The 144179-nt window shown below is 41.7% G+C and overlaps 1 protein-coding gene across 1 annotated transcript; it reads right to left on the bottom strand.

Moving 5' to 3' along the window:
• Positions 1-40590: 40590 nt before the first annotated feature.
• On the bottom strand, positions 40591-114899 carry LOC109873557 (GDNF family receptor alpha-2-like). Its single transcript, XM_031809591.1, has 10 exons — positions 114108-114899; positions 108414-108713; positions 84334-84411; positions 61041-61234; positions 60703-60890; positions 45279-45388; positions 43325-43465; positions 42957-43141; positions 42131-42178; positions 40591-41705 (listed from the first exon to the last, which is right to left on the bottom strand). The coding sequence occupies exons 1-10, from the start codon at positions 114145-114147 to the stop codon at positions 41562-41564; spliced, it is 1428 nt and encodes a 475-aa protein (XP_031665451.1). The 5' UTR covers positions 114148-114899; the 3' UTR covers positions 40591-41561.
• Between the last annotated feature and the right edge of the window lie 29280 nt (positions 114900-144179).

Here is a 144179-nt window from a genome sequence, read left to right as displayed (position 1 = left end):
AATTCTAATCAAGGTGTCCATCATTCAGGAGCAAAGCACGCTCTTTGTGGTCACTGGCCAGGTCGCAATTGTAAATGAGAACTTGTTCTCAACTTGCCTACCTGGTTAAATAAAGGTAAAATAAATAAAAAATAAAATGGTCCGAATCACACATACTATTGCTAAATTATTAACTTCTTCCTAATCATTAGTGTGTACATATTACATTTAAATCTCACCCCATTCTTCAGTCTTTCTAATGAGGGTGATCAGGCCACAAAGTTACATCTATATTCCGTGTTAATTTGCTCTAACTTTATGGGAAAAAGGGTTTATTCGATAGAAAATCCCATAAGCGTTTATAGCTTTATTGGTTAGGCTTCAGTCAATTCCCCATACATTTACCAAAGGTGGACATAGTAGGCCTTTTTCTGAGACTATTTCTCAGAGACCCTGTACACAGTCATATAATGCTTTGACCTGATCTCTGTCAAATGCTCCATAAAGAGACCAACTCATAATACTTTTTTCACCCCTTATGTTCATCTACATTTGGGTGTGTAAGTTTGTATGTTAGTTTTATTTCCATTATTACTTCATCAAAACTCCAGTAATCGATTATACACGCATACAATTTCTCATTTTTTTCTCTCCACATATTCACAGAATCCATGTATAACATTATAAATCTTAGCTTACTCACATCAACGCCACTCTGTGTGCATCTCCGCTCAATAATACCTTGTGATATTACTACAATGGGCAGTGATGGACAGAACCCCTAGATAACTGTTATATATAGAAAGGTATTATCCACATTCCAACCCGTTTATAATGCAAATGTAAATCTCGTATTATTCAAATTTCTAATTCTCTCATATCACATTCACACAGTACTGTTCCCAAAACACACGAATCAATTAGATCATTTCTATCTCAGCGTTAGTTCCTGGGATACCATAACGCATAAATTTACATCTTCATATACTAACCCAGGGAATTACCTGTATTTTATTATTTACATAATATATTATCACTGATTTCACTCGTCATAGACGACCCTTTTTCAGAACTCCATAACCTAGGTATTTAGGGGTTTATGACCTAGGCGTTCTCAAACAATACGGAGAACGCAAGGGGTTTATATAGAAACCCCCAAAATGCTTAGTCATGGTTGGTTCCACCCCTCTCTGGCAGATCGGGGCATCATAAGCTACGTTGTTTTCTTCTTGTGGCTATGTCTAGCATGTGTGTGTGTGAAGTCATAGTGCACAACCAAGTGATAACGGCAGTTCCGTTACTCCTTTCTCTACCAAGCTAGCCTCTGTTCTCTTCATATCTCCACACAGCTGTGCCCTTAGAAAATAGTAAAAGAATAGGATGGACGGAAGAACTGTGGTCACTCTCAGAGGCTCTTTGTCTTATGTCATGTGACCAAGTAACTCAGATGCAAAGATGATTGGAAACAATAACAGAAGGGTTGTTACCTTCTCATTCCTTTAATCACTAAGCTCCTATACTAAGCTCATACAAATAATAATATAGGTATATATAATAGATCCTGCAAACATATCATTTTTTCCCTCACACCATCCCCGCGGCTGCCACTTCATTGTAAAGTAAGTTATATAAATTACTTGAATATGGCTTATCGTGAGGTCAATAACTCTGATAAATAGCTTAATTATGGGCAACAAAACTAATAATTTTATTAAAATTAATTATAGCGGTAGCAATGTTACCTCCGGTCTTCCTTCTTATCTTTGCGCTCCCCCTCTCAAACGGAACAGGACCTCAGGCCTAATTCCACACAAATAAAACGTGCCTCCTGAAGTGCCACCGTAAACAGCTCAGCCATTTGGTTAGGCAGCACAATGGGGTTTACATCAGCAAGAGCAGGGCAGGACAAGGCTTATGATTGGGATAGCCTATCCATTGCATTGTGTAATGCATTGTAACCTAGTTTTACATTCACCAACCCAGCATCGTAAAATCTTGGGGAGGAAGTAAATTTTCTTAGAAATATAACTTTGCCCTGTGCTTCTCCGAACATGCTCTTCATATAGACTAGGTCTATAGCCTATAGTATAGACAGTGTATCATTTGACTGAGACCACACTAGGCGCACTTGATATTGCGAGCCCAACAGAGAATTAGGGATGAAGGGAAGCATCAGATACACATCGAGATATAATAGATATAATAGACAACTAATTCTCATAACACTAAGCATTATGACATTCAAGCCTTTAACCTTCTGACACGTACGATCATTGTTGAGTGGTCCCTGCATGACTGTTGACATTTTCAAACACATCCCACAACCAAGTTGCACTTATCATTTGATAACCAGGGCAGTGTAAGGAAAAAAGTCACAACTAAAGTTGCTCTTTAACCTCTGGATGACCAGTAGCCCCTCAATCTTCACCAGAGCAACCATCAACTAGGATGATAAAAAACAGGCTTCAGAGCAACCACAAGGGCCCTGGCAGTACAACTGCTTAACCAATGTCACCCTGGTAATATTGTACCTCTGTTGGTTCCACCTTTCAAATACCTACATTTATCTGATCCAGAGTTTCAAGGATTCAAAGTCCTTGCACAAGAAAAGAAAACAATACACAGTCACAGCTGAGGAAATTCAATGAAGAACGATGACAGAGAATACAGTATGACTGCCAACGCTTTCACAAACTTGTTCAGGGTGTGTACATAGCTTGTCTTATGCTTCTAGAAGAGTTGTCATTCTGTTCACATCATTTTGTGCTTTTTTGTAAAATGTCAGACGATTGAAGACACCAAGGAAGATGTTTTTGCATTAATTGTGAAAACATTTGTGACCACTCATTTCAGGAAACTATGTGTATGTCGGACGTCACTACCTCACAGGAATCAGCATTTGAATTTAAACATTTATTTTTGTCAGAAATGCCTTCTGGAACACGTGAACTTTCATGTGCCAAAATAACAAACTGGCATTCCATCCATAAATACAAATAAAATTGTCAAATTACGAGCCTAGTTGGTTTAGCCACTGGAAAAGACAGAAACCTTCCCGCTAGCCATTGGCTGGACATGCCGGGTGATGAGTTTGGATTGGTCTGCCATGTAGCATGTTTCTGTCTATAGCGTGAGCTCTTCCGTATGTGTTGACAGTCCTTTTTACTGCACCTTTTTTGCACCTTTTTTGGAAGATTTAAAGTTAGCTATCTGAGAACTTCAAAAAACTTTTGCTAGTTATCTCAACAACATTGATGCCCTGAATTTAGGAGGAGCTATCGACAGATCAGTTGGAAAAAGTTGTGATGGGCTACCTTTTTAGATATAACTTTCTAATTTTGTCAGAAAGTATTTTTTATTGCAAGTTAAAGCGTACTGTTAGTTCCCTAGCTAACGTTACGTGTATGATCTGTGTAGTATTATTATAAAAATATATATTTACATGGCTAGTTATAGCATAATGTTAGTTAGATAACATTGAACCTAGTTTGTTAGCTTTAGCTACCTGCAGATTCATACTATAACTATGACAATGTTTGTATTGGTTGTAGTATGAGTTGGGATTATGCCGGTTCATTTTTTAGCTGGCTAGCTACCTAGCTAGCTACTTGTCTAAACGAAAGATTCCACTTCAGCCGGATTATTACATGACCCATCAAATTAGCCAGGTGTGTCTGGTGGTTATTACAGCCATCTATTATATTTCATGAACATGTAGATGTCTAGACAATAGTGACCCATCCACTTACCTTAGATGTGGCTGGGGGGTGGTTATAGCATTTCCTTCACATGAAGCATCAATTTAGACAGGTGTGTTGGGTAAGCGTCATCTAATAATGATAAAATATTTTTATCTGGACACTTTCTGTTTTTGATATTACCACTATGCAAGTAACCACTTCATGGTGTCATTTACTCCTTATTTAACCTGTGCATGTGACAAATAAACAGATTTTATTGTATATAACGTGTGTTTACCACATGGCCTCACATGTGAATCCTTAAAGAGATGGGTAGGTATAAGGCTTATTTCAGCTGTTATTTCTTTCATCACATACACAGTGGGTCAGAAGTTTACATACACTTAATTAGTATTTGGTAGCATTGCCTTTAAATTGTTTATCTTGGGTCAAATGTTTCAGGTAGCCCTCCACAAGCTTCCCACAATACGTTGGGTGAATTTTGGCCCATTCCTCCTGACAGAGCTGGTGTAACTGAGTCAGGTTTGTATGCCTCCTTGCTCGCATACGCTTTTTCAGTTCTGCCCACATATTTTCACAGGGATTGAGGTCAGATCTTTGTGATGGCCACTCCAATACCTTGACTTTGTTGCCCTTAAGCCATTTTGCCACAACTTTGGAAGTATGTTTGGGGTCCTTGTCCATTTGAAAACCCATTTGCGACCATGCTTTAACTTCCTGACTGATGTCTTGAGATGTTGCTTCAATATATCCACATCATTTTCCATCCTCGTGATGGCATCTATTTTGTGAAGTCCACCAGTCCCTCCTGCAGCAAAGCACCCCACAACATGATGCTTCCACCCCCTTGCTTCACGGTTGGGATGGTGTTCTTCGGCTTGCAAGGCTCCCCCTTTTTCCTCTACACATAACGATGGTCATTAAAGCCAAACAGTTCTAGTTGTTTCATCAGACCAGAGAACATTTCTCCAAAAGTACAATCTTTGTCCCCATGTGCAGTTGCAAACCGTAGTCTAGCTTTTCTATGGCGGATTTGGAGCAGTGGCTTCCTCCTTGCTGAACGGCCTTTCAGGTTATGTCGATATAGGACTCGTTTTACTGGGGACATAGATACTTTTGTACCTGTTTCCTCCAGCATATTCACTTTTCGCACCAAAGTATGTTCATCTCTAGGAGACAGAACGTGTCACCTTCCTGAGCAGTATGATGGCTGCGTGGTCCCATGGTGTTTATACTTGCGTACTATTGTTTGTACAGATGTACGTGGTACATTCAGCAGTTTGGAAATTGCTCCCAAGGATGAACCAGACTTGTGGAGGTCTACAATTTTTCTCTGAGGTCTTGGCTGATTTCTTTTGATTTTCCCATGATTTCAAGCAAAGAGGTACTGAGTTTGAAGGTAGGCCTTGAAATACATCCACAGGTACAAATTTACTCAAATTATGTCAATTAGCTTCTAAAGCCATGACATCATTTTCTGAAATGCTCCAAGCTGTTTAAAGGCACAGTCGACTTAGTGTATGTGGGGTTTTGACCCACTGGAATTGTGATACAGTGAATTATAAGTGAAATAATCTGTGAAAAATTACAAGTGTCATGCTCAAAGTAGATGTCCTCACCGTCTTGCCAAAACTATGGTTTGTTAACAAGAAATGTGTGGAGTGGTTGAAAAACAAGTTTTAATGACTCCAACCTAAGTGTATGTAAACATCTGACTTCAATTGCACATAGGCATACAGAGGCCCATTATCAGCAACCGTCACTCCTGTGTTCCAATGGCACGTTGTGTTAGCTAATCCAAGTTTATCATTTTAAAAGGCTAGTTGATCATTAGAAAAACCTTTTGCAATTATGTTAGTACAACTGAAAACTGTTGTACTGATTAAACAAACTAGTTGAGTATCTGGAGCATCAGAATTCATGGGTTCGATTCCAGGCTCAAAATGGTCAGAAACAAAAGGACTTTCTTCTCAATCTCGTCACTTTATTCTTATTCTGAGAAATGAAGGCTATTCCATGCAAGAAATTGCCAAGAAACTGAAGATCTCATGCATCACTGTGTACTGCTCCCTTCACAGAAACAGCCCAAACTGGCTCTAACTAGACTAGAAAGAGGAGTGAGAGGCCCTGGTGCACAACTAAGCAAGAGGACAAGTACATTAGTGTCTAGTTTGAGAAACACATTCTTACAGCTCTTCTGCAGTTTTAGCCCATATTTCCCGTGGCAATGTCTGTTAGACGTTTGATCTAAATGGTGTGTAGAACTTTGGTTGAGCAATACTTTCAGTATTAACTCTAGATTTGGACATCTGAAGTGCTCCAGAGTTGTCTGCAACATTGTCTTCTGCTCAAGTCAAATATTGGCCGTTGAGTCAGTCAGTCGAAAAAGTCAGTGAGCTGAAAAGGTCTGACTAACACGGGGCGGCAGTACACGGCACCGATACTCTGTGACCAACAATTGACCTGTTTAACAGAGAGTGTCCCGGCTCTAAGTGCTTGCTGACCTGTGACTCACCCAGTAAGAGGGGAATGAGGCAGCCCAGGAGTTAACACACACACATGGAACTTTATTTCCACACCCCGACGAAGATAAACATGAGACTGGTACTGAAAGGTACGGAGAAAGAATGATACATTTTTATGTGTCAGGCTACAATGAGTAGAGCAGAGTAGAGCAGAGTAGTGAATGGACATGAATGAGCTACCGCAGTGTAATGTTTATTAAATGGACCCTTATGCAACTTTGGGTAGAAAACCAGTAGCTTTTAAACATGGTAAAAATAAATGGTGTGGTCGGTCTTACAATTCAAGTCAGTCCTCCATGAATGCAATTCAAACACACACGCTGTCCTTCTCTTAGGCATATGCGAGTGCTAAAATAGAACTTGGATCTATTTGTGACGCTCAATGAGCTGAAAGAAAAAGAGTGGAGGAGAGATGGCGAGAAATTATTTCAGTTTACTGTTTTATCTGTGGATTAATTGTCGGAGTAGAGGCCCTTTTGCATTTCAGGTAAAATAACAACCCAATGTTTATATCCCAGGACAAATTAGCTAGCAACAGCAAGCTACCTAGCTAAATTGCCATCAATTTTCAACATGTCCCCAAATTAATATAATTGGTTCAGAGTTTGATTTGATATTTCAACCTGCGTGTCCTGATCGCGTCTGGTGTGAAGGGACAAAACCAACATGAACGCGTTGGCCAGTCTGGTCCGCATGTTAGACCGCTGCAACAATCGGGAGGCCCAGGCTACAGTAGATCTAATGGTTTCAATGTTATGGTCTCTACCGGTCTCCAGTGATGAAAGTCCCAATACCGTCTGTACAGTGTTTTGCAATGATAATAGGTCAGGTTTATCAGTAAATGTCACTAATGAAACAGAGATGTTTTCAAATTATTTTGTTGCATTTTTTTATTAGGGTTGTCACCACATTTTAGTCTCTAGCCCATTTCTCCATCACATTCTTGTGCTCCTCTGAAAAGTCTTCATATGATAATTGCACCATGGGGATAGCCCTCTCAGAGAGCTGCCATTTGTTGGACTTTTGAAAAAGAGTTGGGTTGTAGAATAAGGTTGCTAAGAGAAGGACAAACTAAATTGTTTTCATGGAGGACTGGCTTGACTTGTGAGGATAACAACATTTATTTTCATCATGAGCAAAAGCTATTGGTTTTCTACCCAAAGTTACAAAACAATGTTTGTGATCATTTCAATAAACACAAAAGAGTTGCAAAATCGATAAAAGAGTTTGGTAGTAACAGCGGCATCTATTGGGAAAATCCTGGTACTTTCACACACATTTATGAGGGAAATGCGACTACAATGCTAATTTCACTGAACAGGTGGGGAAAAAACAAAATTCACTGAGAATATACTTCATAGTATGAATAAAGACTACTCAAAGACGCAGCTTCATACTACTTGCCAAACATAGAAAAATTATACTATATATAATTTAGTGGGGCTCCTGAGTGGTGTAGCGGTCTAAGGCACTGCATCTTAGTGCTTGATGCATCACTACAGACACCCTGGTTTGATTCCAGGCTGTATCACAACCGGTCGTGATTGGGAATCCCAAATGGCGGCGCATAATTGGCCCAGTGTCGTCCGGGTTTGGCCCGGCGTAGGAATTTATTCTTAACTGACTTGGCTAGTTAAATAAAATATACTGTTTTGAAATGTCCAATTTCGGCATTAGCCTAATTTCTCATAGTTCAAATAATCTTTCAACAAAATAATGTTTCAGGAATGCTAATATATGTTTCTAACTACAGAAACAATTTCAGAACAATCTGAGATGGTGGGTCCCGAAATCCTCTCTCTCGTGCTTTTTGAGGTGGAAGACTCAGTAGCTACGTACAGTATGCTAACTGGAGATAACATAAGAGTTATTAGCAACAGAGCTAAGATACTGTATATAATGAAGCAATAGCTAAAGACCACTAACAGAGGTATACAAAGCCAAGCTAAAAAGCAACAATAACTTACTTTGTAGTCACACAACCCATGCATCTCTCTGTCCACCCACAGACTGGAAAAATACATTTAGGGTACGGGTACCATTTACTCCCTTGGAAAGCATGGGTCAGGCTGGCTAGTCAATCAGGGCCTGGAGAGACTGCATGGCTAGAGCATGCACCGGGGTGAGACACGTGAAAATTGTATGATTGGCTGAAGCCACGGGGTAGATGAGATATTGATTTCTCAGGTGAGGGCGAGAAAGGGCGAGGATGGGTGAGAGCAAGACAGCGCTGCTCCAGAAAGCAAATAAACAAATGCACACATGGGTATTTATTTACCCAAATTACAGCGTGCAATGTAAAGACACAGGGATGAAGACCAAACAAACATGTATACAACACACAGGGTTGAAACCCAAACAAAAGAGCGAGGAGTACCTAGAATAAATACACCGGGGCGAGATCCATGTATGGGATGAGACCCGTAATCATCTGCGCAATACAAGCGGGACGAAAGCCAAACCAACACAAGTACTCACACGACCAACGAATATTGGAACAATAATCCACAAGACAACGGTGAACAAAGTGCACATTTATACAATTGCTAATCAGGGGAGAATATGAGGACCAGATGTGCGCAATGACACAGTTCAGTTCCCAGAGGCCGATGACGTAGACCTCCGAAACTGTTGCGCGGAATGAGCAACAGTACCAGAGGGATCCGTGACAGCACACAACAACGTCATATAGTGTCTTGTAGTGCACTTGGCAGGGGATTCTGTAACAATGTTCCTGTTTCACCGGAAATTATCTTAGAAAACAACAATTCCTCACAGCGACACTTTATCTGATACAGTGCCTTCAGAAAGTATTCACACCCCTTGACTTTTTCCACATTTTGTTGTGTTACAGCCTAAATTTAAAAACAATTAAATTGAGATTTTTTTTGTCACTTGCCTACACATAATACCCCATAATGTCAAAGTTGAATCATGGTTTTATTTTAGGGGGTCGATCAGCTTTAATATTGCAGATAGATTGTAGCTTCCATGGGGTGGCAGGGTAGCCTAGTGGTTAGAGCGTTGGACAAGTAACCGGAAGGTTGCAAGTTCAAACCCTGAGCTGACAAGGTACAAATCTGTCGTTCTGCCCCTGAACAGGCAGTTAACCAGGCACTGTTCCTAGGCCGTCATTGAAAATAAGAATTTCTTCTTAACTGACTTGCCTAGTTAAATAAAGGTAAAATGTAATTGTCTGCATCATTATACTGTATATTATTTTGTAATTATACAGTTACAGTCAAAGTTTGGACTACTACTCATTCAAGGGTTGTTCTGTAATTTCCTATTTTCTACATTGTAGAATAATAGTGAAGACTTTAAAACTATGAAATAACATATGGAATCATGTAGTAACCAAAAAAGAGAAAACATATAGAATAGATTTTAGATTCTTCAAAGTAGCCACCCTTTGCCGATGACAGCTTTGCACACACTTGGCATTCTCTCAACCAAGCATCACCCGGAATGCTTCTCCAACTGTCTTGAAGGAGTTCCCACATATGCTGAGCACTTGTTGGCTGCTTTTCCATCACTCTACGGTCCAACTCATCCCAAACCATCTCAATTTGGTTGAGGTCGGGTGATTATGGAGGCCAGGTCATCTGATGCAGCACTCCATCATTCTCCTTCTTGGTCAAATAGCCCTTACACAGCTTGTAGGTAGGTTGGGTTATTGTCCTGTTGAAAAACAAATGATAGTCCCACTAAGCGCAAACCAGATGGGATGGCATATTGCTTGTCACAACACAACTGATTGGCTCAAATGCATTAAGAAGGGAAGAAATCCCACAAATGAACTTTTAACAAGGCACCCTTGTTAATTGAAATGCATTTTTTAAAACATATTTTCCTTTATTATTTCCACTAAGCCTAACATCCCTAAACTAATGAACATCAACACTTAAGCTTCTACTTGCAGCTTATACATACTATATACATTTTTTACGGACACAATCTATTTTACAATAGTTATATTTTGTTTGTTTTTAGTCCTGTGCTTCCTCTACGCTCCACCTCTCTCATCTATTTCTGATGTCCATCCAGTTTGATCTATTCTATTTGTCCAATATTTTTAACTGTGCTGTTTCACAAACGTTCTGGACCTATATGCATTTTAAGGACACAGCATATTTTACATTAGTTATTTTGTTGTTATTATTCCCACTCTTCAGCTTCATTCAACACCTCCCATGTATCCCTTAAAACCTCTACAGAATCGGTGTCCCCCCCCACGGGACGGTTGAGCTAACGTTGGCTAATGCGATTAGCATGAGGTTGTAAGTAACAAGAACATTTCCCAGGACATAGACATGTCTGATATGGGAAGAATGCTTCAATTCTTGTTAATCTAACTGCACTGTCCAATTTACAGTAGCTATTACAGTGAAAGGATACCATGCTATTGTTTGAGGAGAGTGCACAGTTATGAACTTGAAAATGTTTTAAGGTCAAATCTGGTACAGTGTGCCAGAGCGGTACCTGTTCCAGAATATCCCTGCCCCATTTATCTGCCATGATCTTCACTGGTCCGGTCAGTGGATCAGGCAGGCAAGGTTCACCCTTACTGCTCTTGGCTCCCATTGTGAAACTCTACTATGTACACACACTCAAACACAAACACACAAGCAACAGTGTTTAATTAGGAAAGTCTAACCATGTCATATCATCCCATGCCCCCCTCTCTGCTTCAACAGAGAAACACAACCCCTGTATTTAACCAGGATACTTCTGCTTGAACAAAACGATCCCAATTGGAGATCACCCTGCTTCGACAGGATGGACTTCCCCAATTCAGAAATAACTCTGCCACAACAAACTAACTAGGGGTGTATTTGCTACATCAAAGACATAATGTGCACAACCTGTCCCAGAATAGGATTTTCTATGGTGTTTAATTAAAAGAAAATCAGTCTCACCCTTAATTTATTTTGTCTGTCCGGAATGCCGTATCCACTCACTGACGCTCCCAGCCGGTCCAAGGCAGGTCCCTTTCTGATCCATTTTAGTTGGAGTGTGGGCTCCCTGAGCCACGTCTAATGCAACCCTGCCCGCAGGTAACCTCAGTCTCCTCGGGAGCAATCAGCAAGCAGAGTTAGCAGCCCATCCTTGTTGCCAGTTTGTCAGGGAAAATCTAGGGGAAGAGAGAGACTGCAGATTCTTCCATCAACAGCTTTATTATACGATTTGCAAAAATGAAGCAATCAACATTCCCAAGAATGGTTCAGGGTTGAAATCTTAACAAACATAGGCAGGTCTCTGCTTTTATAGAGAAAATACAACCCCTTTCTGTATATGTGGCAGTCAGCAGATAGTTTGTAAAAGCGGTACCTTGTAAAAGCGGTACATTGTAAAAGGTCATTAGTTGTCTGTGAAGACTTTAAAAGAGCACAAGGTTGATTGCCCGAGGGCTCAACCATCTAACTGCATTCACAACAACAAACGCTATAGTGTACTCCTTTCGGCAAGGTTCCATACATGTGCCTTTCTGTAGATAGTAAACCCACGGGATTTCACTCGCACCCAAACATCTCCTAGCTGTACGTCCAGTCTTGTGACTAAGTCACACCAAGACAAGTTTGTATCAGGTTAGAAAAAACACTGGCATATAAACAAGAGACTATTCTTTAGGCAGTACAACACGGGATAGCATGACTAGTTGTGATCATTTTCCACGACGAGTGTTAGAATTGTTTTGACATTTGCAGGTTGCTGATGTCGGCTGGCAGTCAAAGGAGAGGAAGGAGTCCATGGTGCATTGCTGCTGTGCTTAAGACATGAAAATGTCTTGAAGATTTCAGGGGCAACCATGCATTCCGGCAAAGGATGGGAGGTGGAAGATACTAGCAATGATTCAGGCCAGGCTTCGTAAGATAGATGGGGGATTGGGAAAAAAGAGCAGCAATAGTCAGATATGTTGACAGCGATAATATTGGTCTTACATAGCTATCCTGAATGTGAGCAGGCTCTCAAAGACAGAACCACCAACAAAAAGGTAATATGTTGCCAAATGCATCCCACAATTTATTCCTGTGCAAAAAGGAATTGTAGCATTGTATTGCTATAATATGTCATATGTGAATGATTTTCAATTACGTACACAGGCTACATGATTAGAATCTTTTTTTTATATAACAAATGTGCTAATCATAAAATAAACAATGGAGTACCAGGATATAACTTTTTTTCTAAATGTTATGACAAAATCTTCTGGATATGTGCCATCATTTGTAGTTAATGGAAAAATGGATTGTAGCTTTAAAATGTAGCAGAGTTCAGTACAGCTCCATAAATGCATACATTTATACTGTAGCTTACTAATAGTGGAGAAAAGAGAATGTCTCTTTTTGAGCTACAGCTTCTGTATTGCTGCAGTCAGAGAAATAGGGAGACCTTGTCGCTCTGTCACCCTCACTGTCCATAGAGAGATTTGTGCAAGCTATATATAGAGGCACTGCTTTTCAACTGGGTTCTCTTCAAAAAGAAGTAGATAATTAAACAAGAGGTAATGATTTAGATTCATCAGTTTTGGTCATCATAACCGGTGACTGGATCACCTTATTGATGTGCTGCATCACAAGAGAGAACTATTTCAAAGTTATTCATGACTTACAGGTATTTGGAAGAATATCCAACAGGGTTGAACCCCAAGGAAGTTTTAACATTTGCTGTTGGAATGCTGACCAATAGATGCATAGGCCTGATAGATTTAATATCACATGTCCCATCAGAGCACACCCCTGGTGTGTCTTACAGCGTTTGGCCAGCCGAGTGCTTCTGCAATCACCCTGTTGGTGTAAGAGAACGTGTGTGCAAACATTTAACATTGCTTGGTTTGATGACTCAACACGGCTCTCAGAAGCACACAAGGCTCTCGGAAGCACGGTCAAAGATTCGAAATACTTTGTGTAGGCACTGTATGGTATTTGTTTTGACTTTTGCACCTATGCAGAAACAATTTCTTGATTTTTCGTGTATGATCCTCACAATCTTCTCTCTAAAGAGGCTGTTGTAGTCATCATAGCGGCAGTCATCAGTCATTGGTTTCAGCCCGCTATGCTCACGGTAGCAGGTCTCCAGCCGATGTCTGTAGTCTTCCAACGACTCCTTAGCCTTCTGCGTGCAACTATGGATAGCTGCCCTAGCGATTATGGGTGTGTGATGTTCTTTTACGCGATCACACAGTATAAAAGAACATCACCCACCCACGTCTGCCCATCGCAGCCTCATCTTGATATGGAAAATGTGCGCGATCTCAGCTGCAGATGGCTTGCACACCCGGGCCATCTTAACACAAGATTTGGTGCATAGACACTAACTACCAGTCCCTAAATAAATTGCCAATTAATAGTCAATATGTTGAAAAATGGCTGCCCCATGCCTATGGAAGGCTCTAAAGCCCTATTAAAACACATCACTCCAGGTCACTTTGTTCTGAAACTTGTCATGGGCATCAAGGACATCACCCTGAAGACCTGTAACAAAATAAAGCAACACCTCATGGCCAATGTTCGCTCTAAACTGTGTGTGTGCACGGGTGTGCATCTCCCCTGGACTGCCTCGCAGAAGAAATATCCTCCTGTACAGAGAAGTACAAGATTGAACTTCTCCCTTGGTTACACTATCAACGTTTCCCTTTACTGTGGGAAATGTGATCGAATCAATGCAATATTTGCCACTTTCAATGTTTACATACCGAAACAAAACAAACTACTCAAGACTTAGTATACAACATTTTGTTGTAGGCAGAACGCATCGGAGCAGGGTTCTATTGGGTACTCAACACAGACAAGTGCAGCATAACCAATCAGAGCTGCAGTAGGACTATATGCAAATTGACCCTTGCCCTATATGGATCTGTGCCGTTCAATTTGAACTGGACTGTGTTTACAGCATGAGCGGTGATGAGAAGATGAGCTTGTTTTAAGATTAAATCGAGAGCTGCATGTAGCCACGTGTGCATATTTGTTCATATTCTTTGCTATTTAGTGAGTTATTAGCCCAATTATAGATACTTTGTAGTCAGAAATGGGGTAGTGATTGCTTCCTACAAGCGCACAAAACATGTATATTTCTAGACTTTGAATAGTGAGTTGGGTAAAGAGCTTTCTTTGTCTTAAAGCTGCCCTAATGAATGGACTTTTGCCAGCCCTTGGTAAACAGTTGTAGTTGGTAGTTGTAGCATTTTTCGGTCGATTTCTCAGCCAAGCATGGTGAAGAAACGGGAGCTTTTTCGCCTACAAAATAATATTTCTGGAAAAAAGGAACATTTGCTATCTAACTGGGAGTCTCCTGAGTGAAAGCATCCGAAGTTCTTCAAAGGTATATTATTTAATTTGGTTGCTTTTCTTATTTTTGTGAAAATGTTGCCTGCTGCCAGCAGAGCCTAGCATAGCATTATGCCATGATAAACTTACACAAATGCTGTAACGCATATTTTGAAAATCTGAGATGACAGTGTTGTTAACAAAAGGCTAAGCTTGTGTTTGAATATATTTATTTCATTTAATTTGCGATTTTCATGAATAGGAAAAGTTTATAGGGGTATTTATGTCCGTTGCGTTATGCTAATGCCTTTGAGGCTATGATTGCGCTCCCGGATACGGGTTTGCCCGTTGCAAAAGGTTAACACCCTACTGATGAAATTTTCTCAACTGCTCGCAGTTGTTGGAAACAGAAAAGCAGTTTTATGTCACAGACTGGTTTACATTGTACCGCACATTTCTCACCATTGATACGAGATTTAGATTATGAACAAAAATGGCTGACAGGGACCATACCCCAAGAGAGCTTACTTTGCAGTGACGTGTATAGTGGGCCCCAATTTTGCGCTTAAGTGTTTATTTATTTATTAAAGAACAGGCTTTGTTGTATGTATTTAGTGACAGAGTGCCACATGTATCGGTAGATAAAACAGATGATGTTGCTTGGGAAGATACTGGTATTTGGTTGAAGTCTGTCTTACTGACTGGAGCGGATGGGTCTAAATTCTCCCCCAGACTACATACTTTGTGTGTTCCATTTTTTGAGGCTGTACATGTTTAAACTAAACAGATGATTTCCTTGGAGAATGAGTCATCCTTGTTGTTTGGTCTCCCGGACTCTTTTCGGGCTAAAGTTAAGTATGACATTGGGCGAATGAGGGGGGTTGAACCGCTTACTGTCACACTTAAGGACACACACAGACCAGGCATGAACTCAGTATCCCCTAAGTCAGGAAGCTATCAAGGGGATTACCAATGTTCATGCTTCATTGGTGGAAAGAGGAGCAATTGTGCCTTGTCCAGACTCTCTGTGTAATACCCCCATTCTTCCTGTCCGAAAAGCCTCAGGTGATTGGCATTTTGTTCAAGATCTCAGACCTGTTAACTATGCAGTTTATGCAAGGGCTCCTGTTGAGCCAAACCCCATTACGATTCTATCTGCTGTGCCAGCATCGGCTAAATGGTTTTCCGTTTTTGATTTGGCTAATGCTTTTTTAGCATTCCCGTCACACCAGAATCACATTCCCAGTTCGCGTTTACGTTCCTAAACAAATGTTGGACTTCTGCCCCCAAGGTTACTCGTAATCTCCGGTGGTATTTTCTTCTGCTTTGGCACATAATTTAGAGGGTTTCATACCCCCCCATGGGAGAACAGTGGTTCCTCCTTTAAAAGTTGTGTCATACTGCGGCACACTCTGCGTCTGGGCAGCAAGCTCATTTGTCATCGATCGCTAGACCAGAAATAGTCCGAAGATTTGACTTTTTCCCCACTTTTTCATTACGCAGACATAAGCACTGTTGACACCATCGAGATGCGGCTGTTTACTTTCTACATCCGCCATGGATCCCAGTTTCATAATATGACCATATTTCCCAGCTGCTTGCTGTCATTTTGAAGTAATTGCGGAAAACAGGCTTATTTTAGTGCATTTAGTAGGGTGCGCGCTAATAGGTGTTTCAATCGGTGATGTCACTCGCTCTGAGACCTGTAAGTAGTTGTTCCCCTTGCTCTGTAAGGTCCGTGGCTTTGTGGAGCGATGGGTAACGATGCTTCGAGGGTGGCTGTTGTCAATGTGCGCAGAGGGTCCCTGGTTTGAGCCCAGATAGGGGTGAGGAGAGGGACGGAAGCAAATCTGTTACACGGGTACCATTTTAATCAGGAGAATTTCCTCTTTGTAATTATATAAGTCTGGGCAGCGAGCTCATTTGTCATCAATCGCTAAACCAGAAATAGTCAGAAGATTAGATTTTTTTTCAGTTTCGTCCGACTAACAGATTGTAGTGGTAAAATAAAAAGGGATACATTTTTTATGGAATTCAAAGCATCACTCCAGTCAAAACAGGCTCTGCGAATGTTCAATTCCATTCATTTGCTATAGGCTTGCGCTAGTGTTCAGTTTAGCCAACGTTCTTAAGCTGTTTTGACTCGTTCTATTGTCCAGCCTATAGATAGCCAGAGCAAATTTACGAAAGCACCCAAATGTCCATTGAGAAAGCACAATGACTATACCATTTAGCTAAGCTAAGAATGCTGAGAATAATCAAGTCAATAAATGTTGGGTAGTTAGATAGCCTATAGGTACCAAGTTTGATGTATAATTATTAACGTTAGGTAACTAGCTAACATACGGGTACATACTTCTGTAATGATATGCTATGTGGTTCGTAAGGACAGCGTAGCTAACAAATTGTCAGCCAACATAACGTGTAAGGTGACTTATTTGAAAGTCATTACTTTATTACATTGAGTAGCAAGCTACCCCTTGGTCATGAAGACATATCTGGTCTGTGATAGGAGGGGGGGTTTTCACACTTAGCTCGGCTATTAGACTATTCTTTTGCTCAGCTATTAGCCCTCCTCCCCAAAATACAACAAATTACTTTTCCCATCTCATTCCATTCCCTCTTCCACACGTCATCATTCTGCTCCTGAGTGACTCGCTTGTGGGCGTGCTGGCAGGACATGGCAGTATCTTCGGTTGTGCGTCAAGAATTCTGCATACAGTAGCACATTTGTATGAAGGTATGGTTATTCACAGGCAAATTGTTACATGCTCTGGAGGTACATTTGTGTCTTTTTGTCAAAAGCAAAACATTTTTTTTTTTCAAAGAAAAATAATTGTTCTGAAATCAACTTTTTTCCAACACAAAGGAAGTCAAAGCGGACACCTACGAAGATGGCATCTCAGGTAAGCAGCACTGGGCTGTATTGACGTATCCTAAAAAATGACATCTGCTGCTTTAGATTGAACAGTCATATCTCAGTTATTGTTTTCATATCTTTAAAAAAACAAGCTGTTTTCTTTCAGAGAGGGGTCGAAAATGTAGATATTGCCAGATGTTCACTGTCCGAGGAACAGGCCGTGGAATGTTTATTGCTGGCAAAAGTGTCCATAACCAGACGTAATTGAACTGTTCTGTGTTCTTTTTCTCAATCTCTGCCTGCCTTGTTGTACATGAAACCTGTCTCATTAATTAATGCATTAATTAAAAAACACTTAAGATGTCAGCCGCTAATTTTCATATTTACACCACATAAACACAGCCATTTTCACTGGACTATCTGTTGCTGCAAGTCATGATTTCCCTGGGGGTTAGCCTTGCAATAACCAAGTGGTGAGACACATATATTCTATATTTAAATGTTTCATGTAGATAGGTGTCTGCGTCACATATACAGTGGGGCAAAAAAGTATTTAGTCAGCCACCAATTGTGCAAGTTCTCCCACTTAAAAAGATGAGAGAGGCCTGTAATTTTCATCATAGGTACACTTCAACTATGACAGACAAAATGAGAGGGAAAAAATCCAGAAAATCACATTGTAGGATTTTTTATATATTTATTTGCAAATTATGGTGGAAAATAAGTATTTGGTCAATAATAAAAAGTTTATCTCAATACTTTGTTATATACCCTTTGTTGGCAATGACAGAGGTCAAAGGTTTTCTGTAAGTCTTCTCAAGGTTGTCACACACTGTTGCTGGTATTTTGGCCCATTCCTCCATGCAGATCTCCTCTAGAGCAGTGATGTTTTGGGGCTGGTATTGTACATGGAATTAGAGATATACTTCTCCTTAATGCTTTACGGAAAAAGCAAACCATGCAATAATCTGAGTACAACGTTCAGACAATTGTGCGGTCAACATTAGTCAGAAATAGCATTATAAATATGAACTTTCCTTTGATGATCTTCATCAGAATGCACTCCCAGGAATCCCAGTTCCCAGTCCCACAATAAATGTTTGATTTGTTCGATAAAGTTAATCATTTATGTCCAAATGCTTCTTTTGCTTCTTTTGTTTGGTAAACAAATCCTGGTTGGATTTTTCTCAGGTTTTCGCCTGACATATGAGTTCTGTTATACTCACAGACATCATTCAAACAGTTTTAGAAACTTCAGAGTGTTATCTATCCAATACTACTACTAATATGCATATATTAGCATTTGGGACAGAGTAGAAGGCAGTTTACTCTGGGCACCTTATACAGCCAAGCTACTCAATACTGCCCCCCTGTTACCAAGAAGTTAATCATGCTCTCTCGTCTACAGGTATGTTTTGATGTGAGAGAGGAAGCCAGCCCCGTCATCGCCACCTCACCCGCTCTTATCTTGTTGGGGATAGGGGGCAGTATTTTCACTTTGGATGAATTGCGTGCCCATAGTGAACTGCATCCTACTCTGTCCTAGATTGCTAATATATGCATATTATTATTACTATTGGATAGAAAACACTCTGAAGTTTCTAAAAACTGTTTGAATTATGTCTGTGAGTATAACAGAACTCATAGGGCAGGCAATCTTCCAAACAGGAAGTGAAATTCTGAATGTGGGTCAAATTTGACGTCATCGCCCCTTCCCTTCCAAATAAGATATGGATATGTTAGCACTTCCTACGCCTTCCACTAGATGTCCTCATTCAGTAGAACGTGGAATGGAGCCTCTGGTGTGAACTTTGACCGAATGGGAGGGGAAATAGTCACGGTTTTTGCAGAATGCAATTTCCCTGTGGCGCATTTCTCTGTGGGTGTCACCGTCGTTCCATTTGGCTGCAGATGAAAACGTATGATCCAGTTGGAACGTTATTGGATATATATGAAAATAACATACTGAAGATTGATTCTCTACTTAGTTTAACCAGTTTATTTGACCTGGAATATATCTTTTTGAAGTTTTCGTCCGAGTTCTCATGGACCAACGTGCTTTTGGGCACGTGAGCTGAAAGTGCTAGCAAATGCAGCTAATTGGACACTAGTATTGGACATTATGTAACAAAACAACGATTTATTGTGGAACTAGGACTCCTTGCACTGCATTCTGATGAAAGATCATCAAAGGTAAGGGAATATTTATGATGTAATTTCGTATTTCTGTTGACTCCAATATGGTGGAGAAATATATTTACGTCTGAGCGCTGTCTCAGATTCTTGCAACGTTTTAAAAAAATCTGACACAGCGGTTGCATTAAGAACCAGTGTATCTTTAATTATATGTAGAACATGTATCTTTAGTCAAAGTTTATGATGAGTATTTCTGTTATCTGGCGTAGCTTTCTATAATTCCTCTGGATATTTTGGAGGCATTTCTGAACATGGCGTCAATGTAAACCGAGATTTGTGGATATAAATATGCATATTATCGAACAAAACATAAATTTATTGTGTAACATGTCATATGAGTGTCATCTGATGAAGATTTTCAAAAGGTTAGTGATTCATTTTATCTCTAATCCTGCTTTTGTGACTCTATCTTTGGCTGGGAAAAATGTTTTTTTTTATTTGGTGGTGGTCTAACATAAATACATGTTGTGTTTTCGCTGTAAAACATTTAAAAAATCGGACATGATGGGTCTTTCATTTGCTATATTGGACTTGTTAACTTCTTGCGTCGAGCAATCCCGTATCCGGGAGCGTAATCATAGCCTCAAGCTCATTACCATAACGCAACGTTAACTATTCATGAAAATCGCAAATGAAATGAAATAAATATATTGGCTCACAAGCTTAGCCTTTTGTTAACAACACTGTCATCTCAGATTTTCTAAATATGCTTTTCAACCATAGCTACACAAGCATTTGTGTAAGAGTATTGATAGTTAGCATAGCATTAAGCCTAGCATTCAACAGGCAACATTTTCACAAAAACAAGAAAAGCATTCAAATAAAATAATTTGCCTTTGAAGAACTTCGGATGTTTTCGATGAGGAGACTCTCAGTTAGATAGAAAATGTTCAGTTTTTCCAAAAATATTATTTGTGTAGGAGAAATCGCTCCGTTTTGTTCATCACGTTTGGCTAAGAAAAAACCCAGAAAATTCAGTCATTACAACGCCAAACTTTTTTCCAAATTAACTCCATAATATCGACAGAAACATGGCAAACGTTGTTTTTTTCACATATCTATTCGATGATAAATCATTCGTGGCAGTTGGGTTTCTCCTCTGGAGCAAATGGCAAAATGCACGCAGCTGGAGATTACGCAATAATTTCGACGGAGGACACCAAGCGGGCACCTGGTAAATGTAGGAAACGACAGAAAGTGTAGGCTCATTCCTGGTGCATTCACAGCCATATAAGGAGACATTGGAACACAGCGCCTTCAAAATCTGGGCCATTTCCTGTTTGAAATTTCATCTTGGTTTCGCCTGTAGCATCAGTTCTGTGGCACTCACAGATAATATCTTTGCAGTTTCGGAAACGTCAGGGTGTTTTCTTTCCAAAGCTGTCAATTATATGCATAGTCGAGCATCTTTTCGTGACAAAATATCTTGTTTAAAACGGGAACGTTTTTTTTATCCAAAAATTAAAAGAGCGCCCCCTATATCGAAGAAGTTAATGTGTGAAAGTTAAATATTTCGAAATAATATTTTTGAATTCCCTGCGCCACCTTTTCAGCTGAATGGGGGGTGAGAGTTCCCCCAGGGGATCGCCTTGCCATAACAGGTTTTATTTGTGATGAATACAGAAAATATTAGGGTAGCACTGTAATTCATGAATAATATGCTGTCTGCCGCTGTTCTTACTTCTTTCCCATTCTGTCTTCTACACCTCTCTCCCCATCTCGTCTTTCTTCCTCGTTTTATAATGCACACCATATGTGCATTGAAGTACAGATTGAACATGTATTTATAATATTACAATTATCATAATTATAATGCATTTATGTATTTTTAACACCTGGATAATGAACTTCTTTCAATGAAACGTTTCACATTCTCCACTGGTTGAAATGATGTATCTCATTGAAATACTATCCTGTGTCCTCAGATTAATGCAGATGAAGGGAGTTAGATATGCATAGTTATTTTTCTGTACATATGAATTACAAATCAATCATGTTTCGAGTCTATTGCATAGTTACAATGTGTAATCATTGATGTCCCAGGAGAAGGAGTGGTAAACACTGTTGAAGTGTATAATTGTAATACATACATGCAGACACAACATCATTCAAATAATGGAGTTTGATATGACTGAAAAAGAATGTCTCAGAGATTCATACCTGAACCGCACCTTTATTTGCCAAGGAAGAGTACATGATCAGTGAATATATTAAGTGTACATGCTACAATGTGAGAATCTCATGCGTGGTAATAACTACAGTACATGTGTATATAGGACTTGCATCCTTGGCACAATAAAGTTATTATATTCTACTCTATCCATAGGCTTCATTAATGCCATTCAGACTTGAAGTTGACTACAATAACTAATATTGCTGAGGTTCATAGATTGGTATGAATATTAGTTCAGAACCTAACGTTTTAGGGTCCATACACAGATCGGCTACATACTGTAGCTAGCTACACATCCATAGGCATACAGTTATTTTTATCCTCCACTACACAATAATCAAGTAAATAGTTAGCTAGCTATGTTACTTCAGCTGCATTGCAAAGCAAGCTTACACAATTGTACATTCAATTTCAGTAAATACTTTAGCCAGCTAGATTCTTTACAGCCACTGTTTCACAAGACGACAGCCTGGTTTGCTGGTTTTCTCAGGAGTCCCTACAACATTAAACAACACCAATTACAAATGCAATTCTCCTAACACTAGCTAGCTGGCTAAGGTTAGCTAGTCAGATAACTTGCTAAATAGCAATTTTCCTAAATTAACTTTATGACCAAAAAACATGCATTAATGTTTGTCTCTACATTAACTTACATATTCCTCTCAGTTGTAAGTTTTTTGCTTGACTCGTTATGACATTATAACAACTTACATCTGGTTCCACCGTAATGTTTTGTTAGCCATCAAAGATGAAGAACGCCACAAGGTAAGCGTGGCTCGCGTCAAAATTCATCATTGGAACCACTTGATATGATTGGTCATTTAAAAGCCTTGGGACCCAAATGCATAATGAGTGCTCTACTCCCCCCTTGTGGTGTTCTGGATCAATGAAGCCTTGACGCTGGGTACCTCTAAGTCTTTTAAAGATGGAACCACTGTATGTTAATACATTATGTCGACGACCTGTACCCGAGTTCTGAAACCCAACAAGCATGCGATGTTGACACCAGAGCTCTGTTAGTGTTTCTTGCTGAAAATGGCCACAAAGTTTCTCAGATTTTTTTTAAAATATCTGGGACATGACATTCCACTTAATTGTAGGAAATTGGGTTTGGAGCGTGTGGCTGCAATTCTCTCGTTACCACAGCCAGTTACAAAACAGCACATGATGACACTCACAGGAACGGCAGGCTATTGCAGAGCCAGGCTACCTGATTATGCTTATTCATGGCCACAAGATGGTGATTAATGATAAGATAAAGTGAACACATGAAGGACTGCAGGCACTTGACAAATTGAAACAATTGCTAACCTCTTCTCCTTGTTTAGGATTGCCACTCCAAAACATTCAATCTGTTTGTTTGTGAGAAAAATGGTTTCATGTCATCTGTCCTCACTCAGAAGCAACGGGGAAGCAACGACATGTAGCTTACTATTCTAAAAGACTTGAAAGTGTGATTAGAGGGTTGGTATGTTGTCTCAGGGCTGTAGCGGCTGTTGCTTACTGTTCTAAAAGACTTGAAAGTGTGATTAGAGGGTTGGTATGTTGTCTCAGGGCTGTAGCGGCTGTTGCTTACTGTTCTAAAAGACTTGAAAGTGTGATTAGAGGGTTGGTATGTTGTCTCAGGGCTGTAGCGGCTGTTGCTTACTCTTCTAAAAGACTTGAAAGTGTGATTAGAGGGTTGGTATGTTGTCTCAGGGCTGTAGCGGCTGTTGCTTACTGTTCTAAAAGACTTGAAAGTGTGATTAGAGGGTTGGTATGTTGTCTCAGGGCTGTAGCGGCTGCTATTGAAGCAGCGTTAGCTGGTGCTAGCATTGTTGTAATGTGCTCATTAACTGTTCAAGGTTCCTCATGCTGTCCATGCTCTTATCTCACGCTTGCATTTTAAAAATGTGTTGTTGACAATGTCTCATGTGACACTTAAATGTTGTACTGTTCCCATTACAAACCTGCCATCGCCACCACCCAAGTAATATCTCCATACCACAATTCAATGAAACCTATCTGGGAATGTCAATGTGTTAATTACAGTGTCTTCCCAATAGGATGTAGCTGGATAAATGGAACATGCGCTTCTAGCATTCCTATTACACTGAATGTGGGGTACACCACTATTCAGACAGAAACAGACAAAATTTACTTTCCACACCAATATGGCTCAGCCATGTTTACTGATCATTACTGGATCTGTGGTGATATGGCATATCTTTATTTACCAACAAATTGGACAGGGTGCTGTGTTTTTGGTAAACTGAATATCTCCATCATTGTAATGCATAAAACCAACTCCCCCATTCGTTTTAGAAGACGGTTTAGAAGGAGCATTTCACAATTAAATGACGTTCCAATTGAGTCACGACGATCCTCGAAACTTGAAACATTTTGGCGTGGGTTAATTCCTTGATATGGGGCATCGGAAAATGCACATGATTTAGATCGATTAGGATATAATTTAGAATCTTAACCACTTCAGGATTTGCGATAATAAGAACGGAATTGTAAGCCGCTCACCTAACGGCTATACAGAATAGGGTAGTGCTTGACGTGTTGCTAGCACGAGAGGGTGGAGTGTACAAAATGATAGGTGACCATTGCTGTACATTCATACCCCGGGGTGAGGGTAACTTGACTATGGTAGTGGAACATCTAAAAGAGCTCAGCAGTGATCTCGCAAATGAACACCAACCTACAACGATTGGAATCCGATGGGTTCAGTCATTATTTGGCGTTATGGGAGCTACAATATTTCATTGGTTGATTTATGGCTTAATTTTATGTGCAGCAAAGCTGCTGAGACTGTTCTTGCCATGCCGTTACTGACCCCTGAAGGAGATGCCTCAGAACCCTATTTACCTGATTTATTTAATATGCCTGATTACATGTCTGATGAAGACAATGATAATCCATAACACCAAGGTAAACACACTTCTTAAGGTATAGGGGGCAACATTTTCACTTTTGGATAAATAGCGTGCCCAATTTCAACTTCCTGCTGCTCATGCCAATAATATAAGATATGCATATTATTGGTAGATTTGGATAGAAAACACTCTGAAGTTTCTAAAACTGTTTGAATCATGTCTGTGAGTATAACAGAACTTATGGAGCAGGCAAAACCCAGAGGACTAACCATTAAGAGAATGTTTTTGAGATCTCTGTCTGTTCAGTGAGTTCTCATTGGGAAACGATATTTCTCAGGCACTTGTTTGCAGTTCCTACCGCGTCCACTGGATGTCACCAGTCTTTGGAATTTGGTTGAGGTTATTCCTTTGTGCAATGAAGAAGTACGGCCATCTAGGAACTGGGTAACACTGTTGAGCGTTGCGCAAGACTTGAAAAGTAGCATTGGTTTGTTGTCTTCCTGTATTGAACACAGATAGACCTGTCTTCAATTTGATCGATTATTAATGTTTAAAAATACCTAAAGTTCTATCACAAAAGTAGTTTTAAATGTTTTGGCAAAGTTTACAGGTAACTTCTGAGATATTTTGTAGTGACGTTGCGCAAATTGGAAGCAGTTTTTTCTGGATCAATGGATTTTGCACGCCCAATTTTTCAGTTTTTGATTTGTTAAAAAAGTTTGAAATATCCAATAAATGTCGTTCCACTTCATGATTGTGTCCCACTTGTTGTTGATTCTTCACAAAAAAATACAGTTTTATATCTTTATGTTTGAAGCCTGAAATGTGGCAAAAGGTCGCAAAGTTCAAGGGGGCCGAATACTTTCGCAAGGCACTGTATATATATATATATATATATACGTGTTATGTTTTGGGCTTCGTCCCAGTCATGACGTACGCTATTTTGGGTAGTGAATTTTTTTTTAAACGATTTCGTTTTCCTGCGCCTCTCTCTAATCATTCTACAATGTGACACAAAGTCTGAAGAACAATATCCAGATCTTGTTCAGGTTTTACCAGATTGCTGGTAAAATGAAACACGGTCTTTACAAGGACCTGCTAATAATCTCACTGTACTTTCAGAATCATCCTGGTGTAAATGTTTCTTGTGCAGCACACCAGTACGAATATTTGTATGTCCTTTGGAGTGACAACGTATTCTCTGTTGTTCAAATGTGACAGACCAGCTCGATTCGGTCTTATGTAGCAACATTTGAAATTGTGTTTTTTTACATTGGATAAAAGTAGAGACTAGAAAATGGTATATAATACACTACAGTTGAGGAACAATGGGAAAGTAATTCTGCTTTGAAAGTTGCTAAACTTGTAACCTCACTTTTGTGAAAATGGGCCTTGAATATTTTTGGTAGACCTACTGGAGAGCTCTTCGTTGTCTACACCAATTCAGCATCGTTCACGCCCTCTTGAGCCTGAGCCCATCTCTTAAAAGGATTCACATGTGAGGCCATGTACTAACAACCAAAGATTTTCAAGACTAAAGGCTGGTTTATAGTACGGGTGTATTCGTAAATTCCATCTGGAGTGCCAGAGTGCACCCTGTGCGTTCGTAAACTCAGAGCATTGTCAGATTGTTTGTTTGCTCTCGGAGTGTTCAGAGTGCACACTGGACACTGGCCCGAGGAGTAGGGTTGATCTGAGCGTTCTGACTTAACAACAACAGTCAAGCTCCCAAGCTAACTGGCTTACGTTGGCTAGCTTGGTAGCTACTTCCAGACACAGCTCACTCTGACCATTTTCCTCGCCGTAGCAGAGCTGGTTAGGCTGTTTTTATGTTATCCAGAGCATTGGGGACTGTAACTGTGCTGCTGGCAACAATTTAATTACTTTTTTTTGCCAAAGTTTACTGACACCGGACATTTTCAACGGGTGTTGAGCGTTCATAAATTCATCAGTTGTTCTGCCCTCTGGCACACAGACGAGAGTGCTCTGAAATCAGAGTAGATATCCAGAGCGAATTTACCAGCTACATCTATCGACAGTTGTCGCAGTGACATCATGAATATTCGTTTGAAACGGTTACTTGCATAGTGAAGTATTTTGTTTAGACATGTACCTAGCTAACTAAACAATTAACAATAATCCCAACTCATGACGTTACTACCCTGCATGAATCTGCAGGTAGCTAAACAACCAGGTTCAATGTTAGCTAGGTAACATTAGGCTATAACTAGCAATGCAAATAGCTCTGAGATATGAAGAATAGTATAACACAGATCATACACGTAACATTAGCTAGCGTAGACAGGTGTTTAATACAGTCTTCTGTGTGTTCTCTTTTCGACCTCCTCTACATGTTTGCAATCAAAGTCCAGAATTTTCTTCATCTTCTTAGCTATCATACTTTAATTCCACCGGTCCTTCCACTGATTTCAAAACTCGGTCTTCAAGAAAATGGAGAGCAACACTTTGATGTATATATAAAAAGCTGCCTTAGAAAGGATTAACTACAAATACTGACTAGCTCACGTTATAGAAAGAAACATGTCAGACCAATCCAAACTCATCTCTCGGCATGACCAGCCCATCCATTATCTCAGCCAATCATGGGTAGCGGGAAGGTTCCTATCATTTTTTCCCATGGCTAAACCAACTAGGCAATTTTATTCATATTTACAGATGGCATATAAGTTTATTACTAAGGCACATGAAAGTTCACATGTTCCAGAAGGCACTTCTGACAAAAAAACGCATTTAGATAAATGTGTCTACGTTCAAATGGCTGTCCTGTGAAGTAGTGATGCGCGACGCATGTCTTGTTTCCTGAAACGAGTCACAAATCACTGTGTCCTTGGGACCTAGACCTTGGGTGTGCCTGAAGGGTTTCACTCCTAAAGAGATCCTTTCTTCAATTTGAGTGACCATTTCAGGGCATATTCTTTGGAAATGGCCGTCCTCTTAGGACTGTGGATCATGGTCATTGTGGTGACTAAATGTCCTCTGTACAATTACTTTGTAATCCAACCAGTCTTTTCTTAACTTAAAGGACATGTATGCCTTGCAGCCTGTAGCTCTTTCACTGCATTTGAACGTCTGGCCAGACCGCACACAACGAAACAAATAGTATCCCCTGACTTTGTCCTTGGGGCAGAATTGCATGTTTTACATGATGAAGGTGGAACTTGCCCTTTGACCAATTCAGAAATATATTTATCTTCGTCATCTTCTGGTTTTATGATGTTTTTCTTCTTTCCTTTCTTTCATTCTTCCACAATGACAGTTTTTTTTATGAAGCCTTACATGCCTATCGGAAAAATTTAATCTGACGTGTAAAACTGAATAAGCACAAATGTTTGATGTCAGTTACAACTAAAGCTATTTATCATCTGAATAAGATTAATAGTTGATAATCCAGGCCTGTCATCTGACGACCCAGAACCGCCACAGTGATATGACGATCCAGGATGACCATAATGATATGACGATCCAGGACAAACACAGTCATATGATGATCCAGGACCACCACAGGGATATGATGATCCAGGACAGACACAGGGATATGATGATCCAGGACCACCACAGGGATATGATGATCCAGGACCACCACAGGGATATGATGATCCAGGACAGACACAGGGATATGATGATCCAGGACAGACACAGGGATATGATGATCCAGGACCACCACAGGGATATGATGATCCAGAACAGACACAGGGATATGATGATCCAGGACCACCACAGGGATATGATGATCCAGAACAGACACAGGGATATGATGATCCAGGACCACCACAGGGATATGATGATCCAGAACAGACACAGGGATATGACAATCCAGAACAGACATAAATGACTATCCAGCACCACGATCCATTGCTAATATTTAGCTAGGTCTGGTGTTGAAGATATTAATCATACTTTTAATATTAATTTTGCGCAAGAGAATTTGCCTAATGTTACATGTCACATGTGCTTAGTATTAGCTTCTTATTGGCTGATAATGATATATTACCAGCTATCTATTTTACCTCCATTCCAGCTACAGTACTTGCAAAACATCAACAACTTCTACAATAATCATCCAAACGTATTATCCGCTAATAAGCAGCATGGGATGACACTTCAGTACCAGCTAGCTAAATGTTAGCTTGCTCACTTTTTACAATTAATTTCTCTTAGCAGGCTAGCTCAATGCTAAGCAATGGTCTATAACAAGGCTGCGATCTACAAGAAGGCCAAACAAAGTATAATGTTTGCTAACATTGTACTTGGAATTTTTGGACTTGAGGTTCATGGTAAAGGAACATTTGAATAACAGCTTACCTCTTCTATTGAAGAGCAGTGCAGATTTGCAGCAGCGCACAGTAGGTTAGTTAAATGAACAAGACATTTTGAATTTTGGTGGGTACAAGGGGGGCATTGCACATCTTGCACATGCTGATGATTTCACAAGGCATGCGATGGTCTGATTGGTTGATGGACTTGTTGTCAGGGGCAACATAATAAAGACGATCCAGGAACGTGTCCTGTTTGGTGAAATCACGTCGTGCCAGAAAGACAGAGTAGGGGAAAAAGTGGGTGGTAGTGATAGAGACTAGGAGGGAGAGAAAGAAATATCTATAGAGGGCTAGGGAGGAGGAATGGGAGAGAGAAAAAGAGAGAGTGAGGCAGAGACTGCTCTTTATTTTCTCTCTTCCTTTTCCAGCATTTCTTTAAAACACCCCTCTCTCCCCTCTTCCTCCCGTTCTCACCTCTGTCGATCCCCCCTCCCCTCCCCTCCTCTTCATCGTAATTAGCCTTTTCCCTACGCACTTCGCACATGTTGCTATAGCGATAGGGCAGGAGGGCTAAATGCCCCTTTGTCTCTGCTGCTGCATAACCACACACACACACACACACACACACACACACACACACACACACACACACACACACACACACACACACACACACACACACACTGCAGATAAATCCTCACATTAACACACTGCAGATAAATCCTCACATTATCAGCTAATGTTTGAAAAACAGTTACAGCAGGAGAGAATGAAGACTGTGATTAACTGCTCTCGAAGAGGCACAGTGTGTTTCTGTGTGTGTGTCTGTCTGTCTGTCTGTCTGTCTGTCTGTCTGTCTGTCTGTCTGTCTGTCTGTCTGTCTGTCAAACTGTCTGTCTGTCTGTCTGTCAAACTGTCTGTCTGTCTCTGCTTGTGTCTGTCTGTCTGTCTGTCTGTCTGTCTGTCTGTCTGTCTGTCTGTCTGTCTGTCTGTCTGTCTGTCTGTCTGTCTGTCTGTCTGTCTGTCTGTCTGTCTGTCTGTCTGTCTGTCAAACTGTCTGTCTGTCTGTCTGTCTGTCTGTCTGTCTGTCTGTCAAACTGTCTGTCTGTCAAACTGTCTGTCTGTCTGTCTGTCTGTCTGTCTGTCTGTCAAACTGTCTGTCAAACTGTCTGTCAAACTGTCTGTCTGTCAAACTGTCTGTCTGTCTCTGCTTGTGTGCGTGTGATAATGTAGTAATAATGATGAATCCACAGACAAACAGCTTTCTTACAGACGCAATGCAGACACCACTGTGAGGGTTAAATATGTCAGTCTGGACAGGTAAAATACTGCTTTAATTCAATGGGATAGACGGATGGATGGCTGAGTGGATGGATGGGTGGACAGAGTAGATGGAGATGTAGAGAACAGTAAAGAAGATATGACATCTGGACAGTCTGTAGAGGAGGAGCACGAGGAAGAGAGAGAGAGATGGACAGAGCGTGACAGAGGAGGAGAACAGATGGACAGCTGCTGCTTTCATACAACCTGTATTAGATCTGAGTCCAAGATAAACAATAACAGCATGAGGTGGGATGGGAAGACAGACGTGTGCACTAGAGAGAGAGAGAGAGAGAGAGAGAGAGAGAGAGAGAGAGAGAGAGAGAGAGAGAGAGAGAGAGGGAGAGGGAGAGGGAGAGGGAGAGGGAGAGGGAGAGGGAGAGAGTAAGAAAGAGGTATATCAAAAAAGTGAAAGAGGGGGATTGTGAAATAAAAATAGATTGAAGATATTCTCTGACCAAGCTTTCTCTATAATGGAGAGTCAAATATGATATACTTGGTGTCCCAGGTCTCAATCTGTCCTTGATTAGAGGAGAAGAATGAAAATCAGCACTGACACATAAAATGTATGAGAACCCTAAATGTAACTTTAAGGTAGTAGCTCAACCCACATAAAAAATACTACAGTTAACTTTCTAATACTATTCTACTGTAGAATTATATAGTATTCTGTAGTAAAATGTTGTATACTGTAGAATAGTATACTACACACCGTATTTTCCCTTGATAATGTGTGGTCCTTACTATATAATTGTGTATTATGCTCTATAATACAATAATACACACTGTAGTACCCCTTGATCGTGCAGTGCTTCCTATATAATTTTGTAATATTCAGTCATTGCAGTCTTCTCAATCGTGTACAATTTTTGGATATGTGACTTGTATACAGTTGAAGTTGGAAGTTTACATACACTTAGGATGGAGTCATTAAAACTCGTTTTTCAACCACTCCACAATATTGTTTTGGCAGACCAGTTAGGACATCTACTTTGTGCATGACACAAGTAATTTTTCAAAAAAATATTTACAGACAGATTATTTCACTTAGAATTCACTGCATCACAATTCCAGTAGGTCAGAAGTTCACATACACTAAGTTGACTGTGCCTTTAAACAGCTTGGGAAATTCCAGAAAAATTATGTCATGGCTTTAGAAGCTTCTGGTAGGCAAATTCACATCATTTGAGTTAATTGGAGGTGTACCTGTGGATGTATTTCAAGGCCTACCTTCAAACTCAGTGCCTCTTTGCTTGACATCATGGGAAAATGTAAAGAAATCAGCCAAGACATTAGAAAATAAATTGTAGACCTCCACAAGTATGGTTCATCCTTGGGAGCAATTTCCAAATGCCTGAAGGTACCACGTGTATCTGTACAAACAATAGTACGCAAGTATAAACACCATGGGACCACGCAGCCGTCATACCGCTCAGGAAGGAGATCCGTTTTGTCTCCTAGAGATGAACGTACTTTGGTGTGAAAAGTGCAAATCAACCCCAGAACAACAGCAAAGGCCATTGTGAAAATGCTGGAGGAAACAGGTACAAAAGTATCTATGTCCACAGTAAAACGAGTCCAATATCGACATAACCTGAAAGGCCGCTCAGCAAGGAAGAAGCCACTGCTCCAAAACCGTCATAAAAAAGTCAGACTACGGTTTGCAACTGCTCATGGGGACAAAGATTGTACTTTTTGGAGAAATGTCCTCTGGTCTGATGAAACAAAAATAGAACTGTTTGGCCATAAGGACCATCATTATGCTTGGAGGAAAAAGGGGGAGGCTTACAAGTCGAAGAACACCATCCCAACCGTGAAGCACGGGGGTGGTAGCATCATGTTGTGGGGGTGCTTTGCTACAGGAGGGACTGGTGCACTTCACAAAATAGATGGCATCCTGAGGGAGGAAAATTATGTGGATATATTGAAGCAACATCTCAAGACATCAGTCAGGAAGTTAAAACTTGGTCACAAATGGGTCTTCCAAATGGACGATGACGCCAAGCATACCAAAGTTGTGGCAAAATGGCTTAAGGACAACAAAGTCAAGGTATTGGAGTGGGCATCACAAAGCCCTGACCTCAATCCCATAGACAATTTGTGGGCAGAACTGAAAAAGCGTGTGAGAGAAAGGAGGCCTACATGACTCGGTTACACCAGCTCTGTCAGGAGGAATGGGCCAGGAATGGGCCAAAATTCACCCAACTTATTGTGGGAAGCATGTGGAAGGCTACCCGAAACCTTTGACCAAGTTAAACAATTTAAAGGCAATGCTGCCAAATACTAATTGAGTGTTTGTACACTTCTGACCCACTGGGAATGTGGTGAAAGAAAAAAAAGCTGAAATAATTAATTCTCTCTACTATTATTCTGACATTTCACTTTCTTAAAATAAAGTGGTGATTCTAACTGACCTAAGACATGGAATTTTTACTCGGGTTAAATGTCAGGAATTGTAAAAAACTGAGATTAAATGTATTTTGCTCAGGTGTATGTAAACTTCCAACTTCATCTGTATCGTAGACCACCTTTTGCAAATGATTACATATACATGTCATCAGTGAATACTACATTTACTGTTAAGTGTTTTGTTCACAGAATATTAACACATTGTTTTCATCAGATGAGAATCTGTGTGCAATTGTGTTCACAGTTCCCAACAATCAGTAAATTGTACTGCACAAAATTCTAAATGACCCCATCAGTTTCATACCATGAACTACATATGGAAAGATTGAGGCAATGGGCACTGTGTAATTGTTATCATTTTTTACAATATTGCAGACATGCAGAGAATTAAGTTGGGTTACTCCTAAGTCATCATCTCCAACATTGTGACCTTCCATTATAGAGCTTTGCTCTGGTGTGGATTGAGGCCTCATTCATATCAGTTGTGTTCCTCCATTGTTGTGTTCTTCCATCTCTTTTCCTTATCTCTAGTGTGGATTGTGTGTCTGTGCGCCAATAGAAAGTTGACAAAACTATCAGTAAACCAACCCTTGTATTGAATACATGGAATTGTATTGTGATGATACCAATGAATGAATCCTGCTAACAAATTTCTCATTTAAAAAAACATATATTTTTTATCAGGAATATTCAGTGTAATATAACTACATTTTGCAGTAGCTTGGTGGTAGTTGAACTAAATTCAAATCGTGGTAGTGTTTTCAGTAGTTAATTACATTTTTCCATGTAGCGGTGTAGCTAACTACTGGAACTACACACAACTTATTTTTGCAAAAATAAAATATGGGTCAAGTAGGCAACTTTCCTTTCTTTTCGCCATCAGACCTGCATAATTCTCATTTGAAACATCCTTTTTTGTGTTTAAGCTACATTATATGCTACACTTAAGAAAAAAGTAGTTTACTTAACTAAGGTTACTGTACCTTCCCCAACACTGGGAATAATATTTGATGTGTATGAAATTGATTAATTAATTAATTCTGCACCTGTGGATAGTTATACTTTCAATTTTGACCTGATTTAGTAAAGAAAATGTGTTTATCTACTGAGATTTCTTAAACACGGACAAACTTTGTTTTATCTGCTTGGACTCAAGAGATAACTATGGTTGCGTTAATCTTTTTGCAGGCAGTTGTGTTCTTTCGATGAATGTATTTGCAATGTTGATGGTCAAATATAGTTTTGATCCATGTATTTACTGTTTTGCAAAAGTCCACAGTTCCAAAACATGCATGTACGCGATTGAGAAAAACTGCAATAGAACTTACTATAGAATTTCTTTACTACATTGCAATACCCTGTACCATTAGAAATGTCACATAGTGTACTATAGTATGTACTATAGTTTAACATAGTATACTATGGTATGTATGGTAGTGTACTATGGTACGTAAACCCCACTCATATCCCAATGAGTGGGAAAACTACTGCCAAAATAAAGGAAACCAACATAAAGTGCCCTGATAGGGTTGATGGGCCATTATGAGCTGCCAGAACAGCTGCAATATGCCCTGCCAAAGAGTCCACAAAAGTCTGGAATTCTATTGGAGGGATGTGACACCATTGTTCTGTGACAAATTCCATCATTGTGTGTTTCGTTGTTATTGTGGTGGAAAACGCTGTCTCGGGCACTGCTCTAGAATCTCCCATGAGTGTTCAGTTCAATTGGTTTGAGAGATCACACACACACACACACACACACACACACACACACACACACACACACACACACACACACACACACACACACAGACACACACATTAAACCCCCTATGCTCCTTTGAGACCCCTCTTACAAAGTCACTGAGATCTCGTCTTCTAGCCATGGTAGCCACAATACTGGGCAACTGGGCATTTTTATACATAACCCTAAGCATGATGGGATGTTAATTGCTTAATTTACTCAAACTACAACTGTGTGGAAGCCCCTGCTTTCAATATACAGTACTTTGTAGCTCTCATTTACTCAAGCGTTTTCTTTATTTTGGCAGCTACCTGTAATTCCAAACACATTTTAGCTAAGAGCAGCTGTTTAGCTGGTTATACAAAGTTTAGCCATGTGTTGGCAAAATTTGATGAGCAAGTCAAGAACGCTTATCAGCAGCCAGCGGCAGGCCCTATTCGCAGGTTATTTTTGAAAAGCAGATGTCAGTAAGTGCAATTAGCTCCAATCAGCTTAATTTGCTCAATATTAGGAGTTGAGAAATAAAGATGACATCATCAGAAATATATTCTCCTCTTTTCCAAGGTACAGATGTAGCGTCTTCATTTAGTCACCCTGTTGCAGGAGAACTTGACTGCAGTTGAAGAAATGTAAAACCTGCAGTGTATTTTAGGTTTATTAAAAAGTCTTGAATTTCCACTTGGAAATGTCCGACTTTACTTTCCCTTACAACAAAAATGTATCAACCCCTACAGAAATGTCCTAAAAAATCCACATAATAATTCACATTTCCTGTTGATGTAGGATTATTTTCCAGCTGTAGTAAACTGGCTAAAAAATGTTATCCTACAGCTGTTGTTGACCCTAAGTGGTAGAAGACCTTGACCTCTTATCATCTCCATATTTTGGCTTTATAAGGTTTGTTTGAATTCAAATCATGTTGGGAAATATGTTAGCCGATTGAGTTATGATCCTTGATCCATGAGCACCACCGAATGCACCCGTATGCTGTTTGCATAACCAAGTGGAAAGGTGGTATCTACCACATATGACTGGGGGGAAAAATCCAGTTGAACAAGCCCCCCAACTGTTAATCACTAGTGGGAACTCGTCTATCATCCCTGAGCGCTGACTTCTCCTACATACTGAACTCTGACGTCACCTACCAAGGAAATGACCCCGATAACAGCATTTTGGGCTGTTAAATGCAACAAAACATTATTTATAAAAAGCAATCTTTTATGTTTTTTTTAACAATATCATTTGTTTACAAGCATGATCGCTGTCCTTTTAGTTTATGGATGACGCTGCTTGTTTGCCATTAGCCAATCAGCGTTTCTCAATGAGTTCAAAGCATGTGAATGCATCCAACTCGTATTTATGACTGCACAACTGGTAAATTCACATCAGAATTCAGCATTCACACCAAGCCTAGAGTTAACTACTCCTTCCCTCCTTGCGCCTGATTTGCCTCCTCCTCTCATCCAATGAATTGACATGGATAGAAAAGAGCAGAAGCTCTGAACTATCCCAGGCTCCAGTCCTACCCACCTACAGGTTATAGAAAAGAGCAGAAGCTCTGAACTATCCCAGGCTCCAGTCCTACCCACCTACAGGTTATAGAAAAGAGCAGAAGCTCTGAACTATCCCAGGCTCCAGTCCTACCCACCTACAGGTTATAGAAAAGAGCAGAAGCTCTGAACTATCCCAGGCTCCAGTCCTACCCACCTACAGGTTATAGAAAAGAGCAGAAGCTCTGAACTATCCCAGGCTCCAGTCCTACCCACCTACAGGTTATAGAAAAGAGCAGAAGCTCTGAACTATCCCAGGCTCCAGTCCTACCCACCTACAGGTTATAGAAAAGAGCAGAAGCTCTGAACTATCCCAGGCTCCAGTCCTACCCACCTACAGGTTATAGAAAAGAGCAGAAGCTCTGAACTATCCCAGGCTCCAGTCCTACCCACCTACAGGTTATAGAAAAGAGCAGAAGCTCTGAACTATCCCAGGCTCCAGTCCTACCCACCTACAGGTTATAGAAAAGAGCAGAAGCTCTGAACTATCCCAGGCTCCAGTCCTACCCACCTACAGGTTATAGAAAAGAGCAGAAGCTCTGAACTATCCCAGGTTCCAGTCCTACCCACCTACAGGTTATAGAAAAGAGCAGAAGCTCTGAACTATCCCAGGCTCCAGTCCTACCCACCTACAGGTTATAGAAAAGAGCAGAAGCTCTGAACCTAGCCGTTCATACTTAATTACAGGTTGAATACCATAGTATATAAATATAGTAATACTACACTAGTTATAACATATTATAAACTGGCTGGTGCGAGCCCTGAATGCGAATTGGCTGACAGGCGTGGTATATCGCGGTTGCATCAAGCCTAAGAACAGCCCTTAGCCGTAGTATATTGGACATATACCTACCCCCCTCGGGCCTTATTGCGTAAGTTTAATATGGTATTTGTACTAAATAAAACCATTGCTGATTGAAGTAGGAAAATGCAGACGGACATCAGTCAGATCTCATGAAGTCTTCAGCCAAAACACACAGAAGACTCAGGCAATGTTACAGAGGTTTTTTATTGAGGCCTCTAGACACATATTTCATATACACTGCTGTAATTCCGTTAAAGCTTACACAGAAACCTGCACGTTATAAGCCTCCACTCATCTCCTTTCTCCTCCTCCTCTAACTTCTCTCATGTTCTGTCTCCCCTTCTTCTTCTCTCCTCCTCTCTTCACACCCCCCCCCTCTCTCTCCCGGCAGGAAAAGAAAAGATGACAAGTACAATAAGACCGGACACAAATGAGAGTTGGCACCACCAGTCTCCGTAGCAACAGTTGTGTTACACACAACAAGTGTGTGCCACGTCCGTGCTCCGTGTCTCCAACATAGAAAAATACTCCACAGTCTCAGAGGTATATTACACACAATTATAATACACACACGCACTCACGCTCACACACACACACACACACACACACACAGCTATATAATACAAATGTATACACTCAAACTGCCGCACACAGTTGTGCAGTGAGACTTTTTTTGATCATGTTTTTACATTGACTCCGTTTGCCTTTAGCAGTTCTCAACAACACAACTGAGATAGAAAACCACTTTAACTTACAATAATGTCTGCAGAAGTCTGCAAGGTGTCATTGAGGTGGTGTTTATGCACGTGTGTGTGTGTGTGTATGCATGCATGTATGTATGTACAGTTGAAGTCGGAAGTTTACATACACCTTAGCCAAATACATTTAAACTCAGTTTCTCACTGACAGTTAATTCCTGACATTTAATCCTAGTTAAACATGTCCCTGTTTTAGGTCAGTTAGGATCACCACTTTATTTTAAAGAATGTGAAATGTCAGAATAATAGTACAGAGAATGATTTATTTCATCTTTTATTTCTTTCATCACATACCCAGTGGGTCAGAAGTGTACAAACACTCAATTAGTATTTGGTAGCATTGCCTTTAAAATTGTTTAACTTGGGTCAAACATTTCAGGTAGCCTTCCACAAGCTTCTCACAATAAGTTGGGTGAATTGTGGCCCATTCCTCCTGACAGAGCTGGAGTAACTGAGTGAGGTTTGTTGGCCTCCTTGCTCGCACACACTTTTTCAGTTCTGCCCACACATTTTCTATAGGATTGAGATCAGGGCTTTCTGATGGCCACTCCAATACCTTGACTTGGTTGCCCTTAATTAGGGACAGGCGTCCCATCAACCGGACAGCTGTAAATCATGCAGCGCCTTGAATCATGATTGCAGATTTTAGAGTAACAACAATTGTCAACACATAGAAGTGTCTTATATCAGCTGAAAGCTTACATTTTTGTTAATATAACTGCACCATCCAATTTACAGTAGATATTACTGTGAAGAAATGCCATGCTATTGTCTGAGGAGAACTCCTAACAAAACACTTTTTTTCACCGCGATAGGTTTAATAAATTCACCTCTGAATGTGAAATGTGTACTTACATTCTGAAATATTGCTCTGATTTATCATCCAAAGGGTCCCAGAGATAACATAAAATGTGGTTTTGTTAGATAAAATCATTTTTCATATCCTATAAAAGGTCCATATAGCATGTACGATCAATTTTGTATTGTAATTTTGTATTTCCACCCCAAAGAAAGGAATCTGTAAAAATCTAACCCTAAACGTTGTTTCAACCAGCCAAATCCCACTCGTATGTATTCCTCAGAGATCCTAGAACGTAACCAGACTTCACTATATCATTAGGGGTGTAGTATATCCTATAGGACACCATATTTGGTCAGAGAGCGACGCCTTCATGGCACGCCGATGACGCGGTCTTCACTTGAACGACTAACTTTGTCAAATAAGCACCAATCGGGGTCAAACAATGTGAGCTAGATAGCCAACGAGCTGGGCTTTACGGGAGTATCCGGAAACCCTGTATATGTAGTAAAATGTAGCTACTAACCTTGTACGACAGCATGCCTTTTCCTTTTCAACAAAAATTATAAGAATATTCAGAGTTATGAAAACTGGTTGTTTTGCAAATGTTGAACTTATATAATGTGGCTACTAATACTGGAAAAGTCCAAGTATACAGATTTGACGATATTCTTGCAGAATTTTTTTATATGACTGCAAATGTCTCTTTCACGATTTGCCCAAATGTACCTGGGTGACTTCACACTAAAGGTCATGTAGCTCGCTCATACTTCACGTTATCCGTCTGAAACTTTGCAACTACACTGCTACCATCTTGTCGACACCATCGAATTACAACCAGAGTGATGGCTGGAACTGGGACCTATCTCTTGCTTTTCAAAGATTGTATTTTCTTCTACTAGATCTATTGTGTCATATTCTCTTTCCTACATTCAATTCACATTTCCACAAACCTCAAAGTGTTTACTTTCGAATGGTACCAAGAATTTGCATATCCTTGCTTCGGGGCCTGAGCTGCAGGCAGTTAGATTTGGGTATGTCATTTAGGCGAAAATTTTAAAAAGGTGGCTATCCCTAACAAGTTATAAGCCATTTTGCCACAACTTTGGAAGTATGCTTGGTGTCACAGTCCATTTGGAAGACCCATTTGTGACCAAGCTTTAACTTCCTGACTGATGTCAGGTGATGTTGCTTCAATATATCCACATCATTTTCCTCTCTCATGAAGCCATCTATTTTGTGAAGTGCACCAGACCCTCCTGCAGCAAAGCACCCCCACAACATGCTGCTGCCACCCCCGTGCTTCACGGTTGGGATGGTATTCTTCGGCTTGCAAGCCTCCCCCTTTTTCCTCCAAACACAATGATGGTCATTATGGCCAAACAGTTCTATTTTTGTTTCATTTCATTTTGTTTCATTTTTTGTTCAATGTCCAGAGGACAGAGGACATTGTCCAGAGGACAATCTTTGTCCCCGTGAGCAGTTGCAAACCGTAGTCTGACTTTTTTATGATGGTTTTGGAGCAGTGGCTTCTTCCTTGCTGAGCGGCCTTTCAGGTTATGTCGATATTGGACTCGTTTTACTGTGGATATATATACTTTTATACCTGTTTCCTCCAGCATTTTCACAAGGTCCTTTGCTGTTGTTCTGGGATTGATTTTCACTTTTCACACCAAAGTACGTTCATTTCTAGGAGACAGAACGTGTCTCCTTCCTGAGCGGTTATGACGGCTGCGTGGTCCCATGGTGTTTATACTTGCGTATTATTGTTTGTACAGATGAATGTGTTACCTTTAGGCATTTGGAAATTTCTCCTACGGATGAACCAGACTTGTGGAGGTCAACATTTCTTTTTTGAAGTCTTGGCTGATTTCTTTTGATTTTACCATGATGTCAAGCAAAGAGGCACTGAGTTTGAAGGTAGGCCTTGAAATACATCCACAGGTACTCCTCCAATTGACTCAAATGATGTCAATTAGCCTATCAGAAGCTTCTAAAGACATGACATAATTTTCTGGAATTCTCCAAGCTGTTTAAAAGGCAAAGTAAACTTAGTGTATGTAAACTTCTGACCCATTGGAATTGTGATACAGTGAATTATAAGTGAAGTAATCTGTTTGTAAACAATTGTTGGAAAAATGACAAAGTAGATGTCCTAACTGACTTGCCAAGAAATTTGTGGAGTGGTTAAAAAACTAGTTTTAATCACTCTAACCTAAGTGTATGTAAACTTCTGACTTCAGCTGTATGTATGTATGTATGTATGTATGTATGTATGTATGTATGTATGTATGTATGTATGTATGTATGTATGTATGTATGTATGTATGTATGTATGTATGTATGTATGTATGTATGTATGTATGTATGTATGTATGTATGTATGTATGTATGTATGTATGTGTATGTATGTATGTATGTATATATTTGAATGTGTGTTCGCACATGTGTAACACATGTGTGTTAACCCTGTCTACCAGGCAGTGAAGACTATAGGGAGCGAGAGAGAGAGATGCAAGGGTGTGATTTGTGTCTCTGTGTGTGAAGGTGATGTGTATTACTGAGGTAAGAGACAGAGGAACAGTCCCGCCTCTCTGGACTTTCTGCTCCAATCACAATAGTCAGTACTGTCCGGTCCAATGTCAGTATAGTCCATTCAATCAAAGTATATAGTCATTGGCTCTAGCACATTAGTCCTCTCCTTGATTGTTGCTCTGTCCCATTCTCCGCACTTGAGGTTTACAGTCTCTTTTAAAATGTGTATGAGCATGAATTTCTGGAGGTGCAGTCTCCCATTATTTTAACAAGTGCGTCTGTTGGCAACACACTTCACAAGCTCATTGTACTCTCTACCAGTTAAGACATCAGAACTGCCAGCTCAGCCAAAGTGTCCATGCACTCAGAAAAGCATCAATACAAAGTACGGTAATGTAGAACTCAGTCCTCAATGTTTCGGGTAGGAGAATAGGACAGAATCAGAGGCTCAAGTCTCTCTGGTGATCCATCAAAACATCCTTCAGTCGATTCAGCATCTGTCTCATGTTCTCTCTATTGTTCTCTTTCTCTCTGTGCTGTAGGATCAGTGCCCATCTCTTCTCCCTCCCCTCCTCTCTTATCCTCATCATCTCCTCACTTCTCCTCTCCATCCTCACTTTGCTCCTCTCTTATCCTCTGCTCTCCTCTTCTCTCGGCTCTTCTATTGATGTTGTTGTTATTGTTTGGGTTGACATGGCAGTGGAGGATGGGATGTCACAGAAGTTCCTGTGCGTGGCGTTCTAGCTTCCTGTCTGAACCCGAGGAAGGGATTTATAGATTAGGGGTCAGGTGAGTATGTGTGCTACAGAGCCTGGAGCAGAAGCCCCAGCATGGTCACATACACACTCACACACCCTCTCACACCCAGGGGTCCAGAGGCTGCTGCAGACCTCTGGGCTTTCTCCTCCTCTCCCTCAGAGTCCATTGAACCCTGGGCCAATAATGCCTGAGAGGGAGAGAGAGAGAGAAGGGGGGGGGGGGGGTAAAGAGAGGTCATGTAAAGGTAATTGGAGAGAGAGAAAAAGAGGGAGAAAGAGAATTAGTCATGATGTACTGATGTAAATGTGCTTTGAAAAGAGAGCGAAGATGAGAGAAAGAGCAGCATGACAGGGTTGAGTTATGAGTGAATAGATGGATGGATGAACATAGTGATGAAGATGTTTATAGATGGATGGATGGACAGAGTAGATGGAGATGCAGAGAAGAGTAAAGCAGATATGACAGATGGACAGAACGTGGAGGAGAGAGAAATGGACAGTGTCACGGAGGAGGAGAGATGGAGGGCTGCTGCTTTCAGAAAACCTGTTATGAGTTCTGTCACAGTCAAAGAGACACACACACACACACCAATGCGCAAACACTCATGCTCACCTCTTCACACTCGAAGTCATTGGAAGGAATGCACTTTTGTCCTCCATCCTGGAAAAAAAAACACGCCATCAGCATCGACGTACACACAGCATAAGCAACAACACACACATATATATATACACTGCAGATGATTCCTCACATTATCAGCTCATGTTTTAAATGCAGTTACAGGAGGAGAGAACGAAGTCTGTGATTAACTCCTCACACTGCCAGAGGAACAGTCTCTCTCGCCCCCCCCCCCCCCCATCAGCGACTCTATGGGTCTCGTTAGCATATCCCTGCCCATCTCCTGGGTGGGAGAGCCAATCAGATCTTATCTCCTCTCGGAACAGGAAGAGCTCTTTTCATGGTCAGGAAATCAAGAGAACAATAGAGAGCAGAGAACTGAGAGATAAATAACTAGTATAACAAACAAACACACTCACACAAACACACACACACCTCCCTCCCCCCGACCTCTTCGTGATCAGTCTGAATGTCAGGGGTTCCGTGCAGGAGACAGAAGTCCTGGGATTAGACTGCCAGCTGCAGGCCGTTGACAGTTTAAACATACAGTCCAGTATACACACACACACTCATCCATGTACACACAGCATGAATATTTCCATCCATCTCACAGTTACCCTGATGTGTTCTGTCCGTGTGTGTATTTCCCCTCCAGCCTCCATCCCAGTTACGGAATATTTAGAACGTCAGGACTAGATATTTCCTCAGCCGGTCAAGTGTCGGATGATTAAATCATTTATACATACACTATGAAAGTAGATACGTCACATGAACTAACGTCACTATTGATAACCATTGACACGCACACACAGGCACACACCTTAAGGTTGGCACAGGTTGAGAAGACACAAGCGCTATCCAGAGGCTGGATGTCATTGGCTTGGAGAGAAGGAGCTGGCTTAGAGTTGAGGGGTGGCTGTATGGGAGGAAAGGGCGTGGCCAAAGACTCTGTGACGGGAAGTACACTCCCCTCTGATCCATAGCCAAACGCCTGGATGGAATTCTCTACAGAAACAGGCAGGCGAGAGAGAGAAGAAGAAAGAAGAGAAAGGCTAGATGGAGTGCAGGTATTACAGCTAGGTCACTGTTAGAAAAAGAAACAGAGGGACACAACCACACACACACACACACACACACACACACACACACACACACACACACACACACACACACTTGCATTCCACTCACTGAGGCAGGTGTTGTGTGTGAAGTCTCTGAGGAAGGCGTCACACTCCTGTTCTTGGTTACCAGTCCCTCTGCAGGAGCACCAGGGAGAGATGGTGCTGTTACTGGGACTGCTGTCCATGTAGTTAGGAGTCACATCAGACCCTGGACAGAGGGAGGGAGTAGACAATATTCAGAACCAAGAGTACGTTTGAAGAACGCTTCTGCTGGGATACCCTACAGCGAATTGCTGTTAAATGGAGAGAGGAAGCCAAACTCTAGTGGACTACGGCATATTTAGGCATATTTGAAATGACGAAATTATGGCAAGGGGTGAAAGCGAGCCCCTAATACCATCTAGTAGGCTTGCGACGAGCTAGGCCTCTGGGGATAGGGTTGAGAATGGTCTTCAACCGAGCATCGTGTTTTCAATCCCAGTGCTAGGCAATCGTTTAGTAATGTTTTTTTTCTGTTTTAAACCTACCCTAAACCTTAACCACCGTAACCACTCGGAATTAAAGCCAAAGAATAACTCCAATGCCTAAATTGAACAAAAATCAAGGTTAGTTTCGGTTTTAATTACTCACAGTTTTACTAACATACAGAAAATTATGTGGAACACTCCATGATCTTCAGACGGCCCCACACGCCATATTTAAAATGGCAAGCCATGTCATATCTCTGTATCTGATCCACCTCTACGCAGACGACACCATTCTGTATACTTCCGGCCCTTCTTTGGACACTGTGTTAACAACCCTCCAGGCAAGCTTCAATGCCATACAACTCTCCTTCCGTGGCCTCCAATTGCTCTTAAATACAAGTAAAACTAAATGCATGCTCTTCAACCGATCGCTACCTGCACCTACCCGCCTGTCCAACATCACTACTCTGGACGGCTCTGACTTAGAATACGTGGACAACTACAAATACTTAGGTGTCTGGTTAGACTGTAAACTCTCCTTCCAGACCCATATCAAACATCTCCAATCCAAAGTTAAATCTAGAATTGGCTTCCTATTTCGCAACAAAGCATCCTTCACTCATGCTGCCAAACATACCATTGTAAAACTGACCATCCTACCAATCCTCGACTTTGGCGATGTCATTTACAAAATAGCCTCCAATACCCTACTCAACAAATTGGATGCAGTCTATCACAGTGCAATCCGTTTTATCACCAAAGCCCCATATACTACCCACCATTGCGACCTGTACGCTCTCGTTGGCTGGCCCTCGCTTCATACTCGTCGCCAAACCCACTGGCTCCATGTCATCTACAAGACCCTGCTAGGTAAAGTCCCCCCTTATCTCAGCTCGCTGGTCACCATAGCATCTCCCATCTGTAGCACACGCTCCAGCAGGTATATCTCTCTGGTCACCCCCAAAACCAATTCTTTCTTTGGCCGCCTCTCCTTCCAGTTCTCTGCTGCCAATGACTGGAACGAACTACAAAAAACTGTCAGAGCAGCTCACAGATTACTGCACCTGTACATAGCCCACCTATAATTTAGCCCAAACAACTACCTCTTTCCCAACTGTATTTCATTTTTATTTATTTATTTTGCTCCTTTGCACCCCATTATTTTTATTTCTACTTTGCACATTCTTCCATTGCAAAACTACCATTCCAGTGTTTTACTTGCTATATTGTATTTACTTTGCCACCATGGCCTTTTTTGCCTTTACCTCCCTTCTCACCTCATTTGCTCACATTGTATATAGACTTGTTTACACTGTATTATTGACTGTATGTTTGTTTTACTCCATGTGTAACTCTGTGTCGTTGTATCTGTCGAACTGCTTTGCTTTATCTTGGCCAGGTCGCAATTGTAAATGAGAACTTGTTCTCAACTTGCCTACCTGGTTAAATAAAGGTAAAATAAATAAATAAATAAATAAATAAATCTGCAGTTATGGTAAGGTATGGCGTTTTCTTTGGGGATCGAGTTGCGAGAGAGGGTGTGTATGTACTCACCAATGAGGCCTACATAGGCCATTAGGCAGCCGTGGTAGTTATCATGGGGACAGCTGTTGATGGAGTGACCAGTCATCTGACAGGTGGTATGGAAATCAGCCAGTCTTGACCTACATGCACACACACACAGGCAGATGAAAAACATTCCTCGTAATATCGCCATTTCAGGGACACATACACAGAGTGTACAAAACATTATGGACACCTTCCTAATATTGAGTTGCACACCCCACTTTTGCCCTCAGAACAGCCTCAATTCGTCAGGACGTGGACTCTGCAAGGTGTCGAAAGCGTTCCGCAGGGACTCCAATGCTTTCCACAGTTGTGTCAAGTTGGCTGGATGTCCTTTGGGTGGTGGCCCATTCTTGATACACACGGGAAACTGTTGAGCGTGAAAAATCCAGCAGTGTGTGCATGAAAAACCCAGCAGCTTTGCAGTTGATTGAAGTGGATTTAACAAGTGACATCAATACGGGATCATAGCTTTCACCTGGTCAATCTATGTATTGGAAAGAGCAGGTGACGATAATGTTTTGTACATACGCTGCCTATGCAGGAATCAAACCCACAACCCTAATATTGCCCGCATCATGCTCTAACCCACGAAGCCATTGGAACCACCCACTATAGTACTTACAGTAAGCATTATGATCATATTGTAAGGCTATTTTATGGGAGATATAGTTTTTTGTAGTTTGAAAATAAGTTGAATCAGTTGTTTTGAATTACAATGGTTATTGATTATCTACCCAGCAACTACTTGTTGCTGTTGAAGAGTCTCAATCCCAACCTACCATCCATTGTCACAGTCCTCTCCAATTGATTTGAGAGGGGGAATAATAGACTTCGACACAAGCCAATGATAATGGAAGGTTGAATAAAAACCTCAAGCCAAAAGTAAGCCGTCTTTCATTGCATTGTGAATGAGGCTATGTAAGGCTATGAGGTGGTGTTAACCAAGGCCAAACAGTAGCTATCTGCTTTGTACTATAGAGTGCCAGACACCTCCGCAGGCATAGGTAGCCAGTGGAAAAAGAAACGCACAGAGATCATTATTTGCTTTACATTTTCAGTCTCTCACGGGGAAGGGAATGTGAGCCGAGCATGAATGTCCTGTTGATATCTTCCAGTTTTGTCTCAATGCCCATTAAAAAACCCACCAAGGACGTTCAAAGTCGCCGATGTGCACTCAAAAGAGAAACTCAAAAGAGAAACTCAAAAGAGAAACTCAAAAGAGAAACTCAAAAGAGAAACAAAAAGGGCCTTTCTCAGTTGTGAATATTTCCCTCAACCGGTCTTCCTCGATTCTAATTAGAGTTATTTTCAATTTTATGTCCTAAATGGCACCTTGTTCCCTATCCTTGTTCCCTATATTGTGCACTACGTTGGACCAGAGCCATATGTACCCTGGTCAAAAGCAGTATACTATTTCTTTCTGCCCTACCATTAACATGAAAAACACATATTTCTATATGACATCAGCTTCCTAGCTTGGTATAGGGTGTCCAATCAAAAACACATATTTTGACCAATGGGTAATTGTGTAGATGATCCTCTAAGAAAACCAATGGCCAAAACGTCATGGCTCTATCATAATTCGTTCAACATTCATTGGCGTTTTTCCCGTTGTAGGATGGTCAAAATAAGGGTGACTAAATCAATGGAGGCCAGAGAAAAAAAGTGATCATAAGTCAGTGAAATAGCATCGAGTAACCTAGGCTAGATGCTGTGCGAGAATTTAGGCAACCTGATAGGCTTACCATTGAACTCGTCTTCTCAAATCCAGAGGACATAAACAATATAGAGAGATTTTTAAAAAATGACATGCAGCATTTTCATACACTATGTGTACAATACTAGTCAAATGTTTGGACACACCTACTCATTCAAGGCTTTTTCTTTATTCTTATGTTTTCTACATTATAGAATAATAGTGAAGACATCAACACTATGAAATAACACATATGGAACCATGTAGTAAGCAAAAAAAGAGTTAAACAAATCAAAATCTATTTTCCAACAGTCTTGAAGGAGTTCCAACATATGCTGAGCACTTGTTGGCTGCTTTTCCTTCACTCTGCGTTCCAACTCATTCCAAACCATCTCAATTGGGTTGAGTTCGGGTGATTTGATGCAGCACTCCATCACTCTCCTTGGTCAAATAGCCCTTACATAGCCTAGAGGTGTGTTTTGGGTCATTGTCTTATTCAAAATCAAATGATCGTCCCACTAAACGCAAACCAGATGGAATGGCATATTGCTGCAGAATGCTGCGATAATTAACTTTTAACAAGGCACACTTGTTAATTGAAATGCATTCCATTTGACTACCTCATGAAGCTCCCGAGAGGTGCAGTGGTCTAAGGTACTGCATCTCAGTGCTAGATGCGTCACTACAGACCCTGGTTTGATCCCGGGCTGTATCACAACCAGCTGTAATCGGGAGTCCCATAGGACGGTGCACAATTGGCACAGCGTTGTCCGGGTTAGGGGAGGGTTTGGCCGGGATAGGCTGTCATTGTAAAATAAGAATTTGTTCTAACCTGACTTGCCTAGTTAAATAAAGGTAAAAAATAAAAAGCTGGTTGAGAGAATGCCAAGAGTTGTCATCAAGGCAGAAGGTGGCTGCTTTGAAGAAGCTCAAATCTAAAATATATTTTGATGTGTTTAACACTTTTTTGGTTACTATATGATTCCATATGTCCGTATGTTTGCTTACTACATGATTCCACATTGGCAATTGTCTTCACTGACATTTCCAACCTCTCCCTCTGTAATACCTACACGTTTCAAACAGACCACCATAGCACTGTGCCCAAGAAAGTGAAGGTAACCTGCCTGAAGGATTACTGCCCCATAGCATCACGTCAGTAGCCATGAAGTGCTTTGAAAGGCTGGTCATGGCTCACATCACCATCATCCCAGAAACACTAGACCCACTCCAATTCGCACACTGCCCCAACAGATCCACAGATGATGCAATCTCTATTGCAGTCCTCACTGCCCTTTCCCACCTGGACAAAGGGGACACCTACAGTGGGGCAAAAAAGTATTTAGTCAGCCACCAATTGTGCAAGTTCTCCCACTTAAAAAGATGAGAGAGGCCTGTAAATTTCATCATAGGTACACTTCAACTATGACAGACAAAATGAGAGAAAAAAATCCAGAAAATCACATTGTAGGATTTTTTTATGAATTTATTTGCAAATTATGGTGGAAAATAAGTATTTGGTCAAAAACAAAAGTGTATCTCAATACTTTGTTATATACCCTTTGTTGGTAATGACAGAGGTCAAACGTTTTCACAAGGTTTTCACACACTTGCTGGTATTTTGGCCCATTCCTCCATGCAGATCTCCTCTAGAGCAGTGATGTTTTGGGGCTGTTAATGGGCAACACAGACTTTCAACTCCCTCCAAAGATTTTCTATGGGGTTGAGATCTGGAGACTGGCTAGGCCACTCCAGGACCTTGAAATGCTTCTTACAAAGCCACTCCTTCGTTGCCTGGGCGGTGTGTTAAGGATCATTGTCATGCTGAAAGACCCAGCCACGTTTAATCTTCAATGCCCTTGCTGATGGAAGGAGGTTTTCACTCAAAATCTCACGATCCATGGCCCCATTCATTCTTTCCTTTACACGGATCAGTCGTCCTGGTCCCTTTGCAGAAAAACAGCCCCAAAGCATGATGTTTCCACCCCCATGCTTCACAGTAGGTATGGTGTTCTTTGGATGCAACTCAGCATTCTTTGTCCTCCAAACACGACGAGTTGAGTTTTTACCAAAGAGTTATATTTTGGTTTCATCTGACCATATGACATATGACATTCTCCCAATCTTCTTCTGGATCATCAAAATGCTCTCTAGCAAACTTCAGACGGGCCTGGACATGTACTGGCTTAAGCAGGGGGACACGTCTGGCACTGCAGGATTTGAGTCCCTGGCGGCGTAGTGTGTTACTGATGGTAGGCTTTGTTACTTTGGTCCCAGCTCTCTGCAGGTCATTCACTAGGTCCCCCCCGAGTGGTTCTGGGATTTTTGCTCACCGTTCTTGTGATCATTTTGACCCCACGGGGTGAGATCTTGCGTGGAGCCCCAGATCGAGGGAGATTATCAGTGGTCTTGTATGTCTTCCATTTCCTAATAATTGCTCCCACAGTTGATTTCTTCAAACCAAGCTGCTTACCTATTGCAGATTCAGTCGTCCCAGCCTGGTGCAGGTCTACAATTTTGTTTGACAGCTCTTTGGTCTTGGCCATAGTGGAGTTTGGAGTGTGACTGTTGGAGGTTGTGGATAGGTGTCTTTTATACTGATAACAAGTTCAAACAGGTGCCATTAATACAGGTAACGAGTGGAGGACAGAGGAGCCTCTTAACCAGTTATGCATTAGGGGGCGCTATTAAAAATTTAAAATTAAATTATTATTATTATTAAATTAAAATTAAATTTTTTGGATGAAAAACGTTTTAAACAAGATATTTTGTCATGAAAAGATGCTTGACTATGCATATAATTAACAGCTTTAGAAAGAAAACACTTTGACGCTTCCAAAACTGCAAAGATATTGTCTGTGAGTGCCACAGAACTGATGTTACAGGCGAAACCCAGATAAAAATCCAACCAGGAAGTGACGCATTTTTTGAAACCGCCTCATGCCAATGACTCCTTATATGGCTGTGAATGAGCTACGAATGAGCTTACGTTTTCCACGTTTTACCCAGGGTGTCTACAGCATTGTGATGTCTTTTCAGGCATTTCCATTGAAGAATGGCTGTAAGGGACCACATATAGCATGTGGTCACATGGTGTCTGCCGCAGAAAATCTTGCGTAAAATACTGAGGTAGCCATTTTTCCAATCGCTTCTTATGAGAAACCAATTGCCTCAACGGATATATTATTGAATATATATGTTAAAAACACCTTGAGGATGGATCCTAAACAACGTTTGCCGTGTTTCTGTCGATATCATGGAGAAAATTTTGAAAAACGTTTGCCGTTATAGTTGCAGCATTTTCCGGTCGATTTCTCAGCCAAGTATGATGAAGAAATGGGAGCTATTTCGCCTACAAAAATAATATTTTGGGAAAAAAGGAACATTTGCTATCTAACTGGGAGTCTCCTGAGTGAAAGCATCCGAAGTTCTTCAAAGGTAAATTATTTAATTTGGTTGCTTTTCTTATTTTTGTGAAAATGTTGCCTGCTGCCAGCAGAGCCTAGCATAGCATTATGCCATGATAAACTTACACAAATGCTGTAACGCATATTTTGAAAATCTGAGATGACAGTGTTGTTAACAAAAGGCTAAGCTTGTGTTTGAATATATTTATTTCATTTCATTTGCGATTTTCATGAATAGGAAAAGTTGCGTTATGCTAATGCTTTTGAGGCTATGATTGCGCTCCCGGATACGGGTTTGCTCGTCGCAAGAGAAGAAGTTACAGGTCTGTGAGAGCCAGAAATCTTGCTTGTTTGTAGGTGACCAAATACTTATTTTCCACCATAATTTGCAAATAAATTCATTAAAAATCCTACGATGTGATTTTCTGGATTTACTTTTCTCATTTTGTCTGTCATAGTTGAAGTGTACCTATGATGAAAATTACAGGCCTCTCATCTTTTTAAGTGGGAGAACTTGCACAATTGGTGGCTGACTAAATACTTTTTTGCCCCACTGTATTTGAGAATGCTGTTCATTGACTACTGCTCACCATTCAACATCATAGAGCCCACAAAGCTCATCACTAAGCTAAGGACCCTGGGACTAAACACCTCCCTCTGCAACTGGATGCTGGACTTCCTGATGGGCCGCCTCCAGGTGGTAAGGGTAGGCAACAACACATCCTCCACACTGATGCTCAACACTGGGGCCCTTCAGGTGTGCGTGCTTTGTCCCCTCATGTACTCCCTGTTCACCCACGACTGTGTGTGAAAGCATGACTCCAACAATCAGGACTCATTAAGTTGGTAGCATCCCACCTGGCCAACATCCGGTGAAATTGTAGAGCGTGAAATTCAAACTACAGAATTATAAATATTTAACTTTCATAAAATCACAAGTGTAATTAATACATCAAAATAAAGATCAACTTCTTGTTAAATCGGCCGCTGTGTCAGATTTCAAAAAGGCTTTACGGCGAAAACACACCATGCGATTATCGGAGGACAGCGCCCCTGCATACAAAAGCATGAAAAACATATTTCAACCAGGCAGGTGCGCCACGAAAGTCATAAATAGCGATATAATAAATGCCTTACCTTTGATGATCTTCTTCTGTTGGCACTCCAAAAGTTCCCAGTTACATCACAAATGGTCCTTTTGTTCGATAATGTCCTTCTTTATATCCATAAAAACTCAGTTTAGCTGGCGCGCTTCAGTCAATAATCCACCCAGTTTCCCTCCATCAAAATGCCTACAAAATGAATCTCAAACATTACTTTTCCAAACAAGTCAAACAACGTTTATAATCAAACCTTAGGTACCCTAATACGTAAATAAATGATCAAATTTAAGACGGAGAATCGTTATTGTCTTTACCGAAGAAAAATAACAAAGAACGTGCTCTCTTCCATGCGCTTGGAAACACTACAGCCAAAATGGGAGCCACCTAGAGAAACTACAATTTCTGGCTAATTTTTCCAAAAACCAGCATGAAACTCTTTATAAAGACTGTTGACATCTAGTGGAAGCCCTAGGAACTGCAATCTCGGAGGATTTTTCCTTATAATAAAAGTGACAGCCATTGAAAACAGTAGTAGGCTGAAAAATAGTTTTTGGGGATGGTTTGTCCTCGGGGTTTCGCCTGCCATATCAGTTCTGTTATACTCACAGACATAATTTTAACGGTTTTAGAAACTTTAGAGGGGTTTCTATCCAAATCTACCAATTATTTGCATATCCTACCTTCTGGGCCTGAGTATCAGGCAGTTTACTTTGGGCACGCTTTTCATCCAGACGTGAAAAGACTGCCCTCTACCCAAGAGAAGCTAAACTAAAAGCACACAAATTATATATATTTTTTTGTCTATATTGAATACATAATTTAAACATTTACAGTGTAGGTTGGAAAAAGTATGTGAACACCTAGGCTAATGACTTTTCCAAAAGCCCCTTGGATTCAAGAGTCAGCTAACCTGGAGTCCAATCAATGAGATGAGATTGGAGATGTTGGTTAGAGCTGCCTTGCCCTATAAAAAACACTCACAAAATTTGAGTTTGCTATTCACAAGAAGCATTTTCTGATGTGAACCATGCCTTGAACAAAGGAGATCTCAGAAGACCTAAGATTAAGAATTGTTGACTTGCATAAAGCTGGAAAGGTTTACAAAAGTATCTCTAAAAGCCTTGATGTTCATCAGTCCATGGTAAGACAAATTGTCTATAAATGGAGAAAGTTCAGCACTGTTGCTACTCTCCCTAGGAGGGGCAGTCCTGCAAAGATGACTGCAAGAGCACAGTGCAAAATGCTCAATGAGGTTAAGATAAATCTAAGAAAAAAACTAAAGACTTACAGAAATCTCTGGAACATGCTAACATCTCTGTTGACAAGTCTATGATACGTACAACACTAAACAAGAATGGTGTTCATGGGAGGACATCACGGAAGAAGCCACTGCTGTCCAAAAAAACCCATTGCTGCATGTCTGAAGTTTGCAAAAGTGCACATGGATGTTCCACAGTGCAACTGCAAAATATTCTGTGGACAGATTAACCTACTGTTGAGTTGTTTGGAAGGAACACACAACACTATGTGTGGAGAAAAAAAAGGCAGAGCACACCAACATCAAAACCTCATCACTGAGCTCTTCCGTAAGGCCATTCCTTTTCCCCAGATTGCTCAGTTTCGCCGGGCATCCAGCTCTAGGTAGAGTCATTGGTGGTTCCAAACTTCTTCCATTTAAGAATGATGGAGGCCACTGTGTTCTTGGGGACCTTCAATGAGCAGACATTTCTTGGTACACTTCCCCAGATCTTTGCCTCGACACAAAGCTCTACGGTCAAATTCCTTTGACCTGGCTTGGTTTGTGCTCTGACATGCACTGTCAACTGTGGGACCTTATAGAGACAGGAATGTAACCTTTCCAAATCATGTCCAATCTTGATTGGACCACAGGTGGACTCCAATGAAGTTGTAGAAACATCTTGTCACGGATCCCCCCCGGTACTGCTGACCATTCCGTTCACCAGCTCCCGAGGTCTACGTCACCGGCCTTCTAGGCGTCACTGAACTGGATTCATTACCATCAACCCCGGACTATCTTCTCTCATTTCGCACACTTGGTTCCCATTCCCCCTTATTAGTATGTGTATCTATGTGCCCTCTCTTCTGCATTGTCCTTGTCGATTATTGTCCCATGTCTATTGGTATTGTGAGTACCTGTGCTCTGTTGTATCGGCTTTCGTGCTACATGTTGTTGTGCACTTGTTATTATGGGTCTCGTCCCATGTTTACAGCTCACTCTTTTGTTTGGGTTATATCCCTGTGTTATATATACACATGTGTTTGTTTTGGGCTTCGTCTGGGCAGCGCCTGTCTGATATCATTATACAGCACCCACCCACCCGTAGCACGCGTTCCAGCAGGTATATCTCACTTGTTACCCCCAAAGCCAATTCCTCCTTTGGCCGCCTCTCCTTCCAGTTCTCTGCTGCCAATGACTGGAATGAACTACAAAAATCTCTGAAACTGGAAACACTTATCTCCCTCACTAGCTACTCCATGTGTAACTCTGTGTTGTTATATGTGTCGAACCGCTTTGCTTTATCTTGGCCAGGTCGCAGTTGTAAATGAGAACTTGTTCTCAACTTGCCTACCTGGTTAAATAAAGGTTAAATAAAAAATAAATAAAAGTGAGACATCTTGTCACGGTCATCATATGGAGGAGACCAAGGTGCAGCGTGATATGAATACATACTTCTTTAAATGAAAGAGAGAACACTGAACAAACTTTACAAATCAACAAAATGAACCGTGAAGCTAATATGGCTAGTGCAGACAGGCAACTAAACATAGAATAACAACCCACAAAATACCCAAGGACTATGATAAACAGCTGCCTCTGATTGAGAACCAATCTAGGCAACCATAGACATATAAACATTTGATTTGTTAAAAAAGTTTGAAATATCCAATAAATGTCGTTCCACTTCATGATTGTGTCCCACTTGTTGTTGATTCTTCACAAAAAAATACAGTTTTATATCTTTATGTTTGAAGCCTGAAATGTGGCAAAAGGTCGCAAAGTTCAAGGGGGCCGAATACTTTCGCAAGGCACTGTAGCAGATGTTCTGAAAGAGCTGCAAAACCTGGACACGTATAAATCAGCTGGGCTTGACAATCTGGACCCTCTATTTCTGAAACTATCCGCCGCCATTGTCGCAACCCCTATTACCAGCCTGTTCAACCTCTCTTTCATATCGTCTGAGATCCCCAAGGATTGGAAAGCTGCCGCAGTCATCCCCCTCTTCAAAGGGGGAGACACCCTGGACCCAAACTGTTACAGACCTATATCCATCCTGCCCTGCCTATTAAGGCCAAGTCAACAAACAGGTCACTGACCATCTCAAATCCCACCGTACCTTCTCCGCTGTGCAATCTGGTTTCCGAGCCGGTCACGGGTGCACCTCAGCCACGCTCAAGGTACTAAACGATATCATAACCGCCATCGATAAAAGACAGTACTGTGCAGCCGTCTTCATCGACCTTGCCAAGGCTTTCGACTCTGTCAATCACCATATTCTTATTGGCAGACTCAGTAGCCTCGGTTTTTCTGATGACTGCCATTCCTGGTTCATCAACTACGTTGCAGACAGAGTTCAGTGTGTCAAATCGGAGGGCATGCTGTCCGGTCCTCTGGCAGTCTCTATGGGGGTGCCACAGGGTTCAATTCTCGGGCCGACTCTTTTCTCTGTATATATCAATGATGTTGCTCTTGCTGCGGGCGATTCCCTGATCCACCTCTACGCAGACAACACCGTTCTATATACTTCCGGCCCATCCTTGGACACTGTGCTATCTGACCTCCAAACGAGCTTCAATGCCATACAACACTCCTTCTGTGGCCTCCAACTGCTCTTAAATGCTAGTAAAATCAAATGCATGCTTTTCAACCATTCGCTGCCTGCACCCGCACGCCTGACTAGCATCACCACCCTGGATGGTTCCGACCTTGAATATGTGGACATCTATAAGTACCTAGGTGTCTGGCTAGACTGTAAACTCTCCTTCCAGACTCATATCAAAACATCTCCAATCGAAAATCAAATCTAGAGTCGGCTTTCTATTCCGCAACAAAGCCTCCTTCACTCACGCTGCCAAACTTACCCTAGTAAAACTGACTATCCTACCGATCCTCAACTTCGGCGATGTCATCTACAAAATAGCTTCCAACACTCTACTCAGCAAACTGGATCCAGTTTATCACAGTGCCATCCGTTTTGTCACTAAAGCACCTTATACCACCCACCACTGCGACCTGTATGCTCTAGTCGGCTGGCCCTCGCTACATATTCGTCGCCAGACCCACTGGCTCCAGGTCATCTACAAGTCCATGCTAGGTAAAGCTCCGCCTTATCTCAGTTCACTGGTCACGATGGCAACACCCACCCGCACGTGCTCCAGCAGGTGTATCTCACTGATCATCCCTAAAGCCAACACCTCATTTGGCCGCCTTTCGTTCCAGTTCTCTGCTGCCTGTGACTGGAACGAATTGCAAAAATCGCTGAAGTTGGAGACTTTTATCTCCCTCACCAACTTCAAACATCTGCTATCTGAGCAGCTAACCGATCGCTGCAGCTGTACATAGTCTATCGGTAAATAGCCCGCCCATTTTTACCTACCTCATCCCCATACTGTTTTTATTTATTTACTTTTCTGCTCTTTTGCACACCAATATCTCTACATGTACTGGACCATCTGATCATTTATCACTCCAGTGTTAATCTGCAAAATTGTAATTATTCGCCTACCTCCTCATGCCTTTTGCACACAATGTATATAGGACTCTCTTTTTTTTCTACTGTGTTATTGACTTGTTAATTGTTTACTCCTTGTGTAACTCTGTGTTGTCTGTTCACACTGCTATGCTTTATCTTGGCCAGGTCGCAGTTGCAAATGAGAACTTTTTAAAATTTAAAAAATAAACAATTGTGGAGAGGTTGGAGTCTGTTTGATTGAGTGTGTGGACAGGTATCTTTTATACAGGTAACGAGTTCAAACAGGTGCGGTTAATACAGGTAATGAGTGGAGAACAGGGGGCTTCTCAAAGAAAAACTAACAGGTCTGTGAGAGCCGGAATTCTTACTGGTTGGTAGGTGTTCAAATACTTATGTCATGCAATAAAATGCAAATGAATTACTTAAAAATCATACAATGTGATTTTCTGGATTTTTCCGTCTCTCACCGTTGAGGTGTACCTATGACAAAAATTACAGACCTCCACATGCATTGTAAGTTGGAAAACCTGCAAAATCGGCAGTGTATCAAATACTTGTTCTCCCCACTGTATGTATATATATATATATACACACAATTTAGAAAATACCTAGCAGAAAAAGTCTTAAAAGGTTTTAGAAATCCATAAAAAACAATAGTCTTGAAGTAAAGACGTCCGCCAATCAACATGTGTATTTAGTTTTGCAGAAATGATTGGCCTTCTGTAAATGTAAGAAAAATATTGCCTAGTGTTGTCATTCTGTTACCAAAAACCCACATATCTTTAAGATATTTTCAAATGTCCCTCCCTTATTAGGAGGGAGGATAATGAACATTCACAGAAGTAACTAGTAAAGTTAGATATAGTGTTTTCATTAATAACAATTTGGATGATTATTTATTAATAAGCGATTAAAACATACTTTTTTACCAAATTGCATGTGTGTGTATGACTGACAGGTCTGAATACTGTGCTGTTGATGTTCTCATAGAGGTCAGTCATTCCATGGGAGTGTGTGCTTATGCCTGTGTGTGTGTTTTGGTGTCTATGTCGGTATGAGTTTAGGTGTCTTAGGATGGATGAGCAATGCTTCACAGGAACCTTTGAAGTTGACACTCACACTGACTTCTGTGCCCTTTGTTTGGGGGAGCTGTGATGGTGGATGTGGTGTCTGACTCATTGACAAAGATCAAAGGGCGGAGTGTGTGCATTTGTGTGTGTATTTTTATGTGTTTGTGTAAATTCATATTCGATAAGAGAACTGTGTTGAAAGACAAGACAGACTCACTGTCTGACAGCTAACTGCTATGCTGTATTCTAGTATCCAAGCTAACAGCCTAGGCTAGCCAAAGTAGTGCACATGCATATCAAATAAGGACATAGATTCTCTGTCCACTCCTCTCTCCCGACCGCTCTTTCAACTCTCTCTCCACTCTCACTCTATCCCTCTCTCTTCCCAATGCTCTTCTCTCTCTCTCTACCTCTGACCCTGACTTGCCAGTTACAGTGAAGCAGATTCACAGTTATCCCGTGGGAAACACCTTATTATAATATGTACATTAGCAGAAGGAAAACACAGTGAAATTATAATAATATGGAAATGTATAACTGACACTGCTGACCTTAAATATAATTGGTCAGAAATAACCTACACTCCCATTTTAACAACACCTACTGTATATTTATGAGAGGAGAGGAGACAGGAACGGATCTATGGGGCAGGTGCTTCCCACCCATTTTATTTTATTTTGTGGGGGGGCATCTATCTATCAGAGTCAGCGCTAACAAATGTTGGCATCAGCTAGAGTGTTGTCTGGGAAAAACACGGGGGTGTGCAGAAAATATTGCATGCTAAATTGAATCGTATTTGGTTGTGGTGTGTGTCAGTCATTTTGAAATCAAGTGACAACATCACAGAGATGCTTGAATCTCCTTGCACGTATGGCACAGACGTGAGACTCAAGGCCACAGGCTTATTGAAAACAGTGACAGAGCAGAGGTTTAAGTTCATTGCTAACAATAATTCACAATATGCTGGGGCTCCTCGACTCTCCTAATAAGTTACTGCAGTCTGAAGCAACTGATCTCCACACCGGTGTCAAACTTGTCCACAGTACTTATGAGTGCGTTGATAAACTGCGATATGATGCTGAATTCTAAAAGATTTCGGGTGAATGCCAGGAGGTCATGAGCACACCAGCTCCAAGCAAACTATGGAGACTCATCAGTAAAACTCTGCAAGAGTACTGAAAGCATAGTGGGTCAGCATGGTGATGGATATGAGAAGTGATCAACTGTTTTCAGCATTTTGGATGCCGTGCTGGGGGAAATGTCATCACGATTTAGCAAACCAAATAGTCGACTGGTGGAGCCTGTGTGCCATGGATCCTGAGCCCAAACATTTTGATGTGAACAAGGTCAAGCCTTTGTTGGATCAAACCAAAACTGAACTAGTGGAAGCTGAGTTTAATGTGGCTTGGCTCGCAACCACACCCAGCTACAACAAGGACCCCACTCAGTGTTCTTCAAAATGACAGCGGGCCTTTGTCAGCAATGCCGCCTGTGCTGTAGGCACTGAAACTTGGATTAACATTTGGGGCAGCTTCAGCACTGTGCAAAACTTCCTTCTCCACCCTGAAGTACATCTTTCCTTCCACGGGTCAACACAGCATAGAGGAGGCTGCAACTCTTCTAAATGCTAAAACCGTTTGTTTTCCCTCATGTAAGCCGACTGGTTGTTGGTCCATTTAAAAAAAAAAGTAATATATAGTTTAGGCGTTAGCTTTTTACTTTAATGCATATTTTAGATTTAATTGAGTCTTAATGTAATTTCTTGCTTTTGCGGGTCTAATTGCAATTGTTAGATAGACAGATGTGCGTTATTTGCTGAGAAAATGGCCAATGTAGCCTATTGGTTGTGCTCGGAGATGACCCCTGACCTGGTGCTCCTCTTGGTTGGTGCATCTAACGTTATCCTTTCATCACACTGACTGGTGGTAGCCTTCTGTCCATTGTCCTGGGGTGGCAGGTAGCCTGGCGGTTAGAGAGGCGAGCCAGCAATCAGAGGGCTACCAGTTCATATCCCGGTTCCGACAGGAGAAATCTGTCTGCAAGTGAACAGCTCCTATGCTCCGAGTGTGACAGCTCCCCATACCTCTCCAAAAAAACAGCTGTGTGTGTGTCTTTTGGAGGAGTTGGGTTAAAAGCGGAAGTCAAATTCTGGTTGGACCTTATGTGCAATTGACCAATGAAGTGATCTTAATCGATGGTTACGGTGTGTGTCGGGCTTCTCTTCAACATTGCGTGCTTTCTTGTGTGCAAAATGAGAGTTGTGTATATGGCTGCATTTCAGAAGGGCCAACATTTTTGACATTTTGTATGTCGCAGTAGTACAGGACGAACCGTTCACTCTGTTATCAATTTCATTACACATAGTCGTTATGTGTAAAAGTGATGTCAATATTATGAAAACGACACAGCCTACTTTGTCACCGGTCCTTGCTATTCTGCTCTAGTGTGTGTGCGTGCGTGTGTGTGTGTTGCTCTCGGGAATGGCCATTTACTGTTATTCGCGGCAGATTCTAATTGGCTTCTGCCATGTAGGACATTTCACATCAGCTATGAATATAGAACATGCACTTAGTTTGATTTAGTTTGCTTTTCTGAAACTCTCCCACAGAAAAATGATGTGTAGGCCTACGGCAACTACAGCTGCATTTCGGATACACTTGTATGTCACAATGGATGTCTTTGTGTTATTATATAAAACGACAGTTGTTGGCTACATTTCAGATACATTTTTGCACATTTGAAAAGTAATAGGACCAATCTACCTCGTGTTAATAGGGCTCTAAAGCCCCCCCCTCCCCACCCCGGTGCATCTGTGAGTGTGTATTTGGTTATAATCAGGGGTTTTGTTCTGACTAAATCTTCTCTTTAATTAATTGTCATTACATATTTACAATATTTGCATAGCTAATGAGAACATGGCTGCCTGCTCCAATCAGCGTCCAACTCAGAGGCCCCAAGTTATAGCCGCAGTTACCATCCTCTACCTCTCTCTTAATCTCTCTACCTCTCTCTCTCTTCTCTTCCCCTCGCTCCTCTTCTTACTCTCTCCTCTGCCCCCTCACTCTTTCTTTTTACCCTTCTTTTTCTTTCTCTCTCCATCTCTGCTCTCTGTCTTTCTTTCTCTCACTCTCTAAATTGCCCTGAAAGCTTTTCAGTACACACAAACACCAAACCACCCAAACAGCCCGCACAAACTGCTGGGATATTTGGGACATTATGTTGGAGGAAGAGAGAAAATCTAATTCATGAGGCAGCCAAAAGATTCTGATCCCAGTGCTCAATGTGTGTCTGGTTGTGTGTGTGTGTTCATGCATGCGTGTGTTGATGAGTGTACACACTTGAGTGTGTGTTTGGAAGTGTGTTTGTGCATGCATGTGTAGATGCGTGTGTACACTTGAGTGTGCGTGAGCGTGTAGCCTACCTGCAGAGTGCGTCGGAGCGGCAGTTGCGCCGTAGCTCTAGACAGGAGGGTCTTTGTTTCTCCTGGTGGGAGCAGGCAGGTACGATGGTCTGTCTACGTCTCTCTGCACAGGCCTGGTCAGGACATGAGCAGAACAAAAGGGGGTAACTCAGCTCCCACGACACACGCTCAAAAAACTGACGCAGCGCCTGGGGACACACAGGACAAATTGCAATCATTATAGTCGTCTTCATCATCAACATCATCATCATCATCCACCATGTGATGGGTCTCTCGTTAGAAGTAGTGTATTACTAGGGAATAGGATCATTTCAGACTTAAGTCCAACCACCACCCACCTTGTGACATCGTTTGCGGCTGCAAGGCTCCTGGTTGGCCTGTGAGGGCTGAGGAGGCTTGTTGCAGATAGCGATGTAATTGGAGCGTTGTCTCTTGCAGGTTTCGTTGAGGTTACAGGCCTTGGCTGCGTCAAGGCATGGGTTACACGGTTTTCCTGGCTCTGAGCATGGGTTGGCCTTGGACAGAGAGGAGTCTGGGAGAGGGGTGGGGTTGAGAGAGAGAGAGTACACTGTGAGTACACAGTGGCAGAATACCTGACCACTGTGACTGACCCAAAAAGAAGGAAAGCTTTGACTTTGTTCAGACTCAGTGAGCATAGCCTTGCTATTGAGAGAGGCCACCGTAGACAGACCTGGCTCTTGAGAGAGTGTGCTATGTGCACACTACCCACAAAATGAGGTGGAAACTGAGCTGCACTTCCTATCCTCCTGTCTAATGTATGACCATATTAGAGACACACATTTCCACAAGGAATTTCAAAAAAAATCAAATGTTGATAAACTCCCATTTCTATTAGCTGAAATACCACAGTGTGCCATCACAGCAGCAAGATGTGTGACCTGTTACCACAAGAAATGGGCAACCAGTGAAGAACAAACACCATTGTTAATACTACCCATATTATATATATATATATATATATATATAAACACTGTATATACCATAGCCATAATATGACATTTAAAACGTATGGAAATGTTGTGAGTTTTCTGTTTACTGTTAATTTTTATATAATTTATTTCACTTTTGTTTATTATCTACTTCACTTGCTTTGGCAATGTAAACATGTTTACCATGACAATAAAGCCACTTGAATTGAATTGAGAGGCAGCGAGAGAGATGGAGAGAAGGAGAGAAAGCTAGAGAGGAAAAGGCTAATATGAGTACTAAAAGTTAATAACAGACACAATCTGTGTCTGACCCCAGTGCTCGTCTTGTTACACATCACCAGAGACTAATGCAGGGATCACCAGCTAGATTCAGCTGCCGGGCAATTTTTTTTCTGGAGCAGATGGTCGGGGGGACGGAAATTAATTACAAATCATTTGTAGACTCTCAATTGACCGCAAGAAGCCCAAACAGAAATAATGTTTGACTGAAACATAATAATTTAAAATCTTGCTTACATTTGAATACAATCACGTGTCTCTCTCTATTATGCGTGGGAATACTTGAGAATAGATTTCTTAAATTGAAATCACTCGGTGTCACGAACCTCGCTGAAGAGGGTGCCTCTTCCTGTTCGGGCGGGGCTCGGCGGTCGTCGTCACCGGCCTATTAGCTGCCATCGATTCTTTTTCCGTTTGTGTTTGTTATTGGTTAATTGGGTACACCTGTTTTGTATTAGGGTTTGTTTATAGGGTATTTAAGGGCACTAGGCCTGCTGGGTATTTTGTGCGGGCTTGTTTATTTGTTACTCTGTGTTTGATGGTGTATTGCTTTTCGTGTTCTTTATTTATCCGGCCTATTTTGTCCTGTTGTTTTTGGACTGGTAACTTATACGCCTTGTGTGTTGGCGTCATCATTTTGGTTGCACCGGTGAATAAATTTTGATAAACGACAGAACCCTGCTCTCTGCGCCTGATTCCACCCACCACTCATAGTTTATCGTAACACTCGGAGCTGATTTCCTGGTGTTTTTACAGTCTCTGTCCAACAATGAAATTCTACACAAAAAATGATATATGTATGTCTTTGATCAGAAAACTTGGGGGGACAAATAAAACCACCTGGGGGCCAAATTCGGCACGCGGGCGGGTCTAATGTGACTGTGGCCAAATATAAACTCAGGATAATATCTGTTTAAGCTAGAAGCACACACACTCACACTCAGACTCAGACTCAGACTCAGACTCAGACTCAGACTCAGACACAGACACACACACACACAATTTAAAGAAACAATACTGTCAGTGGGAATGAGAAACTGTTATGTAAAGTTCAAGCCCTTATTCTCATTATCGGTGACACGGTTTGTTGTAGTGGGAACACATTCTAAATCAGCATTTTTATTTCATACTCCACATCTTATATTAGACTTCTAATAGAGCACTATTGGTCCCCGTAGGGCAACTCTGACACACACACCTCCCCCTCCTCCCTCTCCTTGTAGTGTATTGATCGTGTCAAATGAGCTGAGCTCAGGGTGATTGAAGTAGACAAGCCTTAATGACTGGAGAATAACGACTTCATTACAGCTTCACCTTCCAGCTGCACAGAATTACTGATGTGTGCACTCATGTCTGTATTATTTTCCAGTATGTGCGGTGTGTGTGTGGGTGTTGCTCTCGGAATGGGCATTTACTCTTATCGCGGCCGATTCAAATGGCCTAATGCCAATGTAGGACATTTCACATAAGTGTTTGGTTGTGTGTGAACTAGCTCTCAAGGTCTCACGTCAGAATTAGAAGTTCATCCATGTTTCAGAAAAGTCACATTTCTAAGTTGTTCCAAACGTCAAATTCTGAAGTGTTTAAGGTTAGGTTTAGGCATCAATTGTTTTACCTATTAAACTCAATTACAGCCAGGATGGATTAGTCTCACTCGGGCCTTGGGGAATGTTGGGGAACGCTGTGCTATATATCTCTATATCTCTCTGGCTGTGTGTTCCTTCCAATTCTGTATTTTATAAACCCTGGATTGCTGATGCTATGTGTTGGCCAGTGAGTTGGCCATATTGGCCCTCCCCAGACGGATCCTTCCTCCATAGGAATGAATGGAATTCTACAGCATTTCAATTAAATGTTTGAAGGACAAAATGATATGTATTTTGTTGTTGTAGTGAAGACAGTAACATTATATGTGTCACGTTCTGACCTTTGTTCTTGTGTGTTTTCCTTGTTTAAGTGTTTGTCAAGACGTGAGCCGGGTGGGCATTCTATGTTTTGTGTCTAGTTTGTCTATTTCTATGTTTGGCCTGATATGGTTCTCAGTCAGAGGCAGGTGTTAGTCATTGTCTCTGATTGGGAACCATAATTAGGTAGCCTGTTTTGTGTTGGGTTTTGTGGGATGTTGTTTCCTGTCTTTGTGTTTTCTGCACCATATAGGGCTGTTTCGGTTTTGCCACGTTTATTGTTTTGTATTTTGTTCATGTAAAGTTTCTCTTATTAAAGAACCATGAACTTTAACCACGCTGCATTTTGGTCCTCTTCTCCTTCCCAGGAAGAAGGCCGTTACAATATCATTCCAAAAATGATACTTTAAGGATTTAAAAAATATATATTTTCATTTTTTTTAAATGTTTATGTTTAGATCACATAATATAATTAAAACATACGCATTTGTTTGTCTGCAATATAATACATCTGGCAAAAATAAATGTAGATGTTAATAAATGCCTTTCTATAGCTTAGAAAGTATGTCTTACAATGGTGGACGAATGCTAAGATGGAGGGATCATCAACTAGAATCAGCCGCGGGCCAATATTTTCTCGAGCAGATGATTTGTAGACCACCTCTGATTCTCTCTATCCCCTATCTCTCTTTCTGTCTCTCTCCCCTCTCCCTCTCCACCTACGCCTCCTATCCAGACATGGATTGGCGTCAAATACTGACTTGTATCATGGGTTAACTGGCTGGTGTGCGTGTGCGGGCGCGGGCGCATAGGTGCGAGGGCTTTGATTGCAATCTAAACCGTGTCTTCTTGTTAAAGAGTCTCAAGCCCATAGCCCAAGGCCCTGTCTATCTCTTAATCTCATGTCCATCCTCCTCTCCTCTCCTTCCTGTGCTAAAGTATTCAGGGGGAAAAGTGAGGGATCCCAGGAGAGGGAGCCATAGAGATGGAGAGAGAGAGAGAGAGCAATATCCAGAGTGAGTGCATGGGCCAATTACAGTGTTGCCCTGGGTCAGCTGTTATCTCTCTCACACAGCCTTTACGGGCATCTACACACAAAACCCTTGCCCCCAGACACACACGCACACACATTCAGATCTGTACACACGCATGCACACACACACAAACATGCACACACACTTTTACACATAGTGTCTTACACGTATGTTTTATTAAAGTGCTGCAGTTGGGCAGCCTCTCAACTACACCCTCCCTCCCCACTAGACAAGGTCAGAGAGAAGGGGGAGTGGGGGATGAGAAGAGGCAGAGAGAGGAAGATGGGAAACTGGCAAAGTGAGGAGCGGAAGAGGAAAGGAGAAGGAATTTGACAAGGAGGGGAAAAGAGGAAAGATGAAGAGAGACGCCTGGGAGCAGCATAGACACAGCTGGCTAGCCTAACCAAAGCCACACACACACACACACAACGACAGACGTAAAACACACGCACATGCACACAGATATCTGTAGAATTAGATAGATGGAAAGAATATGGTAGAAAAAGATATGGAGATGTATATTTGAAGCTAGACAGTACTGAGCAGAGCGAACTGTACAGCAGTGGAGGCTGCTGAGGGGAGGATGGCTCATAATGATGGCTGGAATGGAGTAAAAGGAATAGTATCAAACACATCAAACATGTGGTTTCCATGCGGTTGATGCCATTCCATTGACTCCATTCCAGCCAATATTATGATCTGTCCTCCCCTCAGCAGCCTCCACTGCTGTACAGACAGAGCTATGATGTGTCAGATGAAAGAAGAGGAACCTTGTTAGAACCAGAGACTGATAAAACAGATCCGAACATGGAATGTATTCAAACCCCCTCACTTAGATAATGATCAATGTCTAGAGTCCCCTGTGCTCAGACGTACTGCAGGGAACACACACAAAAGATTTCATGTGCATGTAGCAGGTTTCACAATAGCAGATATGCACAAACACACACATGGAATTACACACTCGAGCATGCAATCATGCACGTATGCACAGCCAGGTTGTGAAATTCAATGTCCATCCAGGTAGCAAGGACGTCGGGAGATTACTTAAAAACCAGCCCCTTTGGGCAACAGTGAGCGCTAATACCGTACCATTAACTAGGCTTGCAGTTTGCTAGGGATTTTTCATATTTTTTTATTTAACCTTTACTTAACTAGGCAAGTCAGTTAAAGAACAAATTATTTTTTACAATGACGGCCTACCCCGGCCAAACCCGGACGACGCCTGGGCCAATAGTGCCCGCCCTATCCCAGTCACGGCCGGATGTGATAGAGCCTAGATTCAAACCAGGGACTGTAGTGACGCCTCTTGCACCGAGATGCAGTGCCTCAAACTGCTGCGCCACTCTGGAGTCCAGTTGTGGATGGGGGTAGTGGATGGGAGTAAGCCGCAAGCTCCGGCTCTGGCTCAGAGGGCCGCAAATTCAATCCAAGTGTTAGGCACTGGTTTTTCGTTTTAAACCTCACCAAAACCTTAACTATTCGGAATGAATGCCTAAACTTAAAATGGAACTGGCAGGATTTTAGCAACATGACATCTGTTCATAGGAATAATATGAATTAATAATAATAATTTTTTATTTTATAATTTTTTAAAACATTTTCTGACAAGCGGGCACTAACATATGGTCATTTTCCCATTTTTAAAAATGAATATAATGTTTGGGAATTAGGTATGCGAAGGCATTTGTGAAAATTAGATTTGGAAAGAGGCCATTGCTTTTGAAAGTGGCCGTGCGGTTGGATAATCAACTGCAGTGATGAAACCTAATAAAACGTCTGTCTCGTTCAGCCAATCAGAGCTACTGTAGACATTTATTTGCCACACAGGCCTGCCATCATTCACTTTGAACTGGACTGTGTGTTTACAGGCAGTTGCAACAGCGTGACATTAGATCATTACAACACATTCACCAAAACCCACAAAATACACCTGAATGGATTTCTGAAAATATGTAAACACCACGGGAGTCATTTTACAGTACATTTGGGAACTTTACAGTCCTATTGATTAAACAACCATGAAAAGGTAGGCTCTCTCTCCATCAGCACAACAACACATCAAGAACTAATGTTAGCCAGAGAAAGATGAGCTAAAATCTAACGAAGGAACATTAGATAAACCTTCTCAAATGTTTTCAATTAGCTGGCCGTCAAAATTGCACTGATAAACGATGGGGAATTGTGGCCTACTCGTCCCAACCAAGCACCCAAAGCTAACTAGCTAAAGTTGTCTAGCTTGCTAGTTAGCTACTTCCAGACACAAACGAGAGAACACCTTACTCTGACCATTTTACTCGCTCTAGCAGATATGGTTAGGCCGTTTACATGTTATCGAGACTAAGTGTTACTTTCTTCGCCTACATTTACTAACACCGGTTGGTCATATCAAATCAAATTTCATTTGTCACATGCGCCGAATGTAACGGGTGTAGACCTTACCATGAAATGCTGACTTACCACCCCTTAACCAACAATGCAATTCAGAAAATAGAGATAAGAAAATATTTACTAAATAAACTAAAGTAAAAAAATTAAAATAACAATAATGAGGTTATATACAGGGGTTACCGGTACCGAGTCAATGTGCGGTGTCAGTGGGTGTTGCACATTCATAAATTCATCAGTTATTCTGCGCTCTGGCACACTCAGACAAGAGTGCTCTGAAATCAGAGTAGATAGCCAGAGTGAATTTGCGAACGCTAGCGATATGCTAACTGGTTAACAGTCATTCAAGTTCTTACTAGCTGTGTTCATCCACCGAAAAACGACATGAGGGGAAAAAGTCACACACACGCTATGACTGACTTGTGATCATTGCCCATGCATAGTTACATTAGTCAGTTTTAGTCCAAAATATTGAGCCATTAAAACTGAAACAGTGCATCCCGAATAGAGGCAGCAAACAATGTACCAGGCCAATTGTGATTTGCAACCTGATAGCAGTACCAAGAAATGTATTGGTGAATTATATTAATCATGCATTGAACTTCATCCATCTATTCTGCCAAGAATGCCTTAGTGTACGTCATGGAACGTTGACTCGAATATAACCTACTTTTGAAACCTCTTATAAAGATGGCTGTGTAGCATAAACTGGGAATTTGATATTATGATTGTGTGTTTGTTATCATATCTGCAATGTAATTAAATCGCTGTCAGTTCCACTTTAGCGAGTTGTTTCTGTTGTTACCGTAACTCTATACAAACTTAAGGGCCAAACTTTGAAGTTTTGAGAAACTTCGAAATTTGACGTTTGGAGAAACGTGGACAAAACCGTGAGATCTTGTTGTGTATACAAGCAAGCATGACAACAGCAAACTGCTCGCCTACATGACGCCATAAACGCTGTATGCCATGGTACAGTTGAAACCGGGATTCATCCAAGAGCACACTTCTCCAGCATGCCAGTGGCCATCAAAGGTAAGCATAAGCATTTGCCCACTGAGGCAGGTTAGAACGCCAAACTGTAGTCAGGTCAAGACCCTAGTGAGGACGACGAGCACTCAGATGAGCTTCCCTGAGACAGTTTCTGACAGTTTCTGACAGACAAATTCTTTGGATGTGCAAACACAGTTTCAAATGCTCACTAACACATTTCTGCACAACATTTGAGAGAAATAAGCTTTCTGGGATCTTTTATTTCAGCTTGTGAAACATGGAACCAGCACTTTACATGTTGCATTTATATTTTTGTTCAGTGTATATCCCCTCTTCCTTCCTTCCTTTTCTGGTTCCTTCTCACCCTCCTTCTCCTTCTTCTCCACTTTCCTTTCCCTTCTCTTTGCTCTCTTCGGCTATCTTCACCTCCTTATCTTGTCTGTTCTCCTCATCCATAATAATGATATGAGAGGTCTACATTTATTTTACTAGGCATGTCAGTTAAGAATAAATTCTTATTTTCAATGACTGCCTAGGAACAGTGGGTTAACTGCCTGTTCAGGGGTAGAACGACAGATTTGTACCTTGTCAGCTCGGGGATTTGAACTTGCAACCTTCCGGTTACTAGTCCAACGCTCTAAACACTAGGCTACCCTGCCGCCCCGACACATGTCGCCCCATACACCTTTATGTACTTCAAGAAATTCAGAGTTAACCCCATCAATCACGATGGCTGTAATGGTGTTATGCCCGTTATGCCTGTAATAATGATGTCCGTTATGTCACCATGTGATTCAGTCACACCCATTTTTCAAGATGGCGGCAAGCATTTCTTTTTTTCTCTGATCAGTGTTTGTAGCTTGTTTCATATAACTGTGAACACTTTGGACAATAGTGCATACTGACTTTTAAGGAGACATACAAAACAGGTCTGCTGAAACTTTTGAGGCCTACTTCAATTTACCTGGGCACCCTACTCTGCACTGGGGCATTTTTTCTGAGCAGACACCTTCCTACTGCTTTTTTCATCCTTCCACTTGACATTGTGCCTTGGGTGGTTTTGAATTTCTACCAAACAAACTCCACTTCGTTTAGTATACTTGGATGTACTTTTTTTTTACTCTCCCACCACCCGGTATAGCGCTTGCCTCCCTCCCGGCTTCCACCACCCTGTACTGGAAACTACATACCCTCCAAGGTGCTTCATTCTTGGCTAGTATACTGGTAACATGGCCTCCATTGAGTTGTTGTTTTGATGGGCCCCAGCATTTAATCACATTGAGTAAGTCACTGCTCTCTCCTTGCTGTTGTTAGGCTGGTGAGTTTGTGCCTTGGGTGTATTTATATGCTGGGTCCTAGTGCTGGCTGGGTTCTACTCTGTAGTTGGGCTCTGGTTTGCTGCCTATAACTGTGGTGATCCTACAAACTGTGTGATTCCATCTAACTAACTATCAATCTGTGTGGATTGACATTTAGCTGATTCCTCACCAACCTATTTTATTTGAGTGAATTTTAACAGACTTTTTGAAATAACTGATCTCTTCGAAATACCTTCTAACACTCAACCCAAACCAGAGCCATCGTGGCTGACTGAAAGACGAACGAGGTCATTTGCGGTAATGCACCTAATTTATGAAAGTTGCTAATCGCAATATAAAGTCAAGAAGAGAAAACGCCTAGGAGGAGAGATAACTAGAAATTATTTGGTTGACCGTTTTATGTGTGGATTAATTGTTGGAGTAGAGGACCTTGTGACTTTCAGGTAAAATAACAACTCAATGTTTATATCCCAGGACAAATTAGCTAGCAACAGCACGCTAGCTAAATAGGACAAATTAGCTAGCAAGTGCAAGCTAACTAGCTAAAACGCCATAAATGTTTAATGCTTTTCGACCAGTCCCCAAATCAATGTAATTTGTTCAGAGTTTGTTTTGATATTTTAACCTGCGTTGTCTTGATTGCTTTTGGTGTGAGGGGACAAAATAAATTCATGCACGATGGCACACGCGAGGAGCCGGTTTGTGTTCCGTGTGTCGTGGAATTATCAGAATATGTTGGTAACATTTGTAAGATGTTTAATATTCATCAAATGTGTGTAAGTTACTTCCCATCAGAATGGTATTTTTGTGTAATTCTGTGGTGAGGTTGCAGTTATCTGTTCTATGTCAAAACTAAGTTGCATGGGCCGCTGAGAGGGGAGAGGTCAAAGTGTCATCATGTGTAAACATATCTTTTACTCCTTACCTTTCCCAGTGGGGAAAGGAGGGGTTGCAGTGTCTGGAATCATTCTATGCTCCCTCTTTGTTGACCTGTAGGGTCAGTCTCCTATCTGTGAGTTTGTCCAGGAGGTTGTATTTTGAGTTGGTTGTATATAAATGACAATTTGATATATGCCTGTTGATATCGAGGATTTGGTCTATGGTTCTGAGGTTTGGGAAAGGAGACAAAGCTGAACGATGAGTTATGTCTATGCTGTCTGACTATGGGTGTCTTTGCTATTAAAGGAACTCAGTTGCATTGTAAGGGGACTCTCAGAAAATTCACTGGGGAGACACTGAATTTATCTGAGAGTCACAGGATTGTGATAAGAGCTCATATAATTAAAGATGGACTTTTATAACTAACTCTGACGTGTGTGTGTGGTTTGCTCCCATGATTAGGTAAATAGAGGAAATTTCCACGACACGTGTAATCCTATTCACAATGATATTGGGCTCGGTGGAAACTTGCTGCATGATCAGAGAAATGATTGTCAAAACTTTTCTTTTAGGTTATTTACAGAAAAATAAGTACTGGATGCTTGCTAGCAATAGACAACAGGAAATCCACAGGTGCTGACCAATTTGGATCCTGGTCTGCTTTAAGTGTGCAGCGCCCATCATTGTCGGCTCAATAACCCACATTTGGTTATTTAACATGGTTATCAGGAAGTATTCCAAAAGTATGGAAATCGGCTCTTGTGCTGCCACTCCACAAGGGTTGGGATAGTAGTGATCTCAATAATTATCTTAATAGTGATCCGTGTCTAGCTAGATCTCTTCTATCCTTGGTAAATGTACAACTTTACTCTTTTTATCTGAGAAATGCATTTTGAATGTAAACCAATCAGGGTTTAGGCCTGGGCATAACACTATTACAGCCATCGTGATTGATGGGGTTAACTCTGAATTTCTTGAAGTACATAAAAGGTGTACCCCGTGTCGATATTGGGACCTGTTTTCTTCACTATTTATATCAACACCATTAGTCAATCTACTAATAATATGCATATATTAGCAACTGGGACTGAGTAGCAGGCAGTTTACTCTGGACACGCTTTTCATCCAAACGTGAAAATGCTGCCCACTATCCCAAACACGTTAAGAATTGAAAGCTCATCTACAGTAGATGAGCTGGTTAAGGAGCTAAGATTTAAAGTTGTCTTTTTCTACAGAAACAGATCGTGCCTTTCTCTAAGCAGGTGGAAGCAGATCATTCAGTCAACCTCTTCGTCGATTCTTGAGTATGGTGACATTATTTATCAAAGTGCATGCTGCTACTGCTCTTAAACCTTTGAATGCCATGTACCATAGTACCCTTCGTTTTGTTACAGGAGACAGTTTTGATACTCATCACTGCATCCTGTATCAAAAGGTTGGCAGTACTTCGCTAAAGCCTGATAGATTTCTACATAACTCCCTTTTTATTTACAAGGCCCTACTTCAAAAACTTTTTCCCATCCCAAGCTGTATTTGAAATATAGACACATGAGTTGCCTAACCCGTTTACAGGATGGATTAACTCTTGAGGTTCGTAGGGTCTCGACCGTGCTAGGTAAATCTGCTTTTAGTTTAATTGCACCGTATTGCTGGAAAAAAATTCAAAGTACATTTAGTCTTGATGTTCTGGTGCCGTTCGGGCAATTTAATGTATTTATTGGGACATATTTGTGGAGGAATGTATTTGTATTTTAATGTGTGTAATATGTGACTCGTTTCAGGAAACTAGGCACATGTCGCACATCACTATTTCACCAGAGAGAAATTTGAACATAAAAAAATTGTTGGGAAGAAATGCCTTCTGGAATATGTGAACTTTCATGTGCCTTAATAAAATTGTTAAATTATGAGCCTAATTAGTTTAGCCACAGAAAAAGGTAGGAACCTTGCCACTAGGCATGATTGCCGGAGATAATGGATAGGCTGGACATGCCAGAAGATGAGTTTGGATTGGTCTGCCATGTAGCATGCTTCTGTCTATAACGTGAGCTGCTCAGTATGTGTTGATAGTCCTTTCTTCCGTGCCATTTTTGGAAGATATAACGTAAGCCATCAAGAACTACAAAAGTTTAGCTACTTTTCTTAAAAATGTCCTGGATTTAGCGGGCGGTATGGACAGATTAGTTGGAAAAAGTTATGGTTGTGAACTGGAGTGACTTGACACAATGCTGGCCAAACAAGATGTAGCTATAAACAAAATGTTTCTTATTTTGTCATTTTCATTGCAAGTTTTTTTGTTTTACCTTTATTTAACTAGGCAAGTCAGTTAAGAACAAATTCTTATTTTAAATGATGGCCTGGGAACAGTGGGTTAACTGCCTTGTTCAGGGGCAGAACGACAGATTTGTGTCTTGTCAGCTCAGAGATTTGATCTAACAACCTTTTGGTTACTAGGCCAATGCTCTAACCACTAGGCTAAGCTGCCGCCCCAGAGTACTGTTGGCTAGCTAGCTAGCTAATCTTACGTGTATGATCTGTGTGGGAATATTATTTGAATCAGAAATCCATTTTCTTTGCTAGTTATAGCCTAATACTACAGCTATGACAATGTTTGCATTGGTAGTGGGATGAGTTGGGATTATGCAGGTTCTAAACAAAAGACTCCACTTTGCCAGATGATTACATAACCCATCAAGTTAGCCAGATGTGTCTGGGGGCGATTACGGTCGTCTATTGTATTTCATGAACATGTGTACATGTCTCGACAATAGTGTGTACATGTCTCGATAATGTGTACATGTCTCGACAACCTATCCACTTAGCAAGATGTGGGTGGTTTTAGCATTTCCTGTGTATCGGGTAAGTGCCATCTAATAACTATAAAATGTTTGTAAAATGTTTCTAAAATAGTTCTATCTGGAAACTTTCTGTTTTTGATATTGCTATTATGCAAGTAACCACTTCAGTATAACGTTTACACCTTTTATGTGCATGTGACATATAAATGTAGATTTGATTTGATATAGTGTGTGTTTACCAGAGACGGTATTGTGAAGAACACATGACCTGCACCACAGTCAGATTAGGATGTAGGCCAAGGACTAGATTAAGTCTATTGAAGAACACATGACCTGCACCACAGTCAGATTAGGATGTAGGCCAAGGACTAGATGAAGTGTATTTTTACCTGGAGTTTTTCCTTATTGTAGGCTACTACTTTTGTCTTGAAATCTTTGGTTGTTTACTACACTACTCACTCTGTTTAGCACATGGCCTCACATGTGAATCCTTAAAGTGATGCGTTGGGCTAAGGCTTAAGAGGGTGTGAAAGAAGAGCTCTCCAGTAGGTGTACCAAAACATTCAAGGGTCATTTTGTCAAAAGTGGGGTTACAAGTTAATCAAATTTCAAAGCAGAATCACTTGTTGTTCCTCGTCTGCAGTGAATGATATACCATTTTCTAGTCTCTATCCAATGTAAAAAAAACTATTTCTAAGTTTACTACACACACATAAGTATATATGTATATCTGCATACACACACACTAAATGACCAAAAGTATGTGGACACCTGCTCGTCAAACATTTAATTCCAATATCATGGGCGATAATATGGAGTTGGTCCCCCCTTTGCTGTAATAACAGCCTCCACTCTTCCAGGAAGGCTTTCCACTAGACGTTGGAACATTGCTGCAATTACTTGCTTCCATTCAGCTACAAGAGCATTCGTGAGGTCGGTCACTGATGTTGGGCGATTAGGCCTGGCTCACAGTCGGCGTTCCAATTCATCCCAAAGGTGTTCGATGGGGTTGAGGTCAGGGCTCTGTGTAGGCCAGTCAAGTTCTTCCATATCGATCTCGACAACCATTTCTGTATGGACCTCACTCTTTGCACGGGGGTGTTGAAATACTGAAACAGGAAAGGGCCTTCCCCAAACTGTTGCTACAAAGTTGGAAGCACAGAATCGTCTAGAATGTCATTGTATGCTGTATTGTTAAGATTTCTCTTCGCTGGACTGCTATAGGATGAAGCATGATTCATCACTTCAGAGAAGCTGTTTCCACTGCTCTAGAGTCCAATGGCAGTGAGCTTTACACCACTGCATTTGACGCGTGGCTTTGCTTTTTCGTGATCTTAGTCTTGTGTGTGGCTGCTCGGCCATGGAAACCCATTACATGAAGCTCCCGATAAACAGCTCTTGTGCTGACGTTGCTTCCAGAGGCAATTTTAAACTCGGTAGTGAGTGTTGCAACTGAGAACAGACGATTTTGACGAGCAATTGTTGCTCCTCGACGTTTCCACATCACAACAACACTTACAGTTGACTGGGAAGCTCTAGTAGGGCAGATATTTGACAAAATGACTTGTTAGAAAGGTGGCATCCTATGACGGTGCCACGTTGACAGTCATTGAGCTCTTTAGTAGGACGATTCTACTGCCAATGTTTGTCTATGGAGATTGCATGACTGTGTGCTTGATTTTATACACCTGTCAGAAACTGGTGTAACTGAAATAGCCAAATCCACTAATTTGAAGGGATGTCCACATACTTTTGTATATATAGATTATTTGTGTGTGTGTGTGTGTGTGTGTGTGTGTGTGTGTGTGTGTGTGTGTGTGTGTGTGTGTGTGTGTGGATAGTATATTTATGTCGGATATACAGGGCGCATTTCAATAATTGTCTTCCCGCTTAAAATAAAGGTTGAATAAAAATAAAATGTGTAGGCTTATATTATAGGGTTGTCTTGCGCTCGTCCCAACACTGACCAACAGGAAAAACATCACATCAGCTCTCTTCTAAGAAATATTTATGCATAAACACCAACACAACTGCACACACATACATACACACTTTCTCTCCCTCTCTTTCACACACATATTTGCATCAGAGCTGTCTATATTGATGCGTCTCAGTGTTTTGGATAAAGAAGTGTGTTCGTTGGTGATTGTCTCTCCGCTGTCTCCTCAAATGTCCTTTGTCACGCCACACATGCACACACACCCCCTCTTTCTCTCTCTCTCTCTCTCTGTCACGCTTAGCCTTTCCCTCCAATCGATTGGTAACAGTCTTGTCTAAGACATCCTTTAATGTTCCACTCTTCTTTCTTCCTCTTTCTTCTGCACATGCTATTTAACACTCCTCTATATCATACTCTTATCTTCCCCTCCCTCCCTCCCTCCCTCCCTCCCTCCCTCCCTCCCTCCCTCCCTCCCTCCCTCCCTCCCTCCCTCCCTCCCTCCCTCCCTCCCTCCCTCCCACCCTCCCTCCCTCCCTCCCTCCCTCCCTCCCTCCCTCCCTCCCTCCCAATCTGTCTCTCTCTAGCTCTGCATCCTTCTCCCACTCTTGTTGCCTCATCCCTCTCTCTTTCACTCTCTCCCTATCCCATTCTCTCTCTTTGTCTTTCAGCTCTTTCTCTCTCTTTGTCTTTCAGCTCTTTCTCTCTCCTGTCTTCCCGTCCGTCTTTCCCCTCTCTCCTCTCTCCCCTCTCTCCCCTCTCTCCTCTCTCTCCTCTCTCTCCTCTCTCTCCTCTCTCTCTCTCTCTCTCCCCTCTCTCTCTCGCTGTCTCTTTGTCAGTTGCCGATCTCTGCATGGTGAGTGGATAGTGTACTATCTAGGGTTGAGTGGGCATCTTCACATGAGGTCATTATAAATCCAATCAGACTGATAGGATCCTTTTATCTCTGTCTGTAAGCTCATCACCTCACTCTAAACAACAGACACGTACATACACTCACACACACACCGGCTTGCACGTACACATATACAAACACACACATTGCGCTGTTGGAGTCTTCTGACAGTTAAAGGGGCAATCTGCACTTGCTATATACATTTTTAGACACTTAAAGGGAAATTTCATCCTGGCTCTGCCACTGCATACTATGTTATTCAAGTTTTTGTCATAGACATCAAAATGATCCACACCATGCATAATTAGGTTTGTTTTTCACTAACGTTTGTCATCATGCTCGTGTGGTGTTCTGTGCTAATTACAAACAAGCACAAAAAGGAGTTATCTTTCACCGTTCTACATACCGGAGATTAACCACGATGCTGCCAGTGGCTTGCAGCGAAGAAGAAGGATGCTTACAAAAATGATCAGAGGGATTTGCAGGCTGAACTGACTGGGAATAAACTTAGATGCCAGCTGAGAAGTGATGCGATACCATCGTTTTTTCCCCCCTTCGCAACAGAATGGAATATTCTCGATTAGAGGTAACCTAATGTTAGCTAGCTAGCTACAGTGCTGGATTGAACTCTGAAAGCCATCAGTTTATCATAAAGCCATCTTTTGGATACACACTGTCAATCAATTTAGCCTACCCAGACAGCAAAAGAGTTGCTATTTTCCACTTTCCTTACTGTATGACCAAGGCTATAAATTCCTACTAGTTTTCTGTTTTAAGATGTGATTTGCATCTCTGGCGGGGAGCCCCCACTCATAGGACAGTTATAAACCCTTGGCAGGCTGATTTTGAATCGCTGCCATTTAGCCTCCACTCAGAGGACAGACATAAGCCTTCGGCCAGCCATCTAGCCATGAGTTCATTTGAAAGACAATAGCAAGGAATTTCTGTAATCTCAAATTGGGCCTGCCACCTTCCAGCTAACCACAGCCAGCCAGAGGCTGCAAGCAGTTTTTTGTGGTTTCTATAAATACCTTACATTTGTTGTCATTTTAATTTGATTTGATTTATTTGCCAAATGTAAAAACACAATACAACCACACATCTGGACATAGTGCATTTAAAAACAGAGGATACCCTTAATAATTTTCAGTTTAAGTTCATTCATGATATATTGATTAAGCCCCAAAACAGCCTACATTTTGCCATTGATTTAATTACTATATTTTCAAGGCAATACCAACTGTTCCTTTGTAGCCATAAAGGATGTTGCTTTGTTAAGAGATGCCACTCCCTAAACTGCCTCACCCACTTGAATAAAACAGTTGAGGACTATCAAAGGCGGGTGGGCTGTGTGAGGGCATTAACGGCAGGAGCACTGCAGCCTATCGCGGGTACCACGTGAATGAGGCCATGGCCATACAGCAACCAACAGAAAGTTACCATTCTCGGCTAGGAGCAAGAAGAATGGCGATTGTGAATTTTAGGGGAAAAAATGCACAGGCTTTTGGAACTAAAGAACAGATGTAATTGTTTGTAAACTCAGCAAAAAAATAAATGTCTCTTTTTCAGGACCCTGTCTTTCAAAGATAATTCGTTAACATCCAAATAACTTCACAGATCTTCATTGTAACGGGTTTAAACACTGTTTCCAATGCTTGTTCAATGAACCATAAACAATTAATGAACATGCACTAACAGCTTACAGACGGTAGGCAATTAAAGTCACAGTTAGGACACTAAAGAAGCCTTTCTACTGACCCTGAAAACACCACAAGAAAGATGCCCAGGGTCCCTGCTCATCTGCGTGAACGTGCCTTTGGCATGCTGCAAGGAGGCATGAGGACTGCAGATGTGGCCAGGGAAATAAATTGTAATGTCCGTACTGTGAGATGCCTAAGACAGCGCTACAGGGAGACAGGATGGACAACTGATCCTCCTCGCAGTGGCAGACCACGTGTAACAACACCTGCACAGGATCGGTACATCCGAACATCACACCTGCGGGACAGGTACAGGATGGCAACAACAACAACAACTGAGTTATACCAGGAACACACAATCCCTCCATCAGTGCTCAGACTGTCCGCAATAGGCTAAGACAGGCTGGACTGAGGGCTTGTAGGCCTGTTGTAAGGCAGGTCCTCAACACACAACAACAACAACGTCGACAGGTCCTCAACACACAACAACAACGTCGCCAGGTCCTCAACACACAACAGCAACAACGTCGCCAATGGGCACAAACCCACCAGTGCTGGACCAGACAGGACTGGCAAAAAGTGCTCTTCACTGTCAAGTCACAGTTTTGTCTTACCAGGGATGATGGTCGGATTCACGTTTATCATCAAAGGAATGAGCGTTTCACCGAGGCCTGTACTCTGGAGCGGGATCGATTTGGAGGTGGAGGGACCGTCATGGACTGGGGCGGTGTGTCACAGCATCAATGGACCGAGCTTGTTGTCATTGCAGGCAATCTCAATGCTGTGTGTTACAGGGAAGACATCCTCCTCCCTCATGTGATCCCCTTCCTGCAGGCGGATCCAGACATGACTCTCTCAAATGTTCTTTCTGTGTATACGAGCCATTCGGAACAACCCAGGATACGAGCCTGCAAGTACATTTGATTTGTTGCCACCAGTGGATCCACGTGACCAGGACTTTGTGTTCTGATATGTTTTGCAAATAATGATTTACAGTACTTTTCCAAAAACCTTTTTCAAAAGGCCATAGCATCCAATGAATCATAAATAATAAAAATCAATAAATATATTTTACGTAAATAAGTGCTTCGGACTTGCATCTGTTGTGTCCCCGGACGGGAGAAGGGTGGGTGAAAGGCGGGTAGGTTGTGTGAGGGGAAAACGCCATGTTAACAGCAAGAGCACGGCAGCCTATCGCGGGTGCCCCATGAATGAGGTGATGGGCAAAATGCTGTCGCATGGCACTTGACCACTCTGGAAGAATGCAGGCCTTCCGATCATTGCTAACTGGGTATGCCATGATAGCTAACAGTTTCTGGTTATTTTTTGAGGAACATATCAAGACTGTTTCAAGGACAGCTTTTTTCCATCTACGTAACATTGCAAAAATCTGAAGATTTCTGTCCAAAAATGATGCAGAAAAATGAATCCATGCTTTTGTTACTTCTAGGTTAGACTACTGCAATGCTCTACTTTCCGGCTACCCGGATAAATCACTAAATAAACTTCAGTTAGTGCAAAAACAGCTGCTAGAATCCTGACTAGAACCAAAAAATGTGATCATATTATTCCCGTGCTAGCCTCCCTACACTGGCTTCCTGTTAAGGCAAGGGCTTATTTCAAGGTTTTACTGCTAACCTACAAAGCATTGCATGGGCTTGCTCCTGCCGTACATACCTACACATACGCTACGGTCACAAGACGCAGGCCTCCTAATTGTCCCTAGAATTTCTAAGCAAACAGCTGGAGGCAGGGCTTTCTCCTATAGAGCTCAATTTTTACGGAATGGTCTGCCTACCAATGTGAGAGACGCAGACTCGGTCTCAACCTTTAAGTCTTTACTGAAGACTCATCTATTCAGTAGGTCATATGATTGAGTGTAGTCTGACACAGGTGTGTGAAGGTGAACGGAAAGGCTCTGGAGCAAATAACCGCCCTTGCTGTCTCTGCCTGGCCGGTTCCACTCTCTCCACTGGGATTCTCTCCCTCTAACCCTATTTCAGGGGCTGAGTCACTGGCTTACTGATGCTCTTCCATGCCGTCCCTAGGAGGGGTGCGTCACTTGAGTGGGTTGAGTCACTGATGTGATCATCCTGTCTGGGTTGCCCCCCCCCCATGGGTTGTGCCGTGGCGGAGATCTTTGTGGGCTTTACTCGGCCTTGTCTCAGGATGGTAAGTGGGTGGTTGAAGATATCCCTCTAGTGGTGTGGGGGTTGTGCTTTGGCAAAGTGGGTGGGATTATATCCTGCCTATTTGGCCCTGTCCGGGGGTATCATCGGATGGGGCCACAGTGTCTCCTGACCCCTCCTGTCTCAGCCTCCAGTATTTATGCTGCAGTAGTTTATGTGTCGGGGGGCTAGGGTCAGTCTGTTATATCTGGAGTACTTCTCCTGTCTTATCTGGTGCCCTGTGTGAATTTAAGTATGCTCTCTATAATTCTCTCTTTCTTTCTCTCTTTCTTTCTTTCTCTCGGAGGACCTGAGCCCTAGGACCATGCCTCAGGACTACTTGACATGACGACTCCTTGTCCTCCCCAGTCCACCTGGCCATGGTGCTGCTCCATTTTCAGCTGTTCTGCATGCGGCTATGGAACCCTGACCTGTTCACCGGACGTGCTACCTGTCCCAGACCTGCTGTTTTCAACTCTCTAGAGACAGCAGGATTGGTAGAGATACTCTTAATGATTGGCTATGAAAAGCCAACTGACATTTACTCCTGAGGTGCTGACTTGTTCCACCCTCGACAACTACTGTGATTATTGTTATTTGACCATGCTGGTCATTTATTAACATTTGAACATCTTGGCCATGTTCTGTTATAATCTCCACCCGGCACAACCAGAAGAGGACTGGCCACCCCTCATAGCCTGGTTCCTCTCTGGCCTTTCTAGTGAGTTTTTCCTAGCCACCGTGCTTCTACACCTGCATTGCTTGCTGTTTGGGGTTTTAGGCTGGGTTTCTGTACAGCACAGCAGATATCAGCAAATATGAGCAGCTAAATCTGGTATCCATCAATTATACTCTTGTCTGGAAAACACTATGTTACTAAAAAATTGAGTTGCCGATATAGCTAACTCACTCTCTGTGTGTTGGTAGCAATGATGAATGTGTATAAATAATCTTTGGTTGGTTAGTTAGTTGGTTCTCAGTTGGCTAGCAATCTTGCTGCCAGTTGTTGTTCTCCGGTGTCTAGCTAGCTAAAATTGTCCCTTTCCTAAGTTAGCTATGGCTGGAGAAGGGGATTTGGACTTGTGGTTTCACTTAATTCTTCGTACTGGCCAACAATTATAACAGCGATTCTGATCCAAATGTAAATTCATACATTGTGCCCCTGGAAGGAAGTTCAAAATGTAGCTAAATGTAGTATGCTCATTTTAACTAGCTTGTGTAACGGATGTGAAACGGCTAGCTTAGTTAGCGGTGGTGCGCGCTAAATAGCGTTTCAATCGGTGAGGTCACTTGCTCTGAGACCTTGAAGTAGTAGTTCCCCTTGCTCTGCAAGAGCGGTGGCTTTTGTGGAGCGATGGGTAGCGATGCTTCGTGGGTGACTGTTGTTGATGTGTGCAGAGGGTCCCTGGTTCGCGCCCGGGTATGGGCGAGGGGATGCTCTAAAGTTATACTGTTACACTTGCTCATCGAAAGCATGTTAGGCTAACGAGCAAGTGTTTTAGCCATGCAACCTACGACAACAAACTTAAAGTGTGTACTGTATGACAAAGTCATAGACCGTTTTGGCAACAGGAAAGAGAGGAGGATGGCATTAGCGTTTCTCTACAAGTAGGGTGAGTCAACATGTTTTTTGTACTTACACACACACACACACATCAGTGACATGGACAGCCAAATATTTCTCCGGTGTTCTAAATCAATAATCGTTTAGTAGTCCAAAAATGTAAGAAACATTAACTTGATTGACCTGTAGGTCACGTAACTGTTTGTTTCATGCGATATGCTTTGTGGATTCCACTGGACAGATGTTGCTCCCCGGTTTTGTGATGAAACAAAGGTGTGGGTGAATTTATTCTGCCACTGTGTCTTCTTATTGTCTCTGCCTTAGGCCCATATGTCACGACGGCAAGGCACATGAACTAACAGGTTACAGAGCAAACAACGCAATTATCACAACACAGTTTGTAATATGGCTCTTCTTTTCTGGCTTCCCCAGAGTGCTTTTACCCACGCACTGCTACTGAGCATGACAAAGATGAATTGGGTAATGTTCATATGGGTTTGTGTTATGTGGTGGTTAAGAGGTAGTCTGATGACCACAGAGTACCTTACAGACCACGTAATCAATTTAGGCTACCCCTTTTCTCTATTTACCTTTTGTCTTTGGAAAACTCGGGTTATCTGTAATCGTTCCACAGTGTCCTGCGGAAATACACCACAAAGTAGCTGCATTTTGGGTACACGAGCACGAGGTGCACTGAAAAGTATAAAGTCAAGACTACAACAGTAATTACACAACCACCTCATTTTTCTCTCTGAAGATTCTCAAAACACAACACAAAGACATTACTACAACAAAACCTTCCAAGGGTTACTATAGACAAGAATGACTTGTCAAAGTCAATGGATGGGGGGGGGGGGGGGGGGGGATCCTATCTTGCATCATACCTATAATTTTGGAGATTTGAAATGCATCCAACTGACATCATCATTTAAAATGTCAACCCTCGTCAATTAAAATTATTTACATTTCCTGGTGTTACATGTTTGCTAACAAGTTACAAATGTAAAAGCTTGGCACATAGCAGGTTCACAAGCACCAGGCTAACTAGCTAGCCAACGCCAGTCATGTGCTAACGTTTGCTGGTAAACCGTGTTATTTCATAGTTTTGATGTTTTTACTATAATTCTACAATGTAGAAAATAGTAAAAAATTAATAAAAAACATGGAAGGATTAGACTGGTACTGTATGTGTGAAACACATCTCACTGACTTGGACATGATTAAAAAACAGGGTCTCCAGGGTGAAATTCCCCTTTAAATGAATCATATCTATCCATTGATTCTTGAAGAATATAACTTATAGATGCCTCATGAGCTTAGTTGAACAGTCGTACCCCGTCAGAACCCAAACCATGTTTGTTTTACTCCATTGTTTGTAAAACAGTGTGAATGTGAACACACTTTGTAGCCTCAAAACATGTTTACAACTATAATTGTGATATGATTGATGGTCAGCCCTTGTATCCATAGCTCTGACCATGAATTTGAAAGTGGTTAAATTAAATTTCTTCAGCCCCATCCCTCAGCTGTTTACCAAAACAGTGGCAGGGTGTCTGCTTTGTTGTTGTTTGAACTGCAGATTGCCGCTTTAAGGGCTCAATGCAATCTGTAGCTCTGAAGATCCTCTTTGTAGCGCGACTGACAAGTATAGGCAATACCCCCGCGGTTGCAAAGACTGCATTCCCAGCATATGTCAGTTCAATCGAAACGTACGTTTACATTTTAACGTGGATCTTCCGCGATACGGATTGAATCCAGCCCTAAAGGCTCAGGAGTCTGTGTGAAATACCGAAACAGAGAGAGAGTTCAAATGAAATATGATCAATCGTCAGATAGAGTGTTTATCTTTGATGAACTGAGAGGGAATACACAAATTATATAAAATATAAACACTCTCTCTTCCACATATACCAAGAAATGGTGGAATGTGTGTGTGTGTGGTGGATGTAATTTCTTCTATAGTGAAGCTCGTATGTCTCCTAGAGAAGCTGCAGAAGACTTCTTAGTGCTTTAAATAATGAGAAATGTGAACTGGTGCAAAAGGAAATTGGAAAGAAAATAGCTTTTCATGAGGGGATGGAGGATAGCTTCAGTTACACACACACACACACACACACACACACACACACACACACACACACACACACACACACACACACACACACACACACACACACACACACACACACACACACACACACACACACACACACACACACACACACACACAGGAAATAGCTTCTTTTCATTCATCTCAATCAACAGGGGAGATTTGTATTCTAAGTAGCCCCTATCAGAAACAGGCCGACATATACCAACCCTGTTACCTTAACAGACATAGCAACAAGGTATCATGGTCTAACTTCAGTATTCAACATTTGTCCAAGGTGGGGGATAAATGTCACATTTCGACAGTTAAGTTTAGGCATTCATTCTGACTGGTTAAGGTAAGGGTTAAGGCTTGGGATAGTTTTAAAACAGAACAAATCAAATCTAGAGCCTAACACTGAGATTGAACCCCGGGTTGGGTTAAATGGGGAAGACACATTTCAGTTGAATGCAATCAGTTATCCAACTGATTAGGTTATCCCCCTTTCCCTTTCCCTTTCCTTGGAGCCAGAGTGTGCAGTTAAAGGCCTTCCTCTATCCCCATCCACAATGCCCTAGCAAGCCAGGAGCCTACTAATTGGTAATAGGTGCTCAGGTTTCCCCTAGTGGACAGTATTGAAGGCATCTCCCAACGTCCTGGGGGACAGGGCAAACGTTGAATACTGAAGTCGATCTGGTGTGACCTGCCTGGACACACACACACATCCAGTGGTACCTGAGATGATGGAGGCGTGTCTAAACTCTTCTGAGAATTCGTGGAGCTCATAGGGCGACAGCTCATAGAAGTCCTCCCCTGGAACAAAAAAAAACATGAGTGAGTGTGAGAGAGCGAGCGTATGTGTGTTACACAGAAACAGAGGTATTAGGAGCTTTTTAGCATTGGGATGGAACCCAGGACAGCAGCCATTAAACCGCTCTTAGAACATAAAATCAAAACGCATATACCATTTCATTTTCAATTCCAGCAACAATGTTGCCTTACTTTTAACAGTTGACTACACATTATCAAGCATTCACACTAGACCTGACAAAGACACTAGACCTGTGTGTGTGTGTGCATATGTGCGTGTACGTGTGTAGGGGTATGGTACCTTAGAGGTTTAGTGAAGCAGGTGACAAGGCTCCATGTTTATTTATGAGGCTCTGAAGCAATGTTTCTGTATGTAAGACTGATTCCACCTGCAGTTACACATACAGTTACTGACTCAACCTCCCCCTCCCCTCGCCTCTCCTCCCATCTCTTTTCTACTCCATCAAATCCTTATCCTCTCCTATCCTGTCTTCTCTATCATCCCCTCTCCTCACCTTTGTCCTCCACCTCTACCTCTCCTACAACCCTCCCCTCTCACCTGACCGGCATGTGTGTGGTCAGCTTTATTGCAATCCTCCAACCTCACCTTGCCAATTCCTTCAAGGCTCAGCTCACCAATGCCATTGCTCATCAGAGAGCTAATCCACCAACCCTTGGCCTCCTCCTCATTGCTACACTCCATTCCAAAACACACACACATACACACACACACACACACACACACACACACACACACACACACACACACACACACACCCCTGAGGAGACTTCATTGAGGGGGCGTTCAGATTACAGGTGGGTAATTTATGTAAAGTCGCTGTTTCGCTTCCAACACACTACCTCTGATTACATGTATGAGTCTCTCTCTCTCTCTATTTCTCTGTGCTCATAAATATTGCTCAGGAGAGAGCTGATATTATTAGCTGACCACCTGCCTGGCTAACATCAAAACGCTCAGTCAAAACCCGTCATGATGACAGGAAGTGGGTAACGAAAACACCAATGCTCACAATGCCAATCTGGCCCTATAGTTATGGAAACACTATAAACATCGACATCACAATTATTATGAGGTTAGCCTCCGCCACATCCCTGGGTATTACATTCCTGGTCTACGCATTTATAAGTCTCCAAGTCAATGTTATTTTCAGTTCAGGTCTACATTAGCTGAATGTAATTCTAGTTCAAATTAACTCAATGTTAGTTCAAAGTTAAAAAGCTTCACATTACAGTGGCTCGGTTTGCTAGAGGAAGAAATACACAATCCGCATGTGCGTGTCTTTGTGTGTGTTGGTGTTTTGGTGTGTTGGTGTGTGTGTGTGTTGGTGTTTGTGTGAGTAGAGCAGTGGCTCCCTACGTTTTTTGGTCTACAAGCCATCAGACTGCTGAACACTTGAACTGGACTGACCACCTGCACTGACTGCACCATAGCACACATGCTCTCACACACCCACACAGATATACACACATACTCACACACACGCGCTCATATACATACAGTGCCTTCAGAAAGTTTTCAAAGCCCTTGATTTATTCCACATTTTGTTGTTACAGCCTGAATTCAAAATGGATTCAATATATTTTTTAATCTACACACAATACCCCTTAATGTCAAAGTAAAGACATGTTTTAATACATTTTTGAAAATTTATTGAAAATGAAATACAGAAATATCTCATTTACATAAGTAGTCACACCCCTGAGTCAATACGTTTGAATCACCTTTGGTAGCGATTACAGCTATGAGTCTTTCTGGGTAAGTCTATAAGAGCTTTGTACACCTGGATTGTACAATATGTCCATTATTCTTTTCAAAATTCTTCAAGCTCATTGCTAGATAACCATTTTCAAGTCTTGCCAAGCAGATTTAAGTCAAAACTGGAACCTGGCCACTCAAGAACATTCAAGATGTTCTTGGTAAACAACTCCAGCGTCAAATCAAATCTAATTGTAGTTGTATTGGGGGGGGGGGGGGGTTGAGTTGCTGTTCAGGAGTCTTATGGCTTGGGGGTACAAGCTGTTAAGAAGCCTCTTGGACCTAGACTTGGCGCTCCGGTACTGCTTGCCGTGCAGTAGCAGAGAGAACAGTCTATGACAAGTGCCTCGCTGGAGACTTGACAATTTTTAGGGCCTTCCTCTGACACCGCCTGGTATAGAAGTCCTGGATGGTAGGAAGCTTGGCCCCGGTGATGTACTGGGCCGTGCACATTACCCTCTGCAGTGCCTTGCAGTCGGAGGCCGAGCAGTTGCCATACCAGGCAGTGATGCATTGTAGATTTGGTGTTTTAGGTTATTGTCCTGCTGAAAGGTAAATTTACCTCCCAGTGTCTTATGTAAAGCAGACTGAACCAGGTTTTCCTCTAGGATTTTGCCTGTGCTACCTCCATTCTGTTACTTTTTTATCCTGGATAACTCCCCAGTCTAATGATTACAAGCATTCCCATAACATGATGCAGCGACCGCTATGCTTGACAATATGGAGTGTGGTACTCAATAATGTGTTGTATTGGATTTGCCCCAAACATAACACTTTTTATTCAGGACAAATAATAAATTGCTTTGACACGTTTTTTGCAGTATTAATTTAGCGCCATGTTGCAAACATGATTCATGTTTTGGAATATTTGTATTCTGCACGCTTGCTTATTTTCACTCTGTCAGATACTGTTGGTTAGTATTGTGAAGTAACTACAGTGTTGTTGATCCATCCTCAGTTTTCTCCTATCCCATCCATTAAACTGTTTTAGAGTCACCATTGACCACATGGTGAAATACCTGAGTGGTTTCCTTCCTCTCCGGCAACTGAGTTAGGAAGGACGCCTGTATCAAATGACTAGGTGTATTGATACACCATCTAAAGAGTAATTAATAACTTCACCATGCTCAAATGTTTATTCAATGTCAGCTTTTAATATATATTTTTTACCCATCTACCAATAGTTTCCCTTTCAGGCTGTAACACAACAACATGTAGAAAAGGTCAACGGGTGTGAATACTTTCTGAAGGCACTGTACACACGCACACATTTAAACTCATGCTACACACACATCACGACTGCTACCAGACTCTTCTTATTATTATTATTAGTGCTAAATACTGCACAACTTAAACACTAGCCTCCAATCCCCCCTTCTCCAAAACACGTGTAAATATTGTACTGTAAAATGTGCCTTTTTATGCTAAAATGTTCATTCTATTATACTGAGCCATTTACTTTATGTTCATAATATCTTTTATTTCGTATTGTTGTTGCAAGAAGGAACCTACAAGTAAGCATTTTGCTGGACATACATATGGTATACTAGTAGAACTTGAAACTTGAAGCTACTGTACCACCAACTGAATTTTGCTCTGCCCAGAAGTACCCCCTCATGTGCATTGTACCAGTAGGCCTATGGTCTCATTAGTCTTTTCTCAAGTCCTAGTACCGATGATTGGGAACCACTGGTGTAGTGTTTGTGTGTGTATGTGTGTGTGTGTGTGTGTGTGTGTGGGGGGGGGGGTTATTGCATGCGTGTTGTGGAGTAAGCTGAATTTGAGGAGTGAGAAACTGCTTTAGCTGCATTCCTCTCTCAAGCCCTCCTCTCATCTTTCACTCCTCCTCCTCTTCCCCTTTTTAATTATTACTGAGGGAGAGGAGGGAGGGATGTAGATTTGTTTGGTTTATCCTGTAATGAGTGAAACAGTAAACTGCCTCTACAACCTGAACACTGATCCACGCAGACCTAGCAGAATTGAGAATAATTACTTTTAATTACCCTACTCTGTCTGTCTGTCTGTGTGCATGTGTGTTCCTGTGTATGTGCGTGTGCCGGTGTATGTGTGTGTGTGTGGGTGGGACACACTAATGAGCGAGCTGTGAGTTCTTCTCTTGCATATGTAGTTCATTTATTTTTCACAAGGGTCTTTCTGCTCTAGTTCAGTTGCATACTTAGCACTAAATCACTGTTTCTCAATTCTCTCCTGAGGCACCACCACACAGTGCACAGTTTTGTTCTAGCCCTACACAGACTCTAAATCACCAGCGACACACACACATACATATGCATGTTCTAACACCCTATTTTTCTGCCTACTCGGTCTTTGGATTCGCTTAATCATTCATCTCATGAGTCACACAAGCTGTTTCTTTTTACTTGACTGTGTGTGTGTGTGCGTGTGTGTGTGTGTGTGTGTGTGTGTGTGTGTGTGTGTGTGTGTGTGTGTGTGTGTGTGTGTGTGTGTGTGTGTGTGTGTGTGTGTGTGTGTGTGTGTGTTTCATGCCAGAAAATGAAGTGAGTACACAGAGAACAACAGTGCCATTCCTCAGTGGAACAGCACTAAGCTCCCTCATTAGTCTGAATGGCAAATTAGTTATTTATTATCCCGGATGCTACGTACCCCAGTGATTAGCTTGTAGGCTAAATACCTGAGTCAATGCTAAATGAGTAATCCATTAGTCTGAATTATCCTTGTTGATGTGTTAGCCTGCATGCTAAATACCTGAGTCAATACTAGAAACCTGAGAGATTAGCTTGATCGCCAAATACCGGAGTGCCTGAATGCTACATGGCGGACATCATCATTAGAGTGAAAGCTGATTTATTAGCTTGGATGCTAACTGTTCGGCATCACTAGGCTGCTCTTCGTTCCCCAATGTGTTGCAGAGAACAATACCTGATGAATCCTGCTCTGCTGTGTTCCTTTCAGCCGGTGTGTGTGTGTGTGTGTGTGTGTGTGTGTGTGTGTGTGTGTGTGTGTGTGTGTGTGTGTGTGTGTGTGTGTGTGTGTGTGTGTGTGTGATGGATAAGCCACAGTCCCGTCAGTTTCATAAGCACTTAACACGAAGAACCGACAAACAAGAGCTGTAATTAACAGCCAATGATAGCCAACCCTGATTAACCGATCTGTTTGGGACTGGCTGCTGATAGAAAATATATATATTTGTGACCATATCTTTTTCTTGTTGGGGAGAGGGGGAGGGGCTACAGGCACAATACACAAGTTTATATAATTTCATGGTTCACACCCACCAGTTGAGTGCCACTCAAAAAGAAGGAAAACTTTGGATCATTGGATCACCATGATCACCATAGCCCCAACCTCCCACGCCCCCATTTCCCCAATGTGGGCGAGCAGTTTGCTAATGTCAACGTTGTGAACAGAGTTCCCCATAGTGACATGACAATGCATGGCCCCATGTCTCAAGGATCTGTACACAATTCCTGGAAGCTGAAAGTGTCCCAGTTCTTCCATTGGTCTGCGTACTCACCAGACATGTCACCCATTGAGCACATTTAGGATGCTCTGGATCGACGTTTACGACAGCGTGTTCCAGTTCCCGCCAATATCCAGCAACTTCGCACAGCCATTGAAGAGGAGTGGGACGACATTCCACAGGCCACAATCAACAGCCTGATCAGCTCTATTCGAAGGAGATGTGTCACTGTGCATGAGGCAAATGGTGATCACACCAGATACTGACTTGTTTTCTGATCCACGCCCCACCTTTTTTTAAAGATACAGTATCTGTGACCAACATATGCATATCTGTATTCCCAGTCATGTGAAATCCATAGATCAAATCAAATCAAATCCAAATCAAATCAAATCAAATAGATCAAAAGGGCCTAATTTATTTCATATATTTAAATGGACTGATATCCTTGAATTAACTCATGCATGTTTGCACTTGTATTTGTTCAGCGTAGGTGGTTTATTTGTATGTGTTCAGCTTTAGCTGAGAAGTGTATTTTTCCAGGCCTCAATTGTTTCTTGACTAGCACCATTCATTCTAGCTGTCGAAAATTCTAACGTTTTAACTTCTAGTAGAAACCTTATCCACCGGTAAATTGGGAGAGAGTGAGACCATTTCCATCTGAGAACCAAAATCGCTTTTTTTGCCGCAGTTTCTGCCTGCCGGCAGTAATCGTCTCTCGTTTATTGAGAGATTCAAGGAGCTATCATCGTTAAGTAACATAGAAGATGCATGAATATTTACATTCACGCACTTCAACATTTATTTTGTAACTTTGCCCCAGAAACATTGAACTGGAGGGCACTCATACATCATATGAAGGAATGTGCCTACCTGATTTAGGGGACACAGTGAACAGTTGGGGCCAATTTCATCATGAAACGTTTCCTTCGTGTTATAAACACAGGCTGTGATTTTTTTAAATGCATAAGTTGATGGTTCAGATTTGGGGATGACAATGTCATATTTTTCCATATTATGTTCCAGTTTGTAACGGTCGTCGGTGGAAGAAGGTGAGGACCAAAGCTCAGCGTGGTACTTGTTCATGTTATTTATTTACACTGAACACTATCAAACAAAAAGCACAACCGAAACAGCTCCGTCAGGTGCAAACCACACTCAACAGAAAAATAATCACCCACGAAACACAGGTGAGAAAATGCTCCCTAAGTATGATTCTCAATCAGAGACAACTAACGACACCTGCCTCTGATTGAGAACCATACCAGGCCAAACACAAAACACAACATAGAAAAACTAACATAGACAACCCACACAACTCAAGCCCTGACCATACTAAAACAAAGACATTACAAAAGAACTAAAGCCAGAACATGACACAGTTAAAGGGTTGTTCAGATTCACTTACTTTTTAAAAAATGGCTAGCTCAGAAAATTAGCTTTCCCGAAAGTTGTTTATATATTATAGAGATTAGTCCTTAAGGAAGATCAGATAATTTATTTGCTGTATAAATGCCATCATTGGATGGTTTGGTAGTGGGGTTTCCCAGGAGACTCTATAGGCCGGCATAGCTGACCTAAGTTGCATCCTAGCCTTTTCCCAAAGAAGTCTATAATAAGACACTGCCATTGTTAGAATCTTAATATCACAAACCGATCTGGAGCTATAACCAGTTTTATGAGGGTACGTCATTTAAAACAAGGATTTTCTCCCGTTGCCCCTCCTTCTCCTGACAGTGGAATGTGCCGCGCCCAGTTGATAGTCACCCCGATAATTGCCTTGAAACTAAATTTTAACTATACCGAAACTAATTTCACACATAACAAAAGAAGAAGTAAATGAAGTTAAAGTAGAATGGGGTAGAATGGGTGAGTTGATGAGTTTGTGGAAGGGAACGATGCATAATTATGGAATCACTAATTGTGAATGAAGAACAGGGCGAGCCATTCTATTGTATTGATCAATTCTAATCGTAATATCAAAATGATATGTACCCTATATGTCCACGAAATCCAAGCAGTTTTATCAGTCTACTCTGGCCTACTAGGAGTACACAGTGAGAGCTTGGGTAATTTACAATGACAAGAAGACCAAGACGAATGGATGCACATGCTGTGTTAGCGCTGCTACAAGATCTGAACGAAAACGACTCAGATGGCAGGGAAGAAATGAATCATGACATCTCTGAGGATTCTTCTTCTAATTCTGAGCCTCAGCCTGAATAACCGACACCTCTGAGACCTAAGCGCAAAAAAAGCCAGGACGATGCACAATGAGCAGGGGCCCACTGCCACCACCAAATGAAACGGTGAGACAGGAGAGAGGAAAGGACGGCACCGTTTAGATAGAACAAGCCGGTGACCATTCTACAGGCTGATTATCAGCACAAAATGTCATAACTGAAAGAGCAGGCCCTACCTCTCAAGCAAAAAACAACATCAGCAATGCACTCGCCAGCTTTCATTGTTTAAGTGACATGGACATACTACAGAATTCAGGGACTGTACTGTGGCTTAGGCACACACAGAGCATGGAGACACTGTCTGGGATCTATCTGTTGATGAGCTGAAGCCTTCATTTCAATCCTGTATGTCTTGGAGAATTTGGTCGAAAGAGCGTGTATATGGGGAGCTTCTGGTCAGGCATGCATGGGATACTTTTCTTTGGAGAAACCATGTCATGGGATTGCTTCAGAGAGATCATGTGCTACCTCCATTTTGATGAAAAAGAAACAAATACATTTGCCATGGTATTTGACATGACTATTTTAGACTGCTGTCATATAGACAATTCTTCATTTTAATGCCATTATTGCTTTTGTACAGAGTTGTACTATAATTTATTTCTAGTTGCAAGGTCTATCAATCCCATTTTTTCTGATATTGTTCACATGTTGTGGAAGCCATCTGATGTGTTTCCAGCTCTAGTCATCAATAATTCCCTTGTCAATGAAAGATGACTTTGAAAAAAATATATATATGTTATTTTGTGTGTGCTTTATCTAGTGTATTCTGAACTATGTAACTCCTATATTCTCATCATTTCCTCATAATCTACCAGATGTGTTCATTCCATATATACCAAGTTTTTGCATGTCACAGTCATAGAATTATACATGAATAGCAGTTACCTTTGGGTCTATTTAGGCGGAAATCTACAGTTTGCCATTTCATTGAAGACTTTTAGCAAACCCGCTTTAGTTCCGATGTACCACTTGGGTAAGTACGTATCGATTCACCTGATTCAGATTCAATAGTTGCAATATCCACTAATTGGTCTTTGCCGCAAAGCTTTTTAGCCAGTAGACAACAGAGTTGATTACATGGAAGTAATGATTGAGTTTAACTCGATGGATTGCAAAGTCTGCTCTAGGTCTTACCAATAGATTTAGTTCTCAAACCAAATCAAATTGTATTTGTCACATCCTCCGAAGACAACAGTGAAATGCTTACTTACAAGCCCTTAACCAACAATGCAGTTTTAAGAAAAGAAAGTGTTAAGAAAAAATGCAAATAGTCTATAGGTAGGCATTTGATTAGCTGTTCAGGAATCTAATGGCTTGAGGATAGAAACTGTTAAGAAAACTTTTGAACCTAGACTTGGTGCTCCGGTATTGCTTGCTGTGTGGTAGCAGAGAAAACAGTCTATGACTAGGATGGCAATTTTTAGAGCCATTCCTCTAACACCACCTGGAATAGAGGCCCCAGTGATGTACTGGGCCGTACGCACTACCCTCTGTAGTGCCTTACAGTCAGAGGCCGAGCAGTTGCCATTCCAGGCAGTGATGCAACCAGTCTAGATGATGCAGTTGTAGAACTTTAAGAGGATCTAAGGACCCATGCCAAACCTTTTCAGTCTCCTGAGAGGGAAAAGGCTATGTGATGCTCTCTTCACGACTGCCTTGGTGTGTTTGGACCATGCTGTTTGTTGGTGATTATGGACACCATGGAACTTGAAGCTCTCAACCTGCTCCACTACAGCTCCTTCCTTTTCCTGTAGTCCACAACCATCTCCTTTGTCTTGATCATGTTCAGGGAGAGGTTGTTATCCTTGCACCACACGGCCAGGTCTTTGACCTCCTCCCTATAGACTGTCTCATCGTTGTTGGTGATCAGGCCTACCGCTGTTGTGTCGTCGCCAAACTTAATGATGGTGTTGGAGTCGTACATGACCATGCAGTCATGAATGAACAGGGAGTACAGGAGGGGACTCAGCACGCACCACAGAGGGTCCCCCGTGTTGAGGATCAGCATGGCAGGTGTGTTGTTACCTACACTTACCATCAAGGGTGCGGTCCGTCAGCAAGTCCAGGATCCAGTTGCATAGGGAGGCGTTTAGTCCCAGGGTCCTTAGCTTCGTGATGAGCTTTGAGGGCAGTATGGTGTTGAATGCTGAGCTGTAGTCAATGAATAGCATTCTCACGTAGGTGTTTCTGTTGTCCAGGTGGGAAAGGGCAGTGTGGAGTGCAATAGAGATTGACTCATCTGTGGATATGTTGGGGCGATATGCAAATTGGAGTGGATCTAGGGTTTCTGGGATAATGGTGTTGATGTGAGTCATGACCAGCCTTTCAAAGAACTTCATGGCTATAGATGTTAGTGCTACGGGTCAGTAATCATTTACCTTAGTGTTCTTGGGCACAGGGACCATGGTGGTCTGCTTGAAACATTTTGGTATTGCAGACTCAGTTTGAAAATGTCAGTGAAGACAATTGCCAGTTGGTCAGCGAATGCTCGGAGTACACGTCCTGGTAATCCGTCTGGCCCTGCGGCCTTGTGAATGTTGACCTGTTTAAAGGTCTTGTCACATCGGCTACGGAGAGCTTGATCACACAGTCGTCCATAACAGCTGATGCTCACATGCATGCTTCAGTGTTGCTTGCCTCGAAGTGAGCAGAGAAGTAATTTAACTCGTCTGGTAGGCGCATGTCACTGGGAAGCTCATGGCTGTGCTTCCCTTTGTAGTCTGTAATACTTTGCAAGCCCTGCCACATCCGACGAGTGTCGGACTGGTGTAGTACGATTCAATCTAAGTCCTGTATTGACACTTTGCCTGTTTGATGGTTCGTCAGAGGGCACAGAGGGACTTCTTACAAGCATCCAGGTTAGAGTTCCGCTCCTTGAAAACCGCAGCTCTACCCTTTAGCTCAGTGCAGATGTTGCCTGTAATCCATGGCTTCTGGTTTGGGTATGTTCGTACAGTCACTGTGGGGACAACGTAGTTGATGCACTTATTCGTGAAGCCAGTGACTGATGTGGTGTACTCCTCAATGCCATCAGAAGAATCCCGGAACATATTCCAGTCTGTGCAAAACAGTCCTGTAGCATCATCTGACCACTTCTTTATTGACTGATTCACTAGTGCTTCCTGCTTTAATTTCTGTTTGTAAGCAGGAATCCGGAAGATCAAATTATGGTCAGATTTGCCAAATGGAGGGCGAGCTTTGTACGCGTCTCTGTGTGTGGAGTAAACGTGATCTAGAGTTTTTTCCCCCTCTGGTTGCACATTTTAACATGTTGGTTGAAATTAGGTATCATTTTCACTGCATTAGAGTCCCCAGCCACTAGGAGCGCCGCCTCAGGATGAGCATTTTCCTGTTTGCTTATGGCCTTATACAACTAATTGAGCATCAGTTTGTGGTGGTAAATAGACAGCTACAAAACATATAGATGAAAACTCTCTTGGTAAATATCTACTGCTTATCTTGATATACTCTACCTCAGGCGAGCAAAACCTTGAGACTTCCTTACTATTAGATTTCATGCACCAGCTGTTGTTTAAAAATATACACAGATAACCACCCCTTGTCTTAACAGAGGCGGCTGTTCTATCTTGCCGATGCAGAGTAAACCCCGCCAGCTGTATGTTATTCATGTCGTCGTTCAGCCATGACTCGGTGAAACATAAGATATTACAGTTTTTAATGTCCCGTTGGTACTGTGGTTCTTCCTTTAAACGTTGTGGTGTACTGCAGCACAGCTTGCTAGGTGCCGCAGAATTCTATGGCACGTTATTTAAGTGTCAGCCATTGTTGCTTGAATGCTGCAATTTACCATAATCTGCCACCATCTACCACAAACGGTTGTGGCATTAGCTCAAAACTTTTAAAGGAAGGGATTTGGGCCTTGTCGGGTGTTTGAAGTAAATCCTTTGCGCCCAACTTGTTAAAGAAAAAATCTTTGTCCAGTACGAGGTGAATAATCGCTGTCCTGATACCTTTTCGGTCATAAGAGATGGTGGCAGAAACATTATGTACAAAATAAGTTACAAATAATGCGAAAAAACACACAATAGCACAATTTATTAGGAGACCGTAAAATGGCAGCCATCTCCTCCAGCACCATTATAATGTTCTGTCTTGACTTTGGAGCGAGTAGTTGCTACCTGGTCTAAAAAAGGTGTTTATAGAGAACGCTCCAATGTCGTTACCAACTTTTACAATTCTGATATCTTCTTTAATTGTGATTTATTCAGCCCAGATGCAAATGCAGTTGTATTGTTTTTAATAAAACCTTTAATAGAGTCACACAAAATCCAAGGATCATCAACTGAATTAATTTGATTCTGTTTTTCGAATTGTTCACAGAAAGTAGGATATTGCAGTAAGGAACATTAAAGTGCCATCTTGTGGCTCTTTTAGGATATTCTGAAGTGTAGCTGGTAGTAGTAGGCATGATGATCAGATAAGCTCATGTCAAATTTCAATTTTTTGATTAAAGAAAATAGAGGAGTGGATAGTATGAAAAGGATTCGGGATCATGTTTTTTGCCTGTTTGAATAGAAAGAATACTCTTTTGATTTAGAGTTAAGAGCTCTGAAGAAATCAGAGAGTATGTGTTGGAGACCATTGGTTGCCTGTGGATTGTAGTTGGTCTTAGTGGATTTGTCCCGCATGTCCAGCATGGCATTCATGTCTGTCCCAATAACCAGATGGAATTCAGTTCATTCTAACAATATTTTGTTCAGATAATAAAAACACGTAAGCTCATATGAATTTGGAGCTTAAACATATTTTGATGTCATTTATTTTTCTTTACATTTCAGGAAAGTGATTCTGCCTTCTTGGTCTACACCTTTAACATGGATGTTGATTTTGAGGTTCTTATGTATCCTTATGATTACACCCTTAGTTTTGTTTGGGTCTAATGAAAAAAGCAGCCAGTTTGTGCAAATGGTTCTCTATTCTATGTGTCCTTTTGGAGCAGGAGGGTTTCTTGGAGCATTGCTATATCAATATGGTTTCTTGATAGAATATCAAGTTCCATTTGAGAATAGCTCGTGTTGCCATTGTTTATCTACAATGTAGTTATTATCTTTAGTGTTGATAAGCCCATGGGTGTAAAATATAAGCAGGGCCCACAGGCAAACACAACCATTGGCTGCTTCCCACCGAGAAGACCCTGTCTATAAACTATTCCCCCACCTCCCCTTCCCCGTCCCCCCTTCCCCAGGCCCCCTCCTCCCTAGGCCTCAGCCCTCCCTCCTCGGTTCCCCTCCCCTTGCACTATAATTACAGGGTTGTAGCGTAACATATGGAATCTCTGAAGCAGCATTTTTTTTTGGTCTTAAGACATACAGTACCAGTCAAAAGTTTGGACACACCGACTCATTCAAGGGTTTTTCTTTATTTTTACTATTTTCTACAATGTAGAATACTAGTGAAGATGTCAAAAGTATGAAATAACACATATAGTATCATGTAGTAACCAAAAACGTGTTAAATAAATCTAAATATATTTTATATTTGAGAGGCGGTAGTTGTGTAACTTTAACCTTAAAAAAGAGAATCTTCAGTTTATTTGCACTGATAATGCGTCCGTGATGACTGGGGTGCACAACGGGGTGCACAGGATTTTAAAGGAAGAATGTGCATTGACCAATTTGGTACTTATCGACTGTGTGTGCCATTCTTTACAATTGGCTGTCAGTGCAGCATTCAAAGAAACCATCCCTAGGAGTGTTGAGTAATCAGGGAAACCTACAACTGGTTTTCGATTTCCACAAACCGGCGCGAGGCATACAAAGCAGTGTATGCCACCATTAATTGTGGACAAAAACCACTGCAGATCACCAAAGTGTGTGCCACACGTTGGCTATTGATTGAGCCTGTGGTAACTCGTATATTGAGTCAGTGGGAAGAACTGAAACTGCACTTTGAGTTGACCAAGGCCAGTGAGCATTGATACATGGTGGATGTGCTCCACGCCATGTACATGGACAAGACCAACTATGTCAACCTGACATTCTTGAAATCAATCCTGTCCGACGTACAAGTTGCAGTGAAGTCATTTGAGGGAGATCAAACAGATCCTGTCAAGCTTTGTACAATCTGGTACACCTCTTAACATCAATTTGCAGCAGGGTAGTCAACCCTATGGCAAAAATTGATGTCCTGAAAGATGCCATTGATGGACATCTCAGTCCATCACCATACCTTGGGTACCTTTTCGAGAGCACGGTGTACCAACTCAGTCTTGCGCCAGCGGATGAAAAGGTCATTCGGAGACAGTGCATCAACTACATTGTTGCTTTAAGCAAGGAGCTGCAAGCAAGGCTCCCATACAACCTAGAATCCCTGTGAAACATGGCCCTGTTCAGTGTTAAGGAAACACTAAAGCACAATTAAAGGTATCACTGAAATTATTAATGTAGCTGAGCTACTGGGGTACCAGCCACAAACAATTGATAAAATAATTTCCCAATGGAGAAACATCCATATCTGTTTAGGTGGGACTCAACTGAAAATACAGTCGAGTTTTGGAGTGAAGTGAATACCTACACTGACTCTTCCGGGTCAAATCCATTTGAAGAACTGTGCAAAGCTGCACTCGCTACCCTCTCTTTGCCACACTCAAATGCGGAGGTTGAACGGCTGTTCAGCCAAATGAGTGTGGTCAAGTCAAAGTTAAGAAATAGAATGTCACTGCACACTCGCAACTCCACATTCCTGTTGTGGTATGGACTGAAGCTGGCTGGTGAAAACTGTTACCAGCATAAACTACCAAGTGAAGTTCTGCAGCAGTTTGGCACCACAGCAGCATACGGGAAGATAAACCTTGCTGTCTGGCTCTCCGACATTTGCAACATTGTTTCTATATTCAAATTCGATCTCCAGCTGTCCCATAAGTAATGAATGTGTTCGGAGTCGGGATGAGACAGACAGGCAGCGTTTCTCAGCCAGTCTAAATCATGAATCAGCTGGCATCATTTTCTTGGATATACAGTACACAAAGAATTGTCAATTGAAAAAAGGTCAAATGAAATGAAGTGCAGCTAGTATGCAGTCTTTCCAGCTTTAGTTTGATGTGATTGTTGGCTAACAATAGTGAACTGACGAGTGAGCACATCAGCTCATTGTTATGGATGTCCAAATAAATGTCACTAGAAAACAGCTTAGACGAATGCAGCTACTTTGCTGTTATTCTGGCTGTGCTTTTTGACAGCCGTGGCTAGCTAGCAAGCAAGGGATAAGAACTTTGTCAGCCAGTATGGCAATGGAACATTTAGAATGAATGACTGGGTCGCATCCATAGATACAGAACAAAAAAGACTGAACTTCTGGGTCGTAACCGAACCAATAGAACGAACGACCGACCAGCCGGCTTGGGTAGCAACCTTAAATTTGTGTTGGGACTATATCTCGTGGAAGGATTAGATAGTATGAATAAATTAATCAAAATAATGTTTTAAATGAAAATATGTCAATCATTATTTAAATATGTTGGTAACCCCTTCTATAAAAGTTATAATTCCCTCGAAACCGGTGTTTGCCCGACATCGTCTTGGGCCTAACAATACCCGTGCCAATATATCTTCCAAACATCGGCTTCTCTGGCATTATCACTTACAGTAAGTAGCCCACAATGGAATGACCATCTCTCCTCGCAAGTAGTAAAAAATAAATACAAAATTAAACCAAAAATTGTCGGGGATAGCTATCGACTTATTGTCATATTTAGCCCAAATGGATTCAATGTGCTGTAGCCACACAAGAAAGCAGTCCCAGTACATATGACACCCCCAGATATTGTCAATTGTTCAGTAATTGACATGGTGTCATCACTATGTAAATGTCCAGGACCATAGGAAATATAATTAGAACAAGTCCAATACTCAGCAATAATACTAATATTACTCCTTGTAGGGGGTGTCCTCATCATTGTCTTATGCTGAGGGCAACATCATAGCCATAGGCTAGACTGCGTGATTGTGCATGGATTGCATAGCTCAATAATGAGCTAGTTATGTGGTTCCATCTGTCGGCTTGTCCCCTTGTGTGTTGGGTTTGATGTGCTTCCTTGACATTGGAAAATGTGTGTGTTGTGTTCTGGAGTGTCAAGATTCATTTTACCGGTGGACAAAACAGCATCTCAGGGTTTAGCTTGTGTAGCTGGGATCTCACCTCGTTGTAGGTCTCTCTGTTTTATCAGTTCGGCACTGAGATCTGGGTCAACGCTGATCCCCCTTCCCTGCATTAGCGGCATTGGACCCTGCCCTAAGTGTTCATAGAAAAGATTGCTCATGAAGGAAGTTGGTTTGCCCGCTTCCTCATGAGTTTCAAACCCCGTGATTCACACATTGAATTTACGGGGAATGATGTTCGAGTGATTCCGTTTCCGTTTGATCATCCCTTCCTACTAAGCTCATGCTGTTTCCGGGTGAAGGAGTCGCACCTCTGTCACGTTAGGTATCCACTTTAGCAGTGAGCACCGCCAATGATTCATTTGACTGGTTTTAATTGTAAATCAAGAGCAGCGGTAATCTCCTCACAAACAATCCAGTGTACAATCTCTTAGATATGTATATATGCAGCCAGTCTTTATGTTGTCTGGTGTTGAAAGACGCCATGTTCCCACAGTTGATTTGTAGACGTTTAAAGTCTAGCTGCTGGAACCTAATAGACCTGCTAGTTATTGTCACACAGTGAATTTCCCACCACCTTAATATGAGGTATGCTATTAACACGTTTTAGGGGAGAAAAAATCTTGTTAATTCATAGTCATTTGCAAAAAGAAAGACACAAAAAAAGGCCACGCATTTCAATGCGTGCCAGCAGAACCAGAGCCTATCATCGTCTAAGACCAGTTTTGGCTGCTGATCATTTTAGAAAAAAACGTGTGCTTCCATTATGTCAAATACTACTTCTAAGTAGGAAGAAGCAAATAATGGGTGTGACACAATTGCAACCCAGGGAGTCTTAAACAACAACTTATTCATAACAAGCTAGGATGACTCACCTGATTAGCTACAGTTTACTCAGGCCATTAGAAACCGTAGTTAACATTTGTGTGAACATATGCCTGGTATATAAACACATCTGTTCTGTTGTTATTTGATGTACAGAATGCTGATTTTGTTTTCCTCCAGCTGTCGACAGGATAAAAAAGGACCAACAGATATGTCAGAGCTTTATGAATCTTCTCCTCCACTCTCCTCTTTTCTCTCTTCTGTCTTCCTATCTCCTACACCAGGGTTTTCCAAACTCGGTCCTCTTCCCCGAAGGGGGGCACATTTCGTTTTTTTGCCCTAGCAGTACACTGCTGATTTCAAATAATCAACTAATCATCGAGCTTTGATAATTTGAATCAGCTGTGTAGTGTCTGGGCGAAACATGCACCCCTTGGGGTCCTGAGGACTGAGTTTGGGAAACGCTGTAGTACACACAAAAACATAATGGTTCTAAATAGTACCAGATAGAGGTTCTTTGGGTTGTAACCATAGCAGAACCCTTTTTCTTGCTGATATAAAGAACCATTTAAAAAAGGTTCTATATAGCACCAAAAAAGGGTTCCACCATGGTTACAACCCAAAGAACCTCTATCTGGTACTATTTAGAACCATTATGTTTTCATGTTTTAGCTCAATCAAGTGAGCTACCTCTGGAACAGCTGGGGTCCCTGAGGAGAGAATTGAGAACCACTGATTGATTTCGTCAAATGTTCTCAAATGACACAAGGCCATGCGTGAGTCACTCACAAGAAGCCGTCACAGGCCATGGTCATATATAATATGTAATGGCATAACAAGAAATTAGATCAACTGGTATGACACTATCATGTACGGTTTTCTGTGAGCAAACCCAACTAGCTCTCACAGTCTCAGGTCAGAATTAGACATTCATCCATGTCTCTCAAACTTCAAATTTAGAAGATTTAGAAGACTACTTCTCTGTATCGTTCCAAGGTTAAGGTTGGACATTAACTCCAAATGGTTAAGGTTTGCGATAGGCTTAAAACAAATATATATACAGTATATCACAAAAGTGGGTACACCCCTCACATTTTTGTAAATATTTGAGTATATATTTTCATGTAACAACACTGAAGAAATGACACTTTGCTACAATGTAAAGTAGTGAGTGTACAGCTTGTATAACAGTGTAAATATTCTGTCCCCTCAAAATAACTCAACACACAGCCATTAATGTCTAGACCACTGGCAACAAAAGTGAGTACACCCCTAAGTGAAAATGTCCAAATTGGGTCCAATTAGCCATTTTCCTACCCCTGTGTCATGTGACTCGTTACAAGGTCTCATGTGTGAATGGGGAGCAGGTGTGTTAATTACATTTGGTGTCATCGCTCTCACACTCCCTCATACTGACTGGTCACTGGAAGTTCAACATGGCACCTCATGGCAAAGAACTCTCTGAGGATCAGAAAAAAATTATTGTTGCTCTACATGAAGATGGCCTGGGCTATAAGAAGATTGCCAAGACTCTGAAACTGAGCTGCAGCACAGTGGCCAAGACCATACAACGGTTTAACTGGAAAGGTTCCACTCAGAACAGGCCTCGTCATGGTCGACCAAAGAAGTTGAGTACACGTGCTCAGCGTCATATCCAGAGGTTGTCTTTGGGAAATAGACGTATGAGTGCTGCCAGCATTGCTGCAGAGGTTGAAGGGGTGGGGGGTCAGCCTGTCCGTGCTCAGACCATACGCCGTACACTGCATAAAATTGGTCTGCATGGCTGTCGTCCCAAAAGGAAGCCTCTTCTAAAGATGATGCACAAGAAAGCCCGCAAACAGTTTGCTGAAGACAAGCAGACTAAGGACATGGATTACTGGAACCAGGTCCTGTGGTCTGATGAGACCAAGATAAACTTATTTGGTTCAGATGGTGTCAAGCGTGTGTGGCGGCAACCAGGTGAGGAGTACAAAGACAACTGTGTCTTGCCTACAGTCAAGCATGGTGGTGGGAGTGTCATGGTCTGGGGCTGCATGAGTGCTGCCACCACTAGGGAGCTACAGTTCATTGAGGGAACCATGAATGCCAACATGTACTGTGACATACTGAAGCAGAGCATGATCCCCTCCATTCAGAGACTGGGCCGCAGGGCAGTATTCCAACATGATAACGACCCCAAACACACATCCAAGACGACCACTGCCTTGCTAAAGAAGCTGAGGGTAAAGGTGATGGACTGGCCAAGCATGTCTCCAGATCTAAACCCTATTGAGCATCAGTGGGGCATTCTCAAACGGAAGGTGGAGGAGGTCAAGGTCTCTAACATCCACCAGCTCCGTGATGTCGTCATGGAGGAGTGTAGGAGGACTCCAGTGGCAAGTTGTGAAGCTCTGGTGAACTCCATGCCCAAGAGGGTTAAGGCAGTGCTGGAAAATGATGGTGGCCACACAATATTGACACTTTGGGCCCAATTTGGACATTTTCACTTAGGGGTGTACTCACTTTTGTTGCCAGCGGTTTAGACATTAATGGCTGTGTGTTGAGTTATTTTGAGGGGACAGAAAATTTACACTGTTATACAAGCTGTACACTCACTACTTTACATTGTAGCAAAGTGTCATTTCTTCAGTGTTGTCACATGAAAAGATATACTCAAATATTTACAAAAATGTGAGGGGTGTACTCACTTTTGTAATATACTGTATATACTGTATAGAAAAAGTGTTATATCGCTGGATTTAAACATGCAAACAGAAGCAGATTCTTATGCCCGTCCACCGTTCCAGTTCCAGTCCACGTCCCCGTCCACGACTCCTAATTGAAGGTAACAGTGCTCACTGTTGCCCCTTGTCGCCGGTTTCCACATCATCTCCCAACGTCCTCAGACATGGATGGACATTGAATACTGACTTGTATCACGGGTTACCTACCTGCCTGAGCAAACCATGCCCCAAAATATTAGAATGAGCCGCCTCCCCTACATTTGAATTATCACTAAAAGAGCAAAGAACCATTTTGTGAACTGTAAAGAAGCATGGAAGAGCTGAAAGGGTTCTTAGAGTCATTATGGTTCCCATCTGAGATTTCCCAGTTCAGAGTTTGCATTGTTTTGAACATGGGCGAAGTCATGCTGGATTGACAGCATGGCCAATATATTTAACCTTTTCTGGCCCATGGTGATGCATGTGAATGTTTATCATTTTAAGCTTAGAAAAGAGACCCTTAAACCAGACTTAGACCACACACCCTCTCCACCGAAGAGCAGGCTAGTGATTGCTTTGCAATGCTTACAGCTAGCCACTGATTCCTTCCAAACCACTAATTGTTGAATTTGCGATTTCCTACTTGCTGTGTAATGTTTATGTTCAATGGCCGATGAGCACCGATAAATGTAATCTATAATTTCTCGTCATATGACAAGGATTGAAAAGGATTTGCCAATACACTGTCGACTTGATTCATAATGATGACTGCTTGTCTAGCTTGCTAGCTAAGATTTCAAAGGAATAATGTTGACATGATTAGCCAAATCAAATCTACGGTAGACACAGCGTGATTTGACCTTATTTTCTCTGTGGTTAATGACTTTGAGCCTTCTTGGAGGGGCACTTCTAATGTAAATCTATGGCAGCATCCAAGGGGCTTGAACTTTCGAACTTTCCCTGTGGATTTTGCGGTAATGTAGTTATCCCATGTGTGACAGAACACTGAACCAATCACGGCACAACTAGAGAACATTACCAAGCCCATGCTTTTCAAAATGTAAATAATACATAATTTGACACCCCCATGCAGACAGATGGATTAAAAGTATGTTTACATACAAATGGACAGCTCCGCCCACAACTTCTGGTCTTTATAGCATTCCCAGAAAGCATGGATTATTGAGTCATTATTAGTTTTACACTAAAGGCATGACTCTGCCGTTGTGCTGTAACATTTGTACATTTAGTCTCATGTTATAAATTCTCTACATTAGTTTATACTTGATTAAATGTTTTACTGTCATTTTGTTAGTTATGCTGCAACTTTCCCTCTTGTGGGAACATCAGTTCTTTTTAAGTCTGGGTTCCAATAGTTTATATTTTTTTCTAAGAGATTTTCAATTGGATAGGCTCTCTGCAAGGTATCATATGGACATTATTTTCTGACTAAAATAAGATTGGCACACCTGTATTTGGGGAGTTTCTCCCATTTTTCTCTGTCAGGTTGGATGGGGAGTGTCACTGCATAGCTATTTGGCTGTGTGCTTAAGGTCATTGTCCAGTTGGAAGGTGAACCATCACGCCAGTCTGAAAGCTCTGGAGCAGGTTTATCAAGGACCTCTCTGTACTATGCTCCATTCATCTTTCCCTCGATCTTGACTAGTCTCTCACTTTTACTGAGGAGTGGCTTCCGTCTGGTCACTCTACCATAAAGTCCTGATTGGTGGAGTGCTGCAGAGATGGTTGTCCTTCTGGAAGGTTCTCCCATCTCCACAGAAGAGCTCTGGAGCTCTGCCAGAGTGACCATCGGCTTATTGGTCACCTCCCTGACCAAGGACCATCTCCCCTGATTGGTCAGTTTGGCCAGGCAGCCAGCTCTAGGAAGAGTCTTGGTGGTTCCAAACTTCTTCCATTTCAGAATGATGGAGGCCACTGTGTTCTTGGGGACCTTCAATGCTGCAGAAATGTTTTGGTTCCCTTCCACAGATCAATACTTTTTGCTCTGACATGCACTGTCAACCGTAGGACCTTATGTAGACTGGTGTGTACCTTTCCAAATCATGTCCAATCAATTGAATTTATCACAGGTGGACTCCAATGAAGTTGTAGAATCATCTGAAGGATGATCAAAGGGAACAGGATGCACCTGACCTCAAGGTATTTTTGTTTTTTATTTTTAATAAATTTGCAACAATTTAAAAAATATATGTTTTTGTTTCGTCATTATGGGGTATTGTGTGTAGATTGATGAGGAAAACATTTTATTCAATTAATTTTAGAATAAGGCTGTAACAAAATGTGGAAAAAGTCATGGGGTCTGAACATTTTCTGAATGCACTGTATTTGAACCTATGTACATTGTTCAGTCCAAAATTACCTTTTAATTCATGTCATTCATGGTTTCTATGCCTTTAGTTTTCCATGCGGAACAATTTATCGGTGTAACGATCGTCGCTGGAGGCTCCGGACTGGGGACCATCGCTGGAGGTTCCGGACTAGGGACCGTCGCTGGAGGTTCCGGACTGGGGACCGTCGCTGGAGGTTCCGGACTGTGGCCCGTCGTTGAAGGTTCCGGACTGTGAATCATCGCCGGAAGGACTGGGAACTGGGAAGCGTCACCGGAAAGATTGGGAACTGTCGCCGGAAGCTCTGGTCTGGGAACTGTCGCCGGAAGCTCTGGCCTGTGGAGGTCCACTGCAGGCCTTATGCGTGGGACCGGTAAAGGTGGCACTGGGCTGAAGACACGCACCTCAGGGCAGTGTGGGGAAGAGGCACAGGACGTACTGGACTGTGGAGGCGCACTGGAGGCCTGATGCATGGGACCGGTACAGGTGGCACCGGGCTGATGACACGCACCTCAGGGGGAGTGCGGGTTGGAGGCACAGGACGCACTGGACTGTGGAGGTGCACTGGAGGTCTGGAGCGTAGAGCTGGCACAACCCGTCCTGGCTGGATGTTTATTTTCGCCCTGCAAATGCGGGGAGCTGGCACAGGACGCACTGCGCTGTGAATGCGCACTGGAGACACCGTGCGCATCATTGCATAACATGGTGCCTGACAAGTCACACGCTCCCCACGGTAAACACGAGGAGTTGGCTCAGGTCTGAACCCTGGACTCCCTGCCACTCTCCTCATGTGCCCCCTCCCCAAATCTTTTTGGAGCTGCCTCTCGGGTTTCCGTGCTAGCCGTGTCCCCTCGTATCGTCACCGTTCCTCTTTCGCTGTTTCCACTTGTTTCCATGGCAGGGTATTGTCCCCTGCCATAACCTCCTCCCAGGTCCAGGATGTCCTCCACTCTCTTTTCTCCCGGGCCCAGGATCCCTGTTCCTCTTGAACACGCGGCTTGGTCCTTTTTTGGTGGGTAGTTCTGTAACGATCGTCGTATGAAGGAGTGGACCAAAACGCAGTGTGGTAAGTGTTCATGATAAATGTAATACTCAAAACACTCAAACAAAATAACAAAGAGGGAAAACCGAAACAGTCCTGTCAGGTGCAGACACTAAAAACAGAAAACAACTACCCACAAAACCCAAACAAAAAAGGACAACTTATATATGATCCCCAATCAGAGACAACGATAGACAGCTACCTCTCATTGGGAACCACACCAACATAGAAATAAAGAAACTAGAATGCCAACCCTAGTCACACCCTGGCCAAACCAAAATAGAGAATGAAAACCTCTCTATGGCCAGGGCGTGACAATCGGTGAATTCTGAAAAGCTATCCAAACGATAGTTCCATAAGGTTGTGTTTTTAGGAAGTGATATTGGTTCTTGTAGAATACATTTCATTTTCTTCCATATTGTTATACTATGACGTTGTTAATGTTCTTAGCTTTATCTTTTGAAAATAGACACGTGAAACGATTCTGGGGATGAAGATGTAAGCATTGTTCCTCATTAGTGCATTCAACGATATGTCACAAGTAAAAGCCCTGGGTAGAGAGTTGATATAATTCCAAGTCTGGAACCCTCTGACCTAGGAAGATGTAAAACTTTCCTTTTCATTCTATTAGTTTCATTTGCCCAAAAAAGTCTTATGACCAGGTATACTTCGGTGGGGTAATTGGTATTACTTACTGAAAGTAAACACAAAGACATTGTAAAGAGGTTCATTCTACCTGTACAATTTATGGGAAGATTATTCAATGTAATTAGATCTGTTTTCATATGGTTGAGTAATGGAATAGAGTTATCTTTATATATTTGTTGTTTGTTGTCACGCATTCCTTTCCATTCCTCTCCTCTTCACCTCTCTTCACCTCATTGTCTTCTCCATTCCTCTCCTCTCCTCCCTCTATTTGTTTAGTGAGCCAGTATATTTCTGAAAATACTAGAGTATAATACAGACCCCCCCCCCCCCCCACACACACACACACAAAGCTGGGATGCTTATATAAACACAGCATTTAAATTTTTCTTTATGGGCAAAACAGGAAGCCACAGTGACAAATGTATTATATCTGATAACAGTCTCTGTCTGTGCCCTTGAGCTCTGTGTGCCACCAGTCATGCTGAGGGGGAGAGTGTGTATGCCCTTGAGTGTGTGTGTGTGTGTGTGTGTTTGTGCATTGTCATATGTGTGTTCATGTGTTTGTGGGTTTGTGTTGGCAGCAAACGTCCAGAGAGGAAGGGAGAACAAAGAGAGAAACTCCTTAATGAGGCCTACTGCCGCAACCACTAAACTAGGCCAGCTACCCGTGCCCAGAAAGAGAGAGAGTTTGTGTGTGTGTGTGTGCATACGTGTGTGTGTGTGTGTGTGTGTGTGTGTGTGGAGCCACCGTGAACACACACACAATACACACAAACACAAAGGGAGCATTGAGTTCTGAGCCAGCAGATGCACTCCAGGCAACCCCCTCCCTCCTTGTGCGTAGCCCAGGTAACTCACCGGTTTCTGTCAGACCCTGGTGTATACTCCAGTAGTTCTGCAGACACTGTAGTTCTTTCTTCATGCCTCTCTTACAGCGACAGTTGTAGAGCGACGAATCCTGTAGGACCTCTATGGCACCCTGGCACTCCCTGCTAGCCAGCATGGTTTGGCGATCCCGCGCCCCGCCTGACAGGCACTGACGCATAATCCTGTAGCTGGAGCTGCACTGGCTGTCCCCGTTACACAGCTCTAATGCCCGCACACACTCCAGGGACTCCCTCCATCCATGTCCACACACACACACCACACAAACACACCCTGCAGCAGAGAGAGAAGAGGAATAATGATCAATCATGATGTTAATACTCGTTAACCCTGACACTAACACCCCATACCCACACAGCATCTGGGGGGGTAAGATCGTAATTATAGTCTCACTAGCCAACTTGACTAACAAAAACAAGTAAAATTGACAAACAAACCTCACTGTTCAAACCTTTGAAGCGACCGCATATAGAAGAGGAGAATAGGCGGTCTCCTCCCGAGCATCTTATAGCGCCACCAACGACAGATCCTGAAGCCACCAACGACTGACCCCGAACCCGAAGCGACCAATGACTGACCTAGAAGCTGAAGCCTCCAATGGCTGACTCCGAATCCAATGCCACTAAGACTGCCCCCGAAGCCACCAATGACTGACCCCGAAGCCGAAGCCACCAACGACTAACCCCCGAAGCCACCAACGACTGACCCCGAAGCTGAAGCCACCAACAACTGACTGCGAAGCCGAACCCATCAACGACTGACCTCGAAGCCACCAAAGACTGACCCCTGAAGTCACCAACGACTGACCCCGAAGCTGAAGGAACTGAAACCACTTCCCTGGTTTCAGTTCCTTCGGCCACAGCCCTTGCCCCGGCTTCATCAGAACCTGCAGACATGCAATACACGAGCCTGCTTCCCAGCACAAACTGCCAGTGTTCCCTGCAACACTAACGATTATGGGCAAGGATAGAATCATTTCAAGGGATGAAATATATAATATATCAGGAGATGCTTTGTATAGCCAGAAAGTCAGCCTTTTTCCTGATGTGGATATGGAGGATTGGTTCATTAAGATTGGTGTTAAAGATTTGAAGCATATCAGACAGTTTTGTGTTAAAACCTCTACAGGATCGGTGGGTCCCCAGCGATACGGTTGAGCTAACATAGGCTAATGTGATTAGCATGAGGTTGTAAGTAACAAGAACATTTCCCAGGACATAGATATATCTGATATTGGCAGAAAACTTTAATTCTTGTTAATCTAACTGCACTGTCCAATTTACAGTAGCTATTACAGTGAAAGAATGCCATGCTGTAGTTTGAGGAGAGTGCACAGTTATGAACTTAAAAATGTATTAATAAACCAATTTGGCACATTTGGGCAGTCTTGGCACAAAATGTTGAAAAGAAATGCAATGGTTCATTGGATCAGTCCAACACTTTGCACATACACTGCTGCCACCTAGAGGCCTAAATCCAAACTGAACCTGGGCTGGAATAATACATTATGGCCTTTCTCTTGCATTTTGAAGATGATGGTACAATAAAAAACACACAAAAAATGTATTTTTCTTTGTATTATCTTTTACCAGATTTAATGTGTTATATTCTCCTACATTAACTTCAAAGTGGTTCCTTTCAAATGGTTTCAAGAATATGCATATCCTTGCATTAGGACCTGAGCTACGGGCAGTTAGATTTGTGTTTGTCATTTTAGGCGATAATTGAAAAAAAAGGGACGGATCTTTAAGAGGTGAAGCTAGCAACGCATACATGGCTGCAGTGGCCAGAGCCACAGCCTTCGAAGAATGGCATCAGTCAAGATGTGGAAATATTCTTAAGCAGGTCAACAGAGGCATGTGCAGCATCTTACATTGAAAGGAGTCGAGCACACATCGAAGCTGTAAGAGGTATTGTGCTTTTATGTGCCAAGCAGTACATGCTATTGCGTGGGCACCACGAAAACCAGGAGGCTCTTAATTAACTTGCACCCCGAGATAAAAAAAACCAACTGGAGCAACAACCCAAGAATGGAACTCTGATGAGCCCTGATAGGACAGCTTAACATTTTATTTTCTTTAACTAGGAAAGTCATTTAAGAACAAATTCTTATTTTCATTGACGGCCTCGGAACAGTGGGTTAACTGCCTGTTCAGGGGCAGAACGACAGATTTGTACCTTGTCAGCTCGGGGACTAGCAACCTTCCGGTTACTAGTCCAACGCTCTAACCACTAGGCTACCCTGCCTCCCCATCTACATTGCAAGACACTCATCGTGGTGCTTGATACCTGTCCCAAATACATTTTCCCCAACATGAACAGGCTTCCTCGAGACGTAATCACTCTGCCTATCACCAGCTACACTGTAGAATGTCTATTCTCCACTGTCAATCGGATCAAAGCGTGCAACAGGGCATCCATACTCACAGGGCGCTTGAACAATGTGTCACTGCTCTCTTTTGAAGGAGAACTGAGTCTTTGGCTTATGACGATATCATTTCAAAGTTCAACACCAAGCTCTGTCATCTTCTGCTGTGACTGTGAGTCTGACAATGATGGCAGTTCTATGTTATTTTTCCCCCCTGTTTATTTCCTGTATGTTGCACTGGTTTACTGTGCTGTACATTGTAGCCTATTATCATGACCTTTGTTTGGTGTAAGAGAGTGCATGCCTAATCTAATGCAACAAAAATCTGATCTGATTGGCCTTTATGTTCATTTTAAACACATATATATTTTGCACCATAAGCTTCCTTAAAGACCTGCCTAAACGAAATCACACATTTCTTTGTGACGGTGTATTAAATTGATTTATTGCGGATTTATTGCGCATTGAGGAAATGATGTCACTGTGCTTCTGAATTTGTTCAGTTAGCAAATAAGACAGCTCATAGTCCATTGCCTTAATCACAGTCAACACTCCTGTATTTTATACCTGTGGAACACTGATTCTAAAATCAACGCGTATGTGCATTGTGAACCTGAGACTCTCTTCTGATAGATGTCTGATAGGACAGCTTTACATCTAATTCAAGAGGTCTGGACTGCATGGAACTTGATGTGAAGAATTCACATTTTGGTATATAAAAAAAAGCATGTCTTTGTTTGCTGCCTCAAATGCACACGCTGTACATCAGCATCTTCACTCATGATTTGACAATGAATATAGGCTATTAATAATATTGTCACGAATCAGACTATTAGTTCCCCCACCACCCCAATTAGTTCAGCCGATATCCTGGATGGGATACAGTTAAACTGAGAGGCCTGCCGAGCCAATTGTGAACTGTGCAAACAACATTTCTGCAATGAATTTCTGGCTACGCTACTGGTGTATGTGTGGTAGCAGTGTAGAGCTGGCTACATGCTGTTTACAGGGGAGTTCTCTGAACGTGTCAAATACTGTCAGGGGAAATAACCTCTCCTCTATCCTCCACCTCTTCCATCCTTCTAGCCTCTCTCCTCACATCCTCTACTCTCCTCTCCCTTCTCCACTCCTATCCATTCCCTCCTGTCCTCTCTATCCCAATCTCTCCCCCCCCCCCCTCTCTCTCTCTCTCTCTCTCTCTCTCACCCCTCCCCATTTCCCTCTTCTCTCCTGTTTTAGATCACCTCAAAACATGACAAAAATATCAATAATGTAAATATGGGAAAACTGTGTAAACTTCTGGATTTGTGAGTAATGGGTTCTAGATTAATCTATAAAAAACTCATAGCGATTACACAGTGTGCCTGACTAGACAAACATGCAGGTAGCACGTGGAAGGCAAAAATGTGACACACCACAGGCTAGTGCCACGACCGTGAACAGATTTCAGCACCAAGGACAGTTCTGCCGCGCGAGCCCATGCAGTCGTCAGACACAGCGGTAACCAGATTCACATGCACACACACTTTAGCAAGCAGCTTCTACCAGACGGGAGAGCTTGAACATCTCTTCATATTTTACCATCTAAAGAACTATGTTTGATATATATTACCCTGAATCACCTTTAGATGCTTACTACATCAGGTCACATAATTAACAAATAATAGGCTCTACATTCTACTTTTACCAAAATCCCTTTAGATCACAAACCTTCCCTAGCAGCAGCAAGGCACCAGGTGCACACACAAAAAGTATGGTTCTAAATAGTACCAGATAGCGGTTGTTTGTCTTGTAACCATGGTGGAACCCTTTTTTGAAGGTTCTATGAAGAACCATGTTCATACAGTTCTAAATGATTTAGTCAATCGTTTTCAATTGACACAAGGCAATACATGAGTCTTTCACAAGATACTGTCACTGGTCATAGTCATATATAAAAAGTAATACTACTCTTATTCATGTGGTTTTCTGTCAGACTAGACACTTTGCTGCCTTTCACAGTTCGGATAGTGCATTGCACATATGGTCTCAATTTTTTTTAAATGGAAAGTTAACAAAGTTTCACCACCATCTAATGCCATATATAATTACCACTATCAGCAACACACCCCACCACTCCCTTCCACTACTTTGGCCCTAACAGATCCTACACCAGGCCGTCGCCCTGGGAGGCTGGAACCCCATCTCTCAAAACCCCCTGCAGTTTTTCTGCACTAAAATCTCTGACACCCAAAAACATCTCTGCTGCTTCCACCAATTCAATCTTCTGGGGTTCTGGCCATTTTAGCCGGGGGTGCTGAGGGTGCTGCAGCACCTCCTAAAAAATCTATTCAAAAAATGTTCACGAAGGTAGTGCATTGGTCCTTTACTACAGACACCGGGGATCCTCAACTTCACTTCAACACTCAACTGCCACCCCAGTTATCACTCCTTTCAGCGGCACTCTACTCCAGAGAGCAAAGAAGGACACAACCCTCATCCTGAAACACATAGCGCGTCAACCCCACCCTCACTCTGTCCTCTCCCTCCTTCTCCCCCTGACCAGCAGACGCACAAAAAGTTAACTTCTTGACAAAACCCAAACCCTTCTTCACCCAGCCTGATACCACAAACAGATCGGCCAAAAGGAATGGATCCGCATTCTTCACAAGACGTACTCCCACGGGGCCAGAGTCATACTGGACATTTTCCTCGTCATTGCGTTGAGGCTCAGAAGCCTTCACCTCACTTCTGTCAGGTAACATTTCAGAGAGTTCACTCTCCGTCGACTGCTCAGGGTTTTCAGGAGAGTAACATGTAATTATGTCTCCAGTTTGACTCAAAGGAGAAAGTTCTCTGCTTGTATTTCGGTCTGGGTTTGAAACATTGTGCTCTTCTTTCTGCCTTGTGTCATCTCGCTATACACCATCTTATAATATGGAATGGCATAACACAACACTAAAATACATTGGAATGACACTATCACTCACGATTGCACAAAAAGAGCTGTGACAAAACTACGCCCCCAAACATGCTAATTAGCCACCTCCCCTATATTTTAATTATCACTAAAAGAGCAAAGCACCTTTTTGTGAACAATAAAAAACTGTTGAAGATCCACATAAAACCACCACGCTTCCCAAAGAACCCTAATTGTTTAGTGTGGAGGCATGAGCTATTGGTATGTCCCTAACTGAATGTTTGGCCATTGTGTGTGTGTGTGTGTGTGTGTGTGTGTGTGTGTGTGTGTGTGTGTGTGTGTGTGTGTGTGTGTGTGTGTGTGTGTGTGTGTGTGTGTGTGTGTGTGTGTGTGTACTCACCCAGCAGAAACAGCACGCTGAAAACGTTCAACAGAATCATTGCAGGTTCCAGAGCAGTAATCCCGAAGTCACGAGGCAGAATGTGGACTTTCCGGGTCAGCCGTTAACGGCTAGATAAATTGGTAAATCGTTAAAACAGAGAAACATCTCTAACACTGCTCCTCACCGGTTAATAATCCAAAAACCACAGCCGTGCCGGACGAAACCAAAAACAAACACACGCAGGTCCTCATTTGATACCATACACACAGGCTACACAGACACACATACTCAGACAGAGTGTTTTCATGTGAAACGGACCATTAACGTTAACATCCTCTCTGGAAGGAGCGATTGTTGAAAATCATCCAAAGTTTCCCAGGTAATAACGTTTGTCCATGCAAGACAGAGACCTGCCGTGGGACCAAGAAAACTGCTTGACTGACTGAATGTCCGGTGTCTGCTAAAAGGTTTGAGAGTGCCCGTTCCTCTCTGACTTCGATTCGAGGATTCCGTTAAAAACGCTCTATCCTCTATCCTAGCCACACGCAGTCAAACTTTCATCTGTGAGTGTGTGATGGAGGATGGTGTGTGTGCTTGAGTGAGCGAAAGAGAAAGAGAATGAGAGAGAGGGTGGGGGGGGAGTTGACGGAAGGAGAGAAGGACGTCAGAAAGCAAGCAGTATGCTATTTCTAACTCTGTTGTTCTTCCCGTCTCACAGGGGCAGCTGATGGCTGTTTAGTCCAGATGTCATTAAAATAATTAAACTTCCGAGACCGGGAATATGTAGCCTATGTGATGGTAGCCTACACACGCCTGGCCGGGAGACAGTCAACCTGTAATAGATCTAGGAGAGTTCTAATTCACTCCTGGAGCCTCAAGTACGCCTGCAGGAGAAAAGCAGCTCCTGTTCTATCAGAGGGAGGCAGGAAATCTCTCTCTCTCTCTCTCTCTCTGTCTCTCGCTCTCTCTCTCTCTCTCTCTGTCTCTCGCTCTCTCGCTCGCTCTCTCGCTCTCTCTCTCTCTCTCTCTCTCTCTCTCTCTCTCTCTCTCCTCACATACATGAATGTATGGGCTCTGCACTTCACCACGAATGCAATGAGAGTAGCTGTCTTTCACACAACACACACTCACTCAAACACTCTTAGGCCCCTATACACACGTACACTTATTCTATAGTGAACCGAGACGGTGCATGACCTGTGGTGTAGGGCATTAATCAAACCGAGTGAGGGTAATAGACATACACTCACAAACACAGGGTTGGGGAGTAACTGATTTCATAATGTTGTAAGAATGAGAGTTCCAAACCTCTCTGCCAATAACAGCTAGTTTTCAGTTTTACCCTCCCACTCAGACCACTCCCCAACCAGTACTAGCTAAATACTTGCTATTGCTAAAAAGCTATTTATTTTTCTTTTTTATCATTTTGATTGAAAACAATCACAGTAAGATACTTAATTGTTACTGTGAAATGATTTGATATTGAGATAAAAACAGTTGCATTGGGCCTTTAAGTTTGTTCCACCTGAGCCAGTCTGACAACAAGTCAGAACAGCCTGATCACTAAAAATAGACTTAATATGTGGACGTTTGAAAAGGTCCTGAGCATGTCGATGCATGCCTTGGTGCTCACCAAAAACAAAAAAAAACAATTGCCCAGCCCTGGGTAAAACACAATGCTAAGAGCTGAAATGCTCTGCTCAGACCACTGTGCTGCGGCAGTTCACAACGCTCTAGCAAGCGGTTTGCAGAATGTTCCCCAAACCACCAAGACCTAACCTTAATCTCTCGGAATAAATCTGTAAAAAATAGACGTTAATCCATAATTTGTCGAATTTTGAAGGAAAACTATGAGATCTTGTTGAGTGAGAGACCATTATGATGACACACCATATGCATTTGATGGATCCTTTTTGTCTTCTTCTAATGCGTTTTAAAGGGAAAATAATCCGAAAGTAACTGAAAGTAATTAGATTATGTTACTGAGTTTGGGTAATCCAAAAGTTATGGTACTGATTACAATTTTTGACAGGTAACTAGTAACGGATTACATTTAGAATCTAACCTACCTAACCCTGCTTACACACACACACACACACTGATGCTAATATACATCCAATAGCATTACTGCCTTCTGCGCTGCAGGGTGAAACTCACACAACAATAAGATGGGTCAACAGTGATCCCAACTACACACACACACACACACACACACACACACACACACACACACACACACACACACACACACACACACACACACACTGAATTGTATCCGGCACAGTTTCCCCACACAACCTACTTTAAATCATTCCCAATATCTCCTCTCATCACTCTCTTTCCTCACTAACCTCCTATCACTCCCCCTGCCTGCTCTATTTCTCTTTTTCATTATCTCTCCCTTTCTTCTCTCATTCTCCTTCTTCCATCTTTCTCTCTCCTCTGTCTCTCCACTCATCCCTCATTGCTCTCCTCTCTCTCTCTCTCTCTCTCTCTCTCTCTTTCTCTCTCTCTCTCTCTCCCATTTCTCTCTTCCCCAGCCCCTAATTCTGCATCTCTATCTCTCTCCCTCTTCCCTCTCTTCCTCCTCCCTCCCTCTCTCCTCCCTTTCTCTTTCCCAATGGAAAACAGTGGGGTCAGTCCCAATGAGCCGGACCTTTAATTTAATTAACCAAGCAGAAAGACTAATGAATAATTAAAGCTGGTTAATGAGCTGAAGTTAAAGGATACATCAGTGGTAATGATGGAGTGATGTTGGGCATGGGTAGAAGAGATGGAATGCCCTGGGGCTGTTTCAGATCAAGGGTAAGGGATGGTACCTGGGATCTGAAAACTAGGCTAGAGTGTTTCGGCTGCCAGTTAATAGTGCACAATGTATCTCCCCAATCAGGATTGTAACCAGCAACTTTCTGGACTAGAGGAGATTGTTTTACACATTGGGTGGTACAACTTTCTCTCTCTATGACAGTCCCATTATAATAGCAGAATGATAGCTGTCTCCTTCTCACTGTGTTCTAGTCTTCAAGATCTTTTCTCTCCATTCATCAAAGGATGCTGCAGGACTTATAAAAATACATTCAGCACGTACACTACATTACCAAAAGTATGTGGACACCTGCTTGTCGAACATCGCATTCCAAAATCATAGGCATTATTATGGAGTTGTTCCCCCCTTTGCTGCTATTACAGCCTCTATTATTCTGGGAAGGCTTTCCACTAGATGTTGGAACATTGCTGCAGGGGCTTGCTTCCATTCAGCCACAAGAGCATTAGTGAGGTCAGGCACTAATGTTGGGCGATTAGGCCTGGCTCGCAGTCAGCGTTCAAATCTCTCCCAAAGGTATCTGATGGGGTTGAGGTCAGAGCTCTGTGCAGGCCAGTCAAGTTCTTCCACACTGATCTCGACAAACCATTTCAGTATGGACCTCACTTTGTGCACGGGGGCATTGGCATGCTGAAACAGGAAAGGGCCTTCCCCAAACTGTTGCCACAAAGTTGGAAGCACAGAATCATCTAGAATGTAATTGTATGTTGTAGCATTAATATTTCCTTTCACTGGAACTAAGGCGCCTAGCCCGAACCATGAAAAACAGCCTCAGACCATTATTCCTCCTCCACCAAACTTTACAGTTGGCACTATGCATTGGGGCAGGTAGAATTTTCCTGGCAAGTGTGATTCATCACTTCAGAGAATGCAAGACTGCTTCAGAGTCCAATGGTGGCAAGCTTTACACCACTTCAGCCGACGCTTGACATTGCGCGTAGTGATCTCAGGCTTGTGTGTGGCAGTTTGGAAGTCAGTAGTGAGTGTTGCAACCGAGGACAGATGATTTTTATGCACTTTTGCACTCGGCAGTGCAGTTCTGTGAGCTTGTGTGGCCTACCACTTCGAGGCTGAGCCCTTGTTGCTCCCAGATTTTTCCACTTCACAATAACAGCACTTACAGTTGACCAGGGCAGCACTAGCAGGGCAAATATTTGACAAACTGACTTGTTGGAAAGGTGGCATCCTATGACATTGCCACGTATAAAGTCACTGAGCTCTTCACTATGAGCCATTCTACTGCCAAGGTTTGTCTATGGAGATTGCATGGGAGTGTGCTCGATTTTATACATCTGTCAGCTACAGGTGTCGCTGAAATATCCGAATCCACTAAATTGAAGGGGTGTCCATATACTTTTGATTATGTTGTGTATACTGACTGCTATAGGAGTTAGATGAATATACAGCACTGTGTATGTGCAGCCAGTCCGAAAAACCTAGATAAGAATAACAAATAATTGAAGAGCGGCAGTAAATAACTATAGCGGGACCATATACATGGGGTATCGGTACAGAGTCAATGTTGAGGTAATTGAGGTAATTATGCACATGTAGGTAGAGTTATTAAAGTGACTATGCATAAATAATAACAGAGAGTAGCAGCAGTGTATGGGGGGACATTACAATATAAAACTAGTAGTGCTCAAGGACACTTGACGTCACCTACTGTCAACGTCAACAGTGAAGAGGCGACTCCGGGATGCTGGCCTTGTAGGCAGATTTGCAAAGAAAAAGCCATATCTCATCCTGGCCAATAAAAATAAAAGATTAAGATGGGCAAAAGAACACAGACACTGGACAGAGGAACTCTGCCTAGAACGCCAGCCTCCCAGAGTCGCCTCTTCACTGTTGATGTTGAGACTGGTGTTTTGCGGGTACTATTTAAAGAAGCTGCCAGTTGAGGACTTATGAGGCGTCTGTTTCTCAAACTAGAAACTCTAATGTACTTGTCCCCTTGCTCAGTTATGCACCAGGGCCTCCCACTCCTCTTTCTAGTCTGGTTAGAGCCAGTTTGCTCTGTTCTGTGAAGGGAAAGTTCTTTGTTTCTTTGTTCTTTGTTTTGAGCCTGTAATCGAACACACAAATGCTGATGCTCCAGATACTCAACTAGTCTAAAGAAGGCCAGTTGTATTGCTTCTTTAATCAGAACAACAGTTTTCAGCTGTGCTAACATAATTGCAAAAAGGTTTTCTAATGATAAATTAGCCTTTTAAAATGATCAACTTGGATTAGCTAACACCACATGTCATTGGAACCCCCAAGTGATGGTTGCTGATAATGGGCCTCTGTACGCCTATGTAGATTTTCCATAAAATATCTGCCGTTTCCTGCTACAATGGTCATTTACAACATTAACGATGTCTACACCGTATTTCTGATTAATCTGATGTTATTTTAACAGACAGAACATTTGCTTTTCTTTCAAAAAGAAGGATATTTCTAAGTGACCCCAAACTTTTGAACGGTAGTGTACATATATTCTTTGAGGATTTGAACCTGCAACCTCTCGGTTTGGAGTGCATCGATACATTTGCAGTGCCACCAGGTTCATACTTATTCATACTATATTCTAAAATTAGGGTATGGTTAGGGTACTCTGTTGTTACCTGTGGTACAAAAAGATCAATGGTACACTTCACAGGGATTCATATGAACTCACATGGAACAGTTCGGTACATTGTAGAGTATAATGGGACATCTTTCAAACCCAATATTGGTTTTGGTAAAATCATTACTGCACCTTGATAGGTGTGGGCAATGTGCTGGTGGGGCTCATTAGCAGATTTGAGGGCACAGTCAAATATACATGTATTTGTGCGAATCGTCAGTGGAAGTGTTTTAGCAGTTTAAGTGTTTGATGTTTATACCCATGCAAGTAGAACACCTCTTTTTTATTTTTGTATTATTTTTTTTCACCTTTATTTAACCAGGTAGGCTAGTTGAGAACACCTTTATTTAACCAGGTAGGCTAGTTGAGAACACCTTTATTTAACCAGGTAGGCTAGTTGAGAACAAGTTCTCATTTGCAACTGCGACCTGGCCAAGATAAAGCATAGCAGTGTGAGCAGACAACAAAGAGTTACACATGGAGTAAACAATTAACAAGTCAATAACACAGTAGAAAACAAAGGGGGGGTCTATATACAATGTGTGCAAAAGGCATGAGGAGGTAGGCAAATAATTACAATTTTGCAGATTAACACTGGAGTGATGAATGATCAGATGGTCATGTACAGGTAGAGATATTGGTGTGCAAAAGAGCAGAAAAGTAAATAAATAAAAACAGTATGGGGATGATGTAGGTGAGAAAGGGTGGGCTATTTACCAATAGACTATGTACAGCTGCAGCGATCGGTTAGCCGCTCAGATAGCTGATGTTTGAAGTTGGTGAGGGAGATAAAAGTCTCCAACTTCAGCGATTTTTGCAATTCGTTCCAGTCACAGGCAGCAGAGTACTGGAACGAAAGGCGGCCAAATGAGGTGTTGGCTTTAGGGATGATCAGTGAGATACACCTGCTGGAGCGCGTGCTACGGATGGGTGTTACTCTGTTCTGTAAACATGGTAAGAGAATGTGTCAAGAGGTTATTGTGCATTCTCCAGTAACTTAAAGGTGCACCATGCAGAAATCACTCAAATTGATAGATCTATAACTCACATTTCTATGTTAATTTCGTCGGGCTACCCAAAAAGTTAAGTTACACATTGCAGCTTTAATGGTGACTTGTTGCAAGAAGTTGCTGTGAATTTGTCATTTCTTAAATGGAAACTACTTGTCAGTAAGCTATTGTAGAAGTGAAAATAACTTACTGGTAAATTGCTGCCTGTAAACTACAAACACATGCTGCCACTAGCAACATGCACATCACTTGCTGATTGGCAGCATACTGCAACAAAGTGAGCCTATTAGAAGATCACAGAAGTGGTTTATTCTAGGCGTGGCTTTCAGCTAGTTGTTTTTGATTTCCCAGAAGAAGGAATGGCATCCCAGTTAACCTCTAAAAGTCTAAGCTAATCTATGAACTTGTTTTAAGATGGACAAACCATAGATCATTTCACTATTTGATTTTGAATTTTAGGACCCCTTTAAATATGGAATTTGGCCTTTACTACTGTAGCCTATAGAAACATATTGAGCAGCACAGGTATAAAAGGAAAACGGGACAGTCAAAAAATGTACTATAAGGAATAAGGTTTTGAAGTGCCTGTCTTATATCTGAGATATATGAACGCTCATGATATACAGACGTACTCAAATGTGTCGGTACCCTTACAGCTCAAAAAAGTGCTTCATTCCTCCTGAAAAGTGATGAAATGAAAAGCTATTTTATCATGTATACTTGCATGCCTTTGGTATGCCATAGAATAAAGCAAAGAACCTGTGAAAAGAGATTATTTGTAGCTAATTCTACAAAGATATTCTAAAATGGCCTGGACACATTTGTTGGTATCACTTAGAAAATAAAATAAATAATTGGATTATGGTGATATTTCAAACAAATTCATTTATTTAATTAGTAGCACACATGTCTCCAAGCTTGTAATCAGTCATTCAGCCTATTTAAATGGAGAAAAGTAGTTTGGTATAATTGTGTGCACCACACTGAACATGTAGCAGAGAAAGCAAAGGAGATCAGAAAGAAAATAATATACAAGCATGGTAAAGGTAAAGGCTACAAGACCATCTCCAAGCAGCTTGATGTTCCTGTGACAACAGTAAATACAGCAAATGTTATTAAAATAAGTTTAAGGTCCATGGAACTGTAGCCAACCTCCTTGGGCGTGGCCGCACGAGGAAAATCCACCACAGATTGAACAGAAGGATAGTGCGATTGGTAGAAAAAGAACCAAGAATAACTGCCGAAAGAGATACGAGCTGAACTCCAAGGTGAAGGTAAACCTGAGACAGCTGGAACAGTTTGCTCAGGAAGAGTGTGCCAAACGACCTGTTGTCAAGTGCAGAATTCTCATTGAGAGCTACAGAAAACGTTTGATTGCAGTGATTGCCTCTAAAGGTTGTACAACAAAATATTAGGTTAAGGGTCCTATAATTTGTCCATTTCATTTGTTTTATTACTTACAATATTATGTAGAATAAAAAATAAAAAGCAAAGTCTTTCTGTTAAATATGGAATAATCAAAGGTGGATGTCAATTACTTAAGGGCACAGAGCGAGACCCAGATGCAGACACAGGAGGCAGATGGTTCGAGTATCTGATATTTATTATAATCCAAGGGGCAGGCAAGCGAATGGTCGTGGACAGGCTAAAGATCATAAACAAGGTCAGAGTCCAGCAGGTACAGAGTGGCAGACAGGCTCGAGGTCAGGGCAGGCAGTATGGTCAGGCAGGCGGTTTCAGAGTCAAGGCAGGCAAGAGTCAAAACCAGGATGACTGGCAAAAGAGCGATAAGGAAAAAGCAGGAGCACGAAAACCTGGTTGACAAGCCGAACTGGCAACGGACAAACAGGGAACACGGGGATAAATACCCAGGGACTAATGGGGAAAACGGGTGACATCTGGAGGTGGGTGGAGACAATCACAAAGACAGGTGAAACAGATCAGGGTGTGACATTACTCTTGTCAGTTTCAAGTTATTTCAGAGAAAATTGTGCATTCTTAGTTTTTTTGTGGAGGGGTACCAGCAAATTTGAGCACGTCTCTATATACAGTGTGTGCATATATATATATATATATATATATATATATATATATATATATATATATATATATATATTGTATATTACACGTATTTAACACCTTATCTTCAGACGAGTCACGTGACACTTGTGCGGGTCGTACAGCAAAATGGAGATAACCGTTGTGTTCAAAACTATAAATGCAACATGTAAAGTCTTGGTCCCATGTTTCATGAGTTGAAATAAAAGATCCCAGAACTTTTCTATATGCTCTAAAAGCTTATTTCTCTCTTTTCTTTGTTGCACACATTTGTTAACATCACTATTAGTGAGCATTTCTCCTTTGCCAAGATAATCCATCCACTGACAGGTGTGGCATATCAAGAAGCTGATTAAACAGCATGATCATTACACAGGTGCACATTGTGAGGGGACAATAAAAGGCCACTCGAAAATGTGCAGTTTTGTCACACAACACAATACCACAGATGTCTCAAGTTTTGAGGGAGCGTGCAATTGGGATGCTGACTGCAGGAATTCCACCCAGAGCTGTTGCCAGAGAATGCCTCACAACCACAGCCAACGTGTAACAACGCCAGCCCAGGACCTCCACATCTGGCTTTTTCATCTGCGGGATCATCTAGAGAACAGCCACCCGATGAAACTGTTGGTTTGCACAACTGAAGAATTTCTGCACAAACTGTCAGAAACCGTCTCAGGGAAGCTCATTTGCATGCTGGTTGTCCTTACCGTGGTCTTGACCTGACTACAGTTCGATGTCGTAACCGACTTCAGTGGGCACTGGCACACTGGGGAATTGTGCTCTTCACATATGAATTTCGGTTTCAACTGTACTGGGCAGATGGTAGACAGCGTGTATGTTATTGTGTGGTTGAGTGGTTTGCTGATGTCAACGTTGTGAACAAAGTGCCCCATGGTGGTGGTGGGCTTATGGTATGGACAGGCATAAGCTACGGACAATGAACACAATTTCATTTTATCGACGGCAATTTGAATGCACAGAGATACCGTGACAAGATCCTGAAGTCCATTGTCGTGCCATTCATCTGCCGCCATCACCTCAAGTTCAAGCATGATAATGCCCAGCCCCATGTTGCAAGGATCTGTACACGATTCCTGGAACCTGAAAATGTCCCAGTTCTTCCATGGCCTGCATTCTCACCAGACATGTCACCTATTGAGCCAGTTTGGGATGTTCTGGATCGACGTGTACGACAGCGTGTTCCAGTTCCCGCCAATATCCAGCAACTTTGCACAGCCATTGAATAGAAGTGGGAGGACATTCCACAGCCCACAATCAGAAGCCTGATCAAATCTATGTGAATGAGATGTGTCATGCTGCATGAAGGATATGAAGGATATGGTAGTCACACTAGATGCTGACTGGTTTTCTGATCCATGCCCCTGCCTTTTTTAAGGTGTCTGTGACCAACAGATACATATCTATATTCCCAGTCATGTGAAATCTATAGATTAGAGCATAGTGAATTCATTTAAATGGACTGATTTCCTCATATGAACTGTAACTCAGTAAGATCTTTGAAATTGTTGCATGTTGCATTTTTATTTTTGTTCAGTGTAGTTGACAGTAAATTATTGAAAATTATGCGGTCATCGACTCTAGGGCGCTAAGGAAATGACCTTGATAACAGTATTTTAGCAGTTAAATGTAACAACATAACATGATTTATAAAAAGCAATCTGTTAATATGGTTTTTGAACTCTATCGTTTGTTTATAAGCATATAGCTGTACTTTTCATTTATGGTTGACACAGTTTGTTGGCCATTAGCCAATTTCCGTTTCCCAACATATCAAAGCACGTGAATTCATCCAACTGTTATTTATTTGATTGAAATCCTCTTTTATTTTATTTAATGATTTTCAATTTGAATGTCATTATTTCTATTTAGCCGACATTTTCTCGTTCTGACCTTTCTCACATGAGTAGGATGGGTGTGGCTTTGCGATCACAAGAGCAGCCGCTTACCAGTTTTACAGCTCTAGCACACTGATTCACAGCCCTGGTCCTGGGGACCCAAAGGGTTTTGCCCAAGCGCTACACAGCTGATTCAAATGATCATCTCATCAAAAGGCTTTGATGATTTGAATCAGGTGTTGTAGTGTAGTGCTTGGCGCATGCACCAAAAACAGCAGGTGTAGACTTTCCAGTGAAATGATTACTTATGAGCCCATTCCCAACAGTGCAGAGTTTAAAAAAGTAAAACAAATATTTGTTAAATAAAAAAGGAAATAGTAACATAATAAAAACTATAACAAGGCCATATATAAGGAGTACCACCACTGAATCAATGTGCATGGGTGAAAGGCAGTTGGGGTAATTGAGGTACTACATTATGTACAGTACATGCGGGTTGGGGTAAAAGTGTAAGAATATTTCGAAGATAAATACACAACGCAGAGGACGAGAGGTCAATAGAATACTAAAGGTCAAAATGACTAAAAGTCAATAGAGTACAAATGATCAATGGAAATAGTCTTTTTTCTGTAATAGGGGATTAATGATCAATGGGGTCAGAGACATGGGAGGAATTTCAGTCAGATTTACAAGTTTTCTCTCTGAAAAATGTAGTTAATTTAATCTGATTGTCATAAGGTTCCATGACTTTGTCCACACAGGGCATCATACAAGTTTTGGTGTTTTATTCCGGGTTGGATGCGTGCTGTGTTAAGAAGCGACTTGGTTGGGTTGTGTTTCGGAGGACGCATGACTCTCGACCTTCGTCTCTCCCGAGCCTGTACGGGAGTTGTAGCGATGAGACAAGATAGTAACTACTAAAAACAATCGGATACTACGAAATTGGGGCGAACATTTTTTTATTTTCTTTTTTTTAAAATAAGAAATGAATGGGTGAGACTACAATTAGTGTATAAAATTGAGTTCAGGCACATGCCCATTCATCAGAGGGACACACTTCCTCTCCCGGACCACCATATGCATGTGTGTTTGAGCACACACACACACCTCACTCCCCTTCTTGGCTTCCATGGCAACCCCCACGGGAACCTTTCCCCAATAGAATCTTTCCCCCACAATATGAGTAGCTATATGTTTCATCTGAGTATTTGTTATAGTCAAAATAATCCATACATTATGTGTTTTCTTTCACTCAAAAACGAGTTGTATGAGCTCAGGTCAATGAGGCCTACAGGCCATGAATTGCAAATAGAAGTTCAAAACTTGTCATGTTCACGAGAACTTAAGTTGATAAAAAGATGTAACACAACATTAGGTGATAATATATGTATTATTATGGATTTATAATCTGCTATAATGGGGTGGTCATTTTGGACCAGGAACACAGAATTAATTAACATTAAACGAACACAACAGGAGTGTTAAAATAACTAAATCAGGTTACAATCGGTGCATGCAATGAGTGATACGTATCTGTGATGTATGAGGTTCAAGTCCTTTGTTCTGTTATAAGGTTCAAGTCCTTTGTTCTGTTACAAGGTTCAAGTCCTTTGTTCTGTTACAAGGTTCAAGTCCTTTGCTCTGTTACAGGCTTGTTAAATCTCTTTTATAGGGGTTCAAGTCCTCTATTAAAAGGTTTGAGGCCTCTGTTTTTTTTTAACCTTCTTGTTGCATAGAAGTGAGTTGCTAGTTGAGTAGCAATTTCTACACGTGTGGGTAATGTAAGACTTCAACAAGCTTTTGAAGTGAACACACGTTTTATGGATAACCAGGCCCTACAGAAACAATATGTGTTCTATAGACAGGAAGTTTGGGTCCTCAAAAGGTTATAAATATATACAGTGGGCTCCAAAATTACTGCCACCCCTGAATGGCAATGCACAAACAATACTTTAAAAAATATTAACAATAGAATTATAGAGAAACTCAATATATCATGTGAGAAATAGTGTACTTTATTAACGTTTCAATGGAACCAAACAAAAGCATACAATTATTTAATACAAAATAAATTTCACCAAAATCAAGGTTTCATAATTATTGGCACTCCTCATTTAGTACTTAGTGCAACCACCTCTGGCAAGGATAACAGCATGGAGTCTTTTCCTGTAATGTTTGACAAGGTTAAGGAAGGATTTTGGACCATTCCTCATGCAGATCATTTCAAGATCCTTCACATTCATGGGTTTGCGCTCATCAACTGTCCTCTTCAACTCAGCCCACAGGTTTTCGATTGGATTGAGGTCTGGCGACTGAGATGGCCATGGCAGAACATTGATTTTGTTGTCACAGAACCATATCTGTGTGGATCTTGAGGTATGTTTTGGGTTATTGTCTTGTTGGAAAGTCCATCTACGACCAAGTCCCAGCCTTCTGGCAGAGGCAACCAGATTGTCAGCCAAAATTGCCTGATACTTGGTGGAATTCATTATGCCATCAATCTTAACCTGTGCCCCTGGACCTCTGGAATTAAAACAGCATCAAAACATCACTGACCCACCACCATATTTCACCGTGGGTATGAGGTGCCTCTCCTTGTATGCATCTCTGTTTCAATGCCAAACATGCAGATGCTGTATCTGACCAAAACAATACATTTTGGTCTCATCTGACCAGAGCACCTTCCAGTCATAATTGAAATGACATTTGGCAAACTCCAAGCGCTTGCGCCTGTTGCTTGGGGTCTGAAAAGGCTTTCTTCTGGCAACCCTTCCAAAGAGCCCGTGGTTGTGAAGGTGGCATCTGACGGTGCTTTTTGAAACATGGTGACCCCAAGATGTCACCAAGGCCTGCAATTCTTTCACAGTGATTCTTGCGGATTTTGTGGCTTCTCTCACCATCCTCCTCCCTATCCTGGGGGGAAAGATGCATTTGCACCCGTGAAGTTTTAAACTGTTCAATAATTTAAATAATTAAATAATTGCCCTGACAGTGCTCAGTGGTCTATTCAATCGTTTGTGGATCTTCTTGTAGCATTGAACTGCCAGTTCTTTTGTTTTCTTCATGGTGTTGGATGACAGTGGGATTTTGCATACCTCATTTTTATACCCTAGTGAAACAGGAAGTGAAGTAATGGCTCAATATAGTTCCTTAACTTCTTCGATATAGGGGGCGCTCTTTTAATTTTTGGATTAAAAAACGAATCCCGTTTTAAACAAGATATTTTGTCACGGAAAGATGCTCGACTATGCATATAATTGACAGCTTTGGAAAGAAAACACTCTGACGTTTCCAAAACTGCAAAGAATTGTCTTTGAGTGCCACAGAACTAATGCTACAGGCGAAACCAAGATGAAATTTCATACAGGAAGTGCCCCAGATTTTGAATGCGCTGTGTTCCAATGTCTCCTTATATGGCTGTGAATGCGCCAGGAATGAGCCTACACTTTCTGTCGTTTCCCCAAGGTGTCTGCAGCATTGTGACGTATTTGTAGGCATATCATTGGAAGATTGACCATAAGAGACTACATTTACCAGGTGCCCGCTTGGTGTCCTCCGTCGAAATTATTGCGTAATCTCCAGCTGCATGCATTTTTCCATTTGGTTCAGAGGAGAAACCAAACTGCCACGAATGATTTATCATCGAATAGATATGTGAAAAACACCTTGAGGATTGATTCTAAACAACGTTTGCCATGTTTCTGTCGATATTATGGAGTTAATTTTGATTTTCGGGGTTTTTTCTTAGCCAAACGTGATGAACAAAACAGAGCGATTTCTCCTACACAAATCATCTTTTTGGAAAAACTGAACATTTGCTATCTAACTGAGAGTCTCCTCATTGAAAACATCCGAAGTTCTTCAAAGGTAAATTATTTTATTTGAATGCTTTTCTTGTTTTTGTGAAAATGTTGCCTGCTGAATGCTAGGCTTAATGCTATGCTAGCTATCAATACTCTTACACAAATGCTTGTGTAGCTATGGTTGAAAAGCATATTTTGAAAATCTGAGATGACAGTGTTGTTAACAAAAGGCTAAGCTTGTGAGCCAATATATTTCTTTCATTTAATTTGCGATTTTCATGAATAGTTAACGTTGCGTTATGGTAATGAGCTTGAGGCTATGATTACGCTCCCGGATACGGGATTGCTCGACGCAAGAAGTTAAGACTTAGATAAACTTAAATAAATTGAATTTAATTCCTGGGTTAATTTTGGTAGATGTTATTTACAATAATCTTTAAGGGTGCCATTAATTGTGCAACCTTCATTTTGAGTACATTGATTTTAAATTAAATTAATAAATGTTTTAATGGGTTCCATTGTCCAGTATTTCTCACATGTTGGTACTTTGAGTTTATCTCTATAATTATGTTGTTTACATTTTTTAAGTATTGTTAGTGCATTGCCAGGTCTGTGAGAGCCGGAATTCTTACTGGTTGGTAGGTGATCAAATACTTATGTCATGCAATAAAATGCTAATTATTTACTTAAAAATCATACAATGTGATTTTCTGGATTTTTGTTTTAGATTCCGTCTCTCACAGTTGAAGTGTACCTATAATAAAAAATGACAGGCCTCTACATGCTTTGTAAGTGGGGAAAACCTGCAAAATCGGCAGTGTATCAAATACTTGTTCTCCCCACTGTATATATATATATATATATATATAGGGGTTAAATAAATATATAAACACAGAGATATGTATTATACGACTTTAGAAGTTAACGTAATGCCATTGTTAAGTGAGAAAACAGCTCTGGAAAAGGATGGGACAGCTCCTCTGGATGTGAGCATGAAATATATTTTAAAGTCACTGTCTAGTGATATGAAGAGCCATTTCAAAGTTGTGTAGGCAAGAGATAATAAAGACATATTCCATCATTGTTGACAAAGATGGAATATGGAATCTGTCTGATATAGAAAAAGCTTGGGGAAAAATACAGAGAATGTCTCACTCGTTGACAAAAACAAGATGGTCTTTAACTGTATTAGCCAAAGTAAGGAAGAGGAGTGAGAAAATCTGGTTTGATAACCGTGATAGGACATTGCAGAGAGATAAAGAGAGTTTGAGAGCTCTTGGTGAACAGAGAAAAACATTGAAAGGAGAAATTCAACAATTACAGGCAAGGCTTTTAAAAACCGACTTGGCTCCAACATGTGGACCCTTTGTTCTGCAAGGATTTCAAGCATCTGGTCAGCACTGCCTGGCTTTGAGTCAACAGATACTGACAACGGTGACAAACGATGTCTTAGGCCAACCAGAACACAGGCTGTAAAAGGTAGTAAAGCCAAACCTCCAGTGACAGTAACTACACAAAAATCAGCATCTCCAAAACAGTTGGATGAATGGTCAAAAACGTTGAAACATCCACAAGACGTGGGTGTCGAAACATGGGACCATTTGAAGCTTCATAAGAAACTCTACAATCTACATCCTTATGATGGTTACAGTTATTAGCCTTTGTTTGAAACAACCATCAACATGGTGTACTTGATGAAAAGGTTGATAGAGATGTGGGTGGTGAAGAGCAAGATGTGGCCGATGGATGGAGAGACATACATGTTTTCCTTAAGGGTTTGACCAATGCAACCGCCAATTGGGGAGAGATAACAAATGTGTTCAAAAACCGAAAGAACCGTTTGTTGAATTTGAAGAAAGGTTTAGAGCAGAAGTGATTAGACACAGTGGCTTACCCGAAATGGAAGATGAAGATACACTCAATTCCTCCAAAAATGTGGCAATCACACATCAGTTTATGCAATCCATACATGATGATTTGCAAAAAAAAAATGTTTCCACTAGTGATTAGGAGAGACAAAACAATGGCGACATCATCGACAGGTTGTCACGACTGGACAGAAACATCAATCAACATAATAAACCGGACGTTATCAGAGTTGTGCAGGTTCCGAGTGAAACCAACAACACTATTCGTTCAGCAGAAAAGAAACCTGGTGAATGTCATTATTGCGGGATTTCAGGTCACTGGCAAGAAAACGTGTTCTTCTGAGGAATGGCCAGGAGAAGCAGGGTCCGTCTAAGGGAAATGGAACCAAGACAACAGCCCCAACGAGACAATACTGATGCAGAAATTCAAGAAGCTCTCTCTGGCTCAGCAGCCAGAGTTTGCTGTATGCTGTGGAGGGAAACTAATAGACCTCCTCTTATGTCTCATCTCAGCTGGTGTACATATAAAACCGGATTGAATATATGTGAACATGATGGTTAACAACATTGCAGTAGATTTCTTTGTAGACACACACGGGTGCTGAAGTCACTGTATTGTCCATATCTTATGCAAAACATATATATCCTCAGTACACGGGCAAGAAGATGAGAGCAACAGGAGTGGGACAGATATGAAACAAACAAAGCCATTATCAATTTCTATTGGTCCAATGAAGTTTGATGCAGGGGTGTGGATAGGCTCATTTGAGCAACCTATTTTAGGCATTGATGTTATTATGCAACTTGACTCTTCATTGAACATCTCTGAAGGAAAGGTGGCGTGGCAAATTAGACAACTGCAGGGCTCTACAGTTCAGAACCATGGTATTTGGACTACAAAGAAAAATGAGTGTAGAACTTTGGATATGGAACCTGTGTGCTTGACAGTTGTTGCCCCATCTTGCACAAAACAATATCTCATTAGCAAGGAAGCTATGGACGCTACTAAAGTAGTGATTAAAGATTCTGCCGACATAATGTTCATACTCTTTTGACAATGAATCGAGCTGCACAGGTCACAGCTGCTCATTGGAACAAGTGGTAAACTGTTTTGGAGGCTTCTAACATCATCATACAACGTGGCACACCATGTAATCCAGCTACTCTGATGCTTCCTCCAGATACCACATTACTTGAACATGACTTTTGTGAGTTGGTTTTGGATCAGCCTTCTGATGGGTTTATTAACCAATTGGATTTAGGGGGCGCTATTTTAATTTTTGGATGAAAAACGTTCCCGTTTTAAACAAGATATTTTGTCACGAAAAGATGCTTGACTATACATATAATTGATAGCTTCGGAAAGAAGACACTCTGACGTTTCCAAAACTGCAAAGATATTGTCTGTGAGTGCCACAGAACTGATGTTACAGGCGAAACCCAGATAAAAATCCAACCAGGAAGTGCCGCATTTTTTAAAACCGCCTCATGCCAATGACTCCTTATATGGCTGTGAATGTTTTCCACGTTTTCCCCAAGGTATATACAGCATTGTGACGTCATTTTAGGCATTTCCCTTGAAGAATGGCTGTAAGGGACCATATATGGCATGTGGTCACATGGTGTCTCCCGCAGAAAACCTTGCGTAAAATACTGAGGTAGCCATTTTTTCCAATCGCTTCTTATGAGAAACCAACTGCCTCGACGGATACATTATTGAATATATTTGTTAAAAACACCTTGAGGATGGATCCTAAACAACGTTTGCCATGTTTCTGTCGATATTATGTAGCTAATTTTGAAAAAAGTTTGGCGTTATAGTTGTAGCATTTTTCGGTCGATTTCTCAGCCAAGCATGGTGAAGAAACGGGAGCGTTTTCGCCTACAAAAATAATATTTTTGGAAAAAAGGAACATTTGCTATCTAACTGGGAGTCTCCTGAGTGAAAGCATCCGAAGTTCTTCAAAGGTAAATTATTTAATTTGGTTGCTTTTCTTATTTTCGTGAAAATGTTGCCTGCTGCCAGCAGAGCCTAGCATAGCATTATGCCATGATAAACTTACACAAATGCTGTAACGCATATTTTGAAAATCTGAGATGACAGTGTTGTTAACAAAAGGCTAAGCTTGTGTTTGAATATATTTATTTCATTTCATTTGCTATTTTCATGAATAGGAAACGTTTCTAGGGGTATTTATGTCTGTTGCGTTCAGCTAATGCATTTGAGGCTATGATTACGCTCCCGGATACGGGTTTGCTCGACGCAACTGGTTAAGTGGCAAAACCCAGAGTTTATCTTATATACAGATGATTCAAGCATTGTGGAGGGGGGTGTGAGGAAGGCAGGCCGGGTGTTTACTACAATGAACAATGTGATAGTGACAGGCATGTTACCGGCAGGGACATCAGCACAGCTAGAGGAATGGGTGACTTTGACAGAAGCATATAACAGGCTTAAGGAAAAACAGCTAATATCTGTACAGACTCAATGTATGCTTTTGGTGTTACCAATGATTTTGGACAAATATGCCTAAAATAGCTTTGTCAAAAACAGAGGATTCATGACATCACTGGTAGCTCCTGTGAAGAATGGACCAGAGGTGATGGGTGATGGTGGAATCCTGGTGTGCGGAAAGAGGCTGAGGCTGTTGTGGCAAATTGCAACATTTGTATGGAAAACAACACCAAGGCATGAGCGAAAGTACAGACACGACAAGCGCCTGCCCCACCAGGACCCTTCAGACATCTACAGCTTGATTACATCACGCTACCCAAATGTAAAGGACACGAAGATGTGCTGATTGTTGTTGATCGTTTCTCACGATGGGTTGAAGCCTACCCTACTAAGAAAGGAACACACAGCTAATATTCTGATTTGAGAAATCATGCCCAGATGGGGTTTCCGGAACAATTAGATTCTGACCAAGGCACTCATTTCACAGAAAAAGTTTATCAGGGGGTAGCTCATCTTCTGAACATAGACTGGCAACTACAGTGCCCTTATCATCCTCCATCGAGTGGACAGGTGGAATGCACAAATCGAGTGTTGTTAGAGACTTTCAAATATGCATCAAGAAGGGATGGCGGGATGCATTGCTTACGGTATTTTGTATTATACGGGAAACACATAACAAAACCACAGGGTTGAGTCCGTTTGAGATCACCACAGGTCGACCCATGTCACTACCAGGCACGTTAGATTTGAGAAAAGCAAACATTCCCTTTATGAGTGACACAATGCTTAACTACTGCACACAAATCTCCAATACAGTAGGGGAAGCAGAAAGACAAGTGAAAGAGGCGTGGGGAATAACTCCCAAGGGGGACAAGATGTAGTGCCAGGACAGTGGATGATGGTAAAAAAAAATATGTAACAGAATTATTAGGGCCAAAATCGGACGGTCCTTATCAAGTTTTGCTCATAACGAGGTCAGCAGTAAAAGTCCAGGGAAAATCACGATGGATACATGTCACTCACTGCAAGGTTGTCCATTTTGATGACAAAGAGGAGCCTGGAGAATAGAAAACTGATTGACAAGCAATCGAGGCCAATCTCGGGTGAAGAAGCATAGTAAGATGATCAGAACTTCTATGCTTCTATGTTGTGCTCCGCAGTAATCATATTAGGGATATCTAGGTGAAATGTCCATGGACATGCTTACATAGGGAAATCTATGTGAAATATACATTTCTCTTGAAACCAGGACATGTTACTTTCACTCTTTTGTTTCCTTCGTTACAGGTTATGGGAATCTACCGTCTGAAGTTGAAGCAATATTCCTTGACCCAAGGCCTGTACTTGAAATGATACAAGATGACCGGTGAAGTGTTCATTAGAGAAGTCAACCTGTGGAACAGAAGAAGAATTCCTCACTACCAGCAGACTGCCAGAACATCATTTTTAATAGTTATCTATGTGGTACTGATACCAGTGTGGAAGAACTGGTCACATTTAAAGGACTTGGTGAATGATTACCTTGCCAGTAGGACGATTGAATATTATTGTCTTGTAGACAATCCTTTTTGTGTGAGTTTGGAAGGAATCGTAAGGGACATCAGCACTACGAGAGGTCAGTAGAATACTAAAGGTCAATCAAATCAAATCAAATTTATTTATATAGCCCTTCGTACATCAGCTGATATCTCAAAGTGCTGTACAGAAACCCAGCCTAAAACCCCAAACAGCAAGCAATGCAGGTGTAGAAGCACGGTGGCTAGGAAAAACTTCCTAGAAAGGCCAAAACCTAGGAAGAAACCTAGAGAGGAACCAGGCTATGTGGGGTGGCCAGTCCTCTTCTGGCTGTGCCGGGTGGAGATTATAACAGAACATGGCCAAGATGTTCAAATGTTCATAAATGACCAGCATGGTCGTATAATAATAAGGCAGAACAGTTGAAACTGGAGCAGCAGCACAGTCAGATGGACTGGGGACAGCAAGGAGTCATCATGTCAGGTAGTCCTGGGGCATGGTCCTAGGGCTCAGGTCCTCCGAGAGAGAGAGAAAAAAATAGAGAATTAGAGAGAGCATATGTGGGGTGGCCAGTCCTCTTCTGGCTGTGCCGGGTGGAGATTAAAACAGAACATGGCCAAGATGTTCAAATGTTCATAAATGATCAGCATGTTCGAATAATAAGAAGGCAGAACAGTTGAAACTGGAGCAGCAGCACGGCCAGGTGGACTGGGGACAGCAAGGAGTCATCATGTCAGGTAATCCTGGGGCATGGTCCTAGGGCTCAGGTCCTCCGAGAGAGAGAAGGAGAGAATTAGAGAACGCACACTTAGATTCACATAAGACACCGAATAGGACAGGAGAAGTACTCCAGATATAACACACTGACCCTAGCCCCCGACACATAAACTACTGCAGCATAAATACTGGAGGCTGAGACAGTCAAGAGGACTAAAAGTCAATAGAGTACTAACAATCAATGGAAGTAGTGTTTTTTCTGTAATAGGGGATTAGTGATCCATGGATCAAAGACATGGGAGGAATTTCAGTCTGGGAGTCATAGCTACAAGGCAAGTTCTAATTGGTCCAAATTGTTTATACGTTGAACCTGAAATAGGATACTTGTTATTTGGCCTTTGGCCCAGTTTTATTGCAAGGAATTCTAATTGGTGAACCTCAGACTAGGGCTGGGTTATAAAGTGCATCATGTCACTTTGTTCTGTGGAGAGAATCATAGGAGAGAATCACTGAGTACAGGGGAGAATGAACATCTACCTCTCAGCATAACATCTATGATTTGTCATCTTCTAATAAACCTATTTTTATCCCCCCTGATTTGCTTTGGGGTCTGTGTTACTGAAGAGTAACATCAACTTCTAACATAGGCAATCAGGAAATAGGTGTTGGCTACCGTGTGTTTACGCTTAATCTAATTGAATCTAGGCCTTAATGTCGTGTCCCTGAACACTGCTACTTTTTAGTTGGTGTTGTCAGATAATTGCACAATTATTAACTTGATTCTGGGCAACATTTAGCAAAGTGCAGAATTGTATTCTTGATAATAAATCTGTGGCTTGTCTCTGTCATGGCCACAGACCTGGTGGTGAAGCAGGCAATTCAGGTTACTGTTTACTTTCAAAATATATATATCATTTCACCTTTATTTCACAACCTCTGGATTTGAGGTACGCAGATCTTTCTGCTGCACCAAAGTCTGTAGCATTCCCCTAAACATTCATTACCTATATTCCATCTCTGCACTTAGCAAAAGAGTGCCATATGCACTGCTATTTCACTGATCAGTTATTCTGACTATTCTCTCATCATTCATTTAATTGACTTATGTGAGCAATTTGAGGGTTTTCTGTGCAGTTGTCTAATGTTGTCGGGGCATATTATTCTGTTTTAATGTTACTTCTGAATCACTATGATAAATATAATCGTTTTATCTTGAGTGTATTTCTAACAAAGATGAGATTTACTTTGAAGTACAAAGTGCAGGAATACAGGTGAAATCAGTTACTGACATAGACATGGTGGCGCAGTAGGATGATCAGAATGCTGTGAATTCAAATCCCAGGTAAGGACATGTTGAATAATAGTTACTGTATGAATAAACATACACAATGTAGTCATGTATGTCAAAGTATGTCAAATGTGTACGTTGAAGACACTATGTTTCGGGGGACGCATGACTCGCCTTTCCCAAGCCCGTTGGGGATTTGAGGCGATGAGACAAGATCGACATTTTCTGGAGAAAAAAACTAACACAAATAAAAGAATACTGTGCATGTACCATAACGACTCATTTTTGTTTGTAGGGCATCACTGATAAAACATCATTTATATCTTTAAAGATAATGATGAAATAATTCTACCCTGAAACCTAACTATTAGGGATTATAGTTTATGTAGCATGTATAAGGAATAATTAAAGTATTAAACACAAGTCAGTAGAGACCTGTAAGGGAGAGAAATGTGTGTGCCTAAGAAAATACAGAGAACAATTCAACTGTGTTTGACCCGACCTGGCTAGAACTCTGAGAAACTTTTGATAGGACAGGGAGTACTTCGCAAGGTTTCCCTAATCTCGGGGGAATGGAACTGTCGTCTGGGTAGTGATACACAGTGGTGAGAACTCTGGAGAAGGATACAACTCACCTACTGTTTGTGTGTATGTATGTGCGTAGGATACCTACTGTTTGTGTGGAAGTATGTGCGTAAGTAGGGAGCAAGTATAAAATGGACTTCAGACTGCTCTCGTGAATAAACGTTTTGAACCTTACAAATGCTGAGTTGCAGACTGAGTAGATTAATTTAAGTTTATGAACATTGATAATGAAATTCTCATAACAATCACCTATGAAATTTCATGTGAAAATGTTAATCCACATGTGAAAGTGATCACATGGGAAGAGCCACATGTGAAATATCATACACATGTGAAGTGGTCCAAAAATATGGTAAAACATGTGGAAATGTTAAATGAGAAATCATAAGATTTTCCACATGTAAAATCATGAGGTCACTTGAGATCCAAGGCAATATTCCACATTCGTCCAGGTACCCAGGATGTCGGCAAATAAAACCAGCCACTAGGGGCAGCAGTGAACTCTATTACCATCAAGTAAGCTTGCAGCTTACTAGAGTGTTGGGATGGAGGATGGGTGTTAGCCACGAGTTCTGGCTCTGAGGGTTGCATGTTCAATCCCAGTGCTAGACTATTGTTCAATTTTTTTAAACCTTACCTTAAACATTTGACATTTATCACCCCCCTGGACAAATGTTGAATACTGAGGTCAAACGGTGTGAAACCATGAGATATTTTTGGTATGTGAGAGTGCATGGAATGTTTAGGGACATATTCAATCTCTCCATCACTCAGTCTGTTGTCCCCCACTTGCTTCAAGATGTACACCATTGTTCCTATACCCAAGAATGTGAAGGTAACTGAAGTAAATGAGCATCAACTCACTTTTGTCATCATGAAGTGATTTGAGAGGATAGTTAAGGACCATATCACCTCTACCTTACCCGACACCCTAGACCCACTACAATTCGTGGCCAGGCACATCTCCAACTCAATGATGAAGTTTGATGATGACAAAACAGTGGTAGGCCTGATTACCAACAAAAATGAGACAGCCTACAGGGAGGAGGAGAGAGCCCTGGAGGAGTGGTGCCAGGAAAATAACCTCTCCCTTAAAACCTGTTGTGACTAGGGGGCAGTATTTTCATTTTTGGAAAAATAATGTTCCCAAAGTAAACGGGATATTTTGTCAGGACAAGATGCTAGAATATGCACATAATTGACAGCTTAGGATAGAAAACACTCTAAAGTTTCCAAAACTGTAAAAATATTGTCTGTGAGTATAACAGAACTGATATTGCAGGTGAAAGCCTGAGAAAAATCCAATCTGGAAGTGACTCATGTTTTGAATGCTCTCCGTTCCGATGCGTCCCTATTGAGCAGTGAATGGGCTATCAACTAGATTCCTTTTTCTACGTATTCCCCAAGGTGTCTACAGCATTGTGACGTAGTTTCACGCCTTTATGTTGAAGAATAAGCGTAAGCGGCTACATTGCGCAAATGGCCACCTGATGGCTCTCAGAGTGATTCTTGCGTAGACTACAGAGGTAGCCATTTTTCCTCTCGCTCCTACTAAAAAAACAATTGTGCCGGTGGATATATTATCGAATAGATATTTGAAAAACACCTTGAGGATTGATTATAAACAACGTTTGCCATGTTTCTGTCAATATTATGGAGCTAATTTGGAATCTTTTTCGGCGTTGTCATGACTGCAATTTCCGGTCGATTTCTCAGCCAAACGTGAAGAACAAATGGAGCTATTTCGCCTACAAAAATAAGCTTTTTGGAAAAAAGGAACATTTGCTATCTAACTGGGAGTCTCGTGAGTGAAAACATCCGAAGCTCATCAAAGGTAAACGATTTAATTTGATCACTTTTCTGATTTTCGTGACCAAGTTACCTGCTGCTAGCTGGACATAATGCTATGCTAGGCTATCGATAAACTTACACAAATGCTTGTCTTGCTTTGGCTGTAAAGCATATTTTGAAAATCTGAGATGACAAAAGGCTAAGCTGTGTTTCAATATATTTCACTTGTGATTTTCATGAATAGGAATATTTTCTAGTAATATTTATGTCCGTTGCGTTATGCTAATTAGTGTCAGCTGATGACAACGATCCCGTTCACGGGATGGGAGTTACAACAAGTTAATAACGTCAACTAGACGAAGGAGCTGATGATTGATTACAGGAGGCAGCAGAGAGAGCACGCCCCCATACACATCGAAGGGACCAACTTCCTTGGTGTGCACATCATTGATAACCTTCAGAAAACGTGATGAAAAAGGCACAACAGTGCCTCTTCAACCTCAGGAGGCTCACAAACACTCACAAACTTCTACAGATGCACCATTGTGAGTATCCTGTCGGGCTGTATCACCACATGGTACTCAATTACACCATCCACAATCGATAGGGGATCTCCAGAGGGTGGGGCTGTCAGCCCAATGCATTATTGGGGGCACACTGCCGGTCCCACCAGGATATCTGGAAGGTCAAGAAGATCATCAAGGACATCAACCACCCGAGCTATGGCCTGTTCACCCCGTTACCATCTAGAAATTGCCGGCAGTACACGTGCATCAAAACTGTGACAGAAAGGCTGAGAAACAGCTTCTATCTCTAGGCCATCAGACTGTTTAACATTCACCACTAGCTGGCCTCCGCCCAGGACCCTGCCCTGAACCTTAGTCACTGGTCTAGCCGGCCACCACCTGGTACTCTACCCTGCACCTTAGAGACTGCTGCCCATTTTTGCCTAAAATTACATACCCAATATCTACCTGCATGTAGCTAAGGCCCTGAAGCAAGGATATGCATATTCTTGGTACCATTTGAAAGGAAACACTTTGAAGTTTGTGGAAATGGTAAAGGAATGTAGGAGAATATAACACAATAGATCTGGTAAAAGATAATACAAAGAAAAAAAAACTGTTCTATTGTATTTTTTTAGTACCATCATATTTGAAATGCAAGAGAAAGGTGTCTTATTCCAGCCCAGGTGCAATTTAGATTTATGCAGTTTATGTGCAACATTTTAGACGGATCCAATGAACCATTGCATTTCTGTTAAAAATGTTGTATCAAGACTGCCCAAATGTGCCTAATATGTTTATTAATAACTTTTCAAGTTCAAAATTGTGCCCTCTCCTCAAATAATAGCATGGTATTATTTCACTGTAATAGCTACTGTAAATTGCACAGTGCAGTTCGATTCTGCCAATATCATATGTTTATGTCCTGGGAAATGTTCTTGTTACTTACAACCTCATACTAATGACATTAGCCTACGTTAGCGCAACCGTCCCGTGGACGGGACACCGATCCCCAATAAGTTTTAATAATGTTTACGTACTGTTTCACCCATGTTATATGTGCAGTGCATTCAGAAAGTATTCACAACCAGTAACTTTTTCAAATGTTGTGTTACAGCTTGAATTTAAAATGGATTCAATTTAGATTTGCTTTTCACTGGCCTACACTAGCCCCATATTGTCAAAGTGAAATGATGTTTTTCAACGTTTATACAAATTAATAAAAAAGGAAAATCTGAAATATTCAACCCCTTTGTTATGGCAAGCATAAATACGTTCAGGAGTGAAAATGTGCTTAACAAGTCCCAATTAGTTGCATGAGCTCACTGTGTGCAATATTATTAACATGATTTTGTGTTGACTAACTCATCTCTGTACACCACACATACAATTATTTGTAAGGTCCCTCAGTCAAGCAGTGAATTTCAAACACAGACTGAACCACAAAGACCAAGGAGGTTTTCCAGTTCCTTGCAAAGAAGGGAACTTATTGGTAGATGGGTAAAATATTAAAAAGCAAAAACTGTAGTTATTATTTACACTTTGGATGGTGTATCAATACACACAGTCACTAAAAAGATGCAGGTGTCCTTCCTAACTCAGTGACCGGAGAGGAAGGAAACCACTATGGGATTTCACTATGAGTCCAATGGTGACTTTAAATCATCTATGATAGGAAAAAACTGAGGATGGATCAACAACACTGTAGTTACTCCACAATACTAACCTAATTGATAGAGTGAAAAGAGGAACCCGATACAGAGTAAAATATATATTTTAAACGGCACTACAGTTGTACTGCAAAGCATGTGGCAAAGCAACTAACTTTTTGTACTGAATACAAAGTGTTATGTTTGGGGCAAATACAATAAAACACATTACTGAGTAAGACTCTCCATATTTTCATACATAGTCGTAGCTGCATCATGTTATGGGTATGCTTATAATCATTAAGGACTGGGATGTTTTTCAGGATAAAAAAGAAACAGTCTGCTTTCCACTAGACATTAACCCTTGTGTAGTGTTCATTTTTTTTATATTCACCCGATGTTCGCAGGTCTGATGGACCCACAACGTTACAATACAGCCATAATAATGTATGTAAAAATAACACATATCAATTACAAGCAATATAGACAGCATACATGGTTAATTTTTGCCATTTACCTCTGCTAGATCACATTTATCAATAAAAGCCCTGTTAGTTTTTTGTTGTTGTTGATAAAATGTGATTTATGTATAAAAAAACAATATGGGTGGAATAAATAATGTTTATCTTGAACAAATATAAATGAAACAAGGTTTTCATCACTATTCATGTTTATTGCTTTGAACTGAACAAATTGGAAGAACAAATTGTACATAACAGTATTTTATGGAATTGATAAATGAGCCCCATTTAACACAAATTAAGGCCGATCTACACAGCACATGGGGGACAGAGTTTTACTGTGTGTGTGTGCAAATGTATTTATTGCACTTGATGCATGTGTATTGTGTCTTCCTGTCCTTCTTGGGTCCACACACATCGCAGCGTTTCTTCTTGTTGCTACCGGCTGCAATCTAGAATGATGATAACACTTAGTTCAGACATTTTACCAACATCTCACTCACATATATACACAGTAGTTACAGCAGGCCAAGATAGAGAGTCAGACAGACACATGGAACAACATCACTCAAACGTACTTTCGGTATTGAACTTGTTTGTTCTGTGGCTCGGACGGATGGGGCACCAGCATCCTCCTCCTGAATCCTCCTCGCGATGGCTGCAGAAGCTGGGGTCCTTGGGATATGTTGGCTCCTCTGGATTTTAGTTCTTACCAATGCCTTGCCCAGCACCTCTAGAAAGAGATGTCTCCTCTGGAGCTTCCCTCTGTTCCAATCTGAGTTCAACGCCTTTCAGATGAGAAATGCGTTGTACACCGAGATGTCCAAGATGTTGAAGAATATCATAAGCGTCCAGTGTAGGATTCTTCTTTTGCAGCTGTTGCCAGTCACCAGCTTGTCTAAATTGTCCACCCCTCCTTTTGTAGCATTGTAATCCATTATGATTTATGTTTTTTTTTATGTTCCTGGTCACAGATTCTCCCATCCCAGCGTACTCATGAGTACCAAATGTTTGCCTTTTTTTGGCACGTAGGACACAAACTTGGAATAACTGACAGGCCTGTTCCGTGTATTCAACAGCTGAGGTGGGAGCTCTGGCTTGTTTTCTCATAATATTCCTACCATCGTCAGCTTCCTCTTGAGGAGCTCCTGTCCCAGCTGGGCGAAGTAAAAAAACATGTTTTTAAGTAATCGCATGTGATGTTGTGGCCACGGAGTCCCTGTGTGACGCCCAGGACAACCAGCATCCCTTGGTTCTTCTCAGAGGCTCCTCCATCTGGCTTCGCGGTGTATAGTTACAAGTTCCAGTTACAATATTAGTGCTGGGAGGGCTGTCATCTTATCGGCCTCTTTACCAACCATGCTATTTTGTTAGTTTTTTTGCGATGTTCTTAACTTGTTTGTAGATAATGTTGCTGCTACCGTCTCTTATGACCGAGAAGAGCTACTGGACATCAGAACCACGATTGCTCACCTCAAATTGGACGAATAGTTCTTCTTCAATGAGTCGGACGGGAGGGATATATTACTACAGACACCCGACATGGCCCAGATCCTCGTGATTCTGAGATTTTGTGTAAAAAGATCAGGGTGCCTTGTGAGAATCAGGCTAATCTGCCCTTGCCTTCCGTCCAGCCAGCTAACGTTCAATCGCTGGAAAATAAATGGGACGAGCTGAAAGCACGTATATCCTACCAACGGGACACTAAAAACTGTAATATCTTATGTTTCACCGAGTCGTGGCTGAACGACGACTTTAAGAACATACAACTGGCGGGTTATACACTCCATCGGCAGGACAGAACAGCAAACGCTGGTAAGATATGGGGCAGGGGCCTATGCATAAACTCAGCAAAAAAAGAAACGTAACCTTTTTCAGGACCCTGTCTTTCAAAGATAAATTGTAAAAATCCAAATACTTCACAGATCTTCATTGTAACGGGTTTAAACACTGTTTCCCATGTTTGTTCAATGAACCACAAATGAATGCACCTGTGGAATGGTCGTTAAGACACTAACAGCTTACAGACGGTAGGCAATTAAGGTCACAGTTATGAAAACTTAGGACACGAAAGAGGCTGACTCTGAAAAACACCAAAATAAAGATGCCTAGGGTCCCTGCTCATCTGCGTGAACGTGCCTTTGGCATGCTGCAAGGAGGCATGCAGATATGGCCAGGGCTATAAATTGCAATGTCCGTACTGTGAGACACCTAAGACAGTGCTACATGCAGACAAGACGGACAGCTAATCTTCCTCGCAGTGGCAGACCATGTATAACAACAACTGCACAGGATAGGTACATTCGAACATTATACCTGCAGGACAGGTGCAGGATGGCAATAACAACTGCCCGAGTTACACCAGGAACGCACAATCCCTCCATCAGTGCTCAGACTGTCCACAATAGGCTGAGAGAGGCTGGACTGAGGGCTTGTAAACCTGTTGTAAGGCAGGTCATCACCAGACATCACAGGCAACAACATCACCTATGGGCACAAACCCATCGTTGCTGGACCAGACAAGACTGGCAAAAAATGCCCTTCACTGACAATTCGCTGTTTTGTCTCACCAGGGGTGATGGTTGGATTCACGTTTATTGTCGAAGGAATGAGCGTTACTCCGAGGCCTGTACTCTGGAGCGAGACCGTCCGTCATAGTCTGTGGCGGTGCATCACAGCATCATTGGACTGAGCTTGTTGTCATTGCAGGCAATCTCAACGCTGTGCGTTACAGGGAAGTCATCCTCGTCCCTCATGTGGTACCCTTCCTGCAGGCTCATCAATCCATTATATATTTACACATATTAAGTTTGCTGAAAATAAGCGCAGTTCAAAGTGAGAGGACGTTTCTTTTTTTTAAACAGCCGGTGCAAGATATCTAAGGAAGTCTTGAGGTTTCGAGTATCCCATGATAAGCTACCATTCTATCTACCTAGAGAATTTATCTGTATTTTTCATAGCTGTCTACATATCACCAGACAGATGCACTAATATCACGTTTAATGAGCTGTATACTACCATAAGCAAACAAGAAAATGTTCATCCAAAGGCAGCGCACCTAGTGACTTTAACACAGAAAAACTTAAACCTCAT

This window comes from Oncorhynchus kisutch, linkage group LG29 (assembly GCF_002021735.2).
Source record: "Oncorhynchus kisutch isolate 150728-3 linkage group LG29, Okis_V2, whole genome shotgun sequence".
Classification (NCBI taxonomy): domain Eukaryota; kingdom Metazoa; phylum Chordata; class Actinopteri; order Salmoniformes; family Salmonidae; genus Oncorhynchus; species Oncorhynchus kisutch.
This window is presented reverse-complemented; position numbering and strand designations above follow the sequence as displayed.

What these genes read in the sequence shown, in the direction of transcription:
- LOC109873557 (XM_031809591.1), bottom strand. Translation starts at nt 114,147, where the DNA reads ATGATTCTGTTGAACGTTTTCAGCGTGCTGTTTCTGCTGG. An exon ending in CAGCGTGCTGTTTCTGCTGG is followed by an intron (nt 108,714 to 114,107) that starts GTGAGTACACAC and finishes TCTCTGCTGCAG; the next exon opens with GGTGTGTTTGTGTGGTGTGT. An exon ending in CAACCTGTGCCAACCTTAAG is followed by an intron (nt 42,179 to 42,956) that starts GTGTGTGCCTGT and finishes TTTTTTTTCCAG; the next exon opens with GATGGAGGACAAAAGTGCAT.